A 144179-nucleotide genomic window follows, 5' to 3' on the forward strand; every position below is an offset into this window, starting at 1 on the left:
AATTCCAATAAATTACCGATATTGTATAGATCACTCTGTAAAATTTCAGAATTTTTTGAAATTTATAAATATCTTTTCTGTACCATTCTTTTCTGTCAAGCCAACACCAAACTTTATGAAAATACTTTTTACTATGCAAATCTAATTTAATTATGCTAAATTAATCTAATTATGCTAAATTTGCAATTTACACTATATGAATTCCTAAATTAAAGTAATCTAAATTAAATATTCTATCACCTAATCAATTTAGAGCGGGTAGCAGCGCCATTGAAAAAGCACGTTTTCATGTATTATTTTATATCGTCGTTGTTTGTGTTACGTTTTTTTATAAATCTTACTTAGCCTATTAAATATTGATTAGTATAGTGGCTAGCAAGGCATCAATCATACTCTAAATAATTAGTTGATGATAATATAAACTTTTAATCTAAATTACTCTAATAGATGGAAGTAAAAGATGTGGCTAAGTAATAATGAATATATTTTTTATTTGATTTGAGATGTAAACTATGCATGAACTAAATGAAATTAAATATATAAATATGAATCAAGAGATATAATATCTTAGGAGAGATGAATTCACCAAAATCATAGAATCAGTTTAATAGATCTACATATCATGATTAATATAAATCACCAATAGAAACTCACTATACCTACAAACCTTATGTTCATAACCATGATGATAATATGTGACTTTCAACGTGCTTTCTATCTTTCTATTAAATACTTCTTCAATCTCCAATGATATCTTATATTTAACCAAATTATGCTTTAAATTGTATTCAATATACAACTCTAGGTGTCATGAAAAATCCACATGTAGCATTAACCATACAACTAATTGAGATGCCATAAAGAATCCAATCATCACACTAGAATACTAAAAACTAGAAGAAAAGAATCTAGAATTTGTGGTATTTGGCTCTACACAATCATGAATTACCCTAAGACCTCCTAACCTCCACAAGGAGCGTTAAATCAATGGATGAATAAGAAGAAACTCAATGATGGATTTAAACTAAAACATAATAGAAGAATAACTAAACTAAAATATAAGAAAAATATTTCATCTCCCCTCCCAAGAGAAGGAAGATTAGCTCCTCATACTATGCTATATACACAATATGAAAATGAATAATCTTTATTGATGGTAATGGTGAAAAAGGTCTGAACTTTCTTCTCTCTTAATTCTAGATCTCAGATGTCAACTAAATTTCTTAGATTATGGAAACTGAGGTTTTTGTGCCTTATATATTGGCTTACATGTTCGTTTGGATAGAGATTCAAATCCTATGTTTATTTGGTGTCAAACTCTCTGGAATATTTCTAATAACAATCCTGAAAAACGTTGGATTTGGTTGGACAAAAGTTAGACATTGCCCACTTTGCCCTGCAGGCTATTTCCCAAGCTGCAGCTTCTGACAGCTTTCAATTTCCTAATTCTTGTGAAACTCTGAATTTTTTTTCCATGTTGATCTCCTCTTCCTATGAAATCGAAATTAAGGCTTTGAGATAAGATTTAAGACTCTTCTAACTCAATTATTATCCTCTTTTAGAGTCTCACTAGATTTTGGACCTAGGCATACGCACAAGATCTATTAAATATTTTGTGTGCTAAAAAGGCTTTACAAAATGTCTCACACAAATTTTCAAATCAGAATATAATTTTATTGAAAATAAACCGAAATACGTTAATGAGCAGCGATTATGGCACATAAGTACTTGGAAACTAAGAGATCAAATTGAGACAGCCTCTTCACTTTGTGGTTTAGGATATTAATCTGTAATTTTCAAATAGAATTATCTTAAACTCGATCTAGCTTATATAATAGTTTTCTTAGATTTATGGTGATTTAGCTGCAAATTTTCGAATCAGAATATATTTTTATTGAAAATAAACCGAAATATGTTAATGAGGAGAGATTATGGTGCAAAGTACTTGGAAACTAAGGGATCAAATTGAGATAGCCTCTTCACTTTGTGGTTTAGGATATTAATTTGTAATTTTCAAATGGAATTATCTTAAACTTGATCTAGCTTGTATAATAGTTTTCTTAGATTTATGGTGATTTAACGATAAATCATCACCGCTTGGCTTACGTACTAATGTGTACAAATCACTAAAACAGATTGATTGTTTCTATATCCTCAAAGAATACACTACTCCCACTTCAAAAGATTTATCACATGAACATGTCCTACGAACGGGTGTCATTATATTAAATTATTCTAAAAATATTAACAACTATGCATAGCTATGAGATATGAAAATTATATTAATTACTCATTTAAATTTCATGCACCACTCTCTATAAAAAAGAAGCATCAAGCCTTGATAAAACTCATCGACTTCTTTTTATTGTTAGGTTTAACAATAGAAGTTTGATTGAAGTTTTGTGAGAATGTCCAATGTGGCGAAGATAATATTGAAGCTACTTGAATAGCAAGGCATTCCCAATCACAATAAAAGAATTATGATAAACACTACTTAAAATGCAAAACTATATTCGTCGAGACATTTATTCCCCCTACATATAATACAAATATGTTTTAGGGTTATTAGTTCAATGCATTTGCATCAAGTTTCTGATTTTCCATTAATTATTCTTTGAGGTTAGTTTAATGTAGTACGTTGCATCCAATTTCCAATTTCCAATTTCTCATTAATTATTCTTTGAGGTTAGTTCAATGCAGTTGCATCAAGTTTCCAATTTCCCGTTAATTATTATTTGAGGTTAGTTCAGTGCAAATGCATCTACTTTATGATTTCCCGTTAATTATTCATTAAGGTTAATTTAGTACAGTTGCATCCAATTTTCAATGTTTCGTTAATTAGTATTTGAGATTAGTTCATTGCATTTGCAACCAGGTTCCAATCTCCCGTTAATTACTCTTTGAGGTTAGTTAATGTTTCTAATTTCCCGTTAATTGTTTTTCTAGGTTAGTTCGATAGTTTACAATTTCTATACAATTTGCATACATGTAAGAGTTTGTTTTTATAAACTCACTTTCGTTTTGGGTTCCTAATTACTCAAGTGAGAAGGCTAAAAAAGCAGACATTTATGCTTTGAGGTCAGTGCAATGCAGTTACATCCGACTTCCGATTTCCAGTTAACTATTTTTTGAGGTTATTTCAATGCATTTGCATCCAATTTTTGATTTCCCGTTTGTTAATCTCTGATTTTAGTTTAATGCAGTTGCATCTAGTTTTTGATTTTCCGTTAATTATTCTTTGAGGTTAGTTCAATGCAGTTACATCTAATTTCTGATTTTATGTTAATTGTTCTTTAAGGTTAGTTCAATGTATTTGCATCAAGTTTTCGATTTACCGTTAATTATGTTTTGAGGTTAGTTCAATGCAGTTACATCAAATTTATAATTTCCTGTTAATTATTTATTTAGGTTAGTTCAGTGCAGTTTCATCCAATTTTCAATGTTTCGTTAATTAGTCTATGAGATTAGTTCATTGCATTTGGATCCAGTTTCAGATTTCCCGTTAATAACTCTTTAAGGTTAGTTCAATACATCTACATCTAATTTCTGATTATTTATGCTTTGAGGTTAGTTTGATGCAATTATATCCGGTTTCTGATTTCCCATTAATTATTTTTTGAGATTATTTCAATGCATTTGCATTTAGTTTTCGATTTCCCACCAATTATTCTATGAGGTTAGTTCAATGAAGTTGCATTCATCGAAGATTATCCAGTTCCCGATTTCCCATTAATTATTATATGAGGTTTGTTTGATATATTTGCATACCGTTTCTGATTTCCCGTTAAATATTTTTTAAGGATTTGCATCCAATTTCTAATTTCCTATTAGTTATTATCTGACGTTAGTTTAATCCAATTATATCCAGTTTCCGATTTCTAGTTAATTACTTTTTGAGTTTAGTTTATTGCATTTACATAAAGTTTCTGATTTCCCATTAATTACTCTTTGAGCTCAGTTATGTATTTGAATCAAGTTTCCGATTTCCTTTTAATTATCCAATGTGGTGTGTAATACTAGCTTCTACTGATCCATCTGTACTGTTCTTACAAACATGACATAAAAAGTAAATTATGCTTGATTTACTATATGGGATCATCGAAGATTATCCAGTTCCCGATTTCTCATTAATTATTCTTTAAATTATGCATGACTCACTATGTGGAATCTTTAAAGATTATCTATGAATTGGATGTTGTTATATTAATTATTCTGAAAAATATTTGTAAATATGCAGAACTATTATATATTAATATTATATTGATCACTCAACCAAATTTTTATAACGTGAAAACCTCACTCTCCATTAAAAAAAACTCACCATTGATAAAACCCTTCAACTTCATTTTGTGAGATTACCTAATAAGGTGAAGTTCATATATATTGAAGCTACTTGAATAGCAATGAGTTCCCAATCATACGGAAAGAGATAAGATAAACACCATTTTAAATTCAAAACTATACTTATCAAAACATTTCCACAACATATAACCCAACTATGTTTTGAGGTTAGTTCAATGCATTTGCATCCAGTTTCTGATTTTCCGTTATTTATATTTTAAGGTTAGTTCAATGCAGTTGTATCTAATTTTCAATTCCCGTTATTTATTTTTTAAGATCAGTTCAATGTAGTTGCATCCAATTTCTGATTTATCGTTAATTATTCTTTTCGGTTAGTTCAATACATTTGCATCCAATTTCCAATTTCCTATTAATTGTTCTTTGAGGTCAGTTTAATGCATTTGTATCTAGTTTCTGATTTTCTATTAATTATTCTGTGAGATTAGTTTAATATATTTGCACCCAGTTTCCGATTTTCTGTTTATTATTTGATAAAGTTGCATTTGCATCTAGTTTCCGATTTCCCGTTAATTATTGTTTGAGGTTAGTTCAATGCATTTGCATCTAGTTTATTTTTTGAGATTAGTTCAATGTAGTTGCATCCAGTTTCTGATTTCTCATTAATTATTTTTTAAGATTAGTTCCACGCATTTGCATCATGTTTCCGATTTCCCGTTAATTATTTCTTGAGGTTAGTTCAATGCATTTGCATCTAGTTTATTTTTTGAGATTAGTTCAGTGTAGTTTAATCCGATTTTTGATTTCCCGTTAATTATTTTTTAAGATTAGTTCCACACATTTGCATCATGTTTCTAATTTATAATTAATTTTTCTTTGAGGTTAGTTCAATGCAATTGCATCCAGTTTCCGATTTCCCATTAATTTAATCTTTGAGGGTTAGCTCAATGCATTTGCATCCAGTTTCCGATTTTCCGACAATTATTTTTTTATGTTAGTTTGATGTATTTGCATCCAAGTTTTGATTTTTCGTTAATTATTCTTTGAGATTAGTTTAATGCAGTTTGTATCCATATTCCAATTTTCTATTAATTACTTTTTAAGATTAGTTTAATGCTTGCATTTGCATCCAGTTTCGATTTTCCATTAGATATTATTTGAGGTTAGTTCGATGCATTTGCATCCAGTTTTTGGTTCCCCATTAATTGTTTTTTAACGTTAGTTTCATTCAGTATTATATATTTTTTAAAATATTTGTCATTATGGCTTTACCGTTATTTTTTTTTTTCATTTTCTATTATATATTTTGTGGTGTTATTTTTTTGTATAATTGTTTTTAACTATGTTTTGAGGCCGTGTTAAGGATATATTCGAAATAAGTCGGGGCTTTATCATGGACACTAAAATTGCATGATTTGTAATAGGGAATTAATTTATACAAATCACCTATTTTTTAGCAATTTTTTTTATTTGATCAAATATATAAGAACTAAAAGTGTTTGATTCGTAATAGGAAATTACCTTTTACAAATCACCTATTTTTTAGCAATTTTTTTTATTTGATCAAATATATACAAATTGGAAATACACTCAAACTCTCCAAAGAGGTTCCATGTACATACGTGGGATTGTAGACTATTAGAAAAGACTATCTTTCATATTATAGTGCCACATAGGAGAGAGAAAAAACTAACTCTCATATAAGAGTGCCACATAGGAGAGAGAAAATCCTCTAATAGAGGTCTCTGCTTTAGTATATAGATACTAGATTAGGCTTGACATTTATGGGGACAAATATGACATTTTTGCCCTAGGCCTTTAGCTGTAATTCCTAGTGACTCCTTTTTGACTTGTTTGACTTCTTTTCCCTCCATATTTCACATTTAGACTATTTGACCTGCAAAAACTCAAATTGCATCATATTAGAATATTTAAATATAAAATAGAGATTAACATACACATAATTAGAGATATAAATCATTACTTTTGAGCACTTATCAACAACTACTGACTAATATTAAAAAGAAGAGTATTCTTTGACCACAGTAGATCCCATGAAGCACAAAATATGAGTATACATATAACAAAGTACAACAAAACCTGGAAGGCTGCAAGAGCAAATGCTTAAGACACAACCAAGTCATATGGTCTCTTTTGTGTTTTTTTTTTACACACTTGCATATGTAAACACAAGGTTTCCCAACATCCAAAATTTCAGTCACCACTTCCTTCCTTGCATACAAGCATGGACACTTCCTACTAATGTACTATCACGAGGTGTTTGCACACCCCGTAGCCCCATACCCACGTCACTATATCTACTATCCCTTATACTTACTGGGCATCCTATACTCGGTGCTCGCACTACCCCAGGCTTCCAGAAGCATCCAACATGATAGGGCGAACTTACTTGACATGCAAAAGCACAAACAGATTCGAGTGTACCACAATAATGCAACTTAAATTTTTTTTACCGAGTTAACAATATACCAAATGAACAAACAATATTGTTATGTGTCTAAAAGAGCTAATAACCAATACACACCAAGCACAACGACTTCTTTCAGAAACAAAAGTGATTACAAAAAAAAAGCAAATTAGAGGTTTGCAATTCTCATCTTTTAAACTTTGAACTACTAGTTAATGTGGTGTATGACACTATGACAGTAGAGTACCAAGCAAAAAACAGCGAGTGATTTCTGGAAAAAAAAAATCGCTAACATAGTGCATAGTTTCAACAGGATCGTTTGATAGACATTCAACCACTAACAATATAAAGTTATGAACACCACGTTACAGATTTTATCACAAGAGTTTGGAATATCCATAAAAAGCTCATTTGGCATCTACATCTCACAACAATAAACTATCTTACATTTTAAGTTTGTTCAGTTCATAGTCACGATATATACAAGGTACTATGTTGTATACAAACGACATAAACAAGGTAACTATGCAGATGATATACAAACACAACAAATAATCTAGGTCTCATTACATACTTACCATTGGAAAACAAATACTACAAACACCAAGTCAAGACGAAAGGAATGGCACATCAGTTGATTGGCAAAAAGGGAATTTTTCAAACATTCAGATGCACTCTTCATGCTTTGATTTGAAGAACAGGACTGATGGCCTATAAGAGAGGATAATGACTCAGTATATAGAGATATTATTCTACTGACACTAATAAGTAATTTTATCATCTCCAATTGATATTCCATGAATCCTAGGTCTGATAATTAAGTTCTAAAAACACTGAAAGTGTCCAAACCTTAAGCTTGATATTAACATAAACAATTAAAATTAGAAAACCCTAAATTAGGATCTAACATAAAAATAAGTAAAAACGAAAATGAATATGAGAGTGAAATCGAACCTGGTACTCGTGACCCTAGCGTGAGAGAGAGAGTATGTGAGGAAAAAAAAACTAAATGCCTATCCTCGATCTTCAGCCTGGGTAAAAGAGAGAGAGAGATAGGAATGGAAGATCTATTAGAGGAGAGAAGAGAAGCTCCTGTTTACAAAGGAGAGAAAGAAGGAAAACAAACCTAGAGAACGACTCAAGTCTTCTTCTTTGATTTTTGGGCAGCTGTTTTGCGGCTCCTCCTTATTTTCACGAGGGTTTTCATTAGATCTTAACCGAACATCAAAAGGCAAGTCCAATCCAACGGTGGACGAAACAATGGACACAACCATGGCCAAAATTCAAAGTAAACCCAAACTACACAAATAATACCCGATGGCCACTTAAAAACTTGGCCACGAATGTGGGCCGTTGGACCCTAGCAATAGCTAATGACCGTGGCTAAACCTAAGTTGTGCTGTCGCCAAAGCTCAATTTTCTTGTAGTGGCTACCCCTTCTAGGGCAACACAAAAAATATCTCCCTAACTATAAAGAACTACATTACTAGATGAAAAGTAAAGAACACTAGCATGATATTAAATTACAAAACATAAACACTATTCTATATTTTTACCCCCTGGTGAGGGCAATGAGACTAATAACTAAAAACATAAAGAACTAATTTGATTAGAGAACACTATGAACCAAACGAATCACTGAACCCTAAGCACTGGCTTCATCTCCTCCTTTGAAGAAGAAGATTAGATTTCTATGAAGAATGGAGAACAAGAACAAGAAGAAAAGAATAACATAAGACAAGGGACCAAACTTGAGAGTCCTGATCAGTTGTATTTTAGATCTTTCTAGAGTACGCTAACTTTTTTTGCTTTATGGTGGGAACCGATTGTATGAACCCATTTCATATATTTTTTTGTTCTTATAAGTCTCGACTCCTAGGGTTGATGTTGAAGATGAGAAATACTCATGATTTGAATCCATCAGCTGAACCCAATTGGGTTGCCTACGTACCCCCTTATCGGGGATCAAGCTGCGTCGTAGTTCTCCCCTATCTCCTCTCTTTTCTGCCTCACTCTTGGATTTGCCTCCTCTCTCTCTCCTCTCTGGATGTCATCTCTTCACTCTCCTCGGGTCGTCTCCTCACTCTCCTCTGGTTGTCTCCTCATTCTAGCTCCTCTGCTCTAGGTTTATCCTCCTCTTCCTCATCCTCTCTGGATGTCGTCCCCCTACTCATCTTCTCTAGATCTCTCCTCCTATTCCTCTTCCTCTCTGGCCATCGTCTCCTCCCTCATCTTCTCTTGATCTCTCCTCCTCTCTGGACGTTGTCTCCCTACTCCTCTTCTCTAGATCTTTCCTCCTATTCCTCCTCCTCTCTGGCCGACGTCTCCTCTGGCTGTCGTCTCCTCCCTCCTTTTCTCTAGATCTCTCTTCCTCCTCTCTGGATATCGTCTCCGTACTCCTCTTCTCTAGATCTCTCCTCCTATTCCTCTTCCTATCTGGCCGTCGTCTCCTCTGGCCATTGTCTACACTGTACGTCATCTCCTCTCGACGTTATCTCCGATCCTCTAGCTGTCATCACCTACCTCATCTTCTCTAGATATCCCCTCCTTTTTGCTCATCGTCTCCTCTAGCCGTCGTCACCTGCCTTTTCTCTAGATCTCTCTTCCTCCTCTCTAGACATCATCTCGCTACTCCTCTTCTCTAGCCGCCATCTCCCTACTCTTCTTCTCTAGATCTCTCCTCTTCCTCCTCCTCCTCTCTGGCCGTCGTCTCCCTACTCCTCTTCTCTAGATCTCTCCTCCTCTTCCTCCTCTTCTCTGGATGTTGTCTCCCTTCTACTCTTCTCTAGATCTCTCCTCCACTTCCTCCTCCTCTCTGGCCGCCATCTCCCTCCTCTTCTTCTCTAGATCTCTCCTCCTCTTCCTCCTCCTCTCTGGACGTCGTCTCTCTACTCCTCTTCTCTGGATCTCTCCTTCTCTCTGGCCGCCGTCTGCCTACTCCTCTTCTCTAGATCTCTCCTCCTCTTCCTCCTCCTCTATGGACGCCGTCTCCCTCCTCCTCTCTAGGCGTCGTCTCCCTACTCCTCTTCTCTGGATCTCTCCTCCTCTTCCTCCTTCTCTCTGGCCACCGTCTCCCTACTCCTCTTCTTTAGATCTCTCCTCCTCTTCCTCCTCCTCTCTGGATGTCGTTTCCCTACTCCTATTCTCTAGATCTCTCCTCCTCTTCTCTGGCCGCCGTCTCCCTACTCCTCTTCTCTATATTTATCCTCCTCTTTGGACGCCGTCTCACTTCTCCTCTTCTCTAGATCTCTCCTCTTCTTCCTCCTCCTCTCTGGACGTCGTCTCTCTACTCCTTTTCTCTGGATCTCTCCTTCTCTCTGGCAGCCGTCTGCCTACTCCTCTTCTCTAGATCTCTCCTCCTCTTCCTCCTCCTCTATGGACGTCGTCTCCCTCCTCCTCTTTAGACGTCGTCTCCCTACTCCTCTTCTCTGGATCTCTCCTCCTCTTCCTCCTTCTCTCTGGCCACCGTCTCCCTACTCCTCTTCTTTAGATCTCTCCTCCTATTCCTCCTCCTCTCTGGATGTCGTTTCCCTACTCCTATTCTCTAAATCTCTCCTCCTCTTCTCTTGCCGCCGTCTCCCTACTCCTCTTCTCTATATCTCTCCTCCTTTTTGGACGTCGTCTCACTTCTCCTCTTCTCTAGATCTCTCCTCCACTTCCTCCTCCTTTCTAGCCGCCATCTCCCTACTTTTCTTCTCTAGATCTCTCCTCCTCTCTAGACATCGTCTCCCTACTCCTCTTATATGGATCTCTCCTCCTATTCCTCCTCCTCTCTGGCCGTTGTTTCCTCCCTCCTCTTCTCTAGTTGTCTCCTTACTCCTCCTCCCCTAGACCTCTCTTCTTTCTATTCTCTTGTGCCTCCCTCCTCTCTTTTTTCTCTCTCCTCCCTTCTTTTTTTCTTTTTTCCCTCCCTTCTCTCTAGGTTTACTTCCCACTTATATCAAAATGGTCTGGGGCCTCTCTCTTGGCCCAATACATACCCATCTATGAATATGGCTACTACAAATGCCCCTTTTCGGGTGTGCATATTTCGATAAATCCGCGGAGCCGAGAAGTCATCAACCTTCTTTATCTGCCAAATCTTGAGTCTATCAAATATTTGTATCTCGAATTCCATGGCCTCTGCTCTTATACATAGTTAATTTGCCACCATATTATTTTCATAGTACTCACTGCCATGTCCACGGAATGTCTCACCCCAGCCAATATCTCTCTTTCATATAACTCACTTTCATGTCCACAGAGTGTCTCACCTCCGCCACCATATCATTTTCATAGAACTCACTTCCATCTCCGCGGAATGTCTCACCTCAGCCACCATCTCTTTTTCATAGACCTCGCTACCATATTCGCAAAGTGTCTCACCTCCGCCACCATCTCTCTTTCATAGACCTCGCTACCATGTCCGCGGAGTGTCTAACCTCAGCCACCATCTCTCTTTCATAGACATTGCTACCATGTCCGCGGAGTGTCTCACCTCTGCCACCATCTCTCTTTCATAGACCTCGCTACCATGTCCGCGGAGTGTCTCACCTCAGCCACCATCTCTCTTTCATAGACTTCGCTACCATATATGCGGAGTGTCTCACCTCAGCCACCATCTCTCTTTCATAGAACTTGCTACCATGTCCGCGGAGTGTCTCACCTCAGCCACCATCTCTCTTTCATAGACAACACTACCATGTCCGTGGACTGTCTCCCCCCAGCCAATATCTCTCTTTCATAGAACTCACTTCCATGTTCGCGGAATGTCTCACCTCCACCACTGATATTCACCTTTTGCTATGTTAGAGATTTGAATCTCTTCCTTGGACAAATTGCGAAAACAAATAATTTTCCTTACTCACGATCTTCATGTGCGTATAGTTTTTGAGTAGGGATTCGAACCAACCTAAATTCTAGGACCACTTACAACTTGGTTTTGCTCTTTGGAAACTAGTGAGTAAGTTTAGTTAAGATTTCATTAATACTAACTACATACTTGGTTTCTTTTAATGCACAAAATAAAACAAACTTAAGTTACGTAACATGCAACTAAAACAAGAATAAAAATTTACTAAGACAAAAGTGGAGAGTTAACTTTTTCTCATGTGAAAATAACCTCTATTATTTGACTTTTAGTAAGTGTATCTTAATCTTTCAAGGACTCTTAGACAAGTCCTAATAAAAATTAACTTGATCCCTAACGTATATGACTCATCTCTAAGATCATACATGATAGCATGTAGAACCAAAGCAATGACTTATCTCTAAGCTCATCACTTTGATTCCTAACTAGACTCTACACCAACTACCATTTTGTGATAGGATGTAGGTCTAGTTGTTCTTCCTAAACAAATTACTAAAATAAAAAACAAAGGTTATCCCTCACATGAGCATCATTAACTCCCCACAAGGAAGGTTTATCTCATGTTCCTTGGGAGAAAAATATGACAAGTGTGGAATATAAATGTTAAAAGAGAGAGGGAGAACAAGAAGAAAAAGAAACTATATATATATATGAACTCACTTGCATGAAGAAGTGAGATTTATTTTCAAGAGGAACACAAAGTTTCCTCCATTAAAACTATTACAAGCTTTTTGTTCCAAACTAAAAAAACTAAAAAAAAATCTAAGACTAAGGAACTAAAATAATGCATGGTAAAGGAAAAGAAGTCAAGTGAGTAAATGGATTGTCTCCCCCCTTGTTTTGTTTTCTTCTCCAATTAGGAGAAATCTCATTTCCTCCCACGTGAAACACCAAACCACATTTACTTCTTTCTTAACCACACAATCCACAACAAAGTGACACATATCTTTTTTCACTATTAACACCTAATCTCATCTAACTTTATTAACTATGTGCAAGGTGTCACTTTTGCACCAATTATTTGCACCTTTGTCTTGACTTGTATGATGACTCATCAAATCTTGCAGGCCCGCATAGTGGGTCCATGTGCAGTCCAGTGGCGGTCCGGTCTTTTGGCAATTTTACAACTTCCAGCCTATGTGTAGAGTTCATCGCCCTGATTGTCTGAACAGCTCACTTGTCGCATTCGGAGTCCTGGTTCAAGAGGTAGGAGCTTCGGAAGTTTGATGTTTCTATACGTATTTGTTGGGCTTCACATGGCTGATTTGAAAGAATTCATATATACATTGTTCCCCGTGCTTTAACGCAGGTTTAACCAATATTTTCAAGTTTACTGCCAATACCTACAAAAGTACAAGAATATATTTATTTCATGATTATTAAATACATAATTAACCAAATTTATATGTCTCAATGAGGTTTCATATTACAGTTTTGGGTGTTTATCACACTACCCCCAAACAGCACTTTGCTTGTCCTCAAGCAAAGAAAAGACATTAAAATAGATAAGTGGCCAAAAATGGGTAGTCCTAACTCATTCTCGTTTCGCAGAGTGCGGTTGCATTGACCATATGCAACAAGGCATTAAACCACTAGGAATTCCCTAATGGACGAGTTATAGCCTCGTGAGAGTTTTCCAGAGAAGATACTCACAAATTTCATTTATATTACAATGACTCAGTGACAATAACTCGTTTCCTAAATTAATCTCAGATATCCATACATCTCCTTAGCAGGGAATGAGGATTGATTTCTTTGATACTCAAGTTAATATGCATTCAATAATTAAAACATCTACATGTGATCATGCATGCAGTGAACTTTTCATTGAAATGTACTAGCATGGTCGTTTCTTGATCCTTTGGAGAAGGTACCTAAATGGGTTCTCACAGGTATGTGTCAAAACACAAATTCACTCAAAATTTTACCACTCAGGTTTCGTTAACTCTAGTGTGCAGTGGGCACACATTTCCTCACATCTCAATGACAGTCAGAGGAGCCGAAGTTGATCAATCACATCTACTACTTATTATCACACCATCCTACTCCTAATTGAGCTAGAGGTCTTTATTAGGTATTATGGGGCTTAGGTGATAATGTAGAAGAAAATGGAAATGGATAATAAAAAATGATAAGTATGAGAGAATAGGGTCTTCAAGATATTTATACTCGAGAAATCCTTGTTTTCTTTTCCTGCTTCTACCTGAGTTTTCCTACTTTGCTCTTAAGCCTTGTACTTATTTCACACTCTATTTTATTTTATTTTATTTTTTATATATATGAAACAAGAAGCTTAAGAAACATAATTCTATTTTCCTTGGTTGAAGCAAGTAACTAACTTTTATTTAGGTCAAGTCTTTCTCTTTACCTTTCCATATTTCATCCTATTTCTCATACTCATCACTTAGGTAGGTTATTCTATTTAGGGTTAATAGATGGGTAAGGAATTTTTGGTGAAAGTGAAAGGTTTAATGAAAGGTTCAGTGGAGTGACTAGCGGTAAAATTTGTAACATGTAAGAATTTTTAGCTATGTCGATCCAAAGAAGGCCTAAATTCTCGCCTAGGATTCGAGTGGTGATCAAGTAAGTAGACGCGTGATTTTCTCTATTCGGAAAAACTACTCCTCTATGTCATTACTCACATATCACACATATCGAGGCTTTTTGGTTAGATTCTCACAGGATTGATCGTTTAAGTAACTAACCGTTGGTTCCAGAAACTTACTGCTATGTACAATCGATCATACTCAGTGCATGAATGTTCATGAAAAGATGTATAAACTATTGCATACGTATTATCTTAAATTTCTTAAAAACAAATCCTAATTCGGATACTAATGTGAGATTTCTAGACAATTTTCATCATTGACAAGGAAACAAGACTTTGTCACTAAGTACAATTATTAATAAAAACTATATACAGGCTACAATTTGCCTAATTTTTGCTACAGGTTTAAAGCACCCCCAAACAGAATGATGCTTAGTCCTCGAAGAATCAATAGATAAAGAAAGAAATTACCTGAGAACCGTGAGCAAAATTAGGGATAGATTGCTGGAACAGAAAAGTTGGAGAACATAATATATTATACAGAAAGAAATAATGAAAAACAATAGCACACGAAACATAACTATTTAGCTAGATATATGTACAATTACATGCTCAAATTTACCATCCAGCAAGATGTGTTGGTCTGGCGTCCTCAAGAATAAAATGCATTTCCTTAGCATCACGCCAAAGATAATAGTCTGCCAAATTTCTGCCCATTCTTTGTCTCCGGATTTGTTCAAATGTGTCCTCATTTTTTCATCCTTCGGGTAACAACGAACATACCTCAGGTACCGAGCGGGACGTTTCCATTGCCTAAACCTTAATGAACGAATGATTTTGTTTGCTGGGCATATAGAATCTACCTTGACCCAGTCATGAAAAGTAGCTGAAAACTGTGGGAAATGTGTCTTCATGATTCGGCAAGCGGTTACAGGTAAAAGTATATACTGGATTCTGAAAAGTGCGAGCTCATTTCAGATTGGAGATAAAACAACCTAAGATATTAAATAATGTATGACCTTGAGCCAGTGCATTGAATACTATGCAGACAACCTCATTGGCAGTGGAAAAGTGCCAATCTCTCATGATGTTCAGGAGTATAAATAACATTGTAGTCCCCATGTTCATGGTCATGGTTGCTAAGGGAATGGTGATGTCGCGCCATGGCACATGGCCATCTCCTTCTCGTGTAATCCCAAGGCCATCACCGTAAGTTTCGCAAAAAACAGGCTACTAAAAGGAACGGTAAGAATTGTGATAGATGTAATGCCATGATGCGGCCGGCTCGTGATATGGAAGATCCAAAGTTAGGGCAAGCTGTTGTTCAAAAAAAATATGATGTGTGTCACCAACTAGGATTGTGAAACCATCTAAGTAGAAGACATGCGCATGGTTGAATGCTGGTGTGTCCTCCATATTAGCATAAAATTATGCAGCCAAACTCGGAGAATAAGTTTGGTCAGGTTGAAGAACTAGGGAAGACCACCCAATCTTAGTGATGTAGTCACGGAAGAGATGGCCATAAGTATTGGAATCCATCATAGACTGAAAGGATTGCTCAGGAATGAGTTTTGGAGGTGTCATGTTTGATGAAGATGCCATGGTGGATGAAGTAAAGAAAAGGGTAAGGATAAAGACAAACTGGATGGATAAATGAGTATGGAAGAAAATAGACCCTCCTGTAATGACATTGAAAATCACATGTTAAAATTATTTTAGTCACAACGTAAATGATGACAATTCTAGTAAGCATTTCTGACAAAAGAAAATACAAAGATAATAACAAAATGCAATGATATATTCGATTATTTATTTATTGACTTTGGATTATTATTTTATTTTTATTTAATCATAAAATCATGGATTATTATGTTGATTTCATAGACACATATCGTGCACCAAACTGTTTAGTTCTTCAATTTGTTGCCTGAGCTGCATCTGAATGTCCCCTTGGCTGGCAGAGAGTGTAGTTTGATTCGCCATTAGGAAAGCGTGATTTTGAAAGGACTGAGAATGATTTTCCAAGATTTCCTCCTGTTCAACATCATGCATTGCTTGACATTCTTGGAAATCCTTAAGAGTTGTAATGATGATATTCTGACGAGCATGTAGTTCCCGCATGCCTTGATGAAGAAATTGAATGCCTTCCATGGGATTAAAAATGTTTAGCATGGCATTTTCATCAAAGAAATATTCAGAGTTTGAGCTTGGGTCGTTCTGTTCATCTATCAGAGTATCAGGAGTCCAAAACCAATGGAGTAGTCTGTGTGCAGTACACTAATATTTGCTCTTTGAAGGGGTGTCTCTGGAGAAATTACTGGATAACCACAACGCATCATAATTTGCGTGACTAAAGTAGGTAGAGGTGCTGACCTTCTTGTTTTCCTGGTGATTGTGTTCCAGAGGTGTTGAATTAGACAAAAATCATCCCTTTGAGTCTGCAAAATCCAAAGTAGGTGAAGTTGAGGCTTTGTGACTTCTGATTAGTGTGATGTACCTACCACATTGTGTCCCAATCAGTGGAGCACAACTGGTTGATTCTGTTTCAAAGAGCATTGAAGAACAACGTGATGTCTATTTCCGACTTCGCCATGAGATACGGTAGCTCGTAATAAAGTTTTGACGGAATCAAATGATGACTCTGGAAAAAGGAACTCTTGGGTATTCATTGGGATTTGAAGTATGTCGGAGATAATTTCTCTAGTAAATTCAAATCGTCGTCCATAGGCATTGAAGTAGAATTTTCCATTTTCAGGTCCGCTAAATTGGTAGAACATCAAAACCAATTCTCAGGAATAACCAGCAGCTGAATGATATAGAAGAGGCGTCCATCCTCGACGTACAATTTTGGTGTCAAAATAAAGATAAAACCGGCCATCTTCAAAAAAATTCAGGTAGTCTTTCTCAGGCATTATTTTTCTTGGTTGATCCATTTGAAAGTATTATGGAGGGAAGGATAGTGAAGAATGCTTGAAATGAGAATGGCTGAAAAGAAGAGATTTATAGCCAATCCATGAGTCTATACCAATTAGGATTCCAAGTGTAGTTAAATCCAGAATTAATATATGAAAACACAAGTGACTCATGTGTTGTTGTGACACCTACCTTTAGGAACATCAACAATGGGTATCCATAGTAAGTCTTTTCATATCAGAATCCCAAAAACAATTAATGAGATGTTTCAATGTTAGGAAATACGGAGGAAAGTTTCACAGGGCAGTTAGACCTACACGTAATAGATGATGGATAGAATAATCGAGCTGCGTGTATGACAAGTGTTAGGCGTACCATGTAGCGTGCATGATCTATTCCGAAAACAATAAGTTGAGATTGATTTATTTTGGTGCGTTATTGATTTTACTTATTTGTTATTGTTTTGATAACTATTTTATGTTTATGATAAGGTAAAAATACAACTAATATACACAATTATTAAATAGGGTACTTCTCCATTTAATACATACCCCGTACAAATGGTGGAGAATTATTTAACCCACCATAGTAATATACAAAGCGACAAAGGGAAAGAAAGATGTCGGTTACATAGATCTAGATATTCTGGAGCATATTATGCATGAGCGACAGTAGAACAATGATAAAAACGGTTATCACGAATACTGTGACAGCCCATTCGCGTTGCTCCTGTTCCAATCGCTCGATCGGATTCATTGTTTTGAATGAAAAGATAATATGTGAAGATAAAGCTGTGGAGAGTGAGAGAATGGGATGAGTGAAAGTGGATGAGGAGAGTTGGATTTTATAATGGAAAATCTGACCGTTGGGTATCTGACCGTTTGGATTAGTCTGTTGGGTTTTGACCGTTGGGCTTCTAACCGTTGGGTATCTGACCGTTTGGATCAGTCCGTTAGGTTTTGACAGTTGGGCATAGAGAGTAGACCCAGTGCATCAAGGAACAAACTAATATATTAGGAATTACAATAATTGCATAACATAAATAATTTCTCATTCAAACCGTCTGGAGATACAAAATTATGAGAAATCAAACGATATATAATTTTTCATCACTAGAAAAATAAAAATGCAATGCATAAGGGAAATAAATGAAATAGTCATTTCGAAACCAACGAAATTAAACAGCTACTGGGAATCCTCCGGGTTAGCAGAAGATGAACCAGGGTTTCTACTTCGTCGGCCACGACGAACTCCTGGCTGAGCTGACTGGTCTGGAATGTGGCCTAAAGACTATAGCAGTTGATCTTGGAATTGTCGTTGATTTGCCATCATCATTCTCTAGAAATGGCCTTGGCGATTACGCATTTCTTGCTGGAAGTCATTTTGGGAAGTAAGCATCTCTTCCAGACGAAGAAACATCATGCGCATGCTAGTGTTCATGTGTCTCAAAGCTTCCATGGGAGTGCTGATTCGGCGCATGGTATCCTCATTAAAATAGTTGGGTGGTGAAGGAGGAGGGCGAGGTACGTTATCACGCTCAATATCATCTCTCGCTATAGGGTCCCAGTGATCCATGACACAAGTCTCGAAAATTGCAAAATTGTTGAAAGACCTTGTTTGCATTAAAGGACTAGCGGACTGGAACCCTAAATTAAGCATAATATGTGTAACAAGTACAGCAAGAGGAGCTGACCTATTTGACGCAGTCGTAAGAACATGGCCCAGGAAATGGACCATACAGAAGGTATCCTTTTTCTCCTGGAGGATCCACAGCAGGTGTAAGAATGTCTTATGCGCGAGGGAGTTTGAGGGGGAGCAAGATCCGGAATTTCGGGGGGAAGAAATGGGAGAGGCTGTCGCGTGGGTTGCCCCGCGGGTTGGGTTTTGTGACCGGACTCGTGAATTGGGTCGGGTTCTAATTTTTGGGCCAAGCCCAAATGATTTCCAAAAATTCCCCTTATGTCCCAAAATTTCAAACGTGGAATTTCGATTCGTTTTAACTCCAAATTGAACGAATAAGATATCAAAACGATCGGCATTAAAAATGCCATCCATTGGAATATGACAAAATCACATTCAAACCTTTTTATTTTTATTTGGGGGGGGGGGGGGGTTGAATTTTGTAAAAACAGAACGCAACCCCCTATTTTTTTTTTAAAGAAGTCTTTATTTATTTACAAATTTTATACAAATGTACAAGGGGAGATGAATGTGTTAACAACACCAGACTTCAAGAAGAAAATCATTACTGTAAAATCAGGCAACTGTCATGTCGGCTTTGGGGCAAACCCAATCCAACCAGACTGTGGCTTAACCTTTATGTTTTGGGGGCCTAGGGTTCAGGACGGTACCATCCCTGACCAGGGTGCAATGGTCTAATAATAATATTACCCTTAGTGCATATGGTATAGCCTCAAACCGCCCCAAACTGTCATCAAATAGAAAACTATTCGGGGTTGGCCTGGTGAAATCCATTGCCCGTGCGAACGAGGGACCATCCGATTTGCATATCACAGCTCTCTTTGTGCACAATACTTAGTGTAAAGGTGAAAATAAAAGACACGAGTATAAACAAGTTGAGTCTTTTAACGTCAGATCCTCAAGACGAATCCCAACCTGTGGGAGCAACGGGACGACGATGAAGTTTATCCTACTGAGCTGGTGTCAAACAATAATATACCTTATACCGGCTCATATCGGATAGTAGATCAAGACCTGGACAGAAAGGTGTTTCACAATTCATACACCACCCCATCCTTTTCGCACGTCGCTTTCGAGCAAAAGTACTATGAACATTACCTATTCGAGATGGGTGAGATTTACACCAAATGACGAGCTGAAGATCTCAAGGAAGAGAATAGAAAAGGGAAGAGAAGGAAGGAGTTGAAATTTTTGGTACCCATTGTTTACCAGAAGGCACGTTTGCTCGATTAACAGAAGACATTTCTACTCAGTTCTGAAGTAGAGTTTTTGTGGACTAAGGTTCCGGCACTTGCAACCACACACTCTAGGGATTTTTAGAAAAGAAAATAGAAGAGGGCCCAACTACCCTAATGGCGTACTTTCCTTGTTTATATCACATGGAAAGAAGTACACCAATGAATCTATTAGTCTGTGTAGACTGGATCTTTGAGAAGAGTCTCTTCGACATCTGGAGAGCGCAACTCATGATAATGTTTAATGCGTTGGCCATTTACTTGAAATTCGCTGTCATCATTTACGTTTTTCAAAGGTATAGCCCCATAAGGGGTGACAGCAGAGACAATGAAAGGACCAGACCATCGAGTTTTTAATTTTCTTAGAAAAATGTGTAATCTTGAGTTGTACAACAAAACTTTTTGACCAACTTTGAAATCTTTTCTCAATATGTGCTTGTCATGCACTCTTTCCATGTTGGCTTTATAGGATTTCGAGAGATCATAGGCATCACTCCGAATTTCCTCAAGCTCATTTAACTGCAATTTTCTCTTTGTGCCTACCGCATTAGTATTATAATTGAGGCTTTTGATGGCCCATAGAGCACAATGCTAAAGTTCAACTAGCAGATGACAAGGTTTTCCAAAAACGAGGCGATAAGGAGACATCCCTATAGGTGTCTTAAAAGCTGTTATGTATGCCCACAAGGCATCAGATAAACGTAGAGACCAGTATTTTCTAGATGGATTAATAGTTTTTTTCCAAAATGGATTTGATCTCTCTATTAGAGACTTCTATTTGGCCACTAGTTTGAGGATGATATGGAGTTGCCACTTTGTGTGTGACTCTATATTTCTTTACTAATGATTCAAAAATTTTATTACAGAAATGTTTTCCCCCATCACTAATTATAGCTTTTGGAATGCCAAATCGAGAGAAAATATTTTCCTTTAAGAACAAAACGACCGTTTTGTGATCATTAGCACGACATGCCAATGCCTCAATCCATTTTGACACGTAGTCAACTGCTACCAGTATGTATAGGAAACCATGAGAATTTGGAAAGGGACCCATGAAGTCGATGCCCCATACATCAAAGATTTCCACAATTAAAATGGGATTTAAGGGAATCATATTGCGTTGAGTAATGCGTCTTAGCTGCTGGCAGCGGTTGCATGCTTTGCAATGCTCATGTGCATCTCTAAACAGTGTTGGGCAATAAAATCCACATTGTAGAACCTTGGCCGCTGTTTTCTTACCACTAAAATGACCACCACAAGATTGTTCATGGCAGAAGGATAACACGTCATTGTGTTCCTAGTCGGGAATGCAACGACGGATTTGTTGGTCGGAACAATACTTGAAGAGGTAGGGATCATCCCAGAAATAAAATTTCACAATGGATAAGAACTTTTTTCGGTCATTACGAGACCAAGATGATGGGACTTCCTCGGTAACTAAGTAATTTACTATGTCAGCGTACCAAGGGGACGAAAAAACGGAATATAAGTGTTCATCCGGAAAGGAATCACAGATAGGTTTGGTATCAGTATCAACATCACTGACAAGTCTTGATAAATGGTCTGCAACCACATTTTTGCAACCTTTTTTATCTCTAATTTCTAGAGTAAATTCTTGCAGAAGGAGAATCCATCGGATTAACCTCTGTTTTGCATCTTTTTTCACTAATAGGTAATGAAGCGCCGCATGGTCAGTGTAGACAATTGTAGAAGAACCCACTAGGTAAGGACGAAACTTATCCAAGGCATATACAACGGCGAGAAACTCTTTCTCAGTGGTGGTATAGTTACGGTGAGCTTCATTAAGGGTTTTACTCGCGTAGTAAATGACAATTGGCTTATCTTCTCGGTGTTGCCCTAGTACAATTCCAATAGCATAGTCGCTTGCGTCACACATTAATTCAAAAGGTTTAGACCAATCATGTGGTTGAATTATGGGAGCGGTAGTTAAGGCGGATTTTAAAGTCTCAAAAGCTTGTTTGCAATTGAAACTGAAGTCAAAAACGGCATCTTTAAGCAAGAGATTGGTTAAAGGTCGAGCAACCTTTGAGAAATCTTGAATAAATCTCCTATAGAAACCTACGTGTCCTAAAAATGCGCGAATGTCGCAAACTATTTTTGGTATAAGAAGTGAAGCAATTTTTTCTATCTTAGCTTTGTCGACTTCGATTCCGTCTTTTGAAATGATATGTCCTAAAACTATTCCTTTTGTAACTATGAAATGGCATTTTTCTCAATTAAGAACAAGGTTTTTCTCTTCACAACGTGTAAAGACCTTTTCAAGATTTGATAGACAGCTATCGAAAGAATCTCCTTATATTGAGAAGTCATCCATGAATACTTCCATAAAACATTCAACCATATCACTGAAAATGTGAAGCATGCAGCGTTGGAAATTACCAGGTGCATTGCAAAGGCTGGAAGGCATTCATTTATATGCAAATATACCAAAAGGACAGGTGAACGTAGTCTTTTCTTGATCAACAGGATCTATGACTATCTAAAAATATCCTGAATAACCATCCATAAAATAGTAATATGCATGACCGGCTAACCGTTCAAGCATCTCATCGATTAAGGGCAGTGGAAAGTGATCCTTACGAGTAACTGCATTAAGTTTGCGATAGTCAATGCATATTCGCCATTTCACTGGAATACGAGCGGAGATACATTCATCTTTATCATTGGGTACAACTGTAATGCCATATTTCTTTGGAACAACGTGTACTGGACTCACCCAAACACTATCAGAGATAGGGTAAATAATACCAGTATCGAGTAATCTTAAAACTTCCTCCTGTATCACATCTTTCATGGTTAGGTTTAGACGACACTGTGGTTCACGCGACATCTTAGCATTTTCTTCAAGATGTATGCGATGGGTGCATACACTAGGGTCAATGCCATTAATGTCATCGAGGGACCATCCAATAGCAGAACGGTGTTGTTGAATGACATCTATTAAATGGGATTCTTGATCATCAGTTAATTGAGATGATATATTAATTGGATGACTACCATCTGGATCAAGATGTACATATTCTAATTCCGAAGGAATAGGTTTTAAGTCAAGGGCGAGTGGAGTGGGTATTAAAGATTCTTGAGGAAAGTCGTCTTCCATGGAGTAAACAGATTGATGTTCATCCAAGTCACTAGACATCACGGTCGTAGGGTCAAATAATGGTATTGACTCTAATAACTCGTTTACTTCTTGTGTATAATCATCATCCTCAAATTCAGAATCGTTAAAGGAAAGAAATTGGTATGCTTCATCTTCAGGAAAAGAGTTTGTTAAATACTCTTGCACAATGCTTTCAACCCTGTTCACCTCACCATCAATGTCAGGCTCTGGAATTTGTTTCATCATCTTAAACACATTTACCTCGACCGAAAGATTTTCGAAGGACATGGTCATGGAACCATCCCTACAGTTAATAAGAGCATTAGCAGTTGCTAGGAACGGACGTCCTAAGATGATAGGAATGGAATCACATGCAACTTCTGTATCCAAAATAACAAAGTCTACAGGATAGAAAAAGTCTTAGACTTTTACAAGGAAGTTTTCCACAATTCCTTTTAGATACTTAATGGAACGATCGGCTAACTGTAGAGTCATGGTGGTAGGTTTCAGCTCATGAAGACCTAGTTGTTTAAATAAGTAATATGGAAGTAAGTTCACACTAGCTCCTAGGTCTAGTAGCGCAGTAGCCGTATATTTGTCGCCTAAGGTGCATGGAACCGTTGGTCTACCAGGGTCCTTGTATTTGACTATACCATTGTGTTCGGTGATGGATGGAAACTGTTTGGTGAGGAACGCTTGTTGAGGAACATTAGTTCTCCTTTTTGTGGTGCACATATCTTTCAGAAATTTTGCATGTTTTAGCAATAGCTTTAAGGCATCAAGAAAAGGTAAGTTGATTGTCAAATTCTAAAAAGTCTCTCGAATTTTATCAAAATTCTCATCAAGTTTATTCTTTGCCAAGCGTGCAGGAAACGGTGCCTTAGGGCGGAATTTGGCAAAGGGGTCCGCTTGCTTGTTTCCTAAATTCTGAGATGTTGACTTTGTTGTATTTAGTGAATCCCCCGTAGGTTCATTATGGGAAATAGATTCATTGGAACCGTCAGATTCCTTTGGTTGATCATCCGGCATATGTATGTGATTGTCTACAGTTTTTCTAGATCAAATAGTAGTGATTGCGTGCACCTCACCTTGGTTCGGAGTACTTGTACCAGGTACATTGGTGAGTTCAAAGGTCGTGTTTGCTGGCTTAGGGTTTGGAACTGCTTGTCCAGGAAACACTACGCCTTTCTGACTTTTTTCTTGTGCCAATTGTTGAAGAGATTGTTGGATAGACGTTAAAATTTGAGATTGTTGGTTCATGTAAGCTAAGAAAGTCTCGCTTGTCCCATCCGTAACGAGTGGCGCAGGTTGTGCAACAGGTACTAGATCACGATTATTGCTGAGAAGTTGTTGATTATAGTTGGGATTTGGATTGGCTGGAACAAGGCTGCGGTTGGTTTGATAGTTAGCATCAGAAGTATTTTGAAATTGATTCTGACTTTGTTGGTATTGCTGATTATTTCCTTGGCGGTAAGGAATAAAGTTGTTGGTTGGTCGAACTGGTAGATTAGCGAAACCTGGAGGAGCCCCCAGTTGTTAGTTATTTTGGCTCCGAGCGAAATTCGGATGTTGTCTCCAAGTTGCATTAGGAATGTTGAATGCACATGCCTCCGCCGATGGTTAAGTAGAGGAAGCATATAACAAGGGACAATATGCATCAGGATGGTCAGAACTAAGACAAAGAACACATGGGGAGGTGTCAACGTTCATAACCTATTTTGGTAGTTGATCGTTTACTTGAACTGCAAGGGTATCTACTTTTTTAGTTAGGGATTCTATCAAATTTTTTAATTCAGGATCGGGTTTTACCTCAAAAATAGATGTAGCTTTTGTAACAATATCCTTTGATGACCTAGACGATTCAGTGTTACCCCAGTGTGTACCTTTTTTCACTTATTTTTCAAGAAAAATATATGCTTCAGTAGCTCCTTTGTCCATGAAGCAACCGCCGTTCATTATATCAAGAGTTTCTTTTTGATGATCAGAAAGTCCATTAAAGAAGGAACGAACAAGGACGGCTTTGTCTAGTTGGTGATGAGGACATTCTAAAAGAAGATCAGTAAAGCGACTCCATGCTTCCGTAAAGGATTCATGAGGATTTTGATGAAAGAATTGAATTTTCTGAAGCATTTCAGTTGTTTTCTTCTTAGTGTAAAATTGAAACATGAAAGCTTAAACAAGTTTATTCCATGTGTCTATGGATTGTGGTTGTTGTCCTGCAAGCCAAATTGACGCTTTTTCTGCTAAAGTGAATGGAAATAGCTGAAGCAAGAGTTGTTCCTTAGAGATGGCTGGATGGTGAAATGTTGTGGCCACTTGTTGAAGCCTACAAAGATGATTGTACCGTTTTTCGTGATCCAAATCATGATACACAGGTAACAAACTAAAAAAGTTTGGCGGGATATGAAAATCACCGACAATGTCCTCAAGTTTGATGCAGGAAGAAGGTCCTTCCTGTAATGCAGTATAGAAGTCCGACAGGGGCTTCTCAGCTGGTGGAGGATCGTCGGCCATAACAACAGAAGTTAATGGCAACGAAGGATCTTGATGAAGGTAATTAACAAAAGAAGAACAAGTTTTAGGTGAGAACTTATGCAATTGCCGATCGTATTTTTTTCGACGATAGGTATGTTCAAATTCTTTAGTGGAACCAGACCGTAATCTCATGCAAGCATAAAATTATATCTAATTTAGTGAAGGAACTTATAATTACTTGAGTTTTATGATTCTCTTTAAGTATTAGAGTTGAACAATGTAGGCCTAAGCTGCTGCTAATGTAGCAGTGAAGCGAGGAATACGTGTGCGTAAACCAACGGCCAGGTTACAAGAGAGATATGAGGGAGGCTTTCCGTGCAAGAACGGTTCTAATTAGGTAACCTCAATCTTTCAAGTTTCCTAGACACCGTTGGAATATGATTAAGATTTATGGAATTAAAATTTATGCGAGGTCGTTCTTTATTTTTTTTTTTTTTTTTAATATTTATGCAAGGGTGAAAGTACAAACATGCAAATACGATCTACTCATACAATACTAGATGCAGTAGCATGTGAAGATACTCTACTCATACGTATAGCTATACGAATAGGCAAGGTTGTATCATCGATAAATACTTCGATACATACAGGCAAATATACATCAGTAATACGTATATGTATGCTAATTTGTAAATCGATATTACGTAGACGTATATCAACAGTAACAGGCAAATTTGAATCACTCATACGTATCTAAATACATTAGCATGCGAATATAGTATACGTACGCAGATAAATATGACAATGCTAAAACAAAACATGCAACATATTATACATAAACTAAAATATGACTCTTGTATTGCATAATAATTCGATTTCGTCAATACTCATTGAGATTGCGAGTGTCATATAGAGAGCAGCTTCACCCCGTAGGGTTTAGAAACAACTTACCCAACTCAGATTTTAACCCTCGTTGGAATGTTCTCCTCTTTCTTGACAAAATCGAAGTATTATATAAGGACGTGTAACGTAGAGAAATACTAAACATGCAACAATAGACACTTATACATAGAAAGACAGATAACCATGCAAAATAGTACCATTTATATGTATATAGATATTAATATGCAATTCATGCCCAGTTAATCGTATATAAATATTTACAGGTGTATGAACGTGATTCATGCATATTTCTAGGCTAATACGTAAATAATAATCCATAAACTAGTACATAATAACTACGTACATGGCATTCATGCAAAAACAGTAAAAATTTAGAATCTGTAGTGTCCCGCTAGTCCGCCAAAGAAATGAAACAGACGTTTCAATCCGTTGACGTAATTAATCCCAGAAGATATTTGAATTTTTTTTTACAGTTCCAGAGAGTTAGGCCTGGATATGTATCAAGATATATCAGTGGATGCTGGAGCTAGAACATGAGCAGCAAAAGAGAAAAGACACCCGCAGATGCGGGTTCCACCTGCGGATGCGAGTCCAGTACCGCGCCCGCAGAGGATTCTCCCACAGTGAGATAAAATTTTGACAGCAACCTTAGATACTTGTGTAATTTACTTTCCCGGTCCTCACTTTTTGTTCCTGGAAGTACCACCAAAAATCCGTTAGTGATCAGGTCTTTTGCGAGGCAAAAATGTTGAAAAAAAATAAAAACATAAGAAATAAGCAAAAATGAAGGAAGGATGAGAGTGGGGGTTCCCCTTGGAGCAATTTCTAGTCTGTAGCACAAGTCCTTGGTCTTTAGAATGGCAGTGGCACCATTTTGATATTCACCTTTTGCTATGTTAGACATTTGAATCTCTTCCTTGGAGAAATTGTAAAAACAAAGAATTTTCCTTACTCACGATCTTCGTGTGCGTATAGTTTTTGAGTAGGGATTCGAACCAACCTAAATTCTAGGACCACTTACAACTTGGTTTTGCTCTTTGGAAACTAGTGAGTAAGTTTAGTTAAGATTTCATTAATACTAACTACATACTTAGTTTCTTTTAATGCACAAAATAAAACAAACTTAAGTTACGTAACATGCAACTAAAACAAGAATAAAAATTTACTAAGACAAAAGTGGAGAGTTAACTTTTTCTCATGTGAAAATAACCTCTATTATTTGAATTTTAGTAAGTGCATCTTATTCTTCCTAGGACTCTTAGACAAGTCCTAATAAAAATTAACTTGATCACTAACGTATATGACTCATCTCTAAGATCATACATGATAGCATGTAGAACCAAAGCAATGACTTATCTCTAAGCTCATCACTTTGATTCCTAACTAGACTCTACACCAACTACCATTTTGTGATAAGATGTAGGTCTAGTTGTTCTTCCTAAACAACTTACTAAAATCAAATACAAAGGTTATCCCTCACATGAGCATCATTAACTCCCCATAAGGGAAGGTTTAGCCCATGTTCCTTGGGAGAAAAATATGACAAGTGTGGAATATAAATGTAAAAAGAGAGAAGGATAACAAGAAGAAAAAGAAACTATATATATATGAACTCACTTGCATGAAGAAGTGAGATTTATTTTCAAGAGGAACACAAAGTTTCCTCCACTAAAACTATTACAAGCTTTTTGTTCCAAACTAAAAAAACTAAAAAAAAATCTAAGACTAAGGAACTAAAATAATGCATGGTAAAGGAAAAGAAGTCAAGGGAGTAAATGGATTGTCTCCCCCCTTGTTTTGTTTTCTTCTCCAATTAAGAGAAATCTCATTTCCTCCCACGTGAAACACCAAACCACATTTACTTCTTTCTTAACCATACAATCGACAACAAAGTGACACCTATCTTTTTTCACTATTAACACCTAATCTCATCTAACTTTATTAACTATATGCAAGGTGTCACTTTTGCACCAATTATTTGCACCTTTGTCTTGACTTGTATGATGACTCATCAAATCTTGCGGGCCTGCATAGTGGGTCCACATGCAGTCCAGCGGCAGTTCGGTCTTTTGGCAATTTTACAACTTCCCGCCTATGCATGGAGTTCATCGCCCTGATTGTTTGAGCAACTCACTTGTCGCATTCGGAGTCCTGGTTCAAGAGGTAGGAGCTTCGGAAGTTTGATGCTTAACAAAATTATTCTCGATTTGTTGGGCTTCACATGGCTGATTTGAAAGAATTCATATATACATTGTTCCCCATGCTTTAACACAGGTTTAACCAATATTTTTATGTTTACTGCGAATACCTGCAAAAGTATAAGAATATATTTAATTCATGATTATTAAACATATAATTAACCAAATTTACATGTCTCGATTGTAGGAACCGTTATTTTCAGAATCAATATTTCTACAAACCCTTGAGAACCACTAAAAATTTGCATTGTTTAGGAATTAATGGGTTCTCACGATTTGGATAGAGAACATACCTTTTAGATCCGGTTTTGATAACTCTGAGAATCCAAGCTTTATGAATCTGAATCAACAATCAACCCCTTGATCTTCTGTTGTATTCCTTTAGAATAGATTGGACGTTGTGTGGACAACGATCTACCAATCCCCTTCTTTCTCACAAAGCTAGATCCAATTTGTTTGGATCTATCTTTCCTTGCCACATTTTCTGTTCAGATGAATAGTGAATTTTTGCCAGAGAGATATTATTCTATTTATAGGCTATGACAGGGACCATGAGGAGAAATTAGGGTTGGGCCTCCTGACGGGCTTGGGCTTCCCATGTTAGCCCAGAACACACGGCCCAAGTCCGTCAACAAATGGCTTATTCCACTAAAGGCCATTATTGCACTACTGCCCTAATCCAAAATTACGTGTCAGCGTTTATGGGCTCCATATTATATGCTCATTGATCTCTCCGTGTTTAAGATATCGAATGTTTGTTGATTAAGTCAAGTTACTGACAACTACATTAATCAACTTCTTTTATCCTTGAGTAGTACCACTCAACCTCATTGTCATGTCGGAATAAATCCACCTGTAGGGTTTACATGACAATCTTTTTTAGCTCCTCAAGGGGACATCATCAACCCGACTTCTTGCAGGACACGGATTCCTTCTATAATCAAGAGCACACCTTACATACAATGTCATTACATAATCCATCGAGTTTGTTAATTCACAAATGAATCTCACTCATTGATGATTTAAAGCAATGTACAATGCATGTAAGTGCCCGTTATTATATCCGGATTAGGAGGACAAGCATCCATAATAACAGAGGAGTTTGTTCTCTTATATAGTCAGTATAAGGAGAAACAACCTCACTTGGTCCTGTTCAATACACACAAAGTGTACTAGTGTAATCATATAGTCAAGATAGACTAATACCAGATTATACTACAACCGTACCAATGGTTTGTCCAAATCCATCTAAGTTATGAATGATTACTTATACTTTATAAGGTACTGATGATATGATCTTCTGTGTGTCCACACCATATCATCTACAACATAAAGTATTAGACACATGCATATAACTAATAACATATATAATATGTATAACATTTGCTCATATGATTCTCATTCAAAATATAAAGAATTAGAGTTAATACAAAAGTAACATTTTTAGTATATAACCCTATCATCAATGGGGTTTCATATTACAGTTTTGGGTGTTTATCACACTACCCCCAAACAGCACTTTGCTTGTCCTCAAGCAAAGAAGAGACATTAAAACAGATAAGTGTCCAAAAATGTGTAGTCCTAACTCATTCTCGTTTCGCAGAGTGCGGTTGCATTGACTATATGCAACAAGGCCTTAAACCACTAGGAATTTCCTAGTGGACGTGTTATAGCCTCGTGAGAGTTTTCTAGAGAATATACTCACAAACTTCATTTATGCTACAACGACTCAGTGACAAAAACTCATTTCCTAAATTAATCTCAGATATCCATACATCTCCTTAGCAGGGAATGAGGATTGATTTCTTTGATACTCAAGTTAATATGCATTCAATAATTAAAACATCTACATATGATCATGCATGTAGTGAACTTCCGAAGGCCATATCTTTGGACTCAAACCTCAGAATTGGGCCTACCTTATGTCAAAACGACCAGCTCGGAAAGAGCTTTCCAATGGTTTAAGCATTGACCCAAGCGAAGGAGCAGAAGTGGACGAAAAGTCTGCAAAAGTCAAATCTAGCTGGAAAGTGGTCTGTGGATTGAATAAATTGGGCTGTGGGCTCGATTTTTCGGCCCAAAACATGGCTCCTCCACCCATGTACGAAAATGTAGATCTGGTCTCCTCCATTTCAACACACAAGACTTAACTCTTAAGAGATAATTAGCTTAGGGTAGAAGGTAGTCATTAGAGAATTCTAGATCTAGATTTTACATTCCATTAATTATTTTTCAATTATTGTTCTAGATCTAGTTTTGAGAATCCATTAATTAGTTTATTAATTAGTTTTTATTATCTTGTTTTAATTTAGTATTTGAATCAATTGTTATTTATTTATTAGATCAATAAAGTAGTTTGTTCTTCATAATATAGTTTCATTTCATTAATCATTGTAGTTTCAATTCCTAGATTTAGTCATTTGTCATTATTAGTTTCAATCAAATCTTGCATGAGTAGTTTCTATTTGAATTCAAATAAGCAAAGTTAGAATCTTTATACCATGTCTTGTTTAATTTCATTGGGAAATGATAATATAATGATTCTAGGCTAAACCTCCATTAGAGGGGTTTGATGAAGCTTGATTTTTGTTAAACGTAGAATAGTCGTAATTTCCATTCCATTCTAGAAAACAATTAGTTCACCATGAGAATGGGTTTGATTGTTTCACATGCTAGATGTTAGTTGGTAGAGATTACCATGAACAACTAGGGATTAGGACGAACCAATTGTTATGCGAAAGCATTTCAATTCGGATTACGACGATTATTCGTTAGTAAATTAAGTCGAGTTAAGATAGAATCAATCCCCCCTAATTCTTTATCTAGTATCAATTTAGTATTCCGTAGTCATATAAATTCATATCTTGTTAGTATAATTTGCATTGTAGTATAACTTCATAAAACTCTCATTTACTTTGGTAGGATTGATAGTCGTAGAAAACATCGAATACTAAGGAACTAGGAGTGGAACGAATCTTTTACTCCAACTCTATTTTGATAGAATCGAGAATAGAAAAACTTTGATAACATCACACGTAAAGTCTAGTTTTAGTTTTACTTGCGTTTAAGTTTCATCGCTTATTTGTGAGTAAAACTACTCATTTTTACGTTTATCACTTATCATTGGGTGTCTCAATGCCCATCATATACCAAGTTCGAACTTACTATGGGAAACTCTTATAATTACGAACCTCAATTTTCAAACCTCCCAAGTACCCCATACACTCGAGAGTTTTCTAATCATACAAACAATTCATGGAGTTCCACCAGAAATAGTCAACCACCATTCATATATCCACCTGGTCAGTCAGAGTGCGGTTTCACCCAAAGTTCATTACCATTCATATCACCATCCACATCCAATTCATATCCTACTCCACCATCTATCACAGACCAACTTTACCTGGTAATGGCCGAGCAAACAATACAACTTCAACAAATAACAACTACCTTGTGTTTTCTCCAATCCAGTTCAAAAGATGCCACATCTGAGACTAATATTCTTTCCACTAGTCCAAAACCCATCCAACAAGAGGAACAAGGTGTTACTATAACAAAACAAATTGCTAAAGCCCATCCTGATATTTATGTCCAATTAAAACCACATTACCATCTACCTGACTATTGTGTGAATTCCAGATCTTATAATGATGATTACATGCATAAAGTTATAGTTTCTCTCACTTGTCCAAGTGCACCCATGGATGGACACACTCCAGCAGAAGAAATTCTAGATCATGTGTTAGACTCGACACACTTGTACAATGACAAAGAGGACTAAGAAAATCAAGTGCTCGAGAAGAAAGAAATAAAATATATGGTGGAAAGTGGATCTCAATTTAGTTTGGTCGTTAAAGACTTATCAATGGAACAAATTTGTGACATCTTTACTATTGCAGTTATGAACCACAATTTTGTGAATACACCAAAACTAGATGAAGAATTCTCTGAGTTCTCGAGATAATGTAAAGAACCACCACCTAACCATCACCATCCCAATTTAACACCTCTTGAAAGCCAACCTCCATTCATCACAAATCCACCAATTTCTGAGGACTGCACAACTAAACCATTTCAAAGAAACCTCCAATTCGCACTTGATCCAATTGCCTCAGAGGCCCATCATGATTTTTTCAACCTTCCCAGTAAAGAGACGACTTTGCCCAACATACAAACCAAAAAGTTTATTGTTCCAGTAGTGGAGAACCCTAGTAGGTCATATTTCGCATCATCTGAGTTTCATGAGGAACAACTACTACCACATTTACACTCTATTAGACAATTCAAACATGATGGGTTATTGCATACATTTCATGATGGGTTACATAAACTTTCTCTTATCATTCTGCATCTTACACTCCAACTACATCATTTCATTCTGTTTGGGGGTATATACTTTACTATGTTTTTCTATATTGACCCCCAATTGTTTAGATTATTAGTATATAGTTAACAGCTGATAACCACGAATTTAATAGACACAATATTAATGCGAGAATACTAATACCTAATTTAACAAACATGTGATTAGATCAAAACTTTACTCTCTCTCTCTCTCTCTCTCTCTCTCTCTCTCTCTCTCTCTCTCTCTCTCTCTCTCTCTCTATATATATATATATATATATACTATCAAGTAATATAGATATAGTAAAGGTTCGAGTCCACTCTTAAACTATCAAAACTAAATAGAATTCATTGTTTAAATTACAAAGAAACAAGGTGAGAGAGTAATAATATGTTGAGAGAAGAATTATACTATGATTATACTATGAATTCAAATTATTCTAACTTAACTAAACAATATAAATATGAGAATCAAATAGAGAAGAAAATAAAGGGAGTTTGAATCCACTTTAATTAATACTTAACATGTTAGTATAAAGTTGTTGCAAAACCCTAATCTTTACGTTTAAACACAAAGTTAAAACATAAAGGTTAAGCCTTTAATGATCCCTAATCACTTATGGTATCTCTAGTTATAACTAATTAGCATGAGAGAAGGTGTGTTCCCATTCTCATGGCATACTCACTATTCTCTAGTCTAGGTTAACTTTCCTTATTTCTAAGTAGAGAAAAACCTAGACTTGAAGCTCTTAAACAAAAACTCTATACTGTTATATCAAGTCCTCATCAAAGCTTCAATCAAAACCCCTCTAATGGAGGTTTAGCTATGATTCATTAGACTATCATACAAATAAGAATGAGAAGAAGACATAGTAATAATAAGAAATTATATTAAACTAAGAACTTGAAGTGTTTTAAACTAATGTGGAAGAGAGGTAGGAGACAAAGGTAATGCTTTGCCCTAAACCTCTTTATAAAACAAAGGTTTAGGTTACTATTTTGTGCATGGGCTTTGGAGCTGTGTTTTGGGCCACTAAATCAAGCCCAAAACCTAAATACTTGAATCCAAAAGGGTCCTAATTGTTAGAATTCACTACAATACCCTTTTTATCCACTTGTGCTATTCTTATTGGGTTGAGACCTAGACCATTAGAAAGATCTTTCCGAGCTGGTCATTCTGACATATATTAGGCCCAATTCTGAGGTCTGAGTCCAAAGATACAGCCTGCTAAAGTTCTATTGACTTTTCTAATCATTTTCTGCCCGAGTTGACTTTGACTTTCCAGCTTTGACTAAGCTCTAAAAGGCTTTTTCTCCTTAAAACTTGGCTTTAACCATAGAACTTCTTTAGCAAGCAATTTGACTTCTTTCTCTTGCAAAAGTGATGTATTTCTTCACATATTTAACTCTAAAGCATGAAATACACAAAAACACGTAAAGAGTACTAACTTTTATTTTTTTTTTTAAATTAAGCTAGGGTTAGGCAGACCCCCACCTGTATTGATTCAACCATTCCGTACATATATTTGTCCACTTACATCATCATTTACAATACATTGCAGTGTATGATCTAGTGGAGGGACAAACTGTACAACAAAATTAGATGCATCATGATGTGAAGCTAAATAGTCCGCTGCTCGGTTCACTTCTCTATAAACATGGGAGAAGGATATAAAAGTGAACTCCGACCGTTTCATATCTATAGCTTTAATCATGTCCATGCAGAACCAAGGAGGTTTCTCCAACTTGTTGATTGCATTCACATTTCGCAGAGAGTCCGACTCGACCTCCACTTCCTTATAGCCTTCGCTATACATCTCTGCGGGCATATGTTGATAGCTTTGATTTCTGAAAACAAAGAGGGCGGGCCAAGCCACCACGCCATGAAACCCCGCTAATGCGACCCTCTTTGTCTCGATAACTCCCACCATGTCCTGCCCTCTATCGCCATCGCTCCATCGGTATGGCCTTCACTTTCGCTGTCATTTGGAGCCCTCCATACACATTCTACTTGCCTTTGCGTCATATATTTGGCGTCGATGTTAAGTCTCTGAAACAGATTCCTAACTCTTGTCGTATTCTTGACTGCTGGTTTTAAAACTTGCAAGTAGTTCCCTATGTCTCGCACCATCTTCTCATAAAGGTTTTGCGCTGTCTTGGCAACATGCTGAAATCTTCGGTCATTCCTTTCCTTCCATAGATATGCCACTGCTGCACAGAAAAAAACCTTGTAGATCTCCCCCAAGTCTTCTACTTTGCATATGCAAAGGATAGACGACCACTCCCTATTTGCTGTGCGGTTATCAGTGCTGATGCCGAGCAGTCGCTTGACTCGAGCAAGGACTTCCTTGGAGTATACACATTCAAAGAACAAATGCCCTGAGAATTCTCGGCTATTGATGCATAGGCAGCAAGCTGAATTTTGGAGAATTTTCCTATGTACGAGTCTGTCCTGGGTGGGAAGGCTTTGAGAGAACAGCTGCCATGTAGAGAAATAGTGTCTAGGCAACACCCACTTACCCCAAACTAGCTTATGCCATTTCTTATTTTCCTTCTCTGGTGACAACGCCTGGTACGCACTGTGTGAGGTGAACTGCCCACTCGAATGCGGTGTCCACACTATCTGGTCTTGTGCGAGGTGTTTGTTGATGTCCACCTCTTGAATCACTGCCTTTAAGGTTTGAGACTGTATCTGATTGACTGCATCAGTCCATTCCCCATTAGAAATGATAACACTGACCTTAGCATCTAGCGGAAAATCCCATTCTGCCTTTGCTTCAGAGTCTTCGAGTAGCGGTGATCTTGAGCACCAAATGTCATGCCACAGCAGTGTTTCTTCCCCTTTTGCAATGGAGTATTTGATGAGTTTCTTGGCTGCAGTTCTATTGTTCAAAATACTTCGCCACGTCCATGAGCAGTCTCTTGGCACTTTCATAGTCCAAAAGAAGTTGGACTTGATGTGGTGTTTCCAGATCCAATCTACCCAGATGGTGTCTTCTTTAGATATTATTTTGAAAATCAGCCCACAATGTGCACCCACATTCCATCGGTGAACATTCATAACTCCCAGTCCACCTTCTTCCTTTGTTTGACAGACTGTGCTCCAACTCGCCTGGTGTAGCCCTTTTCTATTATTTGTGCCAGTCCAAAGGAATTTTGCACAAATACTTTCCACTTGCTCGAGAACTGTCTTGGGCAGAATGAAGGTTCTTGCCCAATATGTGTGAAAAGCCAGCAGGATGGACTTTATAACATGTAGTCTACCCGCATGAGATAATACTCTTGATTTCCAGTTGGTAATCTTGCGAAAGTGATCTTCTCTACCGAGAGGTTGGCATTCCTTGATACCCAATCGAAGCGGAGATGAGGGGAGCCCTAGATATTTCACCGGAGGTTTGATCAAGTCAACCTCTAAAATGTTAGCCGAGCACTTTCGCCTCTTGGTCATCTAGTCCTCCCACAAGCAGAGTTGTCTTGTGCTTGTTGATCTGTAGCCCAGTGGCATTTCCAAAAATATCCAGACATTCTTTCATGGCTTGTATGGATGCACTCTCACCTTTACAGAACATCAGAACATCATCTGCGAAAGCCAAGTGCGACAGCTTCACCTTTTTGCATTTGGAATGATACTGGATAAGTCGGTTGTTGAGCCTTTCTTGAATCACACAACTCAGGATCTCCATAACTAGGACAAATAAATATGGAGATAATGGATCTTCTTGTCTGACGCCTCTGCCCCCCTTAAAAAAACCTTCCGGGGCACCATTAAGCATGACAGAATAGGAAGGGGATGAAATGCACATTTCAATCCATTGACACATATTTTCTGGAAATCCGAAGGTCCTGATCATTGCCTTGATAGACTCCCAACTGACCATATCAAAAGCTTTCCGAATGTCCAATTTAATGGTACATCTAGGTGTGCTATGCTTCCTGTCATATCCTCGGAGGAGCTCATGAGAAAGCAGAATGTTGTCTTGAATGGATCTGCCAGGAATGAAAGCTGTTTGGTTAGGCTGAACCAGATCATCAATAACTAGCTTAATCCTATTTGCAATAACCTTAGAAATACATTTATACACGGTATTACAGAAGGCTATAGGCCTAAAATCTTCAACTGAGTTAGGGTTATTGACTTTAGGAATAAGACATAAGAAAGTGGCGTTTATTCCTCTAGGAAATATACGCTTTTGAAAAGCATTAAGGATAGCTAGAGAGAAATCATGCCCAACAACATTCCAGCACTTCTTAAAGAAAGTGGGTGTGAACCCATCCGGCCCTGGAGCTGTATTTTCCTTCATCTCAAAGAGTGCCTTCTTTACTTCATTTGTTTTGTAACCTCTCTTCCGGATAGTCTTCATATGTTCAGAGATGGTATTTCGGACTTGTAACTGATTGAAGAAATTCTCTCCGCTTATCTCCGGTGCCTCAGTGCCCAGAATAGAAGTGTAGTAATCGATGATGGTTTTGTTCACCCTCTGTGTCCGTGCGGATAGCATTCCCTTGGGCGTCGGAGAGACCATATCCCCGCTCTGGCCTTCTTTTCTTCTAAGGATTTAAAGAAAAAAGCTGTGCATTTATCTCCTTCACTATCTTGCTTCACTATCCGTGATAGCATTCACTATCTTGCTTGCTTTTGATCTCAGATATTTCAATACCTGCCAGTTCACCGTACCTCTGCAATGCTACCTGTTCTTTCTGTCCCAGATAAGGGTCACATGGCTTTGATTGAAGCTGTCTCTGGATGTCATATAGGTCCTCTCTGGCCTGTTGAACTCTTTCATGGATGTTGGAGAAGTTATTCCTAGCCCACGGCTTTATCCTCTCCTTCAGAAGCTTAAGTTTTTGCATTAGAACATACATAGGATTGGAGAAAACAGGGTTCTGCCACACTTCTTTCAGCATGGAGTGGAAGTGCGGCTGTTCCAGCCAAGAGTTCTTGAATCTAAATGGCGCCGCCTTCCTCTCCGCGTCATCCCAAGATAGGAGAATAGGCGAGTGGTCAGAAACACCGTGAGGCAGAAATTCTGCTTTGGAATTGGGAAACCCATTTACCCAGAGGCTGTTAACCATACATCTGTCAATTTTGCTCATAATTCTGCCTTTGCCCTTCACCTTGTTGTGCCATGTGTAGAAGAAGCCACCGAATCTCAGTCAACCCGGCCAGTTTTTGAGCGCATCCACAAATTCCTCCGCTTCTCTTGGGTGCATTGGTCTCCCACCCTTTCGTTCCTCCGCTGTGGTGATGTTGTTGAAATCTCCAGCTGTGCACCAAGGCAAGTTCAGTGAACTCTTTATGGCAATTAAATCTCTCCATAAAATCTGCCTGAGATTTTTGGTGTTTCTGGCATACACTGCAGTTAAAAGGAACTCTTCGTTATTGGGTTTGTATCTCCCCTTACAGTGGATGTACTGATCAGATTCTGCTATCTTATTGATTTCCATCAAGTACGGATCCCAGCAAATCCAAATACGCCAGAAGGATCCTTACTGTAGTTATTCATATGCTCCCATAAAAGGGCAAGATGTGTTTACGATGAAATCATATCTGTCTTTGTCGGACTTTGGTTTCTAGCAAGCAAAAACGCTAAGTTTCTTCTCTACTCGACCTTGTTTATTTCCCTCGCCAAGAACATCACTTGCACCTCTAACGTTCCCGTATAGCACATGGGTGTCATCATCTATGATTCCGGTTCTTGGAGCCTTTAGGTCTGCCCCTACTCTTCTTGCCACTATTGTTACTTCTTGAATTCGATTCCTTCTGCTTACCGACCTCAGCTCTGCTCTTTCCACCTTGTTTCCCAGATCTAGTTGTGACCCCAGTTGGTATTTCAACAGTCGGTGTAACAGTTCCAGCATCTGTCCTATTATCTACCTGAACACGATCGTGGAAATGCTCAGTTTCCACTTCCGAGATTTCTGATTCCTCAGAGTCCTGTATAGCTGTCAAGAGATGAAATCTACTTGCTTCCAGGTTGTACATATGACTCTCTTCGAATTCCATGACCGGATAACAAGGTTCGTCATGATTTGCTTCCTGTCTTTGGGCTTCCCTATCCCTACTTTCTTCCTGTTGTCCAATGTACACAATCATCGAGGAATCTATGTTGTCATTCCCCAGAATATCATCACTCTCCAGCGCATTCTACCCAGACTCCACTTGCTCTTCCTGAGTTTCCACCTCTTGTGGTTGTATAAGGCTTGTTTCAGGCATCGAGTTACTAGTGGCTGCTGTCGTTCTTGGCCTCCACTCTTGTGCTCTCTTGCTTCTTTGTAGTCTCCTTTTCTGACTCCTGGACATTCTATTCCTATCCAGCTGCGGTTCCTGTTCTACTGGTTCATTGCCTCCTTGTTCCTTGTTTGCATTCTCTGTGGTAGATTGCGGCATTGAGTCTTTTTCTTTTGATGTCTTCCTACATTCAGCGACTAGGTGTCCCACACACTTGCAGTTGTTGCAAAACTTAGGGATCGATCCAAATTGGATTCTCTGCCAGAACTCAACCCCTAGTTCAGGCACTTCCACAAATATTTGATCCGGGATTGGAGAGGCTAAGTCTATATCAACCAGGACGCTGGCATAATATCCATTCGTTCTTTCTAGCATTATAAACATAATTGGCCTAAATGAGATACTATTAAAGGGTTCAAACTATAGTTTTGGATTCTTATCAAACCACCCCCAAACAGCATTTTGCTTGTCCTCAAACAAATATGAGAAATTAAAATAAGTGGCCAAAAATGGAGTTCTAACTAGTCTTGTTTCGCTGAGTGCGATTGCATTGACTATATGCAATAATGTCTTCAACCACTAGGAATTCCCTAGTGGACGAGTTATAGCCTCATGAAAGTTTTCCAGAGAAGGTACTCACAAACTTCATTTATACTACAACGACTAAGAAATAAAAGTAATGTTTCTTGATTTAATCTCAGATATCTATACATCTTACTAGCAATGAATAAAGAATAATTATTTTGAAACCTAAGTTAGTACATGCATAATAATCAAATTATCTAAAGATAAACATATATGCAAGGAACTATGCTATGAAATGCAATGGCAGGTCCGTTTCTGAAACATTTGGAATAACGTCATTAAGTAGATTCTCACAAGGAATGTGTCAAGACATAAATCACTCTTATTTTTCCACTCAAGTTCGGTCACTCCATTATGCAGTGGGCACACTCTTCCTCACAATCTCAATGACAATCCAAGGAAGCCGAGGTCGATCAAACACATCTACAACTTACTATCACACCAACTTATTCCTAATTGAGCTAGAGGTTTTTATTAGGTGTTACGGGGTTTAGGTGATGGTATAAGAAGGAAGGAAATTAAATGGATATTCAAATAAACAAGTCTGAGAAAATAGAGTTTTCATATTATGTAACTAGAGAAAACCTTGTTCTTACTTTGCTTCTACACTTTGTTCCATACTTAGCCATTTTTTTTTGGCTTTTGACTCCTTTCGATTTTTGATTTTGGTGTTCTACTTTATTTTTCTTTTCTATTTTGGAACTAATTTACAACTTTTCTTTTCTTTTTCTGTTTCTTTTGAAACAACTAACTAATTTTTGTTTACACAGGTTTCTCTCTTCTCTTTTCTTTACTCATCCTATTTCTCAGACTTATCCAGATAGGTAGGCTGATTTTATTTTTTATTTTGTTTTATTAGATAAAGGATTTGTGGTTTGTGAAAAGGCTAATTGTCACACCCCGATTTTCGACAAAATCGGAAAAACAATATTTGCTCCCGACTTTTTGACTTTCGAGGTGTGAAACCATTCCTAACTTTTTCCCATAACACATACCATCGTTTTAAATTCAAAACATTGTAAACCAATAATAATTTTTCATTAAAATAAAAACTCTTATTACAATAATTCACATCTATGAGTAAATTAGAAACTTACTTCAATAATTCTTCACTGAACGCAAACCACAATCCACACAGCAAGCAATTTTCCTCAACATCAATCCTGTAGAGACTTATCGACTACGTTCATATATAGGAACGCATCCGATAAGCAAACATGCAAATCGGATCAGCAATATAAAAATATTAGTGTGAGTAGTCTAAAAACATATACCCGCATATATATAGTCCATACGACATTTAGTTCCTCAGCTAAGGCGCTTTAACTCCCAATAATAAAAATCATATTGATATGTACATACAACATGTAAGGCAGTTAGTTCCTCCACTGAGGTGCCTTAACTTCCCACTAACCACACAACAAACCATACGCATAATAAATAAGGCATGTGGTTCCTCCATTGAGGCGCCTTAGCTTCCCAACAATAATACAAAGGCATTTAGTTCCTCTACCGAGGCGCCTTAGGTTCTAGCTAAACTAATAACCAGCCAAGCATATTCTATACTTACAGCATTAAATGCTCAATTACAGAGTGGGTCGTCTCTGCACAAGTAATTAGTTTGACCCACCCTTCTGCAAAACCATATACAATCATATATTTAAAGATATATCATTAACCAACATATTACCATAATTATATTATTTAAGGCTTTCTTTGCGTGTCCCTAGAATCATGTCGTATCTATGTCTTACCTAGTTTCCCTGGTTACCACAATTGCTACCAAACGCCATGCCTCCCCTCACATAGTGGACCACTCCGTGCGCAATTATCCTGAACGGGATGCTGTACACCAGGTAACCCTCACATGGACGCCATTACGTGAGTAATACCACTATTCAACATAAAATATCGCGCGTCTCGTTCTGAATTTGCAAACAAGATAATCAAGCCACTATTCAGCTACGTCAGAAGGGCCATTCAGATTCATTGAAACGCCAGAAGGGCCAATCAAATTACTTACGCCACAATGGCCATTCACATGAGTTGTGGTAGCTAGGTTCCAGGATTTTCATTACATAATTTATTTGCGTATTGATAAGCACCCAAAACTGTATTATAAAAACCTGTAAAGACATAACATTTCGGTCAATTTTGTGCTTAATAATCATGAAATAATTGCATCTTCGTGCTTTTTGCAGGTTGGAGCAGCTAATATAAAAATTATGATAAAGCCAGCATTTAAGCACAGAATAGGGAGTATACACATGCCTTCCGATCAAGCCCATGTGAAGCTCAACAAATCCGGACTAAAGCCCAAAGAATCAAACAATACAGAATCCAGTAAAAAACGGGATTACGTGCACAGAAGTGTCAAACTTCCGAAGCTCATATCTCTTGAACCAGGACTCCAAATGCGATGAGTGAGCTGCTCCGACGATCAGTGCGACGAACTCTATGCATAGGCGGGAAGTTATAAAAATGCCAAAAGACCGGACTGCCACTGGACACTACGTGGACCCACTAGGTGGGCCCATAAGATTTGATGAGTCATCATGCAAGTCAAGAAAAAGGTGCAAATAATTGGTGCAAATTTGACACCTTGCATGAAGTTAATGAGTTGGTTGGATTTAGGTGATGATTATCTAAAAAAATGAAAGCTGTCAAATGGGGGTTAGTTGTGGATAAGTGAAAAATAAATGAGAGGAGAGTGTTTCACGTGGGAGAAGAGAAAATGGCTCTCTTATTTAAAGGGGGGCTGATTTTGGGAGTTAGCTAGCTTTTACTTCCTTGACTTTTATTTTTCATTTACTTCCATGTCTTTACTTTTAGTTTTTAGTTTCTAGTTTTAAAAAACTTGTAACTTGTTAATAGAGGACTACACCTTCTAGTTCTTGAATAAAAACTTATGTTTTCCTTAGGTAATTAGTTGGCTTTGTATTCATTTCTTCTTTCAATCTCTTTTTACTTATCTTACTTGTAGTTTTAATTAAATCCTAGGATCATGAGCTAAAACTCTCCCAAGGGGAGGGTTAATGATGCTCATGTGAGGATCAAGCTACAAATTTAGGATTCCAGAATCACTACTTAAAAGACTTAAGTTCTATTTTTCATCCTGTCCCAAAATGACAGAGATTGACAAATATCTTATCAACTATTGTAAAGTAGAACTAGGAGTTGGAATAATGAAATATCATTTCAATTCCACATGCTAGCATGATATGTTTAGAGATAGGTATATTATGTTAGAGATTTGAGATGGTAGTGACCTGTTTCTAAAAGACTTGTAGTTAGGTTTTGCATGAGTAGGATTAATCCTTCCTTATCTTTCTCTCTCTTTCATTTAACTATAAAACAAACTTACAAATTTTAGATAACTGGTGTAAAAAAAAATCTATCTATCAAATCCTTCTCACTTAGTTCTCCAAGGTGTAGATTTCAGTTGTGATCATTTAGATTCTTGTCTTAGAAGTTGGAACGAAACCCCTACTCGAACTAGATTGGCATTCTAAAAAAAAAGAGTGAGTAAGGAAATATTGAGTTTTAGCACGTAGTAAGTAAATTTCTAAAAATACTGAAAAGTGCTAAGATCAAATAACGCCGCTGCCATTCTAAAGACCCAAGGACCTATGCTTGCAAACTGGAATTGCTCCAACGGGAAACCCCCCACGCTCATCCTTTCATATATTTCTTTTTCTTATATTTTCTTTGTTTTTTTTTTTTTTTTTTTTTTTTGAAATTTCCCGTATTTTTGCTACTGATAACCATTCCGGTTTTGGTTGTACTGACAGGTTCCAAATGCTAAGACCTAGAAACTAGGCTACAACAACCACTAAGCTTACTGTGAAACATTTGGTCTGTTGTGCACGTTTCTTTTATTTGGTGGACTTACGGGAAGCTTGCAGGTTCCAAATTTTAAATATTTTTGCATGCTTCACATGTATGTAGTTATTATGTCGTAGTTAATGGACTATATTTTGCGTATTAGGTTAGTAATATGCACGAATCATGTAAATACGCCTCTGAATATATATATACGGTTAAGTGGTCATGAATTACATATTAATGTATATATACATACAAATGGTACTGTTTTGCATGGTTATCTATATATATAAGTCACATGTTTAGCATATATATTACCGTATGAGTGGTTATTTATATGTTGGCATATATAACTTAGGAGTTATACATAGTAATTAGGGTGTGTTTTGGTATTCTAGCCATAACTTTGGCTACGGTTCTCTGAATCACGTGTGTGAGCTCAATTCGGAAAGATCTCGGTAGAGGTCATTTTTGAGGTCAAAATCAACTGTTTTCCCCTCCAAAATCATCATTTTAAAAAATTGTGTTGTTTAATAAGTCGATTTTGTCATGAAAGAGGAGAACATTCCAACGAGGGTTAAAATCTGAGTTGGGTAAGTTGTTTCTAAACCCTACGGGGTGAAACTGCTCTCTATATGACACTTGCAATCTCAATGAGTATTGACGAAATCGACCTATTATGCAATATAAGAGTAGTATTTTAGTCTAGGTAAAATATGTCGCCTGTTTAGTTACGTTTTTGCTTATTAGTATATATACGCGTACGTATAATATTTTCACATGCTACCGTATCTAAATACATATGAGTAATTCAAATTTGTCTGTAACTATAGATATACGTTTATGTAATATCTATTTACAAATTAGCGTATATATACGTATTACTGATGTATATTTGCCTGTACATATCAAAGTATTTATTGATGATACAACCTTACCTATTTGTATTACTATACGTATGAGTAGAGTATCTTTACATGCTACTGTATCTAGTAATATATGAGTAGGTCGTATTTGCCTGATTGTACTTTCTCCCTTGCAAAAAAAAAAAAAACCCTTGCATAAATTTTAATTCCATAAATCTTAATCATAATCATATTCCAACGGTGTCTAGGAAACTTGAAAGATTGACGTTACTTAATTAGAACCGTGCTTGTACAAAAAGCCTCCCTCATATCTCTCTTGTGACCTAGCTGTTGATTTATGCACACGTATTCCTAGCTTCACTGCTATGTTAGCAGCAGCTTAGGCCTACGTTGTTCAACTCTAATGCTTGAAGATAATCATAAAATTCAAGTAATAATAAGTTCCTTCTGTCAATTAGATCTAATTTTATGCTTGCATGAGATTAAGATCTGGTTCTACTAAAGAATTTGAACATACTTATCGTAGGAGAAAATACGATAAGCATTTGCGTAAGTTTTCACCTCCACAAAGTTCTTCATCTATTAATCCAAATCAACAAGATTCCTTGTCACCATTTCCATCATTCATTATGGCTGACGAAATCCAGGAGCTGAGAAGCCACTTTCGGACTTCTATACAGCCTTACAGGAAGGACCTTCTTCCTGCATCAAACTTGAGGACATTGTCGGTGATTTTCGAATTCCACCAAACTTTTTTAGTTTGTTACCTATGTATCATGGTTTGGATCATGAAAAACCGTACAATCATCTTCGTAGGCTTCAACAAGTGGCCATAACATTTCACCATCCAGCCGTCTCTAAGGAACAACTCTTGCTTCGACTGTTTCCATTCACTTTAGCGGATAAAGCGTCAATTTGGCTAGCAGGACAACAGCCACAATCCATAGACACATGGAATAAACTTGTTCAAGCTTTCATGCTTCAATTTTACACTCAGAAGAAAACTACTGAAATGCTTCAGAAAATTCAATTCTTTCGTCAAAATCCTCATGAATCCTTTACGGAAGCATGGAGTCGCTTTACTGATCTTCTTTTAGAATGTCCTCATCACCAACTAGACAAAGCTGTCCTTGATCATTCATTCTTTAATGGACTTTCTGATCATCAAAAAGAAACTATTGATATAATGAATGGCGGTTGCTTCATGGACAAAGGAGCTACTGAAGCATATAATTTTCTTGAAAAACAAGTGAAAAAAGGTACACATTGGGGTAACACTAATTCTTCTAGGTCATCTAAGAATAATGTTACAAAAGCTACGTCTATTTTTGAGGTAAAACCCGATCCCAAGTTGAATAAACTGATAGAAACCTTCACTAAAAAAGTAGATGCTCTTGCAGTTCAAGTAAACGATCAACTTCCATAACAGGCCATGAACGTTAACACTTCCCCATGTGTTCTATGTCTTAGTCCAGACCATCCCGATGCTTATTGTCCCTTGTTACATGCTACCCCTACCCAAACACCGAAGGAGGCATGTGCATTCAACATTCCTAATGCACCATGGAGACAACATCCAAATTTCGCTTGGCGCCCAAATAACCAACAAATGGCTCCTCTAGGTTTCGCCAATCCACTTGTTCGACCAATCAACACTTTTATTCCATACCACCAAGGAAATAATCAGTAATACCAACAAAGTCAAAATCAATTTCAAAGTAATTCAAATGCTAACTATCAAAACAACCGTGACCTTTGTTCCGGTAATCCAAATTTCGCTATAATCAACAACTTCTTAACAATAATCGTGAACTAGTAACTGTTGCACAACCTATGCCTCTTGCTACTGATAGGACAAGCGAGACATTCTTCGCTTACATGAACCAATAATCACAAATCCTAACATCTATCCAACAATCACTTCAATAATTAGCGTAAGACAAGAGCCAGAAAGGCATGTTTCCTAGCCAAGCAGTTCAGAACCCTAAGCCAGCAAACACTGCCTTTGAACTCACCAATACACCTGGTACAAGTGCTCCAACCCAAGGTGAGGTGAATGTAATCACTACTCTTCGATCTGACAAAACCGTTGACAATCAAATCCGTATGCCAGATGATCAAACAAAAGATACTGGAGGTTCCAAGGAATCTGTTTCAGATAATGAACCTACGATGGAAACACCAAGTTCAACAACGTCACCATCTAAAAAATTGGGAAATGAAAAAGTGGATCCTTATGCCAAATTACGCCCTAAGGCACCATTTCTTGCTCGTTTGGCAAAGAATAAACCGGATGAAAACTTTGATGAAATTAGGGAAACCTTTAAAAATTTGACAATAAACTTACCCTTTCTTGATGCCCTAAAACAATTACCAAAACATGCAAACTTTTTGAAAGACATGTGCACCACAAAAAGAAGAGCAAATGTGCCTCAACAGGCTTTCCTTACTGAACAATTTCCGTCCATCACTGAATACAATGGTATAGTAAAATACAAGGACCCCGGTAGACCAACAGTTCCATGCACATTAGGTGATAAGTATACAGCTACGTCATTACTAGACCTAGGAGCTAGTGTGAACTTACTTCCTTATTACTTATTCAAACAACTAGGTCTACATGAGTTTAAACCTACCACGATGACTTTACAATTAGTCGATCGATCCATTAAGCATCCAAAAGGCATTGTGGAAAATGTCCTTATAAAAGTCCAAGATTTCTTTTATCCCATAGATTTTGTCATTTTGGATACAGAAGTTGCCTGTGACTCCATTCCTATCATATTAGGGCGTCCATTCCTCGCAGCTGCTAATGCACTCATAAACTGTAGGGATGGGTCCATGACCATGTCCTTCGGAAATCTTTTGGTCGAGGTTAATGTGTTCAAGTTGATGAAACAAATTCCAGAGAATAATATTGATGGTGAGATTAACATGATTGACACCCTCGTACAAGAATATTTCACAAAATCTTTTCCTGAAGATGAAGTACACCAATTCTATTCTTTTGGCGGTTCTAAATTTGATGTTAATGATTATTCAAAGGAGGTACATGAGTTTTAAGAATCAATACCACCAATTGACTCTACTACTGTCCTATTAAGCGACTTGGATGAACATAAATCTGTTTTCTCTGTGGAAGACGACTTTCTTCAATAATCTTTAATACCCACTCCTCCCACCCCTGACTTAAAGCCTATTCTTTGGGACTTAAAATACGTACAATTAGATCTAGATTGTAGTCACCCAATTATCATATTATCACAATTGACTGCCGAACAGGAATCACGTTTAATTAAGGTCATTCAAGAACACCGTTCTGCTATTGGATGGTCTCTCGATGACATTAAAGGCATTGACCCTAATGTGTGCACCCATCGAATACATCTTGAAGAAAATGCCAAGACATCACGTGAACCGCAACGTCGTCTAAATCCAACCATGAACAATGTGGTACGGGAAGAAATTTTAAGGTTACTTGATGCAGGTATTATTTACCCCATCTCAGATAGTGTTTAGGTAAGTCCAGTCCATGTTGTTCTCAAGAAGTCTGGAATTATAGTTGTGCGAAATGATAAAGATGAATGCATATCCGCTCGCATTCTAGGGAAGTGGAGAATATGCATTGACTATTGAAAACTTAATACAGTCACTCGTAAGGATCAATTTCCACTTCCCTTCATTGACTAGATGCTTGAACGGTTAACGGGACATGCATTTTACTGTTTTCTTGATGGCTATTCAGGATATTTTCAAATCGTCATAGATCTTGCTGACCAAGAAAAAACAACGTTCACCTGCCCTTTTGGTACTTTTACATATAAACGAATGCCATTTGGCCTTTGCAATGCACCCGATACATTCCAACACTGTATGCTTCATATCTTCAGTGATATGGTTGAACGTTTTATGGAAGTCTTCATGGACGATTTCTCATTATATGGTAATTCTTTTGATAACTGTTTATCAAATGTTGAAAAGGTTTTAGTACATTATGAAGAGAAAAATCTCGTTCTTAATTGGGAAAAATGTCATTTTATGGTTACAAAAGGAATAGTACTAGGTCATATTGTTTCGAAGGACGAAATCAAAGTCGATAAAGCAAAGATTGAAAAAATTGCTTCCTTGCCTATAGCAACTTCAGTTCGTGAAATACATGCATTTTTAGGACACGCAGGGTTCTATAGGAAATTTATTCAGGATTTCTCAAAGGTTGCCCGACCTTTAACAAATCTCTTACTTAAAGATGTCATATTTGACTTCACTTTCGATTGCAAACAAGCTTTTGAGACCTTAAAGTCCGCCCTAACTACAGCTCCGATAATTCAACCACCTAATTGGTCTAAACCTTTTGAATTAATGTGTGATGTGAGTGACTACGCTATTGGAGCTGTCTTAGGGCAACGCCGAGAGAACAAGCCAATTGTCATTTACTATGCTAGTAAAACTCTTAATGACGCTCAACGTAACTATACCACCACTGAAAAAAGAATTTATAGCAGTTGTATATGCCCTGGATAAGTTTCATCCTTACCTAGTCGGTTCTTCCACAATAGTCTACACTGACCATGCGGCGCTGCGTTATCTATTAGCAAAGAAAGATGCCAAACAGAGGTTGATCCGATGGATCCTCCTTTTGCAAGAGTTTACTCTAGAAATTAGAGATAAAAAAGGTTGCGAGAACGTGCAGTGGTAGCAGACCATTTATCACGACTCGTTAATGATGTTGATAATGAGGCCGAATCAATCTGCGATTCATTTCCAGATGAACATTTGTACTCCGTTTTTTCATCTCCTTGGTATGCTGATATAGTAAACTACCTAGTTACCGAGGAGGTCCCTTCATCTTGGACTCGAACGGACCAGAAGAAGTTCTTATCCACTGTGAAATTTTATTTTTGGGATGATCCCTACCTCTTCAAGTATTGTTCCGACCAACTGATACGCCGTTGCATTCCCGACTGGGAACATAATGACGTGTTATCCTTTTCCCATGAACAATCTTGTGGTGGTCATTTCAGTGGTAAGAAAACTACAGCCAAGGTCCTACAATGTGGATTTTATTGGCCAACGCTGTTTAAAGATGCACACGAGCATTGCAAAGCATGCAACTGCTGCCAGCAGCTAGGACGTATTACTCAACGCAATATGATGCCTTTAAATCCAATTTTAATTGTAGAAATTTTTGATGTATGGGGCATCGACTTTATGGGTCCTTTTCCAAATAGTCATGGCTTCCTACACATACTAGTAGCTGTTAACTACGTGTCAAAATGGATTGAGGCATTGTCATGTCATGTGAATGATCATAAAACGGTTGTTTTGTTCGTAAAGGAACATATTTTCTCTCGATTTGGCATTCCCAAAGCTATAATTAGTGATGGAGGAAAACATTTATGTAATAAAAATTTTGAATCATTAGTAAAGAAATATGGAGTTACTCACAAAGTGGTAACTCCGTATCATCCTCAGACCAGTGGCCAAGTAGAAGTCTCTAATAGAGAGATTAAATCAATTTTAGAAAAGACAGTTAATCCATCTAGAAAAGACTGGTCTCTTCGATTATCTGATGCCTTGCGGGCATATAGAACAGCTTTTAAGACACCTATAGGCATGTCCCCTTACCGCCTCATTTTTGGTAAACCTTGTCATCTTCTAGTTGAACTCAAGCATCATGCTCTATGGGCCATCAAAAGCCTAAATTATAATACCGATGTGGCAGGCGAGAAGCGAAAATTACAGTTGAATGAGCTTGAGGAGATTCTAAGCGATGCCTATGATCTTTCGAAATCCTATAAAACCAACATGAAAAGAGTGCATGACAAGCACATATTAAGAAAAGAATTCAAAATTGGTCAAAAAATTTTGTTGTACAACTCGAGATTACACATTTTTCCAGGAAAACTAAAAACTCGATGGTCTGGTCCTTTCACTGTCTCTGCTGTCACCCCTTATGGGGCTATCTCTTTGAAAAATGTAAATGATGACATCGAATTTCAAGTACATGGCCAACGCCTTAAACATTATCATGAGTTGCATTCTCCAGATGTCGAAAAAACTCTTCTCAAAGATCCAGTCTACAAAGACTAAAGATTCGCTGGTGTATTTCTTTCCAGGTGTTTAAAACAAGGAAAGTACACCATTGGGGTAGTCGGGCCCTCTTCTATTTTCTTCTCTCAAATCTCCTAGAGTGTGTGGTTGCAAGCGTCGGAACCTTAGTCCACAAAAACTTTATTTCAGAACTGAGTATAAATGTCTTCTGTTCATCGAGCAAAACGTGCCTTCTGGTAAACAATGGGTACCAAAAATTTCCCAGCCTTCCTTCTCTTCCCTTTTCTATTCTCTTCCTCGCGAACTCCAGCTCATCATTTGGTGTAAACCTCACCCATCTTGAATAGGTAATGGTCTTAGTACTTTTGCTCGAAAGCGACGTGCGCAAAAGATGGGGTGGTGTATGAATTATCAAACACCTTTCTGTCTAGGTCTTGATTTACTATCAGATATGAGCCAGTATAAGGTATATTATTGTCTGACACCAGCTCAGCAGGATAAACTTCATCGTCATCCCGTTGCTCCCACAAGTTGGGATTCGTCTTGAGGATCTGACGTTAAAAACTCACATTCATCTTGAGGATCTGACCTTAAAAGACTCCACATGTATATACTCATGTCTTTTATTTTCACCTTTGCATTGTGCACAAAGAGAGTCGTGATGAACAACATCGGATAGTCCCACATTCGCAAAGGCAATGGATTTCACCAGGCCAACCCCATATAGTTTTCTATTTGATGACAGTTCGGGGCGGTTTGAAGCTATACCATATGTACTAAGGGTAATATTATTATTAGACCATTGCACATTGGTCAGGGATGGTACCTGTAGGAACCGTTATTCAGAATGCAAATATTTCTACAAACCGCGAACACCACGCGCAGCGGAATCAATGGGTGTCCATGATTTGTGATAGAGAACATACCTTTTAGATCCGGTTTGATAACTCTGAGAATCCAAGTTTTATGAATCCGAATCAACAATCAACCCCTTGATCTTCTGTTGTATTCCTTTATAATATATTGGACATTGTGTGGACAACGATCTACCAATCCCCTTCTTTCTCACAAAGCTAGATCCAATTTTGGATCTATCTTTCCTTGCCTCTTTTTCTGTTTAGATGAATAGTGAATTTCGGCCAGAGAGAGATTATTCTATTTATAGGCTATAACAGGGACCATGAGGAGAAATTAGGGTTGGGCCTCCTAATTGGCTTGGGCTTCCCATGTTCGCCCCAAACACACGGCCCAAGTCCGTCAACAAATGGCTTATTCCACTAAAGGTCATTGTTGCACTACCGCCCTAATCCCAAATTACGTGTCAGCGTTTATGGGCTCCATATTATATGCTCGTTGATCTCCCCGTGTTTAAGATATCGAATGTCCGTTGATTAAGTCAAGTTATTGACAACTACATTAATCAACTTCTTATGTCCTTGAGTAGTACCACTCAACCTCATTGTCATGTCGGAATAAATCCACCTGCAGGGTTTACATGACAATCTTTTTGAGCTCCTCAAGGGGACATCATCAACCCGACTTCTTGCGGGACACGGATTCCTTCTATAATCAACAGCACACCTTACATACAATGTCATTACCCAATCCATCGAGTTTGTTGATTCACATATGAATCTCACTCATTGATGATTTAAAGCAATGTACAATGCATGTAAGTGCCCGTTATTAATCCGGATTAGGAGGACAAGCATCCATAATAACAGAGGCGTTTGTTCTCTTATATAGTCAGTATAAGGAGAAACAACCTCACTTGGACCTGTTCAATACACACAAAGTGTACTAGTGTAATCCTATAGTCAAGATAGACTAATACCAGATTATACTACAACTGTACTAATGGTTTGTCCAAATCCATCTAGGTTGTGAACGATTACTTATACTTTATAAGGTACTGATGATATGATCTTCTGTGTGTTCACACTATATCATCTATAACATAAAGTATTAGACACATGCATATAACTAATATGCATAACATTTCCCCATATGATTCTCATTCAAAAATGAAGAATTAGAGTTAATACAAAAGTAATGCTTTTAGTATATAACCCTATCGATCACCGGCCCTAAAACCCTAGGCCCCAAAACATAAAGGTTAAGCCACACGATCATTTGGATTGGGTTAGATCCCTAGAGCCGACATGACAGTTGCCTGATTTTACTGTAATGATTTTCTTCTTGTAGTCCGGTGTTGTTGTCACGTTCTTTTGTATAATGACACATACATCTTCCCTTGTACATTGCCATGTTCATCTCCACTTGTACATTTGTATATAAAAAAATAAATAAATAAATAAATAAAAATAAATAAATAAATAAAAAGAGGTTGAAGGTGCTTTCTTCATATTCCATTGGATGGCATTTTTAATGTCGATCATTTTAGCATTCGATTCGTTTAATTTGGAATTGAAACGAATTGAAATTCCGCGTTTGAAATTTCAGGACATAAGGGAAATTTCTGGAAATCATTTGGGCTTGGACCAAAAATTAGAACCGACCCAAATCATGTGTCTGGTCACAAAACCCAAATATTATCTCCATCGTAATTATTACAAGGCACAAAGGGTCAGATATCCACCAACGGTCAGATATCTAAAATGGTCAGATTTTTGCCTATAAATTCCGACACTCCTCATCACCCTTCACTCACCTCATTCTCTCACTATCCAAAGCTTAATCTTCACATATTATCTTTTCATTCAAAACAATGGATCTGATCGAGCGATTGGAAAAGGAGCAACACAAATGGGCTATCACAGTATCCGTGATAACAGTATTTGTCATTGGTTCTACTGTCGATCATGCATAACTTCATCTGGAATATCTAGATCTATGTAACCTCAATATCTCTTTCCCTTTGTCGCTTTGTATATTACTATAGTGTGTTAAATAATTCTCAACCATTTGTACGGGTTACGTATTAAATGGAGGAGCATCCTATTTAATAAATTGTGTATATTAGTTATATTTTTACCTTATCATAAACATAAAATAGTTATCAAAACCATAACAAATAAGAAAAATCAATAACGCAATAAAATAAATCAAACTCAACTTATTGTTTTCAGAGAAGATCGCGCACGCTACACGGTACACCTAACACTTGTCACGCACGCAGCTCAATTATTCTATCCATCTTCTATTATTGAGGTATGATCATAAATTTTGAAATTACGTGTAGGTCTAACTGCCCTATGAAGCTTTCCTCCGTATTTTCTATCATTTTAAGACCTCATTAATTGTTTTTGGACACCTGACATGAAAAGATCACATACTATGGATACCCATAGTTGCTGTACATAATTAGGGATACCAACATCACATGTTTCACTTGTGTTTTCACCTATTAAGTCGAGATCTAGATGCACTTGGCATCCTGATTCGTACCAGATCCTATATTTGCTATAAATCTCTTCCTTTCAGCCGTTCTCATTTCACGGTTTCTACACTATCCTTCCATCAATTATCCTTCCAAATGGATCAACCAAGAAAGATAGTACCCGAGAAGAACTACCTGAAATTTTTTGATGATGGCCGATTTTCTCCTTTTTATGACACAGAAATTGTACGTCGAGGATGGATGCCTCTTCTATATCATGCAGAAGCAACCTATTCCAGAGATTTGGTCTTGATGTTCTACCAATTTAGCAGACCTGAAAATGGAAAATTCTGTTTCCATGCCTATGGACAACGATTTGAATTAACTAAGGAAATTATCTACGACATACTTCAAATTCCAATGAATGACTTGGGGTTCGATCTTTCAGAGTCCCCATTTAATTCCGTCAAAAAGTTACTACAGGCCACCATATCTCATGGCGAAGTCAGAAATAAAAATCACGTTGTTCTTCAACGCTCTTTGAAACAAAATCAACGAGTTGTGCTCCACTGGTTGGGACACAACGTGGTGGGTACGTCACACCAATCTGAAGTCACAAAGCCTCAACTACACCTACTTTGGATTATGTAGAATCAAAGAGATGATTTTTGTATAATCCAACACCTCTGGAACGCAATCACCAGAAGAACAAAAAGGTTAGCACCTCTGCCTACTTTAGTCACAAAAATTATGATACGTTAGGGTTATCCAGCAGTTTCTCCAGAAATACCTCTTCAAAGAGCATTTGTTACTATACTTCACCAAGACTGTGCTGGTGGTTCTTGGACGCCAGATACTCTGCCAGATGAAATGGAAGGCCAAAACTCAAACTCTGCACATTTCTTTGATGAAAATGCCATGCAGAACATTTTTAATCCCATGGAAGGTATTCAATTTCTTCATCAAGGAATGAGGGAACTACACGCATGTCAGGAAATCATCATCAAAAGTCTTATGGATTTCCAAGAATGTCAAGCGATACATGATGTTGATCAAGAGGCAATATTAGAAACTCACTCTCAGTCATTAGAAAATCACACTCTTCTAATAGAGAATCAAACTACAATCTCTGGCAACCAGGGGACCCTTCAAATCCAACTTTGCCAACAAATTGATGAACTGAACAGTGTTCTCCACGATCTGCATTCCTATCACCATCCTTATCATCATTCTGAACCATGATATAAAAAAAAAAAAAAGGGGGTTCGTTTCTGTTTTTACAAAACTCAACTTTCCCCAAAATAAATAAAATAAAATAATTATTATTAAGTGTTTCGTCATGTGCTCTTTCAATTAAAATTGTTGTTATCTTTGTGTCTTCTTTTGTAAGAAATGCCTACTAGGATTGTCATATTTCAAGTTGTGATAATAACAATTTTAAAGTGTTCTTTTAAACCTGATTACAGGAGGTTTTATCTTCTTGCATACTCATTCCTCCATCCAGTCAAATTTTCTTGGAAATATTTCTTCTCATATCTTTTCCCATCACTCCACTCCATCAAACATGGCATCTTCATCGAACGTAGCATCTTCATCAAACAGGACACCTCCGAAACTCATCCCTAAGCAATCATTTCAGGCTATGATGGATTCCAATGCTTATGGACTTCATTTCCGTGATTGCATTACTAACATCGGGTGGTCTTCCCTTGTTATTCGCCCTGACCAAACTTATTCTCCAAGTTTGGTGGCCTACTTTTATGCTAATATGGAAGATACACCAGCATTCAACACTGCTCATAGCTTTTTCTTAGACAGATTCACAATCAAAGTTGGTGGCACAAACCATGTCTTTTCAGAGGCAACACTTGCCCTGACTTTGGATCTTCCATATCACGAGCCGGCAACAACATGGCCATACATTTATCACAACTCTACTCGTTCCTTTTCATGGCCTGCTTTTCGCGCAGCATACGGTGACGGTCTTGAAATTAAAGATGAAGGAACTAAACTTGGCAAATGGCCAGACATCACCATTCCCTTAGCCAGCATGACCATAAACATGGGAAATGCGATGTTGTTTGTCTTTTTGAACATCATGGGAGATTGGCATTTTTCTACCGCCAAGGATGTTGCATGTGTAGTCTTCAATGCGCTTGCTCGAGGTCATACATTCTTTCATATCTTAAACTGTGTTATCTCCAATTTGAAACGAGCTCGTACTTTTTGGGATAAATATATACTTTTACCTGTAACCGCTTGCCGAATTATGAAGACACATTTCCCACAGTTTTCAGCTACTTTTCATGACTGGGTCAAAGTAGATTCTATGTGCCCATCAAACAAGATAATTCGTTCATTAAGGTTTAGGCAATGGAAACATCCTGCACGATACTTAAGACATGTTCGTTGTTATCCAAATGATGATAAGATGATGAAACATTTGAACGAATCTGGTGAACAAGAATGGGCCACCATTTGGGAATACGTTATCTTTTGGCGCGATACTAAGAAAATGCATTTCACTGAAGAAGATGCGGACCTTCACCACATCTGGATGGTAAACTTGAGTAGGGAATTGTACATATATCTAACTGTATATAGTTGTATATAGTGTGCTACTGTTTTTCTTTGTTTTTTTTTTCTGTATAATATATTATGTTACCACAACTTTCTGTTCCAGCAATCCAACTCTAATTTTGTTCACGGTTATCAGGTAATTCCTTTCTTTATCTATTTCTATTTCGAAGACTAATCATCACTCTATTTGGGAGTGATTTAATCAAAAAAAAAAAATTATTAGGCAACTTGTAGTCTGTATATAGTTTCTATTTTCTTGTTAGTAAATGTAATTAGTGACAAGGTCTTGTTTCTTTTTCAATGATGAAAATTATCTAGAAGTCTCATATTAGCATTCGAATTATGATTCATTTTTAAGAAACTTAAGATAATACGTACGCAATAGTTTTTACATCTTTTCATGAGTATTCATGCACTGAGTATCATTGATTGTACATGACAGTAAGTTTCTGGAACCTACGATTAGTCTACTAAAACTATCAATCCTGTGAGAATCTAACCAAAAGCCTCGATATGAGTGATTTGTGAGTAATGACACAGAGGAGTAGTTTTTCCGAATAGAGAAAATCACGCGTCAACTTACTTGATCACCATCCGACCTAGGCGAGAATTTAGGCATTCTTTGGATCGACATAGTTATAAATTATTACCTGTTACAAATTTTACCGCTAGTCACTCCACTGAACCTTTCATCAAACCTTTCACTTTCACCAAAAATTCCTTACCCATCTATTAACCCCAAATAAAAGAACCTACCTAAGTGATGAGTATGAGAAATAGAACGAAATGTAGAAAAATAAAAGAAGACTTGTTCCAAATAAAAGTTAGTTACCTGCTTCAAAAAAATAATAATAATAATAATAAAATAGAATCATGTTTCTTAAGCCTTGAAAAAAAAATGAAATAAGTACAAAGGCTTAAGAGCAATGTAGGAAAACTCGGGTAGGAGCAGGAAAAAAAACAAGGATTTCTCGAGTGTAAATATCTTGAAGACCTTATTCTCTCATACTTATCATTTTTTATCTTCCACTTCCATTTCTTTCTACAATATCACCTAAACCCCATAATACCTAATAAATACCTCTAACTCAATTAGGAGTAGGATGGTGTAATAATAAGTAGTAGATGTGATTGATCGACCTCGGCTCTTCTGACTGTCATCGAGTATGTGAGGAAAAGTGTGCCACTGCACACTGGAGTTAACGAAACCTGAGTGGGAAAATTATGAGCGAAGTTATGTTTTGACACATATATGTGAGAACCCATTTAGGTACACTCTCCAAAGGATCCAGAAACAGCCCTGCTTGTGCATTTCAATGTAAATTCACTGTATGCATGCTCATATGTAGATGTTTTAATTATTGTATGCATATTAACTTGAGTTTCGAAAGAATTAATCCTCGTTCCCCGCTAAGGAGATGTATAAATATCTGAGATTAATTTAGGAAACAAGCTTTTCTTACTGAGTCATTGTAGTATAAATAAAGTTTGTGAGTATCTTCTCTGGAAAACTCTCATGAGGCTATAACTCGTCCACTAGGGAATTCCTAATGCTTTAAGGCCTTGTTGTATATGGTTAATGCAACCGCACTCTGCGAAACGAGACTTAGCTTAGAATGCACAGTTTTGGCCACTTATCTGTTTTAATGTCTCTTTTTTGCTTAAGGACAAGCAAAGTGCTGTTTGGGAGTGGTGTGATAAGCACCCAAAACTGTATTATAAAAACTCGTAGAGACATAACATTTCGGTCAATTTTGTGCTTAATAATCATGAAATAATCGCATCTTCGTGCTTTTTGCAGGTTGGAGCAACTAATGTAAAAATTATGATAAAGCCAGCATTTAAGCACGAAATAGGGAGTATACACATGCCTTCCGATCAAGCCCATGTGAAGCTCAATAAATCTGGACTAAAGCCCAAAGACTCAAACAGTACAGAATCCAGTCAGAAACGGAATTACGTGCACAGAAGCGTCAAACTTCCGAAGCTCATATCTCTTGAACCAAGACTCCAAATGCGACGAGTGAGTTGCTCTGACGATCAGTGTGACGAACTCTACGCATAAGCGGGAAGTTGTAAAAATACCAAAAGATCGGACTGCCACTGGACACTGCACATGGACCCACTAGGCAGGCCCATAAGATTTGATGAGTCATCATGCAAGTCAAGAAAAAGGTGCAAATAATTGGTGCAAATTTGACACCTTGCATGAAGTTAATGAGTTGGTTGGATTTAGGTGATGATTATCTAAAAAAATGAAAGGTGTCAAGGGTTAGTTGTGGATAAGTGAAAAATAAATGAGAGGAGAGTGTTTCACATGGGAGAAGAGAAAAAGGCTCTCTTATGTAAAGTGGGGCTGATTTTGGGAGTTAGCTAGCTTTTACTTCCTTGACTTTTACTTTTCATTTACTTCCATGTCTTTACTTTTAGTTTTTAGTTTTTAGTTTTACGAAAAAAAGCTTGTAACTTGTTAATGGAGGACTACACCTTCTAGTTCTTGAATAAAAACTTCTATTTTCCTTAGGTAATTAGTTAGCTTTGTATTCATTTCTTCTTTCTATCTCTTTTTACTTATCTTACTTGTAGTTTTAATTAAATCCTAGGATCATGAGCTAAAACTCTCCCAAGGGGAAGGTTAATGATGCTCATGTGAGGATCAGGCTACAAATTTAGGATTCCAGAATCACTACTTAAAATACTTAGGTTATATTTTTCATCCTGTCCCAAAATGACAGAGATTGACAAATATCTGATCAACTGTTGTAAAGTAGAACTAGGAGTTGGAATGATATTTCAGAGATGAAATATCATTTCAATTCCACATGCTAGCATGATATGTTTAGAGATATGTATATTATGTTAGGGGATTTGAGACGGTAGTGACCTGTTTCTAAAAGACTTGTAGTTAGGCTTTGCATGAGTAGGATTAATCCTTCCTTATCTTTCTCTCTCTTTCATTTAACTATAAAACAAACTTACAAATTTTAGATAACTGGTGTAAAAAAAAATCTATCTATCAAATCCTTCTCACTTAGTTCTCCAAGGTGTAGATTTCAGTTGTGATCGTTTAGATTCTTGTCTTAGAAGTTGGAACGAAATCCCTACTCGAACTAGATTGGCAGTCTAAAAAAAAACAGTGAGTAAGGAAATATTGAGTTTTAGCACGTAGTAAGTAAATTTCTAAAAACACTGAAAAGTGCTAAGATCACGTATCATACGTTCATGTCTCATAATAATTCTTATTCTATCTCATGCCAGTATACTGAATTGTACTGAAGCTCAACGTTTCTCGTTATAATAAAATCCACATTATCACTTGCCAATACTATTCATTGCATGATATCCAAACATCTCTATATCAAATCTCAAAACTTATTATTTCACGTGCCAATCATATATTGCACTACACCATATGAAATATCTCAAGCCTTTATAAATACTACAATTCATTTAAGTAGTAACTCATAATAGTAATCAATCATGTAATGTATTCGTTCAACATATTTATGTGAACTCAATTCACCATCAAAGGCACGCATTATTTCCATTTGTGAACAATATAAATAGTAAATAAATAATCAAAATATATGTCCATTCTACCAATGTCAAAATGAAACGACTTTAGAAAGAAAGAACAACTCAAGTCCAAATATCATGCATAATTATTCGAGTCCAAATCACAAGTCAATGGCATTTGGGCCACAGAGTCCAAATATCATGCATAATTAGCCCATGAATCCACAGAGTTTGGCATTTGGGCAGTTAACCAAGACGCTGCCTTGTCGGCTAGGGTGAATGGAAACACCCTAAGTTTAACTTGATCCAGACTTACGCTAGGATGATGGAATGTACTGAGAACTTGTTCTATCCAACACATGTGTTGATAAGGCTTCTTGTGGTCTTAACCATGGAAAACCGGTAACAAATTAAATATATTCGGGGAAATTTGAAAATCCCCCACTGGGTTTGCATGAATGATGCATGACTTAGGTCCATCGATGAGGGCTTTGTAAAAATCAGAGAGAGGAGTCTCTGGTTCTTCAGCCATTGTTGCAGGTGTGGTATGTGAATTTCTAAGATAAACAAGTAAAGCAGGTTTATGCGTACCAGATCTTAATCTCATACAAATTGAAGTATAATATGCAAACAACCTAATTAAGCATGCAAAACAGCCTGATTATTACTAGAAATTAGTCATCTTACAGCAGATGCTAGGATATAAATGGGTGTTACTAGAAGCATCCTTGCTACGCTTATAAATAATGCATTCAACAACCTTGAAACACATTTTTATGCTATCGAAACATGATACGAGTACGGTTCTAGGTCCAAGAAGTGAATTGTGCATTACTATAAAAAAACTCAACCAGATCAGTATAACTTATAGGGCGTGCGTGCTCCAAGATAGGTATAATAAGGGATGTGTGCACTAAAGAAAAATCTAAAAATTTTACTGTACGTTGTCAAGATGTTCAGGAAGTAGCCTAAAAAATTTCAAAACAATCAAAGCTAAGAAATTCCTTCTACTGCACTGCAAAGTTCGTGAAATAGTTTTCGGTACACAATACAAACAAACGACTGGTTCACCAATCAAAACAGAGCCAAAAATTGGCAAACTTTTAGTGGAGACTCCTGACAGATCATGTGTTTTTTTGAAAAAAAATTAGAGTAATTGGAATTCTACAAACCTTCCTTATCGGCAGTTGTTCCATAAATTAAATGTTGCAAAACTACAGAAACATTGGAAACAATCCACTAGTTTGGTGGTCAAAACAAGTCAAAAACTCTTCAAATGTGTACTGCAAACTACTGACTTATGACAGATACTACTTTAAAATTTTTAGAATTTTTGGAACTGCCTAAGTAACTCTACTTGTATGTTTTTCCAGAAACTTACAGTTTGAAAGCTGAAATGCAGCACTGTAAAGATGGTATTAGTTCACAAGTTAAACCAATTAGGAAAATTATGAAAATATTCCAGAAAATCAATAACACCTTAAAATTTGTGGCTGCAAAATTCCAGAATTGTTTGAAATTTACAAATATTTTTACCATAGTGTTCTTCACTATGACTACGCAGTCACAAGGGAGGGCGAGCACGCTCTGTGCAAGGCAAAAGGGAGGGCGGGCTCCCTTTGGGTTTAAAACAGTGAATGTGAAACTTTTACATATGACTTTCACAGACATCTGTACAACTTTTCTTTAGTCGTTTTCCCAAACCGGCCGTCTGAAAAAATTTAACAGTAAGAATATCAAGTTAAAAGATAACGAAAACGCGAAAAACAAGAATGAAAAAATAAAATGGTGGGTGGGTTGAGAATAGGGGAATAGTCTATAAGGCGGATTGAAGGATGCTATTCGGTTTCCTTTTCTAACACTCCTTGATTCACCTGCTAGAAAAGTACTTTCTTAGCATGCCATAACATGTTTAGTTCTCGTAAGAATATGATAGCTTGTATATTATAATATATGTCTGCATGATTTGATTATTTGGTATATATGTGTTTGCGTGGATTGTTTTGTATAAGTATTTGATTTTGTCAAGAAATAGGAGAATTTTCAACAAGGGTTAAAATCCGAGTTTGGTAAGTTGTTTATAAGCCCTTCGGGGCGAAATTGCTCTCTATATGACATTCGCAATCTCAATGAGTATTGACAAAATTGAATCCTTATACAAAACAAGAGTCATTAGTGTCGTGTATATATATTTTCTTTGGTATATATATATATATATAAGGAGAGATCATGTAAAACACCTGATTAATGCTGAAAGATTAGTCAGCAGCAAGAACACTTGATATAAACTGAACTTTTATTTATATTCTGGAATTATATTACAGGGGGGAGAAAAGAGAGCACACTTATCACTCAAAACCAAGAGAAAATTGAAAGCTAAAATAAAAGATGTTCCTCAACAAGGGTGAGGTATCCCTTTTATACTAGTTGGATCTCAAAATATAATTTGGAGTCCGCACAGAAAGTGGCTATGTGTGTTAAAGCAGTCGCAGTCGCCTGGGCCACCATGACAAGACATCCTTGTCTTTCACTACTGTCTTGAAAGGATAAGAATCCTTATAATGCAGAGTTCCTATACAACTTTTGACTATAGAGGAAAGCAAAAGTTAGGATGTCATAGTCAAGGGACCACCTTGACAAAGCATTATGCTTTAAGGATAAGAATCCTGAGTCAAATAATGTTGATTCTGTTGCATGTCCTTTTCATGGGCCATGAAGGACACTAATTAGAAATGCCAAGCTGGGTGCGTAGATTCTCAACAACTTGGGTCAGGAAATCCTCTTCCACTTCTTCTAGTTTTGAATCAGATGTAAGACCACCTAGATGAGTGAGGAATTCATATAGGCCCTCTTCATTAAAAAGTTTCCAAGTCTCAAGAGCATATGGGCTAAGTGCCAAAGAACTCGTTCTGCCCAATTTTTCATAGAAGTTGGTTCTATTAGAATTATCCAATAATTCTGTTTGGATAAGAAATATATTAGATTCAGACAAAAGAGTGAACCTTAGATTCTTTTGCACCGAACTATATCTAATGGACCACTTAATATGATGAAGACCAATGGCACGAATATCCGCCATTTCTTTGAATCTGTCTTCTGTAGTAATAGTATGAAATTTCTCCTTACATTCAGAAAGAGTAAAAGCCTTTGATATATCAGAAGGTCGTTGGTTGTAAATTCGGACCAGGTGTACTGAAGGATAAGTTTCATATTCAGTATATTCTGGGCAAACTGTGGTAAATTCACAGTAAACAGTCCCATGCCATTTCATCATAGCATTATTTATGGCTTGAATAAGAGGAAAAGCCAAGAATGTCTTGTTAAAAGCTCCTGCTTCCAAAGATACCTATGTATTGATTGTGATAGATTTAAGAAATCCCATTTCTAACAATTCATGAATTAAATACATATCCAAAGGTTGGAAATACTGCAATGTATGTGAAAAAACATGCAGATTTGGATGCATGCTATGTGTTCCTTCTGTGATATGAGCAATACATTTAACAATTAAATGACAAGTTCCCAATACAATTGAATTCCAATTTTGAATCCATTTATGATAATGTGAAGGGAGAAGATTCTGTATTAATTATGGTAAAGGTGATGGAAGGGATATTTTGGCTTTAGTCCAATCGGATTCAAAAATGTCTCTAGAGAGAGTACTCCAAGAAACGCAATCAAGGGATCTCTGCAAATCACGAGATCTATAAAACTTACTTTTGAAGTCTGACCAAGTCTTGGTTGTATTCTAGTTATTTTTCCTAAAATATTTAGCAGTGATTTTGAGGGTCTGGATAAGATTTCTCTTGTCATTCTGTTCAAAAGATTTGATAACATTGTCCAAAATGGACTTATGAAAGTTGTGTAGCTTCTAATGTGTAAAGAACTTATGCCTGTTATCATAGACATAAGGTAACTCTAGATCATCAAATTGTACTTTTCTTTTACCAGTACAATTAGACTTTCTAGAAAAAGGATGCAAAGAACTCACATTGGTGCTGATATAATCAGACTCCAAGGTTTTACCCTTGTTGGTGTTGTTAGGTTGACTAACAGGCTCCTGGGAATAATCCCAGTTAGGGAGGCCTAAATTGTCTTCAAAGTAGTTGATAATTTCAACATCAGCAGTATCCTATAAGGATTCAGAGACCACTGGTGGTTGCTCTAGGGGCTGTCCATATAATGGATTCTCCAATGAATCAAATTGGAGCATTCTGTATTCTGTAACAAGAGACATTAAATGATGTCTTAGATTCACATAATATAATCCTGGAGAAATATTCTCTAAATAATAATGAAGAGTATGTTATTTACAAAATATTTGGATACTCATAGGAACATCTGTTTGTGAATTATATTTCACAATCTTGACTCTTCTGTTCCTACAAAGAAGAAGAAATAAATTCGAAAACCAAAGGGTGATTCTCGAAGTTAGTGTAAATACCATACTTATCAATTTTATTAATAGGAAGCATAGTATTTAAAAATGGGGTTCCCAGTATAATTTGCTTGGTAAGATCTTTTATTAATAAAAGGGATAGAGGTATGCTAACCTCATTTTTACTAATAGCAACCTTAGTCAATTTATGATGAATAGCTAGTTTACTACCACTAGTACTGGTCATAGTTTGAGTAGTTGTCTCAAAATATTTTTTAGGAATCAATCCTTCTTGTATGCAGTTCATATCTGCACCACTATCTACCAAATCAATATAATCAGTAAGAATATATTCTTGGTTAATAATCAAAGTTATAAAAATATTCCATTTTCTGGAAAATATATTGAAAATAAAATTGTATTGTTTAAAGTCGTTGTCTGACTTCTCTTCTGTAACTTCCTTGAACTACTATAACTCAATTTGTAAAACTCTTTGTTTTAATTGAATTATCTCCAGAAACTTCCTTGAACTACTATAACTCAATTTGTCAATAAAACTAAAATCAAGGATTTTTGTTTTAATTGAATTATCTCCTTACTAATATTGACTTTTAACACTACTTTTGGATTTCTAGTGGTTTCGGTCGAGAAAATGGTGGTTTTGAAGAACTAGGTTTATTATTTCCTAGGTGATCAATTTTTTTTTTAAGATTGTATCCTTCAGAGGGATCAACTATATCATCCTTTATTGCTTTAAAGCAAGTTTTAATTAACTTCAGCTTAGTTTCAGGGTTTGTAATAGTATCTATAAGATCTAAAATAGACTGTTGAACCATGGTTAAGACATTAATAGTCAAACCATTCATCTGTAAGATAGCTTCCATGCTATCACATCTAGATTGCAACATGTTACATTGACATATGGTGAGTCATTATCCGATGAACTAGAATAAGGATCTTCATACTCATTATCTGACTCAGAAGAATTAGTATTAAGTAATAATTTACTTCATTGTAATTTAAGATCTTCATCAATCTTTAATGCAGTGTCGTCACCCAAGTTGCGTAGGGTATATGCAGTGCCGTTTAGCAGGATACGCGTTTTAGGCCGTTTGCTCCCCGTAAAGCGTTAACAGACGTGGTTTTACTAGTATAAACACTGAAGACTTGATTTTGATTTTACTGTTTACAATATTTGGAGAAGAACACGATATATCAATGATTGCATCATGAATAGTTTTAATACTGTTTGGTATGATTTTAATTCGTTATACTCTACCTGTTATTGCACTAACACCTCAACACCCATGGCACAGTCATCAAATGATGATAAGTTCAATTAAGAACATGAAATTAATCGAGTATGATCTCGACACGCATGATAAAATGAACAAATGGACGATTCCTAATATGGATCCCAAGACTATATATAAATATGGTAACTGGATTGAAAAATTGACCAGTAAAATTGCTGTAAAAACTATGGAACAAACTATTAGTTTACATTCCATGAGTAATAATTTGCATCTTTTAAGTCCTCGAGATTTATATCCTTATATGAAAAATTATAAATTTAATCATGTAGGATTAATACAGGTTGCTTTTAGAGCTTTGACCCTTTTAGGTATGAATGCTTGTATTCAAGCAACTCTTAGAGATGCTAGGTGTCTCGATTATTTACCATCCCTTATGGGAGCAGTAGAGACTAGTCTTTGTCATGGACCAGTCAATTTTGATGTCTATCGTAATTTAAGTTTATCTTTATCGGATAGAAATCTTTATGATTCCTTATCATTACAAATTTAGGCTAAAGGTTACAACTTTTTATCTAGATCTGAGGTGATTGGAATTACATACAGAATTCACTATAAGGTGTTACAAACTTTAACTCATAATCAAAGGAATAAATCTACACTAGGTAAAACTGTGTTAATTGATACAAATCTTTTAACTTCTAGTATAGCAACCCTTAGGATGATTCCTTGGAGTGAAATTCAATTTCCTGATTCATGGACTTGCAGAAACGCTGTTTAACCACAGCCAATCATTAATAATGATTTAGATCAAATAATTCAATCAACTGAAGGTGAAGTTATATTAAACTTTAAGAAACCTTTTGTTTGTAGAAGTTTGTCTTTGAGATCTTCCTATAAGATGTCCATACCACAATCTTCTAGGCATTCAGTTTCAGTTTCAGAAGCTGAATCTATATCTCAGTATAATCAATCTGTAGAAGAGATTCGTATCTCTAATCAACAAATACCACATGGTATTTATACACAGAAACCTAGGGAATCTCCCACAACTTCATAAATGGAATTTGTTTTATAATGGATTATACATCAATTGAAACAAATCAATTTTATAAATTAAAATATGAAGGGTTGAGTAAATATTTTACTCCTATAGAGTTGCAACCTATGGTTCAACCTTATAAAGATTATTTTCAATGGTACCAAAAGAATGGTACGTACTACTATTACAAAATGGTTTTGTCTTGAGTATCAGAATAATAATATTCTTAATTCCAAAGTAAACCGTGCTACTTTGCAAAAGGATATTAATGATTATTTAAAATAAAATAAAAAAAGGTAAAACTTAAGTTACCTAACAAGATGATTAATTTACCGAATAAAGAGGTAAGCCATAATCAAATACATGAAAAGATTATTTCTCAACCAGTAATTTCTTAAGTAAAAAAGAATATTACTATTTAAAAAAGTAATTTTACCCCTGTACACAATTATATTAGTGTTTTAGAGTTTCATCAAAAGAAGTAGACTACTTCTGATGAAAAGGAGATGACAGTTGTTCACCCTCCAACAACACCTTTAAAGCTGAATAATAGTCCGGAAATTGCGGCTTATATCAAACCACAGGATTATGTTAATAAATTTTGTAAGCAAAATAATTATATTAATTTATATTTACAAACTATCGGAGCTCAATTAATTAGAATTGAGAATAATACAGAAAATATCTTTAAGCATATTCCGAAGATAGATCCTAATAAAAATAAGGATAAAGAACCTTTAAATAATATTTCTTTAAAACAACATACTTCTTCTGGTCATATCAGACCATCTATTCAGCCCCTTTTGGATATTCCAAATTTTAAGTTGGATCAATCATCATCCAAAAATGATTTTATTGAAAAATTATATGGTCAATTAAGTAAATTGAACCTTAATACTATATCTCAAGATTCTAATTCTGAGAATGACATAAAGCCAAATGATATTTTGGATATTGAAGCAAATTTTGTTTCTCCCACTATTAACACAATAACTTATGATAAAAATACTCATAAAATGGGTCATGCGGGTCATAATAGGAATTATTATCCTCGTCCCACTCCCCAAGATATTCTTTATGAAGAAGATTATTTTAATGAACATGTGTCTTATCAGGCTAAAACTAATTATACTTGGAATATTGATGGTAGATCAGAATATTAGATTTATCACATTCTACAGGAGATGCTCATGTATGCGAGTGTTTGCAAAGCTCATGGTAATACATATGCTGATGTCTATAAGTTTATATGCCATGGTTTTGTGGGAACCTTAAAAGGTTGGTGGGATAATGTTCTCACTAATGAGCAAAGATATGACATTATTAACTCAACTAAGTCTGAGTTTGACTCAGAAGAAAATAGGGAAGTATCTACATCAGATGTTGTTTATACTTTATGTTTGTCTATTGTCCATCATTTTATAGGACCTGATGGTATGAATGCAGAGAAGAATAGAGAACTTCTCCAAAATCTTAGATGTCCATCTCTATCTCATTTTAGATGGTATAAAGATTTGTTCTTAACCAAAGTACTTCAATTACATGATGCTAATAATGAGCATTGGAAATCCAAATTTATTGATGGTCTCCCTAACTTCTTTGCAAAAAAAGTTAGGAAAAAGCTTAGAGACTTAAATGGAGGATCTAATATTCCTTATAATTCTCATATGTATGGGAGTCTTATTAATCATGTCATTCAGGAAGGTCTTAGCTATTGTAATGATTTAAAGCTACAGCATCAGCTTAAAAAGCATAATATTTCTGGTAAGAAAGAGTTAGGAGAATTTTGTGAGCAATTTGCTTATGATATTCCTACTGAAAGAAAGAAGAAGATTTCTTCTCATAAAAAATATAAACCTTATAAGAGAAAATATTCTCGTAAAAAGACTTTCAATAAAAATTGGAAATCTAATAAGGAGTTTTACAATAATCCACATCAAAAAAATAATGTTACTTGTTTAAAATGTGGAAAGATTGGTCATTATGCCAACCAGTGCCAAACCAAGCAGAAGCTTAATAATTTAGAGATTGATGAAGATCTTGAATTACAATTAAGTAAATTATTACTTAATACTAGTTCTTCTTAATTAGATAATGAGTCTGAAGATCCTTATTCTAGTTCATTGGATAATGACTCACCATGTCAATGTAACATGTTGCAATCCAGATGTGATAGCATGGAAGCTATCTTACAGATGAATGGTTTGACTATTAATGTCTTAACCACGGATCAGCAGTCTGTTTTAGATCTTATAAATACTATTACAAACCCTGAAACTAAGCTGAAGTTATTAAAATTTGCTTTAAAGCAGTAAAGGATGATATAGTTGATCCCTTTGAAGGATACAATCTTAAAGAAGTTTTTGATCGCCTAGGAAATAATAAACCTAGTTATTCAAAACCACCCTTTTCTCCTGACTTGAAAACTGAGGTCCAGAATCTTTTTTTTTTTTTTAAAACTTTAAGCTAGGGTTAGGATGACCCTCACCTGTATACATCATCCAATTCTTACATAAATGGTGCCTCTTGCATCCTCCTCAATGAGATTATACAACTCTCTACATATTGGAGGACCAACATTCACGAAATTAAATCCATGGGCAATAGATAGGCCAGCCAGGTGGTCGGCAACTCTATTAGACTCCCTAAAAACATGTGAAAAGGTACAACTTAACAACTGTGGTGCTATATCTATAATATGGTTGAGCACATCTTGACAGTTCCATGGCGGCTTGGCTAGTTTGTTACACATTTGTACTGCTTGTAGTGAGTCCGATGCCACATCCACTTTTACACAGCCTAGTTCCAAACATATACACAACCCAATCTCAATAGCCTTCAGTTCTTGAAAGAGTACTGACCTCTCTCCTCCACTACCAGAGAATGTTGTCAATAACTTACCCTTACTGTTACGGATTGCTCCCCCATGACCCGTACCATTTCCTGCAACAGCCCCATCTATGTTCAATTTGACTCTGTCCTATTCAGGTGGATCCCAAGTGTAGATCTGTTGTGTCGCACTTCTAAAATTCACTTGGATCCCGAGATCCTGAGCTAGCCTTCGGGCATCGTCAGAGTCCTTCATTTCCGATACCTTCACCTGTATATATCTTCTCATCTTCCTCATAATGCTTTTCAACACCACTGATGCTGGCCTGCTATGATTAGAGAACCTTCGTGCATTGCGCTCCTTCCAAATCCCATTAACTATTGCACATATGTAACTCTTATAGATTTCCACCACCTGGCTAGACCCTTTGCAAAGTTTCAAAAGTGAAAACCATTCTCTATTTGAGCTTCTGCAATCTGTTGCAATACCCAAGACTATCTTAATGCCATTGATCACCTCTCGAGATAAGGAGCAGTAAAAAAAGAGATGATTTGAGAATTCCCGACTTTGCTGACACAAGCAACAAGATGAATGTGTTAGAATCTTTTTATGTACTAGCCTATCTTGAGTAGAGAAACTGTTTGAGAATAATTGCCAGGCAGTAAAGGAATGACTAGGTATCACCAGTCGGCCCCATACCAGGCATTGCCATCTAACCTTACCCCCATGTCTTCTCAAAGTGTGGTACGCACTGTTCGTCGTGAATGACCCACTATGATGCGGTGTCCATACTACTCGATCTCTCTCTATGTGTCGATTAATTTTTGTGCTCAAAATATCTTCTCTGAGGGTACTGCACTGTAGATTACTAACCATGTCATTCCAGCCTCCATTGGTCAATAGCTCCTTCACTATAGCATTGAAGGGAAGCTTGATTTCAGCTACCGCTTGTGGATTATGTAAGAGAGGACTGCTGCTGCACCAAATGTCGTGCCATAAGAGAGTATCTTCACCATTTGAGATAGAATAACAGATTAGCTCTCTTGCTTCCTTTCTACACTTCAAGATGTTACGCCAAGACCAAGAACAATCTCTGGGAATCGGCATAGTCCACAAGAATTTATTCTCCAGCTGGTTTTTCCAAACCCAATTGACCCAGACACTACTCTCTTTACTTGCGATCTTGTACAACAGCCCACAATGAGCGCCCTTGTTCCATGTTGCCATATTCATCATCCCTAGACCGCCCTCCTCCTTTGTTTTGCATATGGTATGTGTTCAAGCTTGCTTGATGCACACAACTTTTGGAATCAGTTCCGCTCCATAGGAAATTGACACATATTTTCTCAATCTGTTCCAGAACAGCTAAAGGAAGTATGAATGTTCTGGCCCAAAAGATGTTTAGAGAGCTCAACACCGCGAGGATCAACTGTAGTCTGCCTGCATGAGATAGTAATTTAGCTTTCCAGTCCTTTATTCGGCCTGTGACCTTTTCAACCAAAGGTTGACATCCTTTGATTCCAAGGCGAGTAGAAATGAGTGGGAGACCGAGATATCTTACTGGAGGTTTCACAAGTTCCAATCTTAGGATCTAGGCCAAGGCTCGTGCATTATCATGAATCATAGCTCCCGTCATGACAGTAGTCTTCTGAGGGTTGATGCTGAGTCCAGTAGCTTCACTGAATATCTGTGAACATTCCTTGAGGGCTTCTATAGAGGTTACTTCCCCTTTGCGAATATGAGAACGTCATCGGCCAAAGGCCAAATCGTCAATAGATTCCTCTTGCATTTAGAGTGGTATCGCATGTTTCTGGATTCAATGCTTTCCCTGATCACCATTCCCAAAATTTCCATGACTAGCACAAAAAGATACGGGGACATGGGGTCGCCCTGACGCAAACCTCTTCCCCCAGCAAAAAACCCTTCCGGAGACCCATTCACTAGGACAGAGAAGTAAGCTGTACTAATACACATATGAATCAATCGTCGCATCTTCTGAGGGAATTCAAATTTCTCCAACAAAAGGAGGATCGTTTGCCAGCTAACCATATCATATACCTTTCTGATATCCAGTTTAACTAAGCATCTGGGTGTGCCATGATGTCTATTATATCCTCTCAGCACTTCATGAGCCATGACTTCATGTGCCATGATGTCTATCATATCTTAGTAAGGAGATAATTCAATTAAAACAAAAAGTTTTACAAATTGAGTTACAACAGTTCGAGGAAGTTACAGAAGAGAAATCAGACAATGACTTTAAACACTGCAATTTTATTTCCAATATATTTTCCAAAAAAAGGAATATTTTTATAACTTTGATTATTAACCAAGAATATATTCTTACTGATTATATTGCTTTGGTAGATAGTGGTGCAGATATGAACTGCATACAAGAAGGATTGATTCCTAAAAAATATTTTGACACTACTACTCAAACTATGACCAGTGCTAGTGGTAGTAAAATTATTATTCAACATAAATTGAATAAGGTTTTTATTAGTAAAAATGAGGTTAGCATACATGTATCCTTTTTATTAATAAAATATCATTAAGAGTAACCCGCATGCCTTTTTCCTTAATCATATTGGGGCTATCCCTTACTTACATCTTTCTTTGGACTACTTGCTAAAGGTTAGGTTTTCCGGACACAAGACTGTCCACCTAGATCCTAAAATACTATTGACTCTTCCATACCAGTATTATGAATAGTAAGTATCTTGTTAGAGATGAAGTGAGGATTACTTAATTTCATTCTTGATAATATAAGACTATTTGCGTAAGCTATAGATCATTATTGTTTCTTTACATTTATGTTGGTAACTCTGGGATGTCACCCAAGTCGCGTAGGGTATATGCAATGTCGTTTAGCAGGATATGTGTTTTAGGCCGTTTGCTCCCCGTAAATCGTTGATTGATATGGTTTTACTAATATAAACACTGAAGACTTGATTTTGATTTTACTGTTTATAATATTTGGAGAACAAGATGATATATCAATGATTGCATCATGAATAGTTTTAATATTGTTTGGTATGATTTTAATTCATTATACTCTACCTGTTTTTGCACTAACACCTCAACACCCATGGCACAGTCATCAAATGATTATCTGAGTTCAATAAAGAACACAGAATTAATCGAGTATGATCTCGACATGCAGGATAAAATGAATAAATGGACGATTTGTAATATGGATCCCAAGACCATATATAAATATGGTAACTGGATTGAAAAATTGACTAGTAAAATTGCTGTAAAAACTATGGAACAAACTATTAGTTTACATTCCATGAGTAATAATTTGCATCTTTTAAGTCCTCGTGATTTATATCCTTATATGAAAAATTATAAATTTATTCTTATAGGATTAATACAGGTTGCATTTAAACCTTTGACCCTTTTGGCTATGAATGCTTGTATTCAAGCAACTCTCAGAGATGCTAGGTGTCTCAATTATTTATCATCCCTTATGGGAGCAGTATAGACTAGTCTTTGTCATGGACCAGTCTATTTTGATGTCTATCCTAATTTAAGTTTATCTTTATCGGATAGAAATCTTTATGATTCCTTATCATTACAAATTCAGGCTAAAGGTTACAACTTTTTACCTAGATCTGAAGTGATTGGAATTACCTACAGAATTCACTATAAGGTGTTAAAAACTTTAACTCCTAATGCAAGAAATAAATCTACCCCAGGTAAAACTGTGTTAATCGATACAAATCTTTTAACTTCTAGTGTTGCTACACCTAGGATGATTCCTTGGAGTGAAATTCAATTTCCTGATTCATGGACTTGCAGAAACGCTGTTCAACCACACCCAATCATTAATAATAATTTAGATCAAATAATTCAATCAACTGAAGGTGAAGTTATATTAAACTTTAAGAAACATTTTGTTAGTAGAAGTTTGTATTCGAGATCCTCTTATAAGATCTCCATACCACAATCTTCGAGGCATTCAGTTTCAGAAGCTGAATCCATATCTCAGTATAATCAATCTATAGAAGAGATTCGTATCTCTAATTAACAAATACCACATGACATTTATACACAGAAAGCTAGGGAATCTCCCACAGCTTCAGATGTGGAATTTGTGTTATAATGGATTATACATCAACTGAAACAAATCAATTTTATAAATTAAAATATGAAGAGTTGAGTAAATATTTTACTCCTATAGAGTTGCAACTTAAGGTTCAACCTTATAAAGATATTTTCAATGGTACCAGAAGTATGGTACTACTCTTGCAAAATGGTTTTGTCTTGAGTATCAGAATAATAATATTCTTAATTCCAAAGTTAACCGTGCTACTCTGCAAAAGGATATTAATGATTGTTTAAAATCAAAAGAAGAGGTAAAACTTAAGTTACCTACCAAGATGATTAATTTACCTAATAAAGAGGTAAGCCATAATCAAACACAGGGAAAAATTATTTCTCAACTAGCTATTTCTAAAGTAAAAGAGAATATTACTATTGAAAAATGAAATTTTACACCTGTGGATAATTATATTGGTGTTTTAGAGTTCCATCAAAAGAAGTGGACTACTTCTGATGAAAAGAAGATGACAGTTATTCATCCTCCAACAACACCTTTAAAGTTGAAGGATAGTCAGGAAACTGTAGCTTATATCAAACCACAGGAAGATCTTAATTGATCTGTTCGTACAGATGATGTTAAGAAAGTTTGTAAACAAAATAATTATACTAATTTATGTTTACAAACTATCGGAGCTCAATTAATTAGAATTGAGAATAATGCAGAAAATATCCTTAAGCATATTCCAAGGATAGATCCTAATAAAAATAAGGATAAATAACCTTTAAAAAAATATTTCTTTAAAACAACATACTTCTTCTGGTCATATCAGACCATCTATTCAGCTCCCTTTGGATATTCCAAATTTTAAGCTGGATCAATCATCATCCAAAAATGATTTTATTGAAAAATTATATGGTCAATTAAGTAAATTAAACCTTAATACAATATCTCAATATTCTAATTTTGAAGATGACATAAAGCCAAATGATATTTTGGATATTGAAGGAAATTTTGTTTCTCCTATTACTAACATAATAACTTATGATAAGAATACTCATAAGATGGGGGTCATAGTAGGAATTATTATCCTCGTCCCACTCCCCAAGATATTCTTTATGAAGAAGATTATTTTAATGACCATGTGTCTTATCAGGCTAAAACTATTTATACTTGAAATATTGATGGTAGATCAAAATATCAGATTTATCACACTCTACAGGAGATGCTCAAATATACGAGTGTTTGCGAAGCTCATGGTAATACAGATGCTGATGTCTGTAAGTTTATATGTCATGGTTTTGTGGGAACCCTAAAAGGTTGGTGGGATAATGTTCTCACTAATGAGCAAAGATATGAGATTATTAACTCAACTATGACTGAGTTTGACTAAGACGCAAACAGAGAAGTATCTACATCAGATGTTGTTTATACTTTATGTTTGTCTATTGTCCATCATTTTATGAGACATGATGGTATGAATGCTGAGAAGAACAGAGAACTTCTCTAAAATCTTAGATGTCCATCTCTATCTCATTTTAGATGGTATAAAGATATGTTTTTAGCAAAAGTGCTTCAATTACATGATGCTAATAATGAGCATTGGAAATCTGAATTTATTAATAGTCTCCCTAACTTCTTTGCAGATTTTTTTTGGAAAAAGCTTAGAAACTTAAATGGAGTATCTAATATTCCTTATAATTCTCATACGTATAGGAGTCTTATTAATCATGTTTGTCAGGAAGGTCGTAGCCTTTGTAATGATTTAAAGCTACAGTATCAGCTTAAAAAGCAAGTTCTTTCTGGTAAGAAAGAGTTTGGAGAATTTTGTGAGCAATTTGCTTATGGCATTCCTCCTGAGAGGAAGAAGAAGATTTATTCTCATAAAAAACAAAAACCTTAAGGAGTTTTACATTTACAATAATCCACAGCAGAAAAATAATGTTACTTGTTTAAAATGTGGAAAGATTAGTCATTATGCCAACCGGTGCCAAACCAAGCAGAAGCTTAATAATTTAGAGATTGATGAAGATCTTAAATTACAATTAAGTAAATTATTACTTAATACTAGTTCTTCTGAATCAGATAATGAGTCTGAAGATCCTTATTCTAGTTCATCGGATAATAACTCACCATGTCAATCTAATATGTTGCAAGCCAGATGTGATAGTATGGAAGCTATCTTACAGATGAATGGTTTGACTATTAAAATCTTAACTGCAGATCAGCAGTCTGTTTTAGATCTTATAAATACTATTACAAACCCTGAAACTAAGCTAAAGTGAATTAAAACTAGCTTTAAAGCAGTAAAGGATGATATAGTTGATCCCTCTGAAGGATACAATAATCTTTAAGAAGTTTTTGATCGCCTAGGAAATAATAAACCTAGTTCTTCAAAACCACCCTTTTCTCCTGACCTGAAAACTGAGGTCCAGAATCTTAGCAAGGAGATAATTCAATTAAAACAAAGTGTTTTACAAATTGAGTTACAACAGTTCAAGGAAGTTACAGAAGAGAAGTCAGACAATGACTTTAAACACTGCAATTTTATTTCCATTATATTTTCCAGAAAATGGAATATTTTTATAACTTTGGTTATTAATTAACCAAGAATATATTCTTACTGATTATATTGCTTTGGTAGATAGTGGTGCAGATATGAACTGCATACAATAAGGATTGATTCCTAAAAATTATTTTGAAACTACTACTCAAACTATGACCAGTGCTACTGGTAGTATGATTGCTATTCAGTATAAATTAACTAAGGTTGCTATTAGTAAAAATGAGGTTAGTATACCTTTATCAGTTTTATTAATAAAATATCTTACCCTGCAAATTATACTTGGAACCCCTTTTCTAAATACCATTCTTCCTATTAATAAAATTGATAAGCATGACATTTACACTAACTTCGAGAATTACCCTTTGGTTTTCAAATTTATTTCTTCTTCTCTGCAGGAACAAAAAAACCAAGATTGTGAAATGTAATTCACAAACAGATGTTCCTATAAATATCCAAATATTTTGGAAACAACTTATTTAGAGAATATTTCTCCGGGATTATATCCTGTGAATCTAAGACATCATTTAATGTCTCTTCTTACAGAATACAGAATGCTCCAATTTGGTTCAATTGAGAATCCATTATATGGACAGCCCTCAGAGCAACCACCAGTGGCCTCTGAATCCTTACAGGATACTACTGATGTTGAAATTATCAACAACTTTGAGGACAATTTAGGCCTCCTTAACTGGGATTATTCCAAGGAGTCTGTTAGTCAACCTAACAGCACCAACAAGGGTAAAACCTTGGAGTTTGATTATATCAGCACCATTGCGAATTCTTCGCAATCTGTTTCTAGAAAGTCTAACAGTACTAGTAAAAGAAAAGTACAATTTGATGATCTAGAGTTACGTTATATGTCTATGATAACAAGCATAAGTTCTTTACACATCATCAGAAGCTTCACAGCTTTCAAAAGTCCATTTTGGACAATGTTATCAAATCCTTTGAACAGAAGGACAAGAGAAATCTTATCCAAACCCTCAAAATCACTGCTAAATATTTTAGCAAAAATAACTAGAATACAACAAAGACTTGGTCAGACTTCAAAAGTAAGTTCTTTAGATCTCGTGATCTTAAAAGATCTCTTGATTATGTTTCTTGGAGTACTCTCTCTAGAGAATTTTCAGAATCCTTTTGGAATAAAGCCAAAATATCCCTTCCATCTCCTTTACCATAATTAATACAGAATCTCCTCCCTTCACATTCTCAGAAATGGATTCAAAATTGGAATTCAATTGTATTGGAAACTTGTCCTTTAGTAGTTAAGGGTATTGCTCATATCACAGAAGGAATACATAGCATGCATCCAAATCTGCATATTTTTCTCCCTGCTACATTCTGGCAGTATTTCCAACCTTTGGATATGTATTTAATTGATGAATTGTTAGAAATGGGATTTATTAAATCTATCACAATCAGTACAAATGTATCTTTGGAAGGAGGAGCTTTTAACAAGACATTATTGGCTTTTCCTCTTGTTTAAGCCATAGATAATGCTATGATGAAATGGCATGGGACTGTTTATTGTGAATTTATCACAGCTTGCCCAGAATATACTGAATATGAAACTTATCCTTCAGTACACCTGGTCCGAATTTACAAGCAACGACCTTTCTGATATATCAAATACTTTTACTTTTTCAGAATCTAAGGAGAAATTTCATACTATTACTGCAGAAGACAGATTCAAAGAAATGGCGGATATTCGTGACATTGGTCTTCATCAGATTAAATGGTTCATCAGATATAGTTCGGTGCAAAAGAATCCAAGGTTCACTTTTTTGTCTGAATCTGATAGATTTCTTATCCAAACAGAATCATTGGATAATTCTAATAGAACCAACTTCTATGAAAAATTGGGTAGAACGAGTTCTTTGGCACTTAACCCATCTGCTCTTGAGACTTGGAAACTTATTAATGAAGAGGGCCCATATGAATTCCTCACTCATCTAGGTGGTCTTACATCTGATTCAGAACCAGAAGAAGTGGAAGAGGATTTCCTGACCCAAGTTACTGAGAATCTATGCACCTAGCTTGACACTTCTAATTAGTGTTCTTCATGGCCCATGAAAAGGACATGTAACAGAATCAACATTATTTGACTCAGGATTCTTATCCTTAATGCATAATGCTTTGTTAAAGCGGTCCCTTGACTATGACATCTTAACTTTTGTTTTCCTCTATAGTAAAAAGTTGTACAAGAACTCTGCTTTATAAGGATTCTTATCATTTCAAGACAGTAGTAAAAGACAAGTGTGCCTTGTCATGGTAGCCTAACCGACAACAACTGCTTTAGCACACGTAGCCACTTCCTGTGCGGACTCCAAATTATATTTTGAGATCCAACTAGTATAAAAGGGATACCTCACCCTTGTTGAGGAACATCTTTCATTTTAGCTTTGAATTTTCTCTTTGTTTTGAGTGATAAGTGTGCAATTTTTTCTCCCCCTTGTAATATAATTCCACAAATATAAATAAAAGTTCAGTTTATATCAAGTGTTATTGTTGCTGACTGATCACTTCCGTATTAATCAGGTGTTTTACTTTATATATATATATATATATATATATATATATATATATATATATATATATATATATATATATATATATATATATATATATATATATATATGTTTTTTTTTTTAAAATACGTATGATTAGTATAATTCTTCTTTGAGTTTTCAAGCATCTTAGAAATATAAGATTTGTTTGTACGAAGCATGCTACAAAACATCAAATATCACTAAAGTAATCAAACTCGGCCCATCAATTCATACTTCGATTCAAAGTGAAAAAAGTTTGTAAGGAGGATTATACTTGCATTGTTTATTTTTCCAAACTTCATAAACACTATATATATATATATCATTGGTTTTATCATATAAAAAAGGAAGAAGAATAAGATAAAAGATTAATAGTTTTTTTTTTTTTTTTTGAGAGGTGTGAAGGGTTGTGTAACGACCCGACGTACCCTACCACGTCGATACTGTCCCACTTTGCCACTACGAACATCCGACAGTGTGGGGTGAACTAGTCAGATTGTTTGATTATCATGTATATATATATATATATATATATATATATATATCTTAGAAATATAAGATTTGTTTGTACGAAGCATGCTACAAAACATCAAATATCACTAAAGTAATCAAACTCGGCCCATCAATTCATACTTCGATTCAAAGTGAAAAAAGTTTGTAAGGAGGATTATACTTGCATTGTTTATTTTTCCAAACTTCATAAACACTATATATATATCATTGGTTTTATCATATAAAAAAGGAAGAAGAATAAGATAAAAGATTAATAGTTTTTTTTTTTTTTTTTGAGAGAGGTGACGAAGGGTTGTGTAACGACCGACGCATTGTTTGTCCCACTTTGCCACTACGAACATCCGACAGTGTGGGGTGAACTAGTCAGATTGTTTGATTATCATGTGCGCACTCATATACCTCTGACCATTTAGTGTATCCTAAAGTGGTTGTCATGTATATGAGAGGAGGCCCAAAGTCATTTGGGTAAGCGGCAATGTGAGTAGTTAGCGCCATTGTGGACAAAGACCGGGGATTATTTTTTATGACATGAACTATTTAGGTTTTAAACAATATTGTTTTGTGATAGAATGGTAGTATCAGAGTCGAGGACGACTCTCTCTCTCCTAAGGTATCTCGTGGAGATATACTAAAACAAAGTGTCATCCCGTGGAGAGAGGTTGTGTCAGGTATTTGCAAATGCGCTTAGCCCGTGGGGTCAACAAATATGCATTCTACCATCTAGAAATTTGTTTGAGATCTGGAGCTTAAGTAATTGATCCGCTAAATCCTAACGTCGAGGTTTTTTCCGGAATATTTGGTTGTGGATTTTGTAGGAACTCTGATTAAAGCGTGCTTTCAAGCGAGGAGTAGTCGAGGGGATAAAGGGAAGCATTGTCTACAAATTGGCGATATTGAGGCGGGTTTGTCGGGGTATTTATTTTTTCAGTTCTTATTAATTACTCAATTAACCCCTGCATACAATTGTGGAAAAAGGGCACATGAAAAGACAAAAAACACTCTCAAATTACAAAATAGACTAAATTCAGGGTCATTTTGGTAAGAAGAAAAGTATTTATTTTTCAAGTAGGGATTTTTTTAAAAAAATTTGCTGATGTGGAGACGTATTTACTATTTAGAGCTGGGTGGGCCGGACTAAACCTAGCTGTTCCTAGTTCCTACGGTGGATCAAGTCCACAGGCCGAAATGGAAAGTGAATCGATTAATTTACTTTCCGCTCGTTAGTAATTATTAGGGTAAGCTGCTGGTTCGTTTAAGTTGATAGAGAGCTTGAAAATAATTTTGTCATTCAGTCAGTCAGTCTACAAAGAGAGAGAGAGAGAGAGTGTGAGTTATTATTTATTGTTTTGGGAGTGCTTATATTAGCTACGAATCGACTTCACTGATAATTGAAAACCTTCTCTTTTACCTTACTTGTAAACCATGTGTGCACATTACTCTTGTTTATCTTATAAACTCATCTTTTTCTCTACCACCGCTCAATCCTGCCGAATGTGTTGCAGTGTGTGCTAATATATATATTAATTAATGGAAAGAAAAATGTCATTGAGGAGATTTGCTCGAGTTGTATAATTAAATTAAACTGGCCAAGCTTAGACGGTCTTCAACCTCCTTGTTTTGTTTGACATGGATTATATGATATTTTAACGTTTTCCTGTCCTAATCTTTTATGTATTTCTTCTATAAATCACCCCTCATCATTTTTCTTTACAGAAATGGCAGGAGTTTTAAGGACAGAAAGGCAAAGGTTTCAACCTTGCTCAACAAAACGGATGAAGCAATCTGAGATGAGAAATGACCATGAATGCGTTAGGGGAGCTAAATTAAGGAAGGTAGACACGGAGCAGTCAACAATAACAGATGAACAAGAGGAAATGAGAGTAGAAAAGCCTTTAGTAGTCCAATCTCAAGGTGCCCATGTACTGTCTCCTGTTCATAATTCAAAGAAAACCCGAGTCACATTTATTCTGGAGAAGGCCTCCTTGCAAAAGGGTGTTGTTGGAAAGGTATGAGAAATCTCTACCGCCCAAATAAGGGTTTTTACTTCTTTTTTATTAGTTGGGAAGAGTTTTGGATTTTGTTCTTCTTGATTCAGTGATATGTATCGTTTAGATTAAGGGTGTGTTGTTTAGAAAAAAATAAGGGTTATTTAGCTTTTGGCCCCACTTTATATATGGATATTAGCATTTGGCTCTCCTAAGTTGGTTTATTCATTTTTGGCCCCAGTTCTGTTAGTTGACTAGGTCAATTTTAACTACATCGTATCATATTTTCAAAATGACGTGGCAAGCCACGTGAAACTCGTAAATACCAGTTTTGTTTTATTTCGATCCTGAATTCGATTACAATTTTGTTTTGTTGATTTCGGTTTAAATGACCACGTGGCAAGTATCTAAAGGAAAAAATCAACAACTTGGATGTTAGTGTTTACATATCACGAGAAGGTGTTAGTTTATAATTAAGGTACTGAAACTGCTAATTAACAATTACCCTAACAATTAGGGTTTAGGGTTACTTGCAAAATTTGGGTTTTTTTTTTTTTTTTTTTCTTCTTCTTCCAATTATAGTTTATTTGTAGAGTTGAACATAAATTAGCCCAAATTATGCTATATAAATTGAGATTTTCGTCAAATTAGGGTTATATTGTGCATAATGTACATAAAATTGGCCCCACTGGGGTTTTCGTCAGGGTTATATTTTGCATATTGAACATAAATTGACTCTAATTACATGTAACAAATTGGGGTGGTTTTGTCCAATTAGAGTTATATTTTGCAAAGTGAATACTATCGAGGTCTGTTGGATTGTGGGATATATATATATATTTAAAAAAGTCATTCCATTTGAATATATTTTTGTTTTTGGCCCCTTCTTTCAACAAAACTTTTAAGCTTTTAGCCCCTCCTCCATTAATGAACTTCAGGAGCAACATTCAAAGCTCTGAGGGCTAGTTATCAACAACCGTTGGATGCCAACATTAAGATTTGGACACGTGTAAATTTATTTTGTTTTAAAAAAATGGTCACATGTGAGGGGTATTTAGGCCATTAAGAAAATATGAGGAGCAAAACTTATGGTGCAGTTAAAGTTGACCCAATCAACTAACGGAATTGGGGCCAAAAACGAATAAACCAACTTAGGAGAGCCAAACGCTAATATCCATATATAAAGTGGGGCCAAAAACTAATAAACCCAAAAAAATAAAAAATAAATTAAGGTTATGTGGTTACGAGTTACAGCTTGGCAGCTTTCTGGACTAGGCTACGAACTTGCTGTAGCAAACTTTTCACGAACACCTTTTTGGTGTTTACAACAAAATTTACTGAATAGTCTTGAAAAAGCAACCTGCAATGGGCTCTTGTATGTATTGGGATTATATAATGCTTTGCACTGAAGTAGCAGGATTCATATGGAAATAAGATCCAACTACACAGTTTCAACACCAATATAATTTCTTATCGTACCAAGAACTATAAAAATCTCTCAATGCAAATGGCTTCTTTGAACATTTAAAACGTAATTGATGTGCATTTTCTGAGTATTTAGAGTGAACTGTGCAGTAGATTTGTCCCTAATTTTCTTCTTATGTTTTCAATTGTCTTAGACTGCCAAGATTCTGAACTCAGATGAGCATGCCAGTTTTTTACTGAAACAGAACAAAAGTCTTGATGATTTCAGACCTGACATTCTTTACAGGGTTAGTAAATATTGGGTCACAAGACCCAATTTCTAAAAAGTCTTGCCATTGATTTTGATGATTTTTTATTTTGGTTTAAAAAGCGTAATTACGCAAATATGACATGTACAGGCTCTCCTTGCAATTTTTGATAGCCCACTCTGTAAGGCTGGTATGGTACAAGCTATTTATGTCAAAGTTGATAACGGAGTGCTTTTTGAAATCAAACCACATGTTCACATACCAAGAACAATCAAGCGGTTCTGTGGTCTCATGTGTGAGTCATTCATATACTCGTGTCTTATATATTCACCTGGATCTCACACACACACACACACACACACACACACACATATATATGTGCATGCATGTGTATGTATGTACACATTAATTGTTTCTTTTACTTTTGTGGCAGTGGAGCTGTTACAGATATCGCACATTACAGCAAGTGATAATGGTGAAAAACTTCTCCGTGTGATTGAGCAACCTGTTACACGCCATTTACCTGGAAACTCTCGTATAATTGGTATGGCTTATATACTGTCATCTGTATGACTCAATCCTATCCTTTGGGCATTATTGGACACAGCCTAATGGTTTTTGTTTCTGGAATTTCAGGTCTCTCATACAGTTCTGAAAAGTTGGTTAATTTGTATGAATATGCTCCTGACGTTAGTGATGATGTCAACCTTGTCTTTGTGGTATGTTAGAGTTTGTAATCTTTCTTAAGGAGTTGCATCTCATGTTTCTTGAATATATATATCTCAGGCTACCTTGACATCTCTTAATAATTCCCAATCCAAAAGGTGACCAGCACAACGAATTAGTGGCTGATTTTTGGTAGAGAAGCTCTTCCCAGCATGGAGAACTTCTCTTAGGTTGTCAATGATATATATACCCTGACCAAGTGTACATGCACAAGGAGTTATTGCCTGATTTTCTTTGGATATGATCTTCCCATCGTGGAGATTGTCCATCCAAAAAATCAGCTCAGTGGAGTACTGGAGTATGTATGATCTTATCATTAAGTGTTGCAAAACTGAAAATTCTTAGAACTTGACCACGTCTTTGACATGGTTAATATTATTTTAATGTGCTAATTTTTGTGTCAAAGATTCCATGGTGAAGAGATCATATTCACTAAAAATCTGCCATCATTTCCTTGTGTAGGTACAGTTTTGGGGTGGGTGATATTTTGGGGCGTTTATTGGGATAACAACTACCCTGCTTCTATATGTGTGTGTGTGTGTGTACACGCGAGTGCACAGTATTATTTTGTATTTCATGATCAAACTTGATGAATTTGCTTAATTATTCAGGTTGGTGCAATGACCCGTGGGACAATTGACAAGCTGTATACAGATGAATTCATATCTGGTAAGTACTGAATACTTATGTGCCCAAATGGAAGAAATGCTTGCATATTTGCACCATATACACATTTGCTAGAGGGTGTCCGGGCCTCCGGCTCACATTGAGTTGGCTTGTGGTGAGTGGACACTTACGAAACAGGAACTGTCTTTATTCCGTTTGTGAGCCGTTAATATTTTTAATCTGTGGCGTTAGTCCTTTTGTAGTCGGAAATAAAAACGAAACATCTAACTTTCATAGTCTGACCACATGGATACAACACTAAACCAAACATCTCATACTTTCCATGGGACCCACTGAATCTCCATTTTAGAATGTCATTTTTGTGTCATTTAAGCAAATCGGGACAATGTCATATACTTCAAAATAATGAGCTTTGACTATTACTGGACTCACTTGCATCACTGTTTACTTATGTTACATCGACGCACAATATTTCAAATAATCTGTGTCAGATACATATCCGCGTGTGACGTGTCCATGTGTCGGACACATTATATGTGATATACCCTGTTTTTTGATATTTCGCCATGTCAGCCACTTCATATCCTTGTCAATGTAACTTGGCCGTTTACTATACTCCAAGAGTCCAAGCATATGTTGCAAACTATAAAATGTTCTTATACAAAATTTGTCAAAACTTTTGGGGAACAATGAGCTTTGTTTTCAATATGTTCTTTTCTTAATTAACTTTTTATCGTAATTGACCAAAAAATAAGTAGATTAGAGAATGCAATAAGTCGAATATAAATTGTCTAATATTTTCATATTCTTCTAGAATTTTTTTATTATGTGATTATTTGTTAGTCCATCCCAAATTAAATACCCTGAAAATTAGTCTTAATTTTATAATTCATAATTCATTAATGAAATCACAGACAATGCACTTATCAAAAAAAAATAAAAATCACAGACAATGCGCATGCAAGTTACCTAGTGTATATATAAGGTCTAATCCATATATTCTCCTTGGTAGTATTGGCCATAACACGATACTCAGCCTCTGGAGGAGCGAGTCCCTTTTGCGCCCTCCACTTAAGCTGTGCAGGAAAGGCCCAAAGCCAATCCCGTGCTTTGGTGGGTCGTCCGAGATCCTTTAGTCGATTCAAATTGTAATTTGAATTCATCCATGTTTTTTGGGAGAGAGATACTATTTCACCAATCGAGGAATTTATCAAAAATATAAGTTGTTTATTGGTAAGGAGTTCAATAGATCCTGTTTAGCAGAAAGACGGATATTCTTTGCTCATTATCAGGCAATCACTTACTCACAAACCCTGTTCTTCTTGAATACCCTGATTCAACGCCAAAGAATTACCTGCCACTAAGTCAGATCCTAGATGTAGAATTATAAGAAGTGAAAAACGATTAAAGATAAATTTTTATGGCACCAAGGAATCAGCGAATATATTTGAGTAAATCATGGAGACCTGTGGTAGACTTCTTATAAGTGACATTACCTACCTTGTTGGTGTTAGTGTAAAGCTTGAAGCTCTAGAAGTAAGGCCCTATGATAGATTGTACTTTGAAAAATGGTGCCTTGGATATATCGGATAATGCGGTGAACAACAACCAGAACATAGTAGAAGATGACATAGAATGACTCTGTAAGCAACATAGGTGATATTTGGATGAGTAATGCATAGGTAAACCTAGACTATCAATCAGTTTCTCTATCTGGAATCAGATGCGCTTGAAGCTCAATAGGAGGGTAAATTGGGTTATTGGCTGTGATATGAGCTTTTGCTCAAGACTCAAGTACGAAAATATGCTTAGATTGAGAGTGAAATAATTGACGAGGAGAGCAAACAACCTTATCACCTAAGAGATGCCATAAAATGACTCTCCGAGGCTCCAAGCAAATAGGTGATACTTGGATGAGTGAGATGCGGCAATATGCTTTTATTGAGAGTGAAATAATTCACGAGAGTGAGCAACCTTAACACCGAAGAAGTATTTAATCTCAAACTCGTGACTAGTTGTTGTTTAGAGTAAAAGCCCAGCTGCGTCATAAATGTAGGTAAGTAATACTGAAAGGACATCCTTTAAATTCTGTGGTTCAAACAAATAATACACCGTTGGATTTCATTTGATCGATCACACAAGTTAAACCCGAGAGTAATGGGTTGTTCAAAATAATTTAACATGTCAGATATCCCAAACCTTTAAAAGCCATCTTTTGAATATATGGCGGTGGATTTTAATCGTCTGGGTTTTCTTGCTCATACCCTTAAGAATACTTATGTGAATTTGATTCTTATTCTGTGTATGGTTTGTGGGAAAATGAAGCAAAAGAAATTGTTTTCAAGGAATTTAAAAACTCAAGTGTGTTTGGTAATATAAGGAAAGTGGGATAGTGAAAAACAAACTTTGTTTTTTAATAGTGCTAGCTAGCTTTAACAATCCCCTGTGTTTCTGCCTCTCTGGAAGTCTAGAGCTAAGACTTCCCATTGAAATTTGAAGGGGAAGAACCCATTGGAAATTGAGGACAGGTTGAATTGTTCAAACAAAGGGTTTCTACAAAACCCATTTTGTGAAGACCATCAAATAATTTAAATCTGAAGGACGAAAGAGTGAATATGATTAGTATGTGGTTTGTTGGGAACGAAGACCAAGCGGGCGTAGATCTGATTTGTCTTTGAACAATTTTGTGTGGTTTTAGAAGTCAGTTAAAGATATTTGTGTGTTTAATAGACAAATTAGTCAAAAGTAAAATTCTCTTTTATTGAGTTATTAACCTTTTATTTATTTATATATTTAGGTTGGAAATTTGTCAAGACTTTGAAGTCTATAATGTTTTATCTCCATGAATTTCATTTTGGCATGGGTATTTTTTTTTATCGGTAATGTATAATATATTATTTTGGGATGGGTATCTTTAGTATTTCAAACCTTTGGGAATGAGATTACATTTTCGAACCAAGAATCCCAAATGTAAAGTCGAGTTATATTTTGTACATGTCAGTTTTGGTTTCAATCGTGAACTGTGCAATCTGATTACTTTGGTTCAGTGTCGGTTTCACCTCAAAACCGAACCGGCCCACAGTGCACACACCTACTTCGAGGGTGTGGTGTAACTTGACCAAACACATGGTTTATAGGGTGACGTGGATTATGTGGGTTGTTGGGTAAGACACGTGGATTTAGTGACCTGCTTTTACACCATCTTAAATTTGTTAATCCCACTTGGAAGGCTTTAAATGCCCGATGTGGAAGTCAAATCAGTACTATTTTTTGTTTGTTTGTTTGTTTTCCACTACAATCAGTACCATTGTCTTTATGCTAATAGTTTTGACTTTTGAGGGAGCCAAAACGAGACAATAAACAAGGAGGACGAATTGTTCTTTAACTATATATGAGGTAATTTTAAGATAACACCCGATACTTCCAACCCGTAGGTTCCTGTTGAAGCCTCTCGTGGACAAGGTCCTAAATATACTTCGAGCTAATATTCTTCCTTCAAAGAGTTGGTGGCTGAAAAGAACTGACACCATCCATTTAAGATTGTTCACACCACATAGTTTTTCTCCAGAATTGTCTAAAATAGTAAAATATACCTTGGGGTTTTTTGACTTAACCCCCCACGAATAGAACCCCCTTTTGAGATAACCACCCATTTTGAGAATCATTACTGATTGCCCCCCACTCTGTTTGTTTTGTGAGTACCGTCAGTTGCTATTTTTCATATTGGCCATTTTACCCCTATTTCAAATTTGTAAAAACCCCCCATTTTTAACATACGACTTTGACCATTAACCAACCTTCTCAAAAAATTAGAAAATTAGGAAAACAATCAGAAGTTGATGAATCCACCTGTTGCCAAAATGGATCTATCCCAAAGTTCAAACTTCTCATCACATATGTCGAATTATCTTCTGGATTTTTATCATCTGGGTAGAAAATAAATTGCCCATTGATACCTACCCACTGTAAAATTCTCACTTACTATATGTTTCCCAATTCCCATCCCTTTAGCTAACGAATATCCTTGAATCACAAACTTATGTGATCCATTTACTGTTTCTGTTACTGATATCTTGAACTCGTCGGTGAAATTAACCCGTTTTTTTTTCCAAAAGTCCGATTTCTGGCATTGTTTAATTGATAAAGTTTGTAACTTCCATGAAATTTGAATGAGTTCGAGCTAATTTCTTGAAGCTCGATATGAATTCGAGTGAATTGGTGTGGAATTGAGGTGAATTGTTGGGAGGATTGAAGAAATTGGGGGTTATTTTGGATAATTAGGGTTTTGGGATTTGATTTGGAGAGAGAGATATGAGGAATGGGCTAAAATGATGAAGGTGCGTAATACGCACACTTACTAGATCCATTTTTGCAACAGGTGGATTCATCAACTTTTGATTTTTTTCCTAATTTTCTGATTTTTTTGAGATGGTTGGTTAATGGTCAAAACATATGTTAAAAATGGGGGGTTTTTACAAATTTGAAGTAGGGGTAAAATGGCCAATATGGAAAATATCAACTGACGGTACTCACAAAACAGACGGAGTGGGGGGCAATCAGTAATGATTCTCAAAATGGGGGGTTATCTCAAAAGGGGGTCTATTCGTGGGGGGTTAAGTAAAAAACCCTATATACCCCATATACCTTTGCCATATTTACCTTCAATCCGGAATAGCCTAAAATATAGTGTATGTATAGGACCTATTGATGATATGTGGAGTCAGATGTACAAAAGGGTCGCATTACGTAATTGTGAAGAGAAAAACTCGATCTGTGGATCAAGTCCATGTAACCCGCCGAGAAGCGCCATATAGGGAGTGGAGGCGGTGGAGAGCTAGAAGGCGAGGGATGGAGTGGAGATGAACGAAGCTGATGAGAGGAGGAGTTAGGAAAAAGGGGATAGTATAAAAAGAGGAGAGGAAAGAAAGAGAGAAAAAAATCAGAGAGAGTAAGATTGTAATTTTTTGAGTATACATTTTGGCGCCGTCTGTGGGGAGAGCGAGATAAAATGGCCACCATAACAAAAAAGGGAGTAGGAAGACCTAGAAAAGAAATTATTCGAGAGGTAGTAGAGGAAGTGGTGAGCAAAGAAAGAGAGGAGGGTGGAGAGGAAGAGATCTCGATGTGGCGCGACGCATACACGGGGACTTTACGCAAGAAGAAATAGTCGGGTTAAGGAACGAGAACGGCGAGTTGAGAAAGGAAAGAGACACCGCACAAGATGACATGGAACAGGGGGATCGTCGGGGCAGTGAGATGGAAGGGGAAAATGAGGTATACCAGTCCCGGGGAGTAGATCCAGTAGAGGGCATCACGCTGGACGTAGTACATGCAATGATTGAGAAAGATAGAGAAATGAACCGTGTGGTTGAAAAAGTGAACCAAAGTGCCGCTCAAAAGGAGGTTGCTAACCTCAATAAGAATCCACTGGCGGATTTGATCTGGAATTTGGAGGTACCTAAGAGATTCAGTCAACCAAGATTTGAAAGGTATGATGGGAAGGGTGACCCAACTGATCATTTGCATCATTTTAGACAACAGATGCCATTGTGGCAGGAAAATAAGTATGATGGACTGCGCTGCATGATGTTCCTTGCAAGCCTTAAGGGGGGAGCCTCGGATTGGTATTACCGCTTATCTTCGCGAAGCATCAGTAAATTTGAAGAGCTAGACGTGCCTTCGTGGACCATTTCATCCACCAGAAACGGAGGGAAGTGGATATCGCAGCATTATTTAATATCAAACAGAGGTTAGCGGAATCATTAAGGGAATTTCTGTGCAGATTCAAAGAAGAGACCCTGAGGGTGGAGAATCTGGATGAGCATACCGCGGTAATTGCATTTCAGCACAGCTTGAGGCAGGGGACTAGGGTCCACGAGTCGGTCTCCAAAATTGAAATCACCACTCTGCATGCTCTGTACCCAAAGGTAGAAAAATATATTCGGTACGAGGACATAATGCAAAGAAATGCGAGGGAACAAAAGAGATCTGGAAAGGCAGTGCAGGCGGTGGATAAAGATGATCGAAGAGATAGGGGAAAGAGAGAAGAGAGAAGGGGGATCCTACAGAGGGGAAAGTCGTGGACCCGAAAGAACTGGAGATCGGAACAGGAGAGGTATTCGCGAAAGAAAGCCGTACCGTGAGATAGAACAAACACCCCTTAATAGGCCATTAGAGGAAATCTTGCCACTTATCAAGGGGTTGCAGCATTATGAAGGACCGCGGAATACACCTGGAGAGATAGAGGGGAAACCTTTTTGTGCCTATCATCAGATTAGGAACCACGCCACTAACGAATGTGCCTGAGGTACTCACAGATTCGGATTCCGACATAATAGAATCCAACAAGTTGGAGAGCTCCAAACGGCGGAAATGAAGGAACAGTTACACGAATAAGCGTAATCGGGTACAAAGGACAGGAGCAAAGAGGATGAAGACAAACCTGAGATAACAAGCAGCAAAGAGCAACGAAAATGAAGAACGGTGAAGGAAACTCGAACCTTGAGCGGCCAAAAATCCACCGGAGATGAATAAACAGTGAGAAGAAGGAGAAAGTGAGAAAGTGAGAAAAGTGAAGAGGGTTTAGATGCAAAAGAGGGGTTTTGAAGAAAAAGAGATGTTTGAGCGGGATACCAAGCGGCAGGGGTAAAAACGTAATATCAGCAGAAAAAAGGACCAGAGGAAAAAGGACACGTGGGTCCTTGAAAATCGAAAAGGCAGGTTCGATGCGCGTGCGCCGAAAAGACAGCTTGCCTACACGTGCGCTTTGGCCACGTGGATGAGGGCGCACATGCAAAGGGATGCATGCCAGAGATGGAATATTTGTAGGGGGAGGTTTGGGATGATTCTCGGAACCGTAGACAGTCCGCGGACCATAAACGATACCGCGGAATGTCAACGGGACCGAGAGGGGCATCTGTATAGGACTTATTGATGACATGTGGAGTCAGATGTACAAAAGGGTCGTACGCAGAATTGTGAAGAGAAAACCTGATGCAGCGGATCAAGTCCGCGGTAACCTAATTGCCGAGAACTGCCATATAGGGAGTGGGACAGGTGGAGAGGTAGAAGGCGAGGGATGGAGTGGAGATGAACGAAGCTGATGAGAGGAGGAGTTAGGAAAAAGGGGATAGTATAAAAAGAGGAGAGAGGAAAGAAAGAGAGAGAAAAAAATCAGAGAGAGAGAGTAAGATTGTAATTTTTTGAGTATACAGTGTAGGACACTCCTAGCAATCTAGTTTGCTTCAGATTAGCTTCCAAGAAAATGAGGGAGTCATCTTTACGTTTGGAAATTACAAATACTCGTCATCTTATAACAAATTCTAAAACCTTCTAGGACTCTGTTGGAGTTGGCCCTAGATAGTTTTCTGCGACCGCCAAAGATGAGACGTTGAGGAAAGTGGACTGTCTCGAACTCAACCGCAAGATGCCAACCAAATATTCTTGGACGGATTCAGGAATCTAAATTTTCAGGAACGTGAATAAATGTCGCCACTTTTTTATTATTTTGAGTTTATTTTAAGGGTGGTAAACAGTCAATAGTTGTGCGATTTTATATCTATAGCTTTTTTTTTGAGAAAACTAGGGGTTAAGGGCACCCCAAATATAGCTGATTACTAATGTGATGGACTTTACCCATTTTTAAAGGGGGGGGGTTGCACTTCAATTGTTCAAGATATCTTCCCCATTTTCCCCAATCCCACTTCCAAAATAAGTTTTCTGATGAAACCTTGTCCCTGGTGTAGAACTTGAGCTATTGTCAATGGACATGGATTTTTGTCTCGCAAATCAAATCCTGCTTCTGCGGAATTGGTGTGAAAAATTATGACCTCAAGAATTTGGGGCACAGCCCGCAACCTATTGAGGTCGTCAACATCACTTAAGCACCCAAGGCATTATAAGTTTTGTATCTGGTGATGGGCAAGAAAACTGCGATTTGTAAAACGTGAAATCCTCATCAATGATGTCGTAGATTATCTGTAGAATTTTATTGGAAGCCCATTAGTTGCTGGACTCCATCTCTACCGATACTACTAGCTGCTCAGGCCTCTCCCTCAATGTCTGTCTCTATGTTTGGTGCCGTGCCCAAACACATCAGTCCCTCAGGCTTTTCACCTGGTCGAATATTTTAATGGAGACTGACTTCACCTACAATTTAGGCTAATTTGTTGTGAAATCTGTGAGGAGAGAACTCCTTAATTTTCAGTCATGAATAAGATTTGAAGATGTTACTTGGTATTGTATCTCAGCTGTGGTGCTGTGCACAGACCTAATACAGATCTTTTAGTTTAAGCACATATTGGTTTGACTTATTGTTTTCTTTTAAGCAAAGGTGAAGAGAACTCTATTAGAGCAGTAGAATGTAATCTGCTTCACCTTGCTGGTGGTACGTCAGATGAAAATGCTAGTTCATCCTAATTACCTTGTAGAAATTAAAATTTAGCTCAAGTATTTTGTAGTTAAATCCATTCTGTTTTTAAAATTTTTTTTCGTCACTAAATAATCAGGTCTTCTCTCTCTCTCTCTCTCTCTCTCTCTCTCTCTCTCTCGAACTAAATAGTTAATTTGGTCAGATTTGAAGTGAAGTCTTTACTAATCTTGGTCAATTTTAATGACTGCAGTTTCAAATTATCCTTTGAGTGCATCGCGGTGTGTGGGGCAGATATGCGATGTTTTGGAGGAGAAGTGGAGTATTAACTAGGGCCCCCTCCTGTCTACTCACCCAAGGATAATATCTAGAGAGTTTCATGTTTATTTGCCTGTGAACTATATAATCACTAATTTGACAATGCACAATTTAGTTTTGCAATTTCAAAGCTTTGCAGAATATTTTCAATTGTCAAGGTTACTGTGTGAAGCTTGTTTAAAAGGAATAGCCTGTATTTTTTTTTCTCGTCAAACAAATTTTACCTTTTGAGTTCTTTGCTTTTCATGGTGCTTTGGTTGCAATCATGCAGACAGCTTAACACCTCCCAGTTTTCGATCTACAGATCTGATGTTGGATTATTTAGTGCATTTTTAACTTTAGCAGTTCTAGAGTACGCCTGCTGCACCAGTACCAGTACGCATGAATCTGGGCTCTTGCACATACACACCTTTTGCTGTGATGAGTGGCCTGCATTAACTAGACACTCTCGCACATTAGATTTTCTCTTTTAACTTTATGAACTATTTAACGATGTTTCTTGAAAAATCGTGGCCCTCATCTACAGTCCCATAATAGTGAATTTTTATTTTCTTAATATCTCAGTCATTTTTTTTTCAAAACTATTTTGCCCCCAATAAAAATATTAACTCCAACTAGCACATTGGTTCAGGGATCACGTTTGAGGATAAAAATATATAATTATAAAATATTCTATCCTAAAATTTAGTCAACAATAACGGCTGTACAGGTGCAAACATGCTTTTTGCCAGTGATAATAAGATGGGTAAATTTCTGATTAAGCCATGATAATGTCATTTTGTTCTTAATCTGGCCATTGTCAACAACTCAATGCAAAAAGTTGTTAACATTATCTCACTAGTTGCTGACAAAATGCTCTGAGTTGCAATTTGTGGCCGAATTGGGAACACATTGATATTATCATAGCCGAATCAGAAATTTACCCTAATAAGATAGTGGCATAGTGGGTCAATATTTAATATTTAAGAATACATTGATTTATTTTTGATATTTCAATTTGTTGGTTGTATTAAAGTGTTAAACTACTTGGAACAAGAGAAGAATCATATTAAGTTATTTTTTATATTTCAATTTGTATGGCTATTAAGTTAGACATGCATAAAGCTTTTGATCAAATTGAGTGTCGTTTTATGTTTAAAGTTCTAAAGCATTTTGGTTTTTGGAAACAATGGATTGACTGGATTGCTACTTGTATCACTACTTCATTTTCCATTAACTTGAATGGATCTCCTTTTGGTAAGTTCACTGCCTCCATAGTTTTGAGGCAAGGAGATATATATCTCTCTCTCTTTATTTTATTCTCTGAGTACTTATTTAGACATATTTCTGATATTCAAATAAATAAATCCTTGCATGGTATATGTATTGCTAGAAACTCTTCTCAACTCTTCTCCTATTACACATCTTATGTTTGTTAGATGACTGTTTCATTTTTATTAGAGCTAATATTAATGAAGCTCATACTATCCTTAATTGCTTGAATGAATATTGTTTTTTGTCTGAACAACAAATAAAGTTCAATAAATCTTCTATCATTTTTAGTCAAAATGTTCATAATAGACATAAAAAACTTTTTTCTAGAATTCTTAAGATACCTCTGTCAAGCTCAAATAATATGTATCTAGGTATTGATTTTAATCCATTTAGTCCTAATACTATTAGTACTTCTAAGATTTTAAAGAGTGTTTCTTATAAAATTATGTCTTGGAAGCATAAACTCCTTTCTTTTGTTGGAAGGGGGTACTCTCATTAAAAGTGTGGTTTCTGCTATCCCTATATATACTATGCAAACTAATTTTCGTTTGAAAATATTCTTTAATGTATTAGATATGATTAATGCAAACTTTTGGTGGGGGTACTAATGATTCTGATAATAATAAGATGCACATGTTAAGCTAGCTAGGAACAATGTTGTAAGAAAAAAAATAATGGGGGCTATGGGATCAAACACTCTTATTCCCAAAATAAAGCCTTGATCTCCAAAATTTGTTGGAAGATCTTGTTTGAACCAAACTTGTTCTTGGTCAAGCTTTTAAAAGAAAAATATTTCCAGGACACTCATTTTTTGAAAGCTAAGGCAAAAAAGTCTGCATCAAAGTGGTGGAAAAATGTTATTAAGGTAAAAAATGATTTATCTTTAATTCCTTGTTGGCGTATTTCTACTGGCTTTAATATTGATATTTGGGAGAATAATTGGATCCCATCCCTCTAGTATAAAAAACCTTTTGGTCTTAAACCTAATGAAAATACTTATTAATATGTATCTAATTTGAACGATCAAAGTACTTCATCTTGGAATATTGATATTATTAGTATATATGGTGTTCCCTCCGGATATTCAAACGGAGATTTTTAAAACTAAGATTCACCCTTCAAGCACATCACAAACTCTGTTTTGGTCTGTAGAAAAGAATGGTATTTTCTATGTTAAATTTGCTTACAATTGGTTCCTTTCTCAGTCCACTATACCTGAGATTAGTAATAGCCATGGGTTTTTATATGGAAATTGCATTCTCCTTTAAGGATTAAAACTTTTATTTGGAAAGTTATGAGATCTATTCTGCTTAGTAGGAATATTTTATTTGATAGACATATTTGTGATATTTCTTGTTGTCCTAGATGTAATGATAGTGTAGAATCTATTGAACATGCCATTTTTACTTGTCCGGCCTAAGATTGTTAGAATATGGTTTGCCTCTCCTTTAGCTTTGTCTTTTGAATCCTAGGATAGGCACTTAAGGGTGCAAGATGTGACCAACAAAATCTTTTGTAACTGTATTACTAATGAGGATTTCTTAGCCTCTCTTACTACTATAGCCAATGTGGCTTACTTTATTTGGTTTGATAGAAATAATCTCATCTTTGACCCAGATTATAAACCTGTTGATATTTCCCAGATTCTTTCTTAGGCCCAACACTCGATCCTACCTATTAAACCTCATATTATTCTTAAGTATTTAATTTCCAAAATACATATCAATAATCTTTTCATGCTTTGCTTTGATGGTGGTTTAATTTTGATCTTTCTCGTAGAAATACCAATGCTGGTTTTACTATTAATCAGTGGAATAAACAAATAACCCTTGCAGGAAGCAAGCACTTCAAAGCCGATTCAGCGGAAGAAATAGAGTTGCAGGCACTAAGGCTCGGGCTTGAGAAAGTGTTGCACTCGGGTATTAATAAGATCGTTGTTTGTTCGGACTGCCACAACCTGGTGAAAGCTGTTAATGAAGGCAATTCAGATTTGTCTTGGAGTGTCTATCAAGTTTTTTGCAAGAGAAGCCTCATTGCAATTCGGAATCAGACTCTTTGAGAGCTATAAATGCAATTAACAAGTTAGAGAAGCCTCCTTGGTATTGCACTAATGTTCTTGCTTCCATTGAACAAAAAAAGTCTGAATTCCGATTCATTTCCTTCACTCATGTATTTCGAGAGGTTAATAGAGTTGCCGATTATTTAGCTACTCTTGTGCAGGAAGATAGTATTTGTACTATTCACTTTGGCCCTCCTATAGATAGAGAACTACAAACCTATGTAAATGAGGATGCTAGTGGGCAAGTCTATGTAAAAAGACATTGAATTTTAATACAGGTGAGGGTCTGCCTAACCCTAGCTTATTTGTGGAAAAAAAAAGGGTCTTTTGCAAGAGATTATATCTCTTAAACAAAACTTTGATTATTTTAAGCTAGTGTTCTCTCCTAGAGAGCTTATTTGGCATGCTCATCTTAAAGCAAATTCAACAAAGCTTAATCTCCTTTTGGGTTGTAATAATTTAATTCCTAGGTCTGTCCAAGCTTGTTTAAATCAAGTACAAACTGAACTTTATGATCTCTTTGCTATATGCTAAAAAAAAACATAATAATAATCATATGAGAGGAGAAGACGTATAAGATATTATTGATGTGTAGAGAACATGATTTATTTATTTTTATATAAGGGCCCAATTTAAGAGCTAGTTTAGGGCCCCACTATCTTAGAGCCGGTGGGGGATTAGAATGGAGTTTGTTGTTGCCACTCAACATAATCGAGATTGACTCAGCTTTTAGCTGCTTAATTTGCAATGGGTCTGGCCATATATATAAAAGCAAAGCAGATTGCAGATGCTACTTTTGAGAGAAATGGTAAAGACATAGCCAAAAAATTTATTATTATTATTTTTTGATAAAGATGGTAGTCTTTATTTATTTATATAACAGGAAGATCCTACTCCTTGTACATCCAAATTCAATACATGACCTTAAAAAGGTGGGGCTTGCGCCACCAAAAACTAGCACACCATGCTAACATAACATTTGCCAAAAATTATTATAATCCATCAAAAGAAGCACAAACTAAAGGGAAGTATATACTTTGGGTAGAATTTGATTCCACAGCTACTGTACATGCTTTCGGACATAATAGGCTGCCTTGGTTCGTCACTCCTAGGTGGAACAAGTGTAAATCTAAGATGCAACAAATTTATCTCACCTCAACTTGGATGGAAGTGATCGAATATGGCTGCAGACTGTGCTGCTAGATGATAAATAATAAACTTGACTGAAATAGTAAAATGAATAGTTTTACCTACGACTAAATGATGAAACTTAAACGCAAGTAAAACTAAACTTTATGTGTTATTTATCAAAGATTTTCTACTCTCGATTCTATCGAAATAGAGTTGGAGTAAAAGATTCGTTCCACTCCTAGTTCTTTAGAATTAGCATTTTCTATAGTTATTGGTCTATCCAAAGTTAATGAGAGTTTCACGAAATTATACTACGATGCAAATTATACTAACGAGATACGATAATTCAACTATGAAATGCTAAATAGAATCTATGATAAGGAATTATAAGGGATTGATTCTGCCTTAACTCGACTTAATTTACTAACGAAGAATCGTCGTAATCCAATTTGAACTACTTTCGCATAACAATTGGTTATTCTTAATCCCTAGTTGTTCATGGTAATCTCTACCAACTAATATCTAGCATGTGAAACAATCAAACCCACTCTTATGGTGAACTAATCGTTTTCTAGAATGGAATGGAAAATCACGACTATTCTACGCTAACACAAATCAAGCTTCATCAAGGTTTCTTCAACCCCCTCTAATGGAGGTTTAGCCTAGAATCATTATGTCATCATTTCCAATTGAATTTCAATAAGACATGATATCAAGATTATAACTTTACTATATTTATCTAATCAAGAATTCAAATCTAAATTAACAACTAAGAAATGATTAACAACTAAAACTGAATTTAGATCTAAGTAATTTAATAAACCAAAACTGAAATCATGAATAACTAACTACTTTTATTAATCTAATGAAGGAATAATAATGATTCAATAATCTAAATTAAAACAAGGTAATAGAAACTAATTAATTGAATGTAAAAACTAGATCTAGAATTATTCTCTAATGGCTACTTTCTACCTAAACCTAATGATTCTTAAGAGTTAAGTCTTGTGTCTTCAAATGGAGGAGACCAGATCTACATTTTCGTGTATGATATGAGGAGGGAATCGAGCCCAAAACCTAATTTCTTCAGTCCACATAGGCTTTTTCAGATGGATTTGACTTCCACAGACTTTTCATCCACTTCTGCTCCTCTGATTGGGTCAAGGCTTGGACCATTGGAAAGATGATTCCAAGCCGGTAGTTTTGACATAAGGTAGGCCCAATTCCGAGGTCTAAGCCCAAAGATACGGTCTTCGGAAGTTCTACTGACTTTTATGTGTTGTTTCTGCCCGCGTTGATTTTGACTTTTCAGCTTTTACCGGGCTTTACAAAGGCTTTTTCTCCTTGAATCTTGGCCTTTAATTACAGAACTTCTTAACAACCAACCCTTGCTCATTTATCTCACCAAAGCGACACATTTTTGCACATAATTGACTTCAATGCCTAAAACACATAAAAGCACGTAATCAACATTAACTCTTATTTATTACTCGCATAATTGGTCTAAAAGTATTATTATTAAGGGGTTAAAACTATAGTTTTGGGCTCTTATCAAATCACCCCTAAACAACATTTTGCTTGTCCTCAAGCAAATATGAGAAATTATAATAAGTGACCAAAAATGGAGTTCTAACTACTCTCGTTTCGCCGAGTGCGATTACATTGACCATATGCAACAAGGCCTTAAACCACTAGGAATTCCCTAGTGGATGAGTTATAGCCTCATGAGAGTTTTCCAGTGAAGGTACTCACAAACTTCATCTATACTACAACGACTAAGAAATAAAACTATTGTTTCCTTATTTATGCTCCCAATTGTCTATATATCTCACTAGTAATAAATAAAGAATAATCAAGTCGAAACCTAAGCTAATATATGTATAATAATCAATCATCTACGAATAAACATATATACAATGAGTAATACTATGAAATGCACTAGTAGGTCCGTTTATGAAAACTCGGAATAACGTCCTTAAGTAGGTCCTCACATAAATGTCAAGACAAAAACCACTCTGATTTTTCTGCTTAAGTTTTGCTACTCCAGTGTGCACTGGGCACACTTTACCTTACAATCTCAATGATACACAAGGAAGCCGGAGTCGATCAAACACATCTGCCACTTACTATCACACTAACATATTCCTAATTGAGCTAGAGGTCTTTATTAGGTGTTGCGGGGATTAGGAGATGGTTTAAGAAGGAAAGAAATGGATATTCAAAAAAGACAAGTATGAGATAATAGAGTCTTCATATTATGTAACTAGAGAAAACCTTGTTCTTTACTTTTGCTTCTCCACTTTGTTTCCATCCTTAGCCATATTTTTCTTTTTCTTTGGCTTTTGACTCATTTGATTCTATTTTTGGAGTTCTAACTTTTTTTTTCTTTTATTTGTTTATTTATTATATATGTATTTTTTATTTGGATGGAAACTTTCTTTTCTTATTTGAAGCGATTAACAATTTCTTGATTTCAAAGGTTTTTCTCTTTTCTATTCTTCATATATATTCTCAGACTCATTCAAAGAATGGGTAGGCTGATTTTTTTTTTTTTTTTTTTTTTTTTTTTTTTTTTTTTGTTTTGTTTTTGTTTTTGTAACAGGGTAAAAGATTTGCGGTTTATGAAAGGCTAAAGAAAGGCTCAGAGGGGCAACTAGTGGAAAATAATTTCATAAGGTTTGAATTTCTGGCTATATCGATCCAAAGAGGGCCTAAATTCTCGCTTAGGATATGGTATAGTGATTAAGCAAGTGAACATGTGATTTCTCTATCCGGATTTTACTTCTCCCTTGTGTCATTTCTCAAACGTTTCACTCATATAAGGCTTTAAGCTATATTCTCACAGGATTTGTAGAATAAGTACTCTAGCCTAGATTTCAGAAACTTACTGCCAAACAATTATAGATACTCATGTAATATATTTATAGATAGATGCAAAGATTATTACCTACATATTAACCTAAGTTTCTAAAAATTATTCTAATGCAAAAGCTACGTGAGACTTCTAGATTATTTAGAGCATAGAGAAAGAAAACAATACCAATATTCTTAAGTGTATAACATAACTTTTTATTTATATTTTTGAAATTTTTAAATTTTTACTAGAAAACAAGTGCATATTATACATATCTATATCCTAACAGATGTCTTAATTACACGTGTTTCTATGCCCCCCACCCCCCCCAAACAAGAAGCATGTTTTGTCCTCAAAGTATTTAAATAAAAAGGGTAGAGAAATACCATGGAAACGCGTGAAATTCTGGAACATCTGCAAAACAAGGTTAAAACATACTAATATAGAAAATAAAAACTGACGCAACTCTATTGAGTTCCACCCGTTATAGGGATAACAAAAATTAAATTGCTTGGGACATAAGCATACACTAATTGAACTAAAACTTACCTCCTCTCCCGCGTTTAAGCATTATCCTCCTCATCTTCCTCTCCAGAGAGATGAGGTTCCTTCGCATCCTGCCACGCCATGATAACTTGCCAAGCCTGCCGCCGTGTGTCATCAACTTGTGCTAACCTGTCGAGTGTTACTATGTCTGATGGGGTGTAAAGGGCAACCAAATGAGGCTGCACCTACCATCCCGGCCAAGTCATAACTCGTAATGAACGAACCACCCAATTGGTGGGTCTCATGACTTCAACTCTTTTCCAATCCGTGAACTGGGTGCAGAATATAGGTAAACAACCACGCATGATGCGGCAAACCAAAATAGGCATAAGAAGATACTTATGCCTCATGCTATGGGCTCTCTTAAGACTAGACACTAATACTCGGCAGTGACGTCCCTCAGCTAAAGCAAGAAAAATGTCACTAGCGGTGTTACTTGCAGAAGTAAACTGCCACTCCCCTAAAATATTCATCATAATGAATAATATGGTTGTGCCTACATTCAGGGATATGCTACCAAGGGCTATACTATTACGCCCGTGGCCCATTACACGAAACACCCATCCCCCATAATACTCATGAAAGTATGTATAGTCATAGAGGTATGCATTATCGATCATATATCCCCACGTGTGTATAGGGTCAGGCAAGGGCAATCCCGAAACTAACGCTACCAAATACTTATTGAATTCTAGTGGCGTGTCATCAACCACGATGGAGAATTCTTTTTCTCCATCCTGGTTACAATAGAAACTAACATTATTGTAAAAATATTCAGTAAGCTGAGGTGAATACGAGTCGTCATCACTTACCAGTAGATGCCGCCATCCTAATTGCACGATCCTGTCGTGGAACCACCGTCCATAAGTATCGCTTCCCAACAAGTCTTCGAAAGACAGCTCAAGTATGACTATAGGAGATGTCATCGCAAAACTACTTTCTAGAACAGCTGCAACCGATCCTGGAATAACCCATGAAAAATTGGAATTTTTCGTCTCTACGGAGGTCAGGGCGCGGGGGCGCTCAACCTAAACCTTGTATGGGCGCGGGTCGCGCTCCGGAGAATTTGGACTCACAGTGTTTTAGGCATGGGTCGCGCTCAGGTTTAGTCTTGGGAGGGTGCGGTCGTGCTCAAGGGAAAACTGGACTTCTGGTGTTTTTGCGTGGTGGCGCTCCATCGAAGCCTTGAAAGGCTCCGAAGCTGCTTGAGTCTTTGAAGTGAGAAGGAAAAGAAGGAAAACTTAGGAGTGAAAGGTGAGAGATGTGAGTTTTGTGTGGGGAATGAATGAAGTTTATATAGGTTTTGAGTTTCCAAAACGAATTGGGAAGTTGCCAAACAGTTTTAAGGCAATTGTCGGAAACAAAAAAATTCCAAAACCGAAAACGGAAACAACCCATATTCTTGATTCTAAAACAAACCTAATATCTTTTAGATTGAATTTAGAATAGTAACTTCTAACTCTTTTAGATATCATCCTACCACAACATCTAATCATAGGTATGCCAATATCGGTAATATTCTCAACAATCATTCCAAAACAACTTCTAAAATTGAGGATCATATAAAAATCATGCTAGAATAAATAATACCACCCCCAAACAATTCAGGAAGGTAGGATTAACAATAAAATCAACGCACAATTTGAAAAGAACCAAATTATATTAAAATTCAAATTCAAATACAATTAACTACCGAATTCAAATTTTAACTACGGAATTCAGAAATTAACATCCGAACTAATAAAAACAAATAAAAACATAAAAGGAGCAATAAAAACAACATCTAATCCATAAACTCTCTAGACCATCCGCTACTGGTGGAAGATGGAACATGAGAAGTAGATGGCTCTTGAGCTCCCGATGGACCCGAGCTATCCGCCCTTTGGCGTCGACGCTCGTGCCTCACAGACACCTCCTCAGAAGAAGAACCCCTGTGGGGTGGGAAGGGTTCAAGCATATCTTCTTTGAACTTGCGCTGTACTTCTATCTTGGCCTTCATCTCTGTATAATGCGCAACTTGACGCTGGAGGACTGTCTCCATGTTATAATGGAGATCCGCTTGGCTCTTGTCGAGCACTTCAAAACTCGTCTGAATGGTCTTTTGTTTATTTCAAATTATAATCTGCCTATCTCGTATATCTTCACAAATACCATAAACGTAACACAAGCCACTCTGCAGCACTTGCATGCGTTCTAAATCAGAAGTACACCTATCCAAGGCATTTTCATCCAAACATGTCATATCCTCCATTTCCTCATCCGAATCAACCACACTATCTTCCGGCAACTTCCAAGTCTTTTGGATACACTCAATATAAATAATTACATTTGAATGCAATTTTATCCTAATACGAATAGATTTTGTGACAGCTCTAAAAGACAGCATGATCTTAGTGATCAATACTGGAAGGGGCGCAAAGCTCTTTCCAACTCCTATAATCACATTTAATATAAACTCGAGGATGCAGAAATTATACCTCTTCTTCTGCAATATCCAGAGAACGTGCAGGCATGTCAGACCGATGTCGCTGACTTTGTCCTTTCTGAGGACGTTCTTACCAATCCACTGAGCTATAGCTACTTGGTTGGTTCGCAGAGACGACTGTCGAACGTAATGAGAATTCGGATTGTACTGACCCTCCACGATAGTGTCTTTCATCAATGCAGGAACTCCAGTATACCGGGATTCCTGCAAGGTGGTGTCGAGGTGGCGTTCCGGCATGATGCCTAAAATCTCGGCCAACAACTCTCTCGATACTTCTCTCCTCGTCCCAACCACCTTAACAAAAATTCTATTCCCATCCAACTCCCTCTTCTTATAGAATTGTTCGACCAAATCAGAGTGGTAGAAATCATCAGTCAAATACCACAACCTATTCCAATCCCTCCTAATCATCTTGTCACCATAAAATGGTGCGAAGCGGTCGGTCGTAAAAGCTTGTTTTGGCAAAATTCTCCGTCTTTGAGCCATTGGAAGTTTTGAAAGGATGTGTGGGTTTGAATAGGGCGGGGAAAGAGTTTGAAATCAAACTCACTAAAAATAATGGGAGGAGGCGCAGTGGTGGCGGTGGCAGTTCAATTTTTTTGGATTTTTGGATGTTTTCGGTGGTGGGAAAGGTTTGAAATGGTGTGGGACTGTGGGTGTAGTTAAGGTTTTATTTTTTATTTATTTTTTATTTTTTTTAAATTTTTGGTTAGGGTTTTTAAGCTTTGTAAATGGCGGTGAGGAAAAAGGAAAACTCGCGAGCTATTTTGGTTTGGAAGATGGAGACGCACGTGCGTGTGAGATTGGGCCCAAGCCTAATTCGATTTTCGAAATTCGTCAATTTTTCGCGCAACTTCAAACTAAAATTGCCACTTCGTTATTGGTCTGATTTATGCGAATGAGATATGGAAACGATCAGGAGAAAATTTCCAATCTAATGATACATAAAACACTCTATTCCAACCGTGGGTGGCATATAAGAAGATGGAAAACGCCTCGAAATGCGTGCATGATATAAGTTATGCGAACGAATGAAATCTAAATTAATAGATAATGTCAACCTGAATTGAAATATGATTAAACGGCCTAAGCATCATAAATGGAAAGTTGAACAGTCAAGGACAGAAAAATGAACACCCCACCCCTAAACAAATTTTAGACAACAGAGTTTAGAAAATTTGTTTTAAACGTGGGTCTTTTAAAGTCAGATTCTCGAGACTTCCTAAATTACTATTTTTATGATTTTAGAATTTATTTTTATTTTTTATGAAAAAGATTTAATAGAGAAAAACAATAAAGCAATAAATGCATAATTCACACCATAGAGGAACATGACTTAAAAACCGAGAAAACATGCAAGAGTGGAAAACGTGAATTATGTTAAACGTTGACTTAGGATCTGGTACTTATAGCCACACACTCCATAGGGAGGGCCCGATTACCTGAATGGTGCACTTACCAATATATGGAAATGAAAGGAAGTACACCAACCAACAAAGGTCAGTCCTCATAGACAGGGTCCTGTAAAAGGACTTCCTCCACATCAGGGGACAATAGCTCGTGAAAATGTTTTAACCGTTGGCCATTGACTTGAAAGGTACTGTTGTCCTTGGGATTTACCAAGGTGATTGCCTCGTAAGGGGTGACTTCAGTAACTAGAAAAGGACCAGACCAACGGGTTTTCAATTTCTCTGGAAAAATATGTAGACGGGAGTTGTAAACCAAGACCTTTTGACTTACCACAAACTCTTTGCGCAAGATTTGCTTATCATGAACACGTTTCATGTTAGCTTTATAATATTTCGCGAGATCATAAGAATCTCTATGGATTTCTTCAAGCTCATTCAATTGCAACTTGTGCTTGACACCTACCTCATCAAAATTGAAGTTAAGGCTTTTTATAGCTCACATAGCATGGTGTTCCAATTCAACGGGCAAATGACGAGATTTCCCAAATACAAGTCTAAAGGGAGACATACCAATAGGAGTTTTGAAAGCAGTCCTATACGCCCATAAGGCGTCAGATAGACACTTTGACCAGTCTTTCCTATCAAGATTTACAATTGTTTCTAAGATCTTTTTGATTTCCCTATTAGAAACTTCTACTTGTCCGCTAGTTTGTGGATGATACGGAGTTGTTACCTTATATGTAACTCCATACTTTTTTACTAGAGATGCAACAACTCTGTTGCAAAAATGTGTTCCACCCTCACTAATGATGGCTTTAAGAATGCCAAATCGACAGAAAATGTATTCCTTAACAAAAAACACAACTGTCTTATGGTCATTGCTACGGCAAGCCATGGCCTCTATCCATTTAGACACGTTGTCCACGACAACTAGAATATATATAAAACCGTGGGAAACTGGAAAAGGACCCATGAAATCAATGCCCCATACGTCAAAAACTTCTACCACCATGAATGGATTTAATGACATCATATTATACTTCGTGATTCGCTCAAGTTGTTGGCAACGAACACACGTCTTGCAATGCACTTGGGCATCTTTAAAAAGAGTAGGCCAATAAAACCCACATTGAAGAATTTTAGCAACTATTTTTATACCACTAAAATGGCCACCACACTCTTTGTCATGGCAGAATGAGAGAACCTCATTATATGCCCACTGGGGAATACAACGACGAATAATCTGATCCGCACAATACTTAAAAAGGTAGGGCTCATCCCAGTAGTATAGCTTAACTCTGGCCCAGAACTTCTTACATTCATTTCTTGACCAATTAGCAGGAATAGTATCAGACGCTAAATAATTCACAATGTTAGCATACCATGGTGCAGAAAAAATAGCATACAGATGCTCATCAAGAAAAGAGTAGGGTATAGACTCAGAATCACTATTATCATCATTTGTAAGTCTAGATAAGTGGTCGGCAACTACGTTTTCGACCCCTCTTTTGTCCTTTATTTCTACTGTGAACTCTTGCAGGAGAAGAATCCATCGGATTAATCTCTGCTTAGCATCCTTCTTTGCCAGAAGGTACCTAAGGGCTGCATGGTCCGTGTAAACTAGAGTCTCAGAACCAACCAAATAAGGACCGAAACTTATCTAAAGCATAAAGCCATGACTAAGAATTCTTTTTCAATAGTTGTATAATTCCTTTGAGCATCGTTTAAAGTTTTACTAGCATAATAAATAACAGTGGACTTATTATCTAGTTTACGTCCCCCAAAGACACCAACAAAGATAATCACTAGCATCACACATGAGTTTGAAAGGTTTAGACCAATCGGGAGGCTGTATAATGGGTGCAGAAGTTAAGACGACTTTTAAATTTTCAAAAGCCTATTTACAGTTAAAATTAAAATCAAAGATGACATCCTTTAAAAGCAGATTAGTTAAAGGCCTAGCTATTTTTGAAAAATCTTTGATAAAGCGCCTATAAAAACCTGCATGGCCTAGAAAGGCTCTAATATTACGAACAGTCCGTGGTATAGGTAGAGTCGCTATCTTATCTAGTTTGGCCTTATCTACTTTGATGCCATCACTAGATATAATGTGACCTAGCATGATTTCCTTTTTCACCATGAAATGACATTTTTCCCAATTCAAAACCAGACTCTTCTCTTCACACCGTTTCAAAACCTTAGACAGATTAGACAGGCAGTCAGTGAAAGAGTCTCCATAGATAGAAAAATCATCCATGAATACTTCCATGAAACGTTCTACCATGTCACTAAATATATGAAGCATACACCGCTGGAAGGTACCAGGAGCATTACAAAGGCCAAAAGGCATTCGTTTATAGGCGTATGTTCCAAAAGGACATGTGAAGGTAGTCTTTTCTTGGTCATCCATATCAATAATAATTTGAAAATAGCCAGAGTAGCTATCCAAAAAATAGTAAAAGCATGACTAGCTAGACGTTCTAGCATCTGATTTATAAAGGGTAAAGGAAAATGATCCTTTCGTGTCATGGCATTTAAACGTCTGTAATCGATACAGATTCACCATTTCATAGGACCATGCATTACAACATATTCACCCTTGGCATTACGTACCATGGTAATCCCTAATTTCTTAGGAACTACATGAATTGTACTTACCCATTCGCTATCAGAGATTGGGTATATGATACACGCATCGAGTAACCGTAAGACTTCTTCCCTGACCACCTTTTTCATGGCAGGGTTCAAGCGACACTGAGGTTCGCGAGAAGTCTTTGTATTATCCTCCAAATGGATACGATGAGTGCATACATTAGGGTCAATTCCCTTAATGTCGGCTAGGGACCAACCAATCGCAGAACGATGTTTCCTAATCACCCTGATCAAACGTGTCTCTTCCTCCTTAGATAATAGAGAAGATATAATTACCGGATGACTACCATCCGGATCAAGTTGAATATATTTTAACTCAGAAGGAAGATGTTTAAGCACCGAGGTGGAAGGAATGTCGATAAATGCTTCTGGAGGGTCCTTATCTTGAGTAATGAATACTTGCTTAGGTAGCAAGTCTTCAAACTCAGTAGATGGAGCAACAGAAGGGTCTACGATAGGTGTAGACTCAAAGATGGTGTTGACTTCCTCTAAGTAGGAGTCATTGACAAAATCTGAACTTCCAAAGGAAAGGAATTTATGTATATGGTTTTCGGGAAATGTGTTGTTAAAATAATCTTGAGCTAAGCTCATCTACCGACCAATCCGATAAATGTTTCATCATTTTAAAAACTTTTACCTGAACAGAAAGATGTCCAAAAGACAAGAACATCGAACCATCGCGGCAATTTATAAGCGTGTTGGTAGTTGCCAAAAAAGGACGCCCTAAAATGATCGGAACAGAGTCTTTAGTGACTTCTGTATCGAGGATAACAAAATTAGCAGGATAGTAGAAATCCTAAACCTCAAGCACGTTTTCAACCACCCCCTTAGGATATTTAATAGACCGATCCGCTAATTGCAATGTCATTTTAGTAGGTTGCATATCTTGTAGACCTATTTGTTTGTATAAATAATATGGGAGTAAGTTAACACTTGCCCCCAGGTCTAATAAAGCGGTCATCGTGTGGGAATCTCCTAATGTGCATTGTACAGTAGGACAACCAGGGTCCTTGTACTTAACGATTCCATTATATTCTGATAAAGTTGGAAACTGTTTAGTTAGAAAGGCATCTTTAGGAATATTTATCTTACACCTAGTAGTGCACAACTCTTTAAGAAACTTAGTGTGGTGAGGTAACTTTTTAATTGCTTCGAGAAAGGGTAGGTTTATCGTTAGATTTTTGAAAACTTCCCTAATCTCGTCATAGTTTGTAACCTTGTTTAACATAGCTAATCTCTGGAGAAATGGTCGTTTCTCTCTATATTTAGCGTATGGATCAATTGGATGTCTAACCTTGACTTTCTGTTTCTTAGGTTGTGGTTTAACTGGTACCTCTACAGGGGTAGGCTCTTCAGTTTCTATTTCGGTATCTAGTTCAATATCTGGTGTAGGGAGTACTTGTGGTGTAACTATAGGCATAGTTACATTGTTATCAACTACTCTGCCAGAACGGAGAGTGGTGATGGCATTTTGCTCACCTATGTTTGCATTATCCGTACTAGTATTATCGTTTACCTCAAAGGCTGTGTTTGTTGTTTTAGGATTAGGTATTGCTTGACCCGGAAACACACCTTTGGGTTGTACTTTCTCTTGTGCTAATTGCTGTAAGAAAAGTTGGATGACTTGTAAAATCTGTTGTTGAGATTGCATAAAGGCATCGAAACGATCTGGTTGTGGAAGAGTAGTTGTTACAGGTTGTGTGACAGGAACTATGTCACGTTGATTATTAATGGGTGGGTTGTGATAGTTATTATTATTAACCAGAACGATACCTCTATTTGCATTATAATTATTATTGTTATAATTATTATAATTACCCTGACCTTATCCTTGTCGTGGTGGAGCTTGGTTATAATTGTTTGCTTGCCTAACATTTTGATTATTAAACCCTGTAGGTGTTACTTGTTGATTATTTTTCCAACTGAAGTTGGGATGTTGTCTCCAAGGGGCGTTAGGAATAGGATAACTATTAATTGAGCAAATGTTATCTTGTTGTGATGTTTGTTGTTCATAAGCTAGAGGACAATAGGAGTCGGGATGTTCAAGACTCAAACAGAAATTACATGGATTGGAGTTGACATTCATGACGGGGATATGCTTTTGTTGAACAGAAATAACCTCTACCTTTTTAGTGAGAGATTCGATTAAATTTTTAAGTTCAGGATCGGGTTTCATTTCAAACATACCGGCAGCCTTAACTGTTATAGAAGAACTAGCGGAGCGGGAGATATCGTCACTACCCCCCAGTTATTATTACGCTTAGTTTGATCTTCTAAAAATTTATAAGCTTCTGAGGCTCCTGATAAGAGCCCAAAACTGTAGTTTTAACCCTTTAATAATCATACTATTAGACCAATTATGTGAATAATAAGTAAGAGTTAATACTGATTACGTGTTTTTATGCATTTCAGGCTTCAAAGTCCATTATGTGCAGAAATGTGCCACTTTAGCGAGATAAAGGAGCAAAAGTCAGTAGAACTTCCGAATGCCATATCTTTGGACTCAGACCTCAGATTGAGGCCTACCTTATGTCAAAACGACCGGCTCGGAAGGAGCTTTGCAATGGTCTAAGCCTTGACCCAATCAGAAGAGCAGAAGTGGACGAAACGTCTGTGGAAGCCAACTGCAGCTGAAGAGGCCTTTTTGGACTGAAAGAATTGGGTTTTGGGCCTGATTCTCTGGCCCAAAACATGGCTCCAAGCCCATGCACGATTTTTGGATCTGAATGTATAAAAACAAAAGCTTAGCTCTTTGTTAATGGCAGTTAGGTTAGGTAGATAGTTAGACCTAGATTAGTTAGCCTCCATTAATTAGTTTTAGAACTTAGTTTAATTAGTTTCAATTCATTGTATTAGATTAAACCTTTGAATCTTGTTCTTCATTTGATTAGAACAATAAAGTAGTATTTTTTATCAATTTCGATTTTTGTCATTTCCATTTCTAGATCTAATTTCAATTCTTGTTCTTATTTCATTTTAGTCATTAATTTAGATTTCATTATTGTTTAATTAAGTAAATTTCAATGCTTTATATTATGTTTAGATTTAATTTAAATGGAAATGATTGCGAAATGATTCAAGGCTAAACCTCCATTAGAGGGGGTTGAGAAACCTTGATGAAAGCTTGATTCCAATTATCGGAGATTGTCGTAATTTCCTTTCCACTCTAGAAACGTTTAGTTCACCATGAGAATGGGTTTAATCGTTCACATGCTAATTACTAATTGGTAGAAATGCCATGTGTAATTAGGGATTAGGAAGAACCGATTGTTCTGGCGTAGCGATTCAATTCGGATTCTTGACGACTTCGCCGCTAGTGGATTAAGTTGAGTTAAGGTGGAATCAATCCCCTCTAACTCCTTATCATCGAATCAACGCAGCATTCCCTTTGTTGTCTGATAATCGACTAGTTGCATTTCGTGGGTAGTTGCATCTTAGTCTAGTTGCCTTTTCGTAAATCTCTCATAGACTTTAAGAAGATACTCATACTTAGAAACACAGCATGCGGAAGGACTAAGAGTGGAACGAATCACTCTACTCCACTATATCTCATAGGATTGAGAGTAGAAAACTTTTGATAAACTTATAGAAACAAAAAGTTGTTAGTTTACTTACGTTGTGAATCCATCGTTCATTTCGTAGGTAAACTACTTCATTTCACGTTTTATCAAATGGCGCCGCTGCCATCTTAGTTTCACTTTCGAATTGTTTTCGTAGTGTTAGTACTGTTTTTAAAGTCCCATTTCACCCACCCACCCTTGTTTGATTCATACTGTGGTTGTCCATTTCAGAGTTGAAAAATTCCGGGCAAAATTACAATGGAATGGCCAAGGCCCTCCCTCATTTGCCCCCGCCCTAACTTATCTTTGGACGAGCCCGCCCCATGTGGGAGCGACCCTCTATAACACTGTAATTTGAAAATTACTCTATCGGGCCTTGGCGTGCCCATTTTAAATTTTTCGGATTTCGACAATTTTGATTCGAACTTTGCTCTTTCATATTTTTCAGGTGTTCTAACTCGCTATATATTAACGAACAAGCGTAAACAAGGCGCTATTCATAAGCGAAGCAAGGGCGAAATCAGGTATTCCTTTCTTTCCACACCTCGCGATCTCTGTTAGAGGTTTATACTAGTATATAAGAATTGTTTGGAGTGTTGCATGTGTAGTTAAGCTCAACTTAGTCTTGCATGAGATTAAGGTGCGGTCGAACAAAACACCTAACGTAAATACACAACAACAACAAACAAGTCTATCTAGTATACCACACACTACACCTCTAGCTACTATTTCACACACACCACCGATATAATGGGGAAGAAAAGAGACTCCTCTATCGGACTTCTACAAAGCCTTGGCGATAGCCCCAAATCTTGCATCGTTCTAGCAGACCAGTGGGGATTTGAGAATCCCTCCAAATATTTTTAATTTGTTACCCATTTTTCATGGTTTAGACCATGAAAAATCTTATCAAAGACATCGTAGGATTGAACAAGTCTTAACAACATTCCACCATCATACGGTTGGTGCGGAACAAATTAAATTAAGGGTATTCCCTTTCACGTTAGCCCGATAAAAGGCGTCTTGGTTAACTTGCCCCAAAGCGCTAATTACGTGGACTCGTGGGCTAAACTTGTTCAATTTGTTTATGGAACATTTTTACCCACCCCTAAAGACGGATGAGATGCTTTCCAAGATTCATTTCTTTTCGACAAAATCCTCATGAATCATTTTCGAGAGGCTTGGAATCGCTTTTACCGATCCGCTTATAGAGTGTCCACACCATAACCTAGCAAAAGACACGTTAGTTCGTGCCTTTTCAAAGGACTTCAACATCACCATAAAGAAGTCCTTGACATAATGAATGGGGTAGTTTCTTAAGTAAAGGAGCCTGAGGAGGCTTATAAATTTTTAGAGGACCAAACTAAAGCGAAATAATAATTGGGGGTAGTGATGATATCCCGGCTCCGCTAGTTCTACTAATACGATTAAGGCTGCGGTATGTTTGAAATTAAACACGATTCCGAGCTTAAAACTCTAATCGAATCACTCACTAAAAAGGTCGAGGCCATTTCTGTACAACAAAAGCCTATCCCCGTCATGAATGTAAATTCAAACCCATGTAATTTCTATTGGAGTCCTGAGCATCCCGACTCCCACTGTCCTATAGCCTATGAACAGGCTTGTTCCATTAATAGTGAACCTAACGCCCCTTGGAGACAAAATCCCAACTCCGGTTGGAGAAATAACCAACAAGTCACACCTCAAGGGTACAATAATCAATATGTTAGGCCAACGCACAGCTTTAATCAAGCTCCACCACGACAAGGACAGGGTCAGGGTAATTTTAATAATTATAACAACCAAGTGCAACCTCGACAAGGTCAAGCACAAGGTCAAGGTAATTATAATAATTATAATGCTAATAGAGGTATCGTTCGGTCAATAATAATTATCAAAATCCACCCATAAATAATTCACGTGAAATAGTTCGATCCACCACCACGTGACTACTACACCCACACAACCGGATCGCTTTGACACCTTCATACAAGTGAGCCAAAAACTTTTCCAAACCATGGCTCAATCTAACCAACAGCTTCTACAATCCGTTAATAATTTAACCCAACGGTTGGCTCAAGATAAAGCCCAAACCAAAGGTGTGTTGCCAGTCACGCAATACCTAATCCTAAAACAACAAACACAGCCTTTGAGGTAACCGATAATACTAGTAATGAATATGAAAATGTAGGTGAGATAAATGCCATCACCACTCTCCGATTCGGGCAGAGTGGTTGATAACAAGGTAACTATGCCTATAGTTACCCCACCAAGATAGTCCCTACACCTACTATTTTACTAGATACCGCAATAGAAACTGAAGAACCTACCACCGTAGAGGTACCGGTTATAAACACAACCTAAGAAACGAAAGCCACGGTTAAACATCCGGTGATACCATTGGTAAATATAGACGAAACCACCGTTTCCACAAAAATTAGCCATGTTAACTAGGGATACAAATTACGAGGAGATTAGGGACGTTTTCAAGAATCTAACTATAAACCTTCCCTTCCTCGAAGCTATTAAAAAGCTACCACATCATGCTAAGTTTCTTAAGGAATTGTGTACTACTAGGCGCAAGACAAATATACCAAAAGACGCCTTTTTAACAGAACAATTCCCAACCTTATCTGCACATAATGGAATTGTTAAGTACAAGGACCCTGGTCGTCCTACTGTACAATGCACCTTAGGAGATTCCTATACGACGACCGCGTTATTAGACCTGGGGGCTAGTGTTAACTTACTCCCATTTTATTTGTATAGACAAATAGGTCTAGACAAGATGCAACCCACTAAAATGACGTTGCAATTAGCTGATCGGTCTATTAAGTATCCTAAGGGTGTAGTCGAAAATGTCTTTGGTAAAAGTTCAGGATTTCTACTATCCGGCTGATTTTGTAGTCCTCGATCTGTAAGTCGCTAACGACTGGGTCTCCGATCATTTTAGGACATCCTTTCTCGGCAACCGCCAACGCGCTCATTAATTGCCGTGATGGTTCAATGTCCATGTCTTTTGGCCATCTTGTTGTTGAAGTCAATGTTTTTAAAACAAGGACACAGTTACCCGATTCTTCTATGGATGGAGAGGTTAGCATGATCGAAAGCGTTGTTCGAGATTATTTCAACAACACGTTCCCTGATAGTCATATGCCCAAAATTCTTTCCTTTGGAAAGTCAGACTCCAACATTTTCATTCCTACACTAGTCGATACACATATTATTGATGAGGAAGGGATAGATGATTTTTCAAAGATATAGAGGACTACCATAGTAATGTGGATATGACCAATCTAGATGAGGAATTCGATGAGTTTTTTCGAGTAGGTGACAATTCACCCTATCAAGAACTAACTTGCACAACATCCACCTCGATTCCCCTCCTTCCACCCTTTCAAAGGAATCTCGAGTTTGCATTCGATCCTTTTGTTTCTCCTGTGCTTCATAATTTTTTAAATCCTCCTAGCAAGCGGATACTTCGAAGGACAAACTATTTGACACCTTCATTTTCAGAATTGAGGACCTTACACACACACAGTGAATGAGTTCGGTGCTAAAACCACATCCTCATTGTGTACATGCTGTCTTTCTACAACTTATATATATCCACCATATTCTCCACAACCATTCACTTTTCCACACTTATTTACTAGAACACCCACTCATTCAAAAATTAAAAAGAAGGTGCATGATAGGTTACACAATAGGGTAATCCGACTTCGTTTTCATTCCACTAGGCTGCGTCGTAGAAAATCTTGGTGCTTGATTGTGTTTGGATATGTTTTCTGTGATATTTATTTATGGAATGATCCACAACTATTTCGGTTGTTGATATATGATCAACTGCATGTTCATACATATGTTTTAGATAAAGTCTCGAGTATCTGACTATAAACGACTCAAATTCTGTATTTGGTGCACTTCCTTTCACTTTAATATATTGGTGAGTGCACCATTAAGGTAACCGGGCCCTCCCTATGGAGTGTGTGGCTGTAAGTACCGGATCCTAAGTCCACGGTTCACATAGTTCACGTTTTCCACTCTTGCATGTTTTTCTCGGATTTTTTGAGTCATGTTTCTCTATGGTGTGAATTATGTCTTTATTGCTTATTGTTTTTCCTTTAAAAAAAAATAAAAAAAAAATAAAAAAAAAAAAAAAAAAAAAAAAAAAAAAAATAAACATAGTAATCTAGGAAGTCTCGGGAATCGACTTTAAAAGACCTTATCTGCTAAAAACAAATTTTCTAAGCCGTTGTAAAAATTTGTTTGGGGTGGTGTTAAATGTTCCGTACTAAAATGTTTTATGTCCCATTACAGTTGCTTAGGCCGTTTTATTGTATTACGATTCGGATTGACATAATCTATTAATTTAGAGTTCATTCGTTCGCATAACTTACGTCATGCACGCACTTCGAGGCGTTTTCCACTATCTCGTATGTCATCCGAAGTCGGAATAGAGTGTTTTATGGATCATTGGATAGGAAATTCTCTCCTGATCATTTCCATATCTCATTCGCAAAAATCGGACCGGTAACGAAGCGGCAATTTTGAATTGAAATTCGCGAAAAAATCGAAAAAATCAAAAATTTCGATTTTGGGCTTGGGCCCAACCCGCGCCCAACCCGCGCCCACGGCCAGCGCGCTCGCGCCCTTACCTTCTCACCATCAGTTCATCGTTTTCATCTTCCATTCCGCCATTAACAAAGCTCCAAAACCTAAAACAAAATAAAAATTAAAAAGAAAATACAATAAACCCACGCCCAAAATCAAATCCTAACCCCAAATCTTCTCTAAAACCAAACCACCACAACCCCCACCGATTTAAATCACTAAAAACCACCGAAATTTACAAATTTTGGTGCGCGCCCTCCACCACTCCACCACCACCATTGCTCTTTCGATTCGGTCAATTTAAACCACCACCACCACATCATATTTAAACCCTCACTCCATTCCAAACACTAGATGGCTCAACAACGCCGAATTATACCGGAGCAAGTTTTCACTGCCGACCACTTCGCGCCGTTTTACGGTGATGAAATGGCTAGTAGAGACTGGGGTAGTTTGTGGTACTCGACCGAAGCCTTCTACCATGAAGACTTGGTCCGACGGTTCTACAACACCAGGGAGTTGGAGGGGAGTAGGATTTTTGTGATGGTAAGGAAGAAGAGGAGGGAGTTGACTCTTTTGAATTTGTTGTTGAGATTCTAGGCATTCCGCCTAGAATCCATCCGGATGCCACTCTACAGAGCCCCGGTTTGACGGGTAGAGCCTCGATGGGCGTGGATCCGTCATCAATGGGAGCTACAATACAAACTCCCATTGTGTTAGCGAGGCATCCCTCGGGACCAACGGTGGCTACTGACCAAATGGATTGGTCGGAATGTCCTAGGGAAGGACAAGGTCAGCGACATCGGTCCGACTGCCTCCATCGTCTTATGGGTACTCCGGGAGGCGGAAACGATTTCGTGTCTTGGAGTTTTTTGAAAGCATGATTAGGGGGTCGGAAAGTCTTTGGCACCTCTTCCGTGTTAATCACCAAGATCATGCCGAAGATGAAAGCGACTCCGCCCGATAGGATTTACATTACCCTCGCACCGTAACACGCGTATCTATAGGGAGCGTGTCCAACAAGTTTGGAGGAGGGCTGAGGATAGAGAAGAAGAAGAAGAGGATGGTGGAGCTGAGAATGAAGAGGAGGCTGGGGGACATCAGGATGCCTCCGAGGATGAGGAAGACTTGACCTGCTTTGATGCAGATGCCCTCCAGAGGTGTTGGTCTGATGCGGAACGCATGGCTGTGCTTCATAGGGGCATGCGTTCACTAAACACTATCTGTGCAGACCTCCGGACTCGACAGGCGACTATTCATCACAACTTCGAGATCCGCACCCAGAGAGAGGATGAGAGATGGAAACAGCAGGGTGAGATGGAGGCCCATCCCGGTTTAGAGTGGACATGCTTGCACGCTTCCCACCTCATACTGAGACTTCATACGAGGACACAGCCTACGAGGCATGAGCGTCGCCGACGAAGGACGACGCTGCTGGACCCCGGGGAGCCCAGGGAGCCACCACTAGAGAGTGTGCCCTCCGCCACCGATGGCGCAGGTATTTAGAGAGTGTGAGGATTGATAGTGGTTGTTGTTTTATTTATTTTTGTTGTTTTATTGTAATGTAACTTTTATTTTCGTAATTTGAATTTTGTAGTGAAAGGTACTCTGAATGAAAATTTTAATATAAAGGGTTATTTTCAGTATGTGTGGTTGTTTCATATTGATCCCACCTTCCCAACTTGTTTGGGGGTGGTTTTATCAATTCAAGCTTTATTTTTATATAACCCTACTGTTAGAATTTATTGTGGAGTCAAGGTGAAAATATGGTCGTTTAGGCATATCTAGGATTGAGAATCATTGTAGGATGAAATCTAGATTAAATAGGTACATTCAATCATAAAATCAACCTAAAAGATACTGGGTTTGAATTAGAATCAAGAAAATGAGTTGTTTCCGTTTTCGGGTTTGGAAATTTTAGGATTTCCGGAAACTGCCGTAATTAGTTTTGGCAACTTTCCGACCCATTTTAGCAACTTAAAACCTATATAAACTTGATACAATCTATCCTCACAACTCACACTACACCTAAACTCCATCACGCACCTTTCACACCCGCGATTCCCACGTTTCGTCTCCATTTTTGCAAATCTGCCTTTCGAATAGCATGGCAGCAGAGAGGGGCGCTCTCTACACTTCTCGACAGAAAATTTTACTTTCGAGGCGCCGCTACCAAGCAAAGCACGACTTCGCGCTAAAACACTGGAATTCAAAATACAAAAAAGCGACTCGGCGCCGCTTCTAGTTGGCCTTCAGCGCTACGACTTCCGTGGACCAGAAATTTTCCGGTTTTTTAGCGTAGTACCGGTTGTTTTGCAGCTGTTCCAGAGCGTAGTTTTGAGATGACATCTCCTATAATAATACTGGAACAGTCTTTTGAAGATTTGTTCCAAAGCACTACTTACGGTGCTTGGTTTTGAGGTGATCACATACGTTGGTGGGAACCTCTTATGGTAAGACCGGCTGAACTTTATTCTCCAAAGACTTGCATCTTATTTTTATAATAACTGCATTTTCTTTGAGAGACGGATGGAGAACAAGTGTTCTCCATCAACATTGACGATGAACCAATGGAAATTACCGTGTTCTTGCTAGCATTTGTTCTTGGACTTGCTATGCCCGTTGAGATACAAGACCCATGGTGCTATTGGGTCGATAATATGCATGTCTACACTTATGAGTTTTGCACGAGGCTTATGGGGCAGGCATTTTCCATATTGAGGACCAAGGGGACTATAACGTTGCCCTTGGTAGCCTGTCCATGAACATAGGAACTGTTATGTTTTGGATTATGCTAAACATTTTAGGGGAATGGCGTTTTTCTTCTGTGAATGACGCACTTGCAGCGTTTTCCTTGGCTTTAGCCACGGGACGCCGGTTCTATGACCTTCCCAGAACTTTGATGTCTAGTTTAGCACGAGCCCATACCATGAGGCATAAGTACCTTCTTATGCCTGTTCTAATTTCACGTATTATGCTATGTTTCTTTCCTATTTTTTGTACACGTTTCACGGATTGGATTAGGGTAGACACGGTGCGACCCACCAATAGTATTATTCGATCTTTCCGTGCAATGACTTGGCAAGGGTGGCGGATACAACCTCACCAGGTTGCACCCTACACCCCATCAGACCAAGTGGCACTTAATAGGTTAGCAACCATAGATGATAAATGGCGTGAAGCCTGGCAAATTATCATAGCATGGCAGGACGCGAAGGAGCCTCACTTCTTTATAGAAGTAGAGGATGACCTAATATGATGAATAACAAATGGAGTGGAGGTAAGTTTTTAGTTTCACATTTAGTAATGCGCTTATGTCCCAAGCAATTTCATTCTTTTAACCCCATAATGGGTAGAACTCGTATAGAGTTGAGTCAGTTTTTATTTCCTATATTAGTACGTTCTAACTTTGTTTTGCAGATGTTCCTGAATTTCACGCGTTTCAATGGTATTTTTACTACCCTCTTTATTTAAATGCTTTGAGGACAAAGCATGCTTCTTGTTTGGGGGCATAGAAACACGTGTAATTAAGACATATGCTAGGATATAAATATATATAATATGCATTTGTTTTCTAGTTAAAATTTCAAAATTTAAAAATATAAATAAATAAGTTATGCTATACACTTAGGAATATTGGTATTGTTTCTTTCTCCATGCTCTTAACAATCTAGAAGTCTCAATAGGCATTGGCGTCGAATAATTGTTAGAAACTTAGGTTAATATATAGGTAATAATCTTTACATCTATCTATAATATATTACATGAGTATCTATGATTGTTAGCGATAAGTTTCTGAAATCTAGGCTAGAGTACTTATTCTACAAATCCCTGTGAGAATATAGCCTAAAGCCTTATATGAATAAACATTTGAGAAATGACACAAGGGAGAAGTAAAACCGGATAGAGAAATCACACGTCCACTTGCTTGATCACTAAACCATATCCTAAGCGAGAATTTAGGCCCTTTTTTGGATCGATATAGCCAGAAATTCAAACCTATGAATTATTTTTCGCTAGTTGCCCTAATCGAGCCTTTCATTAGCCCCTTCCATAAACCACAATTCCTTTACCCTCGCATTACAAAACAAAACAAAAAAAAAAAAAAAAAAATAAATCAACCTACCCAATTTAGAATAAGTCTAAGAATAGAATGAATGAAGAAAGAAGAAGAGAAAACCTATGTAAACAAAAAAAATTAGTTAGTGGCTTGAAAATAAAGAAAAGAAGTTTCCATCCAAAGAAAAGAAAAATAGAAATAAAATAAAAACTCCAAAAAAATAGAATAAAAGGGAGTCAAAAGCCAAAGAAAAAAAAAAGAAAAATATGGCTAAGGATGGAAACAAAGTGTAGAAGCAAAAGTAAATAACAAGGTTTTTCTAGTTACATAATATGAAGACTCTATTATCTCTCGGACTTATCCTTTTTAGAATATCCATTTCCTTCCTTCTTAAACCATCTCCTAATCCCCATGACACCTAATAAAGACCTTTAGCTCAATTAGGAATAGGTTAGTGTGATAGTAAGTGGCAGATGTGTTTGATCGACTCCGCTTCCGTGTGTCATTGAGATTGTAAGGTAAAAGTGCCCCCACTACATTAATCGAGTAGCTAAACTTGAGTGGAAAAATCAGAGTGTTGTTTCTTGACTATTATTGTGAGAACCTACTTAAGGACGCTATTCGAAGTTCTCGAAAAAAAACGCTAAACATTTTATAGTACTACTCATTGTGTATATGTTTATTGTAGATGATAGATTATTATGCATATATTAGCTTAGGTTTCTGACTTGGTTATTCTTATTCAATTGCTAGAGAGATGTATAGATAGTTGAGCATGAATAAAGGAAACAATAGTTTTATTTTCTTAGTCGTTGTAGTATAGATGAAGTTTGTGAGTACCTTCATTGGAAAACTCTCATTTAGGCTATAACTCGGCCCACTAGGGAATTCCTAGTGGTTTAAGGCCTTGTTGCATATGGTCAATGCAATCGCGACTCGATTGAAACGAGAGTAGTTAGAACTCCATTTTTGGTCACTTATTCTAATTTCTCATCTTTGCTTGAGGACAAGCAAAATACTGTTTGGGGGTGGTTTGATAAGAGCCCAAAACTGTAGTTTTAACCCCTTAATAATCATACTATTAGACCAATTATGTGAATAATAAGTAAGAGTTAATACTGATTACGTGTTTTTATGCATTTCAGGCTTCAAAGTCCATTATGTGCAGAAATGTGCCACTTTAGCGAGATAAAAGAGCAAAAGTCAGCAAAACTTCCGAATGCCATATCTTTGGACTCAGACCTCGGATTGAGGCCTACCTTATGTCAAAACGACCGGCTCGGAAGGAGCTTTGCAATGGTCTAAGCCTTGACCCAATAAGAGGAGCAGAAGTGGACGAAAAGTCTGTGGAAGCCAACTGTAGCTGAAGAGGCCTTTTGGATTTGAAAAGAATGGGTTTTGGGCCCGATTCTCGGCCCAAAACATGGCTCCAAGCCCATGCACGATTTTGGATTTGAATGTATAAAAACAAAAGCTTTTTTAGGTTGGGTAAAATAGTTCCAGATTAAGCCTCCATTAAGGTTTTGAACTTAGTTTTTAGTTTCAATTCATTGTATTAGATTAAACCTTTGAATCTTGTTCTTCATTTGATTAGATCAATAAAGTAGTATTTTTTTTATCAATTTCGATTTTTGTCATTTCCATTTCTAGATCTAATTTCAATTCTTGTTCTTATTTCATTTTAGTCATTAATTTAGATTTCATTATTGTTTAATTAAGTAAATTTCAATGCTTTATATTATGTTTAGATTTAATTTAAAAAGGAATGATTCAAGGCTAAACCTCCATTAGAGGGGGTTGAGAAACCTTGATGAAAGCTTGATTCAATTATTTAGAAACGCGTTTAGTTCACCATGAGAATGGGTTTTTGTAGAAATTAGCACCAAGGATTACTGCCGCTAGTGGATGGTGGAATGTAACTCCTTGTAAGTAGCATTCCCTTTGGTCGACAATTTCCGTGGGTAGTTGCATCTTAGTCTAGTTGCCTTTTCAGAAATCTCTCATAGACTTTAAGAAGATACTCATACTTAGAAAACACAGCATGCGGAAGGACTAAGAGTGGAGCGAAATCAATTTCTACTCCACTAAGGTTTTTGATAAACTTATAGAAACCCATGATGTAAAACTTCATTTCACGGGTAATTCAAATTAAATATCGAAAATGATTCATGAGGATTCTTAAAAAAAAATGAATCTTTGGGGTGGTAAAAATGTTCCATAAATAGTTGAAAAGAATTAGGCAATTGGGCCCTTATCGGCTAAAGTGAAAGGAAATACCCTCAGTTTAATTTGTTTAGCACCTCATCTTTGATAAGGTTTTTCATGGTCTAACCCATGATGAAAACGGGTAACAAATTAAAACCCGGGGATGGAAATAGTAAGGATCATGCAAACGCCTTTTATCGGCTAAATGAAAGGTTTTCATCGGTCATGGTCTAAACCCAGACGGGTACGATGCAAGATTTTGGGCAATTTTGGGCAATCGTTCAAGGCTTTTTAAAAGTCAGAGAGAGGAAACTCTCTTTCTTCAGCCATTATTTCAGGTGTTGTGTGTGGTATATTAGCTAGAGGTGTAATGAGTGGTATACTAGACAGGCGTGTTTGTTGACGTTGCCGGTTGATTACGTTAGGTGTTTTTCTTCGACCTGACCTTAGTCTCATGCAAGGCTAAGACCAATCTTAACTAAACACGACAACACTCAAAACAATCCTGATATGCTAGTATAAACCTCTAACAGGAGATGCGAGGTGTGGAAAGAAGAAGTACCTGAAAGCCTCCTTGCTTCGCTTATGAATAATGTCTTATTTACGCAAGCTCAGTGTATATAACAAGTTAGAAACACTGAATAACTTGAAGAAATGGAAGTTTGAACTAACTTGCGGAAATCGGGCGTTCCAGAAGAGGGCGCGGGTTGCGCTCAGAATTGGCCTAGGTAGGGCGTGGGTCGTGCTCAGGTCCAGCTCGAGGTCTAGTGAATTGGGCATGGGTGGCTTTCCAATTTAGCCTACCAAGGGCGCGGTCGAGCTCCGTACTTCACTGATGTCCAGTGATTTGGGCGCGGGTGGCGCTCCGAGTTTGCCTACGAGGGGCCCGGTCGCGCTCCGTAATTCACTGATGTCCAGTGATTTGGGCGCGGGTGGCTCTCCAATTTATCCTACCAAGGGCGAGGTCGCGCTCCGTGTAATCATACGAGGAAAATTTCAGTTCTGAAATGGACAACCACAGTTAGAATCAAACAAGGGTGGGTGGGTTTAATGGGACTTTGGAAAGACTAATTATACCAACGAAAATAATTCTAAAGGGAACTAAGATGGCAGTGGCGCCATTTAATAAATAATAAACTTGACTGAAATAGTAAAATGAATAGTTTTATCTATGAATAAATGATGAAACTTAAACGCAAGTAAAACTAAACTAAACTTTACGTGTTATTTATCAAAGATTTTCTGCTTTCGATTCTATCGAAATAGAGTTGGAGTAAAAGATTCATTCCACTCCTAGTTTTTTAGAATTAGCGTTTTCTATGGTTATCGGTCTATCCAAAGTTAATGAGAGTTTTACGAAATTATACTACTGTTTCGGCAGTAAACTGCTTCAACATAACGAGAGCAATGGTAAAGAACGCACTAAGAAACAGAGGAATTTGATATTGGGGGAGATGAAACTGAACCAAATAATGGCTTGCCTACGTACCCAAGATCTATTCTCTAGGGATTAAGTTTCCACGTAGTTCCTTATAAAAAATAGTTTGGTATTTATAGAGGTAGAGTCGAAAGTCCTTGTAGCTCAAGTAATGTTGTAGCTTGAGTAATTGTGATAGAATATAACTGTCAACTGGTAATTATCGTTTTGATAAGAAATGAATCTGGACATAAATCAATGTACATTAGTGGCAAGCCATGTGGCTAAGGTTCAGCCTTAGACACATGAGTTAATGGGCCTGTACATTGATCCATGATATTGCGAATTGGGCTTTAGCCCTGTTGATTAAATGAATAAAATAGAGGCCCCTACTAATGGACGTTTGCCATGTAGATGGGGGTCGAAACACCGCCCCCTCTTTGTCATGCGAACAAAGTTCACATGGCAAAGAAGAGAAGAAAAATCAAGGAAAACTTGGAATAAGAAAAGAGTAAGCGGAATATATAACAAAGTGTCATGTGAACGTAAACGATAGGAAAATGGATAATCGGAAAAAATTCGTGAATTATAGGAAATAAAAAAATGTCAAATTAACGTATACGGGACGCAATGACGTAGTTAAATAAAAGATGGCCAAAAATGCACAGATAAAATAAAAGATGCACATAAATAAAATTTCAAAAGAAATTGAGTGCCGAACACTGTACCGAACGCATTACGTAACAATGCGAAAGTGATGTCGACGACGCGTGCTAGCGGAATAGCGAGACGAGGATTAGACCGTTGAAATTAAACATAGGGGCAATATAGTAATAATAGTAATAAAAGGAAGTTAATCATGAATCGGACTCAAAGTGTTCAGATGTGATAAGAATATGGAGTAGATAAGAATTGAAATGACGGATGAAGTTGGATTAGAAAAGAATCCCCCAGTAATGAAAAACTAGCTCGGAAACCCTATATAAGTGTTGCGCTTATCAAACAGACGTGGTCAAGACTCCTTGAAGTTGCAGTACTGCCGATCTAGAACGCTGTGTTTCGTCTTCGCGTAGACTAGCAGGTACGTTCTCTCTCCAGCAAACTCTATTTATATATAAACTTGTGTCGGTTTCCGGTTAGACTTCGTATCTGGCCGACAAAAAACGGGGGCCTTTGTGGCAGAGAGGCCGTTTTGCCTCATAACGACGTGCTCTCGCCATGAAGCTTTGCGTGAACGAGGTACTCACATGATCCAGATTTGAGATTTCTGCACAATCAAAAACGATCTAATATCGCATGGCGGTGCTGATTATCGTGGGTTGGATCACAAGTCTTTGAACTCTAGTGCGTTTGGTTGCAAAGTGGTGTCCCTCTTTAGATCAGCACCCCGTATAAAAAAAATAAAATAAAATAAAAATCAGCCGCTTCCATCAAACTGTCACTTTTCAGCTCATCTTGGATTTCGATGTTTGTGGTAAATAAAACTTTACTCGTTATACTCCTTGTTTTTTTTTTTTTTTTTTATTTTTTTTTTATTTTTATATCCATGGCCTTTGAACTGTTGAACTCTTTCCCCAAGATGTCAACATATGGTGGCAACCAAAAAATACGAACGTCGGTTTTCTGCATGAGCTGCTGTGGAAGACATGCTGAGATGGTGATACTGATGGCGCCTTAATTCAAAAACGGATATTAGCAAACATGATACGGTGCAGCGCCAGTAAAGGAAGGGCACCATACCTGCTTTTCTTTAATATGGCCCGGAGCACCCTTTTGGATAAAGTGAACCCGGTTTTTGACCAATCTGACCAGATTTTTTTCTTTTTTTCTTTTTGCAGGTGGAAACGACCGTATTAAAAAGGCAAAAGATAATCGAGAAGAAGAAAACTTGATGACGATCGTAGATTTGGTAAGGTGGAAAGAAGGTGACAAATACAACGAACACACAACGCCACGACGATGGTCACTTAAAGAACTACAGAAAATATTAGCACTCGAGAGATTTGAGATTGACGAAGTGTATGAATTTGAAATGAAAGTTGAAGAAGATGAAGTAGTAATGGCGTACTCACAATTAAATTGCAGGAGTGTAATTCCGTTAAGCAAAGAAATTGCGCAATTATTGAAGTGGTGGCAAATAGCACCGGGACAAGTGCCAATATCGTTCTGGTTAATCTTTATGAGAGCGCACCGTTTACAAAATGAATTTAACAGAAGGTTTGGGGCTCAAGAAATCTTCGCGTTGATACGACCGAAAGCCATACTGACGAAAGGGTACATAAAATTTGAAGTTGAATTCAAGGATTCAAACAGAAGTTTTAAAGGGTTCCCAAAAGTATACACCGGATGGGATAGATTTATGTACCGCTTGCGAAGGAAGTGGAATCCGACATAGTTTAAAGTGCCGAACAAATTTCGAGGTAAGCCAAAACATAAGTATTGAAAATTGTACTACGAGTAAACTGTTGACTAACACGAGTTATCTTTGTGTCTAACAGAAAACGCGAGTACACTACTAGACATTGAATTGGGCAAGGAAGTGGAGAACAATCTTCATTTCTTATTTCATGAATGTTCTGACGAAAGATTGGTAGATCTGAGCTACTTTGATGATATTGTTGATTTCCGACACTATGGGGGTATCGAACAACGACCCGATAGGTCCATGGAGACACATAGTGAAATGGTGAAGAAGAATAAGAGTCTTAGAAATGCAATATTTGGCAGCGATAGCGATAGTGAAAAAGAAGATGGAACGGAATTAACAAAGCGAGAATTAGTGCTGAGCTTGCTAAATACAAATAGCGAATTGTACAAAAGAAGATTTTCCACAAGAAAACGAGCGAACGGAGACCACGAGAGGCAACCAACGTCACAATGTATGATGCTTCGAGGGACGAGACTACAATGCACAAAACAACCCAGACGAAAAATAATACATTCTCAACACAAAGAGGAAAATGTATGTACTGTAGAAAACATAGATATGTAAAAGTGTGGGGAGATGTAATATCTCGCTCTGGTTTGGTATATACAAGAAAAAAAATGAAACAGTGATACTTGCAAAAGATAGTGCAACAAAGAACACAAAATTGGTGAAAGAAAACAAACGGCAAAGCAAAATGCAGGAGCAAAGAATCCAACGAACTGGCAAGTACTGTCAGGGGTAATACTACTCATGGAGAAAAACCACAGAATCTGTTAACAGTAAGTTGACCGTTGAATTTTACTATTGCGTTAAGACGGTAAAGAAAATTTTGTCCAACACTAAACCGATGAAATTGGTAGATGAAGCAGAGATGGTCAAGTTTGGAAGACGAAGTAAAGGGATCGCCAGGGACCACCACGCCAATAGAGGGGCTCGAAAAATATCAAGAATGTGACCAGAATACGGAGAACATCGGAGAATATGACAGAGCAGTGTCAATGATTTTCGATAATATGAACCAGGTATGATAGTATTTTTTTTATCAGTTATTGCAAACTTGTGTTTAAGTCTGAAAGATTGATGAAATCAGATATTTTTCACCGCAAGTTAAAACGGCGGTAGTACGAGCCAAAGAAATTCATGAAAAAGTCGCGAAGAAAAATATCATTCCGAATGAAGTCAATGCCTTAGAAGAAATAGAGAAAGTGAAGATACTCAACCAAAAATTGGAAGAGGCAAACAAAGCGTTAAGCGGAACCAACAGAGAGTTAGAAGACGAAAACAAAAACTTAACCGAGCGGACGGAAGAAGCAGAGCAGAGATCGTACGAAGAATTTGGGAAAGCCTGTGAGATAATGGAGGAACACAAACACTTAAAAGCAGATGTGATAGAATTGAAGTCACTTGTGGCGACCAAAGATCAGGAACTTAAACGTGCGTAAAAAGAGGTAGAGAAAAAAATAAAGCTTTTAATGATGATTTAAACGAGCGGCTTGGCCAAGATCACATGCAAATGGCACACTGTGAATCGTCCGTAAGACAATTGACAGAGACTTTAATAGAAATGGGAGATGAACTAGAATGTGAGAAGATGAATTACAAAGATTTGTACGAGTTGTATATGCGAAAAGTTGGTAAGGCGCCATTGGATTTGCCCAAACCAATGATCATGTGATTGTGCGTTTGTAATACCATAAAGCTAAAAATTCTTTTTTATGATAATAAAATAAAGTATGTGTTGGCTATTGAATATCATTGTGATGTTAGATAACATACTTGCGGAAAACTGACAGTGTTGTTGATTTATGTAGTTGGAATGAAAAGGAATGAGACGCCCCCATGTAGAGAGAAACACCCCCAATATAAAACCATTGGAGAAAGTTATTGAAAGGCAAAGGGGACATGATCGTTCTCACTGAACCTAGCTATTCAGGTGTCAAAATATTTGTACCGAACGTGAAGCAAGGCCTGACAACTGTTGGAGTTGTGTGCAAAGTCGTCACCCGTGAACTGGGACCAAACTAAAACACATTGCCATTGCCTTAGTAGTGGAATTAGCACGGATATTGTACTGTGGGAGTATTGCAATAATTTTTCCGAGCAAGAATAACCATCTTATTGACTCAGATTTCCGTCAAGTAGGCATGAATGCGACTTACTTGGACCGAAAAAGGCATAATATGGATGACCTTTCTGGAATGAACGTTAATGAATGATATTGTTGAAAGTAAGAGTATAGAAGAATAGAGTAATGTAAAATGACAACCAAACATATGAGAATGGAAGTTGAATGCTTTTATTGATGGATAAAATAGAACGAACTACATAGATGGATAGATTTGTTATTGGTGGAGTAATGTAAAAATGCAAAAAATTTCCTACTGGTAAAACTTGCGAAGGTGGTAAGCATTCCATGGCTTCTCTATCATTCTTCCAGAAATAGTACGGAGGAAATATGACCCCTTAGATGCTTTGGACGATCTATGATGTAGGGTCCTTGCCAATTTTCTCCAAACTTTCCTGATTCTACAAGCTTTAGGTTTCTACAGAGAACCCAGTCTTCAGGAGCAAAAAACTTAGGACGGATCTTCTTGTCGTAGTTCCGTTTCATGTCAGCTTGATACTTAATAAGCTGTTGTAGTCCCTCAGAGCAAACCTCATCAATAAGAGCTTTTGACTGAGCCAAAGTAGTGTCATTGGAACCTGTTTCAACAAAGAACGGACCGAGATGTCTTTGGAAATCAGTTTCAGTATGTAAAGGCGCTTCAAACACCATATGCAAGGTTAAAAGGTGATAATGCAGTTGAATATTTTGGCGTTGTCCTATAAGCCCACAAGACAGCTGGTAACTCCTTGACCCAATTTCCTTTGGCGCCAGTCAAACCCCTCTTTAGGTTGGCCAAAATCACCTTATTGGTGGCTACGGCCTGCCCATTGGCTTGCGGATGATAAGGTACGGAGAAGTTATGTCGTATCTTCAAATTAGCACAGAATTGACAAATTTCTTCAGCATCAAATTGTTTACCATTATCTGATACAAGTGCCGCAGGGATGTTGAAACGATAAACAATATTTCTCCATAAAAACATTTTGACGTTGGAAGCATGGATTTGGACCAAAGGCTTTGCTTCTACCCATTTGGTAAAGTAATCGGTTGCCACAAGAAGGAATCGTATACTACCTGGAGCTTTAGGTAAAGGGCCAATAATGTCTAAGCCCCATTTGGCAAATGGCCATGGGCTAAGCATGGGATGCAACTCAGTAATAGGGAGTTTACTCATATTGTTGTGCTTTTGGCATGGCTCACACCTCTCAGATAGGTGTTTTGCATCCTTTTGCATCTCTGGCCACCAATAGCCCTGTGTCATAGCCTTATGAGCTAAACTTCGTCCCTTGGAGTGGCTTCCGCATAAGCCGGAGTGAATCTCTTCCAAAACTTGAAGTCCTTCCTGTTTTGAGAGGCATCGCAACATAGGGTTTAAGTCTGAGCCTTTGCGATATAATTGCAAACTTCCGTCAGTAACAGATATCACCAAAAACTTCCATGCATCGCGTTTGATTCTTTCAGCGAGTTTTGGTTCTGGCGGAAGCGAAGAAACTTGCAAGTAGTGGATATAAGGAAGACGCCAATCTTGCTCATCGGAGATCATCACTGGCTCTGATAGTATCATATCGGGAACTTCAGGACTATCATTTGCTTCATGTACCAACTCACTATCTATTTCGGGAGCGAATTCAGGAGGAACAAATGGATCTATAGATTCTAATGGAAGATCCAAAGTATGGTCATGTTGTGAATTTTCCATCTCCCTTTTCCGCTTTCGAGTCATGATTGGTGCGATTATACGTGGGTCGTATATCGCTGTTGCGTACAAGCAAAACAAGTAATTACTTTCATGTACATACAAGTCATGCAGTTCTTTTTCGGTAAAGTCAATGCTTGGCTCTTTCTGGAACTCCACAGTGATGTGTCTTGACTCTTCGCTTCTAACGGCGGCGGAGAGATAAGCCAATAAATCAGCATGACGTATGTCATTTTGGGGTCTTTGAGTGATAGAGATGCTATCAAATTGTCAAGCAAGGCTATGTATCAAACCAAGATAAGCCGCCATACGGTCATCTCTTGCTTTAAAAGACCCGCCAAATTGATTGGCCACAAGGCAAGAATCCGTGTATAACTGGAGCTTTCGCTCCCCTAGTTTCAAAGCTGTTCTCAAGGCACAAACGGCAGCCTCATACTTGGCTTCGTTATTTGAAGCGGCGAAACCAAGTCGCACACAGATTTCTCAATCTTCTCTCCACCGGGTTTAACAAAAACGCATCCAATTCCTGACCCAGATTTATTATGGGAGCCATCTGAGTAAACAATCCATAGGTCAATGGGATTAGGAATTGTGTTTGCAAGTTGGTCTTCGTCTCCCCCAGTTACTGGTGGCAGAATGTCTTCCATAGATTCTTCCTGGCGCAAGAAATCGTCAATAGGAGAATCATCAATCGGAAAATAAGCTATCAAAGAAGCTAGAGCATGTCCTTTTTCAGCAGTACGACTTTCAAAGACAATGCTATATGCACTAAGATAACTTTCCCATTCGGCTAATCTGCTTGATTCTTGTGCATTACGAAAGATCTTGCGTAAGGGATACTCAGTATAAACTCTGACCAACCTCCCCTGGAAGTATGGTTTTAACCAACGAGCGGCATGAACCAATGCAAGTGCAATTTTTCCATCTTTGAATAACGAGACTCAGCTCCGGTTAACGTCTTACTGATAAAAAAGACGGGTCTACCATCATTGACGAAAAGAACAGCACTAACAGCTTGAGTTGTAGCTGCTAGGTATATGCCAATAGGTTGACCCGTTGAAGGACTTGTCAATATAGGAGGACTGACCAAGTATTTCTTTAGTTGTTGCAATGCCATCTCACAATCAATGTTCCAAGTTGCCGCCCCCTTTAAAGTCTGGAAGAAGGGATGACAACGATCGGAATATTTAGAAATAAATCTATGAAGAGCGGCAAGCCGACCAGTAAGCCGTTGAATTTTCTTCTTATTTTTTGGTGATGGCATATCAATAACGGCACATATCTGATCAGGATTAGCCTCAATACCTCTACGAGTTATGAGGTATCCCAGAAATTTTCCAGAAGAGAGGCCAAAAGAACATTTGGTGGGATTGAGTCTCATGTTATACTTGTTAAGCCTATCAAAAACAAGTTGAAGATCGGAAAGATGATTACCAGTAAGTTTCAATTTAACGACTATATCATCAATATAAGCCTCCATTATTATCCCCAGCAGATCGGAAAAAATTGTATTGACAAGCTTTTGGTAGGTTGCACCGGCATTTTTCAGACCAAAAGGCATAACAGTGTAGCAGAAAATGCCTTGGTCGGTAATGAAGGCGGTGAACTCTTGGCCATCCACATTCAAAGAGATCTGGTAGTACCCTGAAGAAGCATCCATGAAAGATAGGCGTTGGAATCCCGAAGTGGCATCCACTAGTTTGGAAATTCGTGGCAATGGATACGGATGAATCGGACAAGCTTCGTTAAGGTTTGTAAAGTCAATACAAATTCTGATTTGTCCGTTCTTTTTTGGCACTGCGACGACATTAGCAAGCCATTTTGGGTAAGTAACTCGTCGGATAAAGTTAACCGCAAGTAGCTTATCAATCTCCTCTTTAACTTTGAGCTTCCGATCGGGTGCCATTCTTCTTGGTTTTGGCTTAACCGGCCCGAAACTTGGATCAATGTCAAGTTTATGACAGCAAATGAAGGGTCTATTCGGCATTTCCTCAATTTTCCAAGCGAAGACGCTTTATTTATTTGTAAAGGGAAACCAACTCTTTTGTTTTTCATTTCGAAAAGTTCGTGAGAAATAAAAGTGGTTTCTTTTGCTGAATATCCTACTAGCACTTCCAAAAGTCGATCCACTGTAGGCGGCCCTTGCACATGAGCCTCAATATTATAGATGGAGGGCACGCCACTTGGCAACTGTAACTTGGGCAGGGCACTTGCAAGGATTGTATTACCTCGAACTTCAGATTTTTTATAGTCATCCATTACTTTGTCATGACAGGCATGGGCAGATACCTGGTCACTACGAACCTTGCAAATATGCCCAGAGAATGGGAACTTGACACAGTGATGAAATGTGGAGACTACAGCCCCCATGGAATGGATCCAATCTCTGCCCAAAATTGCATTATAGCGGGAGTGACAGTCCATCAATAAGAAATCGAGCTCAACTTCTTTGTTCATTAATTTGATTGGTAAGGTAATTCTTCCAACTGCTAAAGATGTTGTCCCATCAAAACCGATGATAGGATTGTCTTCGGCGATGATCATACTGATAAAAGAGGTAAAATGATAAAAGTTTACCTACGAAATGAGCGATGAAACTCAAAATGTAAGAAAACTAAACTATCTTAAGTGCCTTATACTTTATCAAAGTTTCTACTCTCAATTCTATCGAAATAAAGTGGAGTAACAAATTCGTTCCACTCCTAGTTCTCTAGCATGGAATGTTTTCTATGTCTAATTAATCGGTCTTAAGTCTAATGAGAGCTTGACGAAGGGTGTTATACTACGATACAATATGAAATTGATTATGTTGAATTTAAACTACGAATGCTATGGAAATATGATTGTTTTTGAATCTAGATAAAGGATTAGAGGGGAATTGAATCCACCTCGAATCCAACTTAATAACCTAGCATAGATTCTTGTATCTCGATTCTTACGTTCTTACGGCAAGAATTTCGAGTTCTAATCCCTAGTGTTCATGGCATTTCTACCAAATACTAACTAGCATGTGAGGTCGTCCACCCATTCTCATGGCGAATCACGACCTTCTAGAGTGGAATAGATTCTACAACGCTTCTACACTATACCACTAAGTTTTCATCAAAGCTTCATTAACCCCTCTAATGGAGGTTTTAGCCTTGAGTCATCAACCCATTATTTCCCATTGAATTATAACTACACATCATATTAAAATTCTAACATAACTAATTTAACTAACAATGTTTCAATCTACTTAAACTACGAAATGATAATCAACAAGAATTTAAACTAGATCTATAAATTGAAATGACAAAAATCGAAATTGACAAAATAACTATTTTATTTATCTAATTCATCAAGAACAATGATTCAAGGACTTAATCTAAAACAAGAATTGAAAATGGAACTTAAACTTAATTAATCTACTGAAAACTAGATCTAGAATTATATATAGTTTTTAGGTCTAATTAGCTACCATTAACAAAGAGTTAAGCTTTGGTTTTTATACTTTCAGATCCAAAAATCGTGCATGGGCTTGGAGCCATGTTTTGGGCCAGAGAATCTGGCCCAAAACCCAATTCTTTCAGTCCAAAAAGGCCTCTTCAGCTGCAGTTGGCTTCAACAGACTTTTCATCCACTTCTGCTCTTCTGATTAGATCAAGGCTTAGACCATTGGAAAGCTCTTTCCGAGCCGGTCGTTTTGACATAAGGTAGGCCCCATTCTGAGGTCTGAGTCCAAAGATACGGCCTTCGGAAGTTTTGCTAACTTGTGTGTTGTTTCTGCCCGCGTCGACTTTTCAGCTTTTGACCGGGCTTTAGAAAGGCTTTGTCTTCTTGAATCTTGGCCGTTAATCACGGAACTCCTTAGTAACCGACCTTTGCTCCTTTATCTCGCTAAAGTGACACATTTCTGCACATAATGGACTTTGAAGCCTGAAATGCATAAAAACACGTAATCAGTGTTAACTCTTAATTATTACTCACATAATTGGTCTAATAGTATGGTATTTACGGGGTTAAAACTACAGTTTTGGGCTCTTATCAAACCACCCCTTAAACAGCATTTTGCTTGTCCTCAAGCAAAGATGAGAAATTAGAATAAGTGACCAAAAATGGAGTTCTAACTACTCTCGTTTATTGAAAGTCGCGATTGCATTGACCATATGCAACAAGGCCTTAAACCACTAGGAATTCCCTAGTGGACGAGTTAGCCCTCGTGAGAGTTTTTCGATGAAGGTACTCACAAACTTCATCTATACTACAACGACTAAGAAATAAAACTATTGTTTCCTCATTCATGTCTCAACTATTTATTCATCTCACTAGCAATTGAATAAGAATAACCAAGTCAAAAACCTAAACTAATATATGCATAATAATCAATCATCTATGATACAAATATATATACTATGAGTAATACTATGAAATGCCTAGCAGGTTCGTTTATGAAAACTTGGAATAGCGTCCTTAAGTAGGTCCTCACATAAATATCAAGACAAAAACCACTCTGATTTTACCGCTCAAGTTTTGCTACTCCAGTGTGCAGTAGGCACACTTTACCTTACAATCTCAATGACAACAAGGAAGCCGGGGTCCATCAAACACATCTGCCACTTACTATCACACTAACCTATTCCTAATTGAGCGAGAGTTCTTTATTAGGTGTTGCGGGGATTAGGAGACGGTTTAAGAAGGAAGGAAATGGATATTCAAAAGGACAAGTCTGAGATATGTAACTTAGAGAAAACCTTGTTATTTACTTTTGCTTCTACACTTTGTTTCCATCCTTAGCCATATATATATTTTTTCTTTGGCTTTTAACTCCTTTTATTCTATATTTTCGGAGTTTTTATTTTATTTCTATTTTTATTTTTCTTTTCTTTGGATGGAAACTTCTTTTCTGAAGCAATTAACTAACTTTTGTTTACACCGGTTTTTCTCTTCTTCTTTCTTCCTCATTCTATTCTCAGACTTATTCTAAATTGGGTAGGTTGATTTTTTATTATTTATTTTTTATTTTGTTTTGTTTTTGTAACAGGGTAAAGGATTTGTGGGTTATGAAAGGCTAAAGAAAGGCTCAGAGGGGTGACTAGCGGAAAATAATTCATAGGTTTGAATTTCTGGCTATATCGATCCAAAGAGGGCCTAAATTCTCACTTAGGATACGGCATAGTGATCAAGCAAGTGGACGTGTGATTTCTCTATCCGGATTTTACTTCTCCCTTGTGTCATTTCTCAAATGTTTAGCTCTCATATAAGGCTTTAGGCTATATTCTCACAGGATTTGTAGAATAAGTACTCTAGCCTAGATTTCTTAAACTTATGCTACTGATCATAGATACTCATGTAATATATTTATAGATAGATGCAAAGATTATTACCTACATATTAACCTAAGTTTCTAACAATTATTACGATGCAAAAGCTACATGAGACTTCTAGATTGTTAAGAGCATAGAGAAAGAAAACAATACCAATATTTCTAAGTGTATAGCATAAACTTATTTATTTATATTTTTGAAAATTTTAACTTGAAAATAAATGCATATTATACATATCTATATCCTAACGGATGCCTTAATTACCGTGTTTCTATGCCCCCAAACAAGAAGCATGCTTTGTCCTCAAAGCATTTAAATAAAGAGGGTAGAAAAATACCATGAAAACGCATGTGAAATTCGGAACATCGCAAAACAAGGTTAGAACATACTAATATAGAAAATAAAAATCGACGCGAACTCTATAAGAGTTCCACCCATTATGGGGTTAGCAATTAAATTGCTTGGGACATAAGCGGACAATAACAAAACTAAAACTTACCTTATCTCCCGCTTTAAGCATCCTCCTCCTCATTAAAGAGATGAGGTTCCTTCGCGATCCTGCCGGTCCATTATAACTTGCCAAGCTTGCCATGATTTATCATCTACTAATGCTAACTTTGTTAAGTGTTATTATGTCCGATGGGATGTATAGGGCGACCAAATGAGGTACCTGCCATCCCGGCCAAGTCATTATTCAGAATGAATGAACGAACCACCAATTGGTGGTTCTCATGACTTCGGCCGTTTTCCAATCTGTGAATTGTGCACGAATATGAGGTAAACAACTCACGCGATGATGCGGCTTACCAAAACAGGCATAAGAAGATACTTACGCCTCATGCTTTGGGCTCTCTTAAGACTAGCGACTAAAACTTCGGGGAATGTCATATCGGCGACGTCCCTCAGCTAAAGTGAGGAAAATGTCACCAGCAGTACTGTTTGTAGAAATGAACTGCCATTCCCCCAAAATATTCATCAGGATGAATAACATGGTGGTGCCTACGTTTAGGGAAAGGCTACCAAGGGCAATGCTATATCGCCCCTGGTCCATTACTCGAAATACCCCTCCCCCATAATACTCATGGAAATATGTATAATCATAAAGGTATGCATTATCGGTCATATATGCCTATGTGTAAACAGGATCAGGTATTGGTAATCCTGAAACTAAAGCGACCACATTTTTATTGAATTTATGTGTCGTGTCATCGACAATGACGGAGAATTCTTGTTCTCCATCCTGATTACAATAGAATTTAACGTGGTCGTAGAAATAAGTAGTAAGCTGTGGTGAATATGAATCGTCATCACTTACCAGTAGATGACGCCATCCTAACTGCAGGATCCTGTGTCAGAACCAATGTCCATAGGTCTCGGTTCCCAACATGTCTTCGAAAGACTGTTCAGGTATGACAATAGGAGATGTCATCTCAACGACTCTTTGAACAGTTCCAAAAATCCTGGAATGACCCTTAGAAAATTGGAATTTCCGTGTTTACAGATGGAAGGGCGCGGGTGCGCTCGCTTTGGGCGTGGGTGCGCTCGCTTTGGGCGCGGTCGCGCTCGTGGGTTTTTGGAATTACAGTGTTTGGGCGCTAGTCGCGCTCAAGGAGGGCACGGGTCACGCTCTGAGTAAACTTTTTGAAAGTGTAGTATGTAGTCAAAGGTGAGCTCTAACGAAGGCTTCGTAAGTCTTTGAAAACGAAGTTTAGAGGAAAAAGAAGGAAAAACTTGGAGTGAAAGGTGTGGGATGATGGTGGGGTGTAGTGTGGTTTGTTAGTGTAGAATGAAGGGAGTTTAAATAGGTTATGAGCTTCCAAAACGAATCAGCAAGTTCCCAAATTGTTTTAAGGCAATTTCCGAAAATAGAAAAATTCCAAACCCGAAAACGGAAACAAACCATCTTCTTGATTTTCTAAAAAATCACGGTATCTTTCATCTTTGGATTTAGAATAGTAACTTCTAAACTCTCCTAGATTTCATGCTACCACCACACAAATCATAGATATGCCGATATCGGCCAAATTCTCAACCTTTCCTCCAAGACAACTTTACAGCAGATGATCATATAACGAATTATGCTCGGTATAAATATTACCACCCCCAAACAAGTCGGGAAGGTGGGATTAATGATAAAAACAAGCAGAACTCGAAAATAACCAATTATCTTAAAACTAAAATTTAAAACCAAACAACATAAAACAAACACCTTAATATTTAAATTTAACAACTGAATTAAAATCCAACTAATAAAACGAAATCATGAAATAACAGCGAACACAAACTGATGGTGAACACCTAGTTATGTGATGAAGATGGACCCTGAGATGGAGATTGGCCCTGGGATGGAGAATGGCTTGAACCATTTGTCCTTTTTAACGGCGCTCATGCCTTCGGACTTCGGCTAAAACAGAATCCTCCACGGGTATGTCGTCGTAGCATCTCTATTCCGGAACAAAGCCGTGCTTCCATCTCATCGAAGATCGCATCTTGGGCTTGGTGATCTTTGGTGGATAGTCTCAAGTTAGACAAGATATCGTCTTGACCCCTTTCGAGCATTTCAAGTCTCGTCTGAAGGTTCGTTTGCTTATTTCGAACTACAATCTGTCTATCTCGGATATTTTCACAAATACCATAAACGCAACACAAGCCAGTTTGCAACACTTGCATGCGTTCTAAATTAGAACTACAACTATCTAATGCATCGTCATCCAGACATGTCATATCCTCCCTTTCATCCTCCGACTCAACCACCTTTCCTTCAGACAACGGCCAAGTCTCTTGGATGCAATCCGTATAGATACTTGCATTAGAATGCAATTTGATCTTAATAGGAGCAGATTTTGCGACAGCTCTAAAGGAGAGCATGATCTTAGTGATCAATACGGGCCTAAGCAACACAAATGGAAAGTTCGAGCAATCCGGATGGAAAGACCGACTGCCCACCCCCAAACAAATTTTTAAACACAAAATTTGTTCTAACGTGGGTTGTTTAAAGCCATATTCCCAAGACTTGTTGGATTGTTATTTCTACGATTTAGAATTTTTTATTTTTTTATTAGTTTATTATAAGAAAAACGAAAAACAATAAATACATAATTCACCCCATAGAGGAACATGACTTAAAAACGGAGAAAACATGCAAAAGTGGAAATTGTGAATTATGTTAACTGTGGACTTAGGATCCGGTACTTACAACCACACACTCCATAGGGAGGGCCCGGTTACCTGAATGGTGCACTTACCACTATATGGAAGTGAAAGGAAGTACACCAAATGACAAAGGTCAATCCTCATAGATAGGGTCCTGTAAAAGGACTTCCTCTACATCAGGGGACAGAAGTTCGTGAAAATGTTTTAACCGTTGACCATTAACTTGAAAGGTAACTGTTGTCATTGGGATTTACCAAGGTGATTGCCCGTAAAGGGTGACTTGATAACTGAAAAGGACCGGACCAACGGGTTTTAGTTTCCCGGGAAAATATGTAGGCGGGGAGTTGTAAAGCAAGACCTTTTGACCGACCACAAACTCTTTGCATAAGATTTGCTTATCATGAACAAGTTTCATGTTAGCTTTATAATCCTTGGCGAGATCGTGAAGAATCGCTACGGATTTCTTCAAGCTCATTCAATTGCAACTTGCGTTTGACACCTGCCTCATCAATATTGAAGTTAAGGCTTTTTATAGCCCACAGAGCACGGTGCTCTAATTCAACGGGCAAATGACATGGTTTCCCAAATACAACTCTAAAGGGAGACATACCTATAGGAGTTTTGAAAGCAGTTCTATACGCCCATAAGGCATCCGATAGATGCTTCGACCAGTCTTTCCTATCAGGGTTTACAGTTGTTTCTAAAATCTTTTTGATTTCCCTATTAGAAACTTCTACTTGTCCGCTAGTTTGTGGATGATATGGAGTTGCTACTTTGTGTCTAACTCCATACTTTTTCACTAGGGATGCAACAACTCTGTTGCAAAAATGTGTTCCACCATCAATAATGATGGCTTTAGGAATGCCAAACCGACAGAAAATATATTCTTTAATAAAAAATACAACGGTCTTATGATCATTACTACGGCAAGCTAGGGCCTCTATCCATTTAGACACATAGTCCACGACAACTAGAATATAAATGAAACCGTGGGAAACAGGGAAGGGACCCATGAAATCAATGCCCCAAACGTCAAAAATTTCTACTATCAAGATTGGATTTAATGGCATCATATTACGCTTTGTGATTCGCCCAAGTTGTTGGCAACGAATACACGTCTTGCAATGCACTTGGGAATCCTTAAAAAGGGTAGGCCAATAAAATCCACATTGAAGAACTTTAGCGGCTGTTTTCATCCCACTAAAATGGCCACCACACTCTTTGTCATGGCAGAACGATAGAACTTCATTATATTCCCACCGGGAATACAACGACGAATAATCTGATCCGCGACAATACTTTAAAAGGTAGGGCTCATCGATGAGTATATAACTTAACTCTGGCCAAGAACTTCTTACGTTCATTTCTTGGCCAATTATAAGGCATAACATCAGCCGCTAAATAATTTACAATGTCGAGATACCATGGTCTTTGAAAAATAGCATGTGATGCTCATCGGGGAAAAGAGTCCGGTATGGACTCAGAATCACTATTATCTTTGTTTGTGAGTCTAGATAAGTGGTCGGCAACTACGTTTTCGACCCCTCTTTTGTCCTTTATTTCTAATGTGAACTCTTGCAGGAGAAGGATCCATCGGATTAATCTCTGCTTAGCATCCTTCTTTGCAAGAAGGTATTTAAGGGCTGCATGGTCCGTGTAAACTAAAGTTTTAGAACCAACCAAATAAGGATGAAACTTATCTAAAGCATAAATGACAGCTAAGAATTCTTTTTTGGTAGTTGAATAATTCCGTTGAGCATCGTTTAAGGTTTTACTAGCATAATAAATAACAGTGGACTTATTATCTAGTTTTTGTCCCAAGACTGCACCAACTGCATAGTCACTAGCATCACACATGAGTTCGAAAGGTTTAGACCAATCGGGAGGCTGTATAATTGGTGCAGAGGTTAGGGTGGCTTTTAAAGTTTCAAAAGCCTGCTTACAGTTAAAATTAAAATCAAAGATTGCATCCTTCAAAAGCAGATTAGTTAAAGGCCTAGCTATTTTCGAGAAGTCTTTAATAAACCGCCTATAAAAACCTACATGGCCTAGAAAGGCTCTAATATCACGGACAGTCCGTGGTTTAGGTAGAGTCGCTATCTTATCTAGTTTGGCCTTATCTACTTCAATGCCATCACTAGATACAATGTGACCTAGTACTATGCCCTTTTTCACCATAAAATGACACTTTTCCCAGTTTAAAAGCGAGGCTCTTTTCTTCACACGTGTCAAAATCTTAGGCGAGGTTAGACAAACGATCGTGAAGGAGTCTCCATAGATAGAAAAATCATCCATTAAAACTTCCATAAAGCGCTCTACCATGTCACTAAATATATGAAGCATACACCGCTGGAAGGTACCAGGAGCATTACAAAGGCCAAAAGGCATTCGTTTATAGGCATACGTTCCAAAGGGACATATGAAGGTAGTCTTTTCTTGGTCATCAATATCAATAATAATCTGAAAATAGCCTGAGTAGCCATCCAGAAAATAATAAAAAGCATGACCAGCTAGGCGTTCGAGCATTTGATCTATAAAAGGTAAAGGAAAGTGATCCTTTCGTGTCATAGCATTTAAACGTCTGTAATCAATACAGATCCTCCATTTCATAGGACCTTGTGTGACAACATAGTCACCCTTCTCGTTACGTACCATGGTAACTCCCGATTTTTTAGGAACTACATGAATGGGGCTTACCCATTCGCTATCAGAGATTGGGTATATGATACCCGCATCGAGTAAACGTAAGACTTCTTCCCTAACCACCTCTTTCATGGCGGGGTTCAAGCGACCGAGGTTCAGAAGTCTTGGCGTTATCCTCCAAATGGATACGATGAGTGCAAACATTAAGGTCAATTCCTTTAATGTCGGCTAGGGACCAACCAATCGCAGACCGATGTTCCCTAATCACCCGGATTAAACATGTCTCTTCATTCTTAGATAATAGAGAAGATATAATTACTGGATGACTACCATCCGGATCAAGTTGAATATATTTTAACTCCGGGGGAAGAGGTTTAAGCACTGGGGTGGAAGGAAAATCAATAGATGTTTCGTCGGGTCCTCATTTTGCATAATGAATACTTGCTTAGGTAGCAAGTCTTCATACTCAGTATATGGAGCAACCGAAGGGTCTACAATTGGTGTGGACTCAAGGATGGTGTTGACTTCCTCTAAGTAGGAGTCATTTACAAAATCTGAAGTTCCAAAAGAAAGGAATTTGTACATATTGTTTTCGGGAAACGTGTTGTTAAAATAATCTTGAGCTAAGCTCTCGATCATGCTAACCTCCCCATCTATAGACGAATCTGGTAACTGTTTCATCATTTTAAAAACATTTATCTCAACAGTAAGATGTCCAAAAGATAAGGACATCTTACCATCGCGGCAATTTATAAGTGCGTTGGCAGTTGCTAAGAAGAGACGCCCCAAGATGATCGATACAGAGTCGTTAGCGACTTCTGTATCGAGTATAACAAAATCCGCAGGATAGTAGAAATCCTGAACCTTAACAAGCACATTTTCCACGCTACACCCTTAGGATACTTAATTGACTTTGGTCCGCTAATTGCAACGTTATTTTTGTAGGTTGCATTTCTGTAGACCTATTTGTTTATACAAATAATACGGGGAGTAAGTTAACACTTCGCCCCGTGTCTAATAAAGCGGTCGTCGTGGTGGGAATCTCCTAAGGTGCATTTTATTGTAGGATCTGACCGGGGGTCCTTGTACTTAACAATTCCATTATTTTCGGATAAAGTTGGGAACCGCTGGGGTTAGAAAGGCATCTTTAGGTATGTTGGTCTTACGCCCTAGTAGTGTACAACTCCTTAAGAAACTTAAGCGTGATTAGGTAGCTTTTAATAGCTTCGAGAAAAGGAAGGTTTATCGTTAAATTTTAAAAACGTTCCTAATCTCCTCAAAGTTTGTATCCCCGGGTTAGCATGGCTAATTTCGAGGGAATGGTTGTTTAAGCTCTATATTTAGCGTATGGCTCGACTTGATGTGTAACCCTGGCTTTCTGTTTCTTAGTTTGTTGTTGAACTGGTACCTCTACAGTGGTAGGCTCTTCAGTTTCTATTTCGGTATCTAGTCCGGTGTAGGGAGTACTGATGGGGTAACTATAGGCATAGTTACTTTGTTATCAACCACTCTTATAGAACGGAGAGTGGTGATGGCATTTAGGTCACCTACAATTTTAGTTTCCGTACTAGTATTACCGTTTACCTCAAAGGCTGTGTTTGTTGTTTTAGGGTTTGTTATCGCTTGTCCTGAAAACACGCCTTTTGGTTGGGTTTTCTCTTGGGCTAATTATTGTATGCCTTGATTTATGGATTATAAGATCTGTTGGTTTGATTGAGTCATTGATTGGAAAAGTTGTTGGGTAACCTGTATAAAGGCGTCTATACGATCCGGTTGTGATGGTGTAGTAGTCACAGGTGGTGCGACTGGAACTATCTCACGTTGATTATTTATGGGTGGGTTGTGATAGTTACTATTGTTAACCGGAACGATACCTCTATTGGTATTATAACTATTATAATTACCCTGACCTTGTGCTAGACCTTGTCGTGGTTTAAGCTTTGGTTGTTATAATTATTATAATTTCCCTGACTTTGTCCCTGTCCTTGCCTAGGTGGAGCTTGGTTATAGTTGTTTGCTTGCCTAACATTTTGGTTATTAAACCCTGGAGGTGTAACTTGTTGATTGTTTTGCCAACTAAAGTTGGGATGTTGTCTCCATGGGGCATTAGGAATAGGATAGCTATTAATGGAGCAAACATTATCTTGCTCTGATTGTTGTTGTTCATAGGCGAGAGGACAATAGGAGTCAGGGTGCTCAGGACTCAAACAGAAATTACATGGGTTGGAGTTTACATTCATGACGGGGATATGCTTTTGTTGAACAGAAATAGCCTCAACCTTTTTAGTTAGAGATTCGATTAAATTTTTAAGTTCTGGATCGGATTTCATCTCAAACATACCGACGGCCTTAACTGTTGAAGAAGAACTAGCAAAGCGGGGGATATCATCACTCCCCCCAATTGTTATTGCGTTTAGGTTGCTCTTCTAAAATTTGTAAGCCTCGAGGCTCCTTTACTTAGGAAACTACCCCATTCATTATGTCAAGGACTTCTTTATGGTGATGTTGAAGTCCTTTGAAAAGGCACGAACTAACGTGTCTTTTGCTAGGTTATGGTCTTGGACACTCTATAAGCAGATCGGGTGAAACGATTCCAAGCCTCGAAAATGATTCATGAGGATTTTGTCGAAAAAAATGAATCTTGGAAAGCATCTCATCCGTCTTTAGGGGTGGGTAAAAATGTTCCATAAACTTGGTGAACAAGTTTAGCCCATGAGTCCCAGAGTTAGCGCTTTGGGTAGTTAACCAAGACGCCGCCTTTATCGGCTAAGGTGAAGGGAAATACCCTCGGTTTAATTTGTTTCGCACCAACCGTAGGATGATGGAATGTTGTAAGGACTTGTTCAATCCTACGCGATGTGTTGATAAGGTTTTCATGGTCTAAACCATGGAAAACGGGTAACAAATTAAATATGTTTGGGGGAATTCGAAAATCCCCCACTCGGTCTGCTAGAACGATGCAAGATTTAGGGCTATCGCTCAAGGCTTTGTAAAAGTCGGAGAGAGGAGTCTCTTTCTTCAGCCATTATGTCAGGTGTGGTTGGTGGAATAGTAGCTAGAGGTGTAGTGATTGGTATACTCGATAGATTTGTTTGTTAACGTTGACGGTTAATTACGTTCGGTGTTTTTCTCCGACCAGACCTTAATCTCATGCAAGTCTAAGTCTAAACACGACAACACTCCAAACAATCTTGATATTTTAGTATAAACCTCTAACTGGAGATGCGAGGTATGGAAGAAAGGAATACGATAACGCCGTCCTTGCTTCGCTTATGAATAGCGTCTTGTTTATGCGTGTTCAGTGTAAATAACAAGTTAGAACACTGAAAAACTTAAAAATCGAAGTTCAAAAAACAAACCCTGTAGAAACGGAAAATTTAGCTTAGCTGGTCTGGCTTCCAAGGTTCAGCGTTTAAGCGAGGAATTTCGGTTAGAAGCCTGTGCGCTCAGTGTAATTTTTCGCGGAACTTTTCAACGCTGAAACGGACAACCACAGTATGAATCAAATAAGGGTGGGTGGGTTTAATGGGACTTAAAAATGACTAATTATACTATGAAAACAATGCTAAAGTGAAACTAAGATGGCAGCGGTGCCATTTGATAAAAGAGGTAAAATGATAAAAGTTTACCTACGAAATGAGCGATAAAACTCAAAACGTAAGTAAACTAAACTATCTTAAGTGCCTTATACTTTATCAAAGTTTCTACTCTCAATTCTATCGAA

At 37.2% G+C, this 144179-nt stretch overlaps 3 protein-coding genes across 6 annotated transcripts; 2 read left to right on the top strand and 1 right to left on the bottom strand.

The window, feature by feature from the left end:
* Positions 1–34908: 34908 nt before the first annotated feature.
* Positions 34909–35949, bottom strand: LOC147483449 (uncharacterized). Its single transcript, XM_086579563.1, has one exon. The coding sequence runs from the start codon at positions 35947–35949 to the stop codon at positions 34909–34911; it is 1041 nt and encodes a 346-aa protein (XP_086435689.1).
* A 31920-nt stretch (positions 35950–67869) lies between these two features.
* Positions 67870–68766, top strand: LOC147483450 (uncharacterized). The gene has a single exon (XM_086579564.1). It carries the CDS (start codon positions 67870–67872, stop codon positions 68764–68766), a length of 897 nt encoding a protein of 298 aa, XP_086435690.1.
* An 11533-nt stretch (positions 68767–80299) lies between these two features.
* Positions 80300–93110, top strand: LOC147483451 (uncharacterized). Of its 4 annotated transcripts, none has more exons than XM_086576793.1 (8): positions 80300–80417; positions 80896–81188; positions 82787–82879; positions 82991–83135; positions 83274–83384; positions 83477–83559; positions 84178–84235; positions 92815–93110. In XM_086576793.1, exons 2-8 carry the CDS (start codon positions 80898–80900, stop codon positions 92892–92894), a joined length of 861 nt encoding a protein of 286 aa, XP_086432919.1. In that variant the 5' UTR covers positions 80300–80417; positions 80896–80897; the 3' UTR covers positions 92895–93110. The 4 variants fall into 4 exon arrangements, 3 of the variants coding, with proteins under 3 accessions (XP_086432919.1, XP_086432918.1, XP_086432920.1); XM_086576792.1 differs by having other exon boundaries at positions 80407–80508; XR_015204223.1 differs by lacking the exon at positions 80300–80417 and adding an exon at positions 80428–80506 and having other exon boundaries at positions 84178–84347.
* Positions 93111–144179: the final 51069 nt, after the last annotated feature.

The sequence above is a fragment of the Coptis chinensis genome, chromosome 8 (assembly GCF_015680905.1).
Source record: "Coptis chinensis isolate HL-2020 chromosome 8, ASM1568090v1, whole genome shotgun sequence".
NCBI lineage: Eukaryota > Viridiplantae > Streptophyta > Magnoliopsida > Ranunculales > Ranunculaceae > Coptis > Coptis chinensis.

Excerpts from the sequence above, each read along its gene's own strand:
- LOC147483449 (XM_086579563.1), bottom strand. The coding sequence starts at position 35,949 with ATGAAAGTGCCAAGAGACTGCTCATGGACGTGGCGAAGTATTTTGAAC.
- LOC147483450 (XM_086579564.1), top strand. The coding sequence starts at position 67,870 with ATGTATGCGAGTGTTTGCAAAGCTCATGGTAATACATATGCTGATGTC.
- LOC147483451 (XM_086576793.1), top strand. The coding sequence starts at position 80,898 with ATGGCAGGAGTTTTAAGGACAGAAAGGCAAAGGTTTCAACCTTGCTCA. Across the intron at positions 83,560-84,177 it reads ATGTCAACCTTGTCTTTGTG|GTTGGTGCAATGACCCGTGG; the intron begins GTATGTTAGAGT and ends TTAATTATTCAG. Across the intron at positions 84,236-92,814 it reads TACAGATGAATTCATATCTG|TTTCAAATTATCCTTTGAGT; the intron begins GTAAGTACTGAA and ends TAATGACTGCAG.